The 131,060-nt window shown below is 45.9% G+C and overlaps 3 protein-coding genes across 9 annotated transcripts; all 3 read right to left on the bottom strand.

The window, feature by feature from the left end:
- Positions 1-32,377: 32,377 nt before the first annotated feature.
- On the bottom strand, positions 32,378-36,228 carry ITPRIPL2 (ITPRIP like 2). The gene has a single exon (XM_032836205.1). The coding sequence runs from the start codon at positions 35,282-35,284 to the stop codon at positions 33,686-33,688; it is 1,599 nt and encodes a 532-aa protein (XP_032692096.1). The 5' UTR covers positions 35,285-36,228; the 3' UTR covers positions 32,378-33,685.
- Positions 36,229-63,081: 26,853 nt separating this feature from the next.
- On the bottom strand, positions 63,082-72,219 carry COQ7 (coenzyme Q7, hydroxylase). Of its 3 annotated transcripts, none has more exons than XM_032836204.1 (6): positions 72,150-72,219; positions 66,656-66,837; positions 65,332-65,446; positions 64,444-64,583; positions 63,697-63,765; positions 63,082-63,276 (listed from the first exon to the last, which is right to left on the bottom strand). In XM_032836204.1, exons 1-6 carry the CDS (start codon positions 72,214-72,216, stop codon positions 63,199-63,201), a joined length of 651 nt encoding a protein of 216 aa, XP_032692095.1. In that variant the 5' UTR covers positions 72,217-72,219; the 3' UTR covers positions 63,082-63,198. The 3 variants fall into 3 exon arrangements, with proteins under 3 accessions (XP_032692095.1, XP_032692092.1, XP_032692093.1); XM_032836201.1 differs by lacking the exon at positions 72,150-72,219 and adding an exon at positions 71,849-71,960; XM_032836202.1 differs by lacking the exon at positions 72,150-72,219 and adding an exon at positions 71,820-71,861.
- A 6,210-nt stretch (positions 72,220-78,429) lies between these two features.
- On the bottom strand, positions 78,430-130,737 carry TMC7 (transmembrane channel like 7). Of its 5 annotated transcripts, XM_032836195.1 has the most exons (16): positions 130,635-130,737; positions 114,885-115,128; positions 113,637-113,785; positions 110,643-110,810; positions 108,336-108,418; positions 100,347-100,492; positions 98,462-98,609; positions 97,284-97,457; positions 95,062-95,219; positions 91,600-91,717; positions 91,165-91,262; positions 90,129-90,315; positions 87,173-87,303; positions 84,021-84,176; positions 79,645-79,723; positions 78,430-78,615 (listed from the first exon to the last, which is right to left on the bottom strand). In XM_032836195.1, the coding sequence occupies exons 1-16, from the start codon at positions 130,699-130,701 to the stop codon at positions 78,535-78,537; spliced, it is 2,187 nt and encodes a 728-aa protein (XP_032692086.1). In that variant the 5' UTR covers positions 130,702-130,737; the 3' UTR covers positions 78,430-78,534. The 5 variants fall into 5 exon arrangements, with proteins under 5 accessions (XP_032692086.1, XP_032692091.1, XP_032692088.1 ...); XM_032836197.1 differs by lacking the exon at positions 87,173-87,303 and having other exon boundaries at positions 78,432-78,615; XM_032836196.1 differs by lacking the exons at positions 78,430-78,615; positions 79,645-79,723 and adding an exon at positions 79,730-79,818.
- Between the last annotated feature and the right edge of the window lie 323 nt (positions 130,738-131,060).

Below are 131,060 nucleotides of genomic sequence, written 5' to 3'. Positions count from 1 at the left end.
CTCATTTTAACAGGCAGTGCTAGGCGCAGTGCAAGTGTTGACTAGCTACGTGTGGCTAGTGACAAACATATTGGATAGAGCAGCTCCATGCAGATCCCTACACATGCCCCTTCCAGATGTCACCCTTCCAGGATGACAGCAGGTGTAAGAAGCAGAAGGAGCAGGAAGAGCTGAGTCTCTGCCAACCCCACAACATACTAAGTCTTGACACAAGAACAATTTCACCCAGCATGCTGCCAGTTGTCAAGACATCTGCTCCTGCTGTCGTCCCCCAATACTTCTTCCCATTCTGCCTGATTCAGCTCAAATGACACCACCTCCATGAAGCCTTCTTTGAGTACCCATAGCACTAACTTCAGAATTCTAAAACAGCTCTTAATAGCCTATCCCAATGACTTCTACGGTTTGTTGAGCATTTACTCTGGGCTGAGTGCTTAAGCTGAATTGTACCATTTGATGCTGAGACACAACACCATAAGGTAGGAATGATTATCCTAACTGTACAGAAGAAAGAACAGAGGTTCAGAGAGGCAAAGAAGCTTCTCTATGCTCACCCAGCTAGTAAGTGAAGGAGCCAGGATTTAAACCGTGGGAGGTGAGGCTCTAGAGCCCATGTTTTCAATGCCTGGTCCCTTGCCCATTAAGATGCTGAAGCCACAGCAGAAGTGGCATCTGGAGCTTGTAAGAAACACAGATCTCAGCTTGTGTCCCAAAGCTGCTTAGAATCTGCACTTTAAGAAGCACTCGGGTGATCTGTGGGCATATTAAACTCTGACAGGCACTGGCCAATGCTAGCCGTATTTTAGTTGCTTGTTATGTGTCCGGTTCACCCCAAGACCACACACCCCTTAAGGGCGAGGACTGCACATTTTTACCTCTTTCCTGAGCGCCTGCTCTAGAAAGCTGCTGGAAACAGCTATTGAATCAAGTTCTTCTTAACCTACCTGTTGGAGTGTCCTTGTTTTTGTTTGTTTTTAATTTTTAAAAATTTGCTGTCCGTGTCTTCCACAACTGCCTATTCCGCTTTAGAAGTGCAAAGTTTGGCAACATCCTGGAGTTCCTGCAGCCCAAGATAAATGACCCTGGTTACAGAGCTAATTCCTGAAAGCTGCTGGAAGCCAGGCCAGGGCTCACTCTGGCACTCTAATATTTGCTTTTCAAGAAAGTATTCTCTCCAGACAGAAATCTTCCTGCTATCTTAGAAAGTATAAATCTTCAGGGGCTCCTCAGCAGAATAGCCCCAGAATTTTTATACAAGGAAGGGCTTGGGTCTCTGGAAGGAAGGAGGACTTGAGATGAAGATGTTTAATTACTACGTCAAATTAAGACAACGTCAGGGCGCCTGGTTGGCTCAGTCAATTAAGTGTCTAATTTCAGCTCAGGTCGTGATCTCAGGGTCCTGGCATCAAACCCCACATCACATCTTGGGTTCCCTGCTCGGTGGGGAGTCTGCTTGTCTCTCTCCATTACCCTGTGCCGCCTCCCGCCCCGCGATTCTCTCTCTCTCTTTTAAATAAATAAAATCTTTTTTTTTTTTTAAAGCCAATATCAGTTGCCCATATTAAGGAATGCACTGATGGAAACTGAGGGATAGGGAAGACTAAAACTTCCCAGTGCTGTCCCCTTGGAGCCACCACTGGTGTTCAGGTCTAAGGACAGGAAACCACAAGCCTTTGGGAGGATGAGAACTTGGGGTTCGGTGTCAGTCTCAACCACTATAGGAGAATTTCAGAACATCAGAGGTGGCTGTGACATGGCACAGAATGGGTATCTCAGAAATAGTTGTTAAAAGTTGAGCAGGAATTGGCTGGGTTGGGATTTTGCTCATCTTTTTGATGCACTGAGACCAGGGATCCGGGAATGCCTGAAACTCAATACTGTCAATCTCCTTATCCCCCCTCTCCTACTCCACCCAGCTCTCAAATTTCCTTAGGGAGCCATATATAAGGAACTGAGGCTAGACTGGAATCAAGACATTTCTTTAATAAGAGTTGAACTTGAGCCTATTAGTCACCAATGTAGAAGCCCCTTAAAAAGTTAGATCAGAGCCGGGACGCCTGGGTGGCTCAGTGGGTTAAAGCCTCTGCCTTCGGCTCAGGTCATGATCCCAGGGACTTGGGATCGAGCCCCGCATCGGGCTCTCTGCTCAGCAGGGAGCCTGCTTCCTCCTCTCTCTCTCTGCCTGCCTCTCTGCCTACTTGTGATCTGTCAAATAAATAAATAAAATCTAAAAAAAAAAAAAAAAGTTAGATCAGAGCACTGAGTTTCAAGCTGTACTAAAACAGGCTTCCTAACTCCCTACCTCCAATCCATGAATATAAATCTTGATGTCTTACCAAACTTAATACGGAGCGCAATAAAATGGCCACCAGTTTCCCAGTGGGAAAGCACAAGAGTTCAGGCAGGTACTAGATGGGAGCCCTGCGCAGCCTTGGGAAGTGGGAGAGGAGGCAGAGCAGAACCTCAGCTGTGGCGATGCAGTGACCCCTCCCACCAGTGAGGCATGACCCGAAGAATGTCCTGGACTCCGAAGGAGCCCGCTAGCACCTTCCCCTTGGACAGGAGCTGACAGGGTGATGGGCAGAGGATGCTTATGGAAGAGGTCTGAAGGGTCCTCTTTGCCTATGGAAATGAATGAATAAATAACCTCTTAGGCACCATCCGACCCCCTCCCCTAATTTAAATGAGAAAACTGAGATCCAAAAAGGGAAAGTGGCTAGCCCAGGGTCATACAGAGGGACCACTGACACCCCTGGAAGGAGAAAATGGGTCTGTGATTTCTAATTCAGAGCTTAGGCAGATCCTCTTCCCAGCTGGACGCCCACAGCCTTCAAGAACTCTGAACTCTGTGAAAGAATGGCCGGGACTCAAGCATAACCAGCTATCCTAGAAACGGAGGAAAAACACAGGCTAGAACATGATCACGTGGCTACGCCTTGGAGTAAAGGAGTCTGGGAAAGCAGGCAATGGGATTGCCCGATTGATTGGCTTAGTGACCAACCATGAGCCATAGTCAAAGTCCACTCCTACCTGGAACAAATTCATAGTATGTAAAGAAGTGGGGGGTGGGGCTTGAGCAAATTGTAAGTAACGCCATCCAACCCAGTGATAAAATTCCGTTCATATTACAAATGAAGAACCCACTACTAGAGAAGCAGAAACGATTTGCCTAAGGTCACAGCTAATTAATGAGCAAATCACATTTCTTCCTTGATTCCTGAGTCTGAACTCTTAGCTGCAGTGGAATACCGACTTCCAGAAAGAACACAAAAATATGAGATGCTTCAAAAAGATGAGGGTCATATTTGGCAAAGCTATGCTAATCTTCTTTAAATAATCTGTTGAAAAGTACTTGAAATTTATACACATTTTTTATTCAAAGCAACAAGAGATCATTTTTTTCTTCACAATAAAAGCTTAAAGGATGAGCCAACGGCACAACCCCAGTGGGCGCTAGTCACACGGAGCCTGCATTAACAGCATGCTCAAAGTTGTGCTGTGCACAGCCTGCCCAGCCACAGATACTAAACCGTGCTGAATTTAACCTGCATGGTCTCCAGTTTCCTCATTTGCAAATTGAGCTGGTGGTTCTGGAATGATTCTGAGGTCCCTTGTGAGAGCCTGTGATACTGTGACAAACCATGTGTATTCACACAGGAGAATGATAAATAGCCAAGAATGCAAAGATGTCTTTTGCCTTCCCAGGAAGCTCTGCTGTCGCTTCACCAGAGTGCAGAGCAGAGATAGCTCCGAAAGTTCCCATATTGCCCATAATATGGCCTTTTAGTATGTAGAACACGCTTGTCAACAATCCAGAACCCTCTCGAGCTTCAGTTGTCAGAAATAACATATGTACTTAGAATCACATGAAAGGATTCCTTCCTCCTCCTCAGACTAACAGAGAATAGGGCGCTGATCTTTGAAGGACACTATTTATGGGCATGATGCCCGCTGTGAATCGGCATGACCTTTCTTCCTCCTATCTGTTTAGTCTCCAGAGGGATAGGCCCTCTTATTACATTTTCCCAGCCTGGAGTTTAGCTCCGCAGGCAAACTCCTGTCATTTGTTTGTCTGATGGGTATTATTTCTTCCAAGAATCTAATTAGGATCTTTTAAAGGATTCAGCCTCAGAGTGCGGGAATTAAATATGACTCAGAGTGTGTGCTTCCCAAAGCCAGGAGAAAAGTGAGATGATCATTCATTTGATTTATTCATACATTATTCAGCCTATAAACCCTACAAGCCTAACGGTGCACCTTTTTTCTTTTCCTTTTCTTTTCTTTTCTTTTTTTTTTTTTTTTTGCTGGTGCCAACCTATGGTGGGAGTTAGGCAAGTGGATAGAAATGGATGCTCTCTCTCCACCTTGGGGTCTTACCTGGCACATAGTAATTGTTCAATAAATAATGCTACTATCATTTCAGCTCAGATGCAAAAAGACATGTATGCTTGCAACGTGCTCCTATCAGCAGGCCCAGATGGTAACAAATGCAAAACTTTTTCAGTAGTAATCAGTGCCTCAGAATTTGTTCTTCTTTTTTGCTGGGGGTCTCCCACAAACATTTTGCTAGCCTACAAACACTTAGTTGACTATTTGCAAAATCTCAGGAAATTGCCCTTTTATAAGCAAACGCAAATAGAAACACCCAGCCTCACCTCCCAACAGAGGAAATGTTAGAAGAAAATCAGAGATATTAAATGCAATGTGGTATGCTGGATTGGGTCCGAGAACAGAAATAGGACATCCATGGCAAACTTGGTAAAATCCAAATAAAATCTGGAATTTAGTGAATACTAGTGTACCCAGGTGAGTTTTTTAGTTCTGATGAAAGCACCATGATTCTGTTAAAGATTAACACCAGGGAACTAAGTGAAGGGTATACTAGAACTCTCTATACTATCTTTGCAACTTTTGTGTAAATATAAAATATTCCAAAATTAAAAAGATTTTTAAACTTTAGTGCTAATGTCTTCCAGGTAATATACAACAGGTGAGTATATGAGTAGGCTAGCCACATAAAATAGAAGAAGCCCCGTTAAATTTGAATTTCAGAGAAACAACTTTTTTTAGAGTAAATATGTCCCAAATATTGCATGAGATATATTTCCACTAAAAAAATTTATTTACCTGTTCATCTGAAATTCAGACTCAACCTGGGTGTTTTGCATTTTTATTTGCTAAATCTGGTAAGCTTCTCCAGATGTACTACTGATAAAGAAGCATGAATAAATCTTATTTTAGGAGTGCTTGGTTGGCTCAGTTGGTAGAGCACATAACTCTTGATCTTGAAATTGTGAGTATGGTCCCCATATTAGGTGTAGACATTACTTAAAATTTTTTTTTAAAAACCTTATTTTAGAATTTTAAAATGATATCACATAATGTAGATTTCAACACGTGATAATTAAAATGAAAAGCATCACTGCACATTTCACTTATTTGATATTCATTAATTATAATGGTGAGACATTCTATGTGAACGAGTGATTAAAGGAGTTCATGAAAAAAAACAGGAGGAAGAAAAGAAGGAAAGAATGAGTGTGTAAATAAATAAATGAGTGAGTGAGTGAACAAATGATTGGTATGTGTCCCCAAATTCCAAAAAAGAAAAAACTTTAAATATTAGAAATATGATAGGGCTAGCTAAAATACCTATAATCCAGGATGCCTGGGTGGCTCAGTCGGTTAAGCGTCTGACTTCTGGTTTCGGCTCCGGTCTTGATCTCAGGGTTGTGAGATTGAGCCCTGTTGGGCTCTGTGCTGGGCAGGGAGCCTGCTCGGGATTCTCTCCTATTGTCTCCCTCTGCCCCTCCCCCCTGCTTGCGCATGCTCTCTCTCAATCTCTCTCTCTCTCTTAAAAAATAAAGTACCTGCAGTCCACTTTATGGATTGAGACAGACTGGGGTAAACAGGGAACCACAGCTGTGTCTGTGTCTGTTAATGTGGCATCAAGGTTGCAACTCTTTAATCAAGAAGGAAATACGGGCTGCCCGGCTGGCTCGCTGGGTAGAACGTGTGACTCTGGATCTCGGGGTCATGAGTTCGAGCTTCATACGGGGCATAGAGATTACCAGAGATAATAAACAAATAAACTTAGAGAAGAAGAAGGGAAAGAATCCCAGGAGAACCAGGGAAACCATTCAAAACATGGTACCCCAGGCCCACTGCCTTGTTCAAGAAACCTATGTAACCCCCCTCCCCAAAAAGATAATCTGTGTTTCGCTCATGCTTTTTCTCTCCAAAATTTAATATAAAATTTTTCAAACGTATCACGAAGTCTAAGGAATTCTGCAGTGATCACATAGGCTCTACTGTTAATACTTTACCGCATTCACGGTATCGTGAATCCTTTTCCATCTGTTGGTCCATCTTGAGCTTTGATGCATTTCAAAGAAAGTTGCAGTTAGTAGTTCACGTCCTCCTAAATACTTCACCAAGATTCATTCCCTGGATTTCAATATTTGTTTATAGGTGAAAATACATACAGTAATTTGCACAGGTTTTAAGTAAACTGTTCAATGGGTTCTGACAAAGAAACCCAACTGTACAACCCAAGCCCTTCTCAGAGATACAGAACATCAGCAGCACCCCAGGAAATGCCTAAGTTCGTGCTTTGCTCGCCTCTCCTGGTCTACCTTAGTAAAAATACTCATAGGTAAAATTAAACATAAAAGCATGTAGTTCTAAAATAACAACTCAGGGGCACCTGGGTGGCTCAGTCTTTTAAGCGCCTGCCTTCAGCTCAGGTCATGATCTCAGGATCCTGGGATTCAGCCCTGTGTCAGGCTCCCTGCTCAGTGGGGGGTCTGCTTCTCCCTCTGCCTTTGCCCCTTCCCAGTTCATGTTCTCCCTCTCTCTCTCTCTCAAATAAATAATTAAAATATTTTTTTTAAAAGAATGAAATCTTACCTTTAAAATAATAATAATAATAGGGGTGCCTGGTGGCTCAGTTGCTTAAGCAGGTGCCTTTGGTCAGGTCATGCATGATTCCAGGGTCCTGGGATCAAACCCCACATCAGGCTCCATGCACAGTGGGAAGCCTGCTTCTCCCTCTCCCAATCCTGCTGCTTGTTTCTCTTGCTTTCTCTCTCTGTCAAATAATAAGTAAATAAATAATCTTTAAAATAAATAATAAAATAAAATAAAAGAACAACTCAAAGTCCCCCAAGCTGTGGATGGTAAGCTAGGAGGGTAGGGGTTGTGGATCACTGTGGGTCCCAGAAGTTCTAGGGGTTCTGGGCAAATCTCTGCTTTGAAAAGCATCCTGCCATCTGTCCTTTTTTCTCCTATTCAGGAGGATACAACTGAATCAAATGAAGGAGAGGGAGGTTACTTCCTCTATCCCTACCTTTTGCAGAATGCCCTACTTTGTTATAAATAAGTAATACACTACCAGCCACATCATGGCCCCACCGTGAGGCCATGCACCCTCCCATCCAGGGTGTTAAATATGTCAGGTCCTCTCTCCCGACACACAACAATTCAACAAGCATCAGTCCAGCTCTCACCTCCAGGCCGGGTGTGGGATGAGGGTGGAGGGGGCAGAAGGGACTCTGACATGATCCCTAGCTTCTAGTGTCTGTCAGTCCAGTATGGGGACAGACACTCGGGTCCCCTGGTATATCCCAGCTCCTGGCACGGTGCCTGGTGCTATCAGAGCTCAGATACTGCTGGGCAGTTGAGTGTATGCATGACCTCATTCATTCAAGACACACTTACCGAGCACCTACTGTGACCCAGGCACTGCAGATGAACCAGTGAACAAAATAGACGCCCCCCTTCCCCCCAAAAAAATCCCCGTCTGTGCATATCCCAGTGTGGGTGTGGGTGGCAACACACACATAAATCAGCAAATACCTGGATTTCCAGATAGTCATGGGTGCTATGGGCCATGAAGCAGAGGAGAGAACGAGGGGATCGGGCAAGAGGAAGTGGGGTTGCAATTTTAAAGAGAGTTATCAGGAAACTCTGCTCAGTGACAGCTGCCCACGGACCTACAGGAGGCCAGCTGGACAGGAAGAGTGTGAAGAAAGGAGTAAATGTGTCCTTCTGGAAGGGCTACCACAGCAAAATACCACAGACCGGGTGGCTTAACCAACAGAAATTTCTTTCTCAAAGTTCTAGAAGTCCAACATCGAGTGCCAGCAGCGTGGATTCCCTCCTCAGATACAGATGATCACGTTCTCTCTCTGTCCTCTGTCTGGGCCCTAACCTCTTAATGCTCAGTCACACAACCCATATGATTTCATTTTACCTTAATTATCTCTTTAAAAGCCCGATCTCTAAATACAGTCACATTCTGATACAGTGGGAGGTAGGACTTCAATGTATGAATCTGAAGGGGTGAACGCAATTCAGTCCATAACAGTGAGTGAAGGAATGAATGGATGAATGAACGAATGAATGAATGAATGAATGACGAATGAACTAGTCCTCTGCTTCTTTTATGGACAGGAGAGTGAGGGTGGTCAGTGAAACACAGAACCTGAAGGAACAGTGGACAAGGGGCAAGTAGGAGCCACATGAGGAGAAAAGCCAGGGATTTGATGTGTGTTGGTTTTTCAAATCCTTCTTGGCCAATGCAAAATGTGCTTTTGGGGGGGACATCTGGGTGGCTCAGTTGGTTAAGCATCTGCTTTCAGCTCAGGTCATGATCTCAGGGTCCTGGGATCGAGCCCCATGTTGGGCTTCCTGCTCAGCGGGGAGCCTGCTTCTCCTTCTGTCCTCTGCCTCCTCCCCACTGCTCCTATCCTGTCTTTCCCTCGCTCTCGAATAAATAATCTTTTTTCAAAAATGTGCTTTTTTCCTGGCTCTGACTCTTAACTATTTCCGGAGACGGTTTTATTGACTGCTGGCTTGCTGAAGCATGTGTTTGAGGAAAGCCCTCACCATAGACCAGGAAGGGCTGGGTTCTGAATCTTCTCTGCTGCGTGACCTTAAGGAAGTCACTTAACCTCTCTGACCCTTCTTTGCTTCATCTATAAAATGGAAATGAGAACCCTCCCCCTCACAGAACTGCCAGAGAAGTGAAGTGAGGCAGCTACCGAACACAAGAGGCTCATAGCAATAGGGCTTTCTAAACAGGAAATGTAATACAAATAAAAACAGAAGGTATTACTGTGAAGCTTGCAGTGGAAACCACTGCAGACAGCTCATAGCTGGGAACTTCCGGCCATTTCCAAGAGAGCTGATTTATTAAATTCCAGCCCCTGTCCTGGCTGTTTTCCCTCAACCCCCTGCCCCCCAGGGCAATCAGAGAGTGTGGGGCTGGAAACAGGGAAGCCTTGTAAAAAGCAGTTAGAGAGGCTGATCCCACCTGAGATGGAGAGCTGGCCATGCCTGCCTCATCAAGGATTCTTCATAACATAGATATATAGCTACACGTGTAGGTGTATATGAAAGCCGAAGATACTTAATGTATGCAACTTGATGTGTTTGGAGCTAAGTAAGTAAGTAAGCATCGTGAAACCGTCAACACCATAAATGCTATAAACTGACATGTTGCCTCCAAAAGCTTCCTCCCATCCCTTCTGTGCCTTCTCTTCTATGGTAAGAACATAGAACATAAGATCTACCTCCTAGCCTATCCTTAAGTATGTGCTACAATATTGCTTAGTATAGGCCCCATGCTGGACAGTAGCTCTCCAGGACTTATTTATTTTGCATAACTGAAACTCCTACCCTTTGACCAACATCTCCCCATTTCTCCTTCCCCCAGCCCCTGGCAACCACCGTTCTACTCTCTGTTTCTATGGCTTTGACTATGTCCGGTTCCCCATGAAATGGAGATCATGCAGTATTTGACTTTCTGTGTTTGGCTTATTTCAATTAGCATCACGCCCTCCAGGTCCATTCCCGTTGCTGCAAATGGCAAGATTTCATCCTTTTTTAAAGCTGAATAATATTCCATCATATCTAGATCTATATCTAGAGAACTCACACATGTATTCCACACATTTTCTTTATTGTCAAGGATTCCTGGCATAGAGAGCTGACTTTGATGGGTACCATCTTCGCCAGAGTCTATGCTAAACCCTCTCCAGACATCAATTTGCTAAGTCCTCACAGTACCCTCTGAGGTTGGGGACATTATCTACCCTTTTTTTTTTTTAAAGATTTTATTTATTTATTTGACAGAGAGAGAGATCACAAGCAGGCAGGGAGGCAGGCAGAGAGAGGAGGAAGCAGGCTCTCTGCAGAGCAGAGAGCCCAATGTGGGGCTCGATCCCAGGACGCTGGGATCCTGACCTGAGCCGAAGGCAGAGGCTTTAACCCACTGAGCCACCCAGGCGCCCCATTATCTACCCATTTTTCAGATGAAGAAACTGAGGCCCAAAGAATATAAATCGTCTAGAGTCATATGGCTCTTAGGAGGCCAAATCGAGCCTGCATCAGCTACTGCATTAACTTTAACCTACCCCCGCCCTCACAAGTACACCAAAGACCCTGAGGTGTACCTGGTATTTAAGTGTTAAAGATATTTAAGATGTCTAAATTCTCCTGTTTGAATCCCTGTTCTGGCATTTCCCAGCTGTGTGACCTTGGACAAGTTACTTTCCTTCTCAGAGGACCATCCTGACCACCGATCACCTCCATTGCTGCCCAAGTGGGTTCGGCCCCTTTCAGAACTTTGGAACAAGAAAATAATTACCTCAGCTAAAGATGGGCCATTTTCCTTTGATTAGAAAACAAAAAATTGTGTGAAGCATCCTGTTTCCCTTTTTGCTTTGCCCACCAGAAAGCTCAGAGCTAAATTTAATAATGAGTGAGAGTAACTGAAGGAATCTGGGCTGTCTTCCTTTATGTCATGGGCATTTTAAATTTTCTGTTCTATTGACTTCATTGTTCCTATAACATTTAGAGTTAATGTGAAAAAACTGTTAATGCAGCCACTTGAAAAACAGGACAGGTAGAAATGAGCAAGACATATTATGTAGTTATAGTTTAAAACAGTGCCTTTGAAATCAAAGCACTACCCGTGACTTGAATTTCAGACAAAGATAAAAGACACTGAGATACCGGAGATTAATTCAATAAAATTAGTTAATTTGATTAATTTCATAATTAATTAATTATAAAATTAATTAATTTTAATTAATAATTTAACTTTACCGGAGATTAATTAAATTTAAGATTAAATTTAAGATTAAATTAATTTTAATTTAATTTTAAGATTAATTTTAGGGGGGAAAATTTGTAAATCAGCCCAGAGCTGGTCAGTCCTGTTTGCAGGCAGAGAGGGGGTCAGCTCTAGCTCCCTGGGCTCCCCCAGGGCTGGCACTCAGCTATTTGAGTCCCATCTCGCAGAGCCCTGCCCTGTGTTCCCATGCCTTGAGGGACTTCCTGTTTATCTTCCCAGATCCAGTGTCCACTGGCACAAGATGTGAATCCACAGCAGAAACCCAGATGACAGGAGCTATTTCTGTACGTCAGTTCCTTGTTAAACATGCTGGGGGTGAAGGAAATTTACATTTAAATGAAACTTTGATCATTCCCATTGTCTGGAGTCTCCAGAAAGAGAATCCGTGGGTGAAAGAGAGAGTGTGTATGTGTATACATACAGATGCAGTATTCTGGGGCACCTGGGTGGCTCAGTCGTTAAGTGTCTGTCTTCGGCTCAAGTCATGATCCTAGGGTCCTGGTATCAAGCCCCGCATCAGGCTCCCTGCTCAGTGGGAAGCCTGCTTCTTCCTCTCCCACTCCCCCTGCTTATGTTTCCTCTCTCACTGTCCCTCTGTCAAATAAATAAATAAAATCTTTCTAAAAAATGCAGTATTCTATCTACATAGGCTTTGCAAGGGTTCTGATCCTGTGTTGGGGTGGTGGCCGAAAGACTGGAAACAATATCAAGTTAATCAATGGGAACTGGTAACACGATGTGCCCACGTGATGGGAGAAGATGCTGGCATCACTAAAGAAGAAAACACAACCACCTTGGAAAAGAGTTTGGCAGTATCTAGTTAACCTCAACATACACACAATCCGGGTTTCTCGTCCTCTCTCAGCATAAAAACCAAAGTCCTTAGCCTGTTCTACAACAGGCTTCCTTGACATGGGCACTGTTGACATTTGGGGCCGGATGGTCTCTATTGTGGGGGAAGGAGTGCTGTTTGGTGAGTTGCAGGGTGCATAGTGGCTGTGCCTGGACCCAACCCTCTAGATGCCAGCATGACCCACCTCTCCAAGTCGTGACAGCCACGTCTCCAGACATTGCTGAATGTGGTTACATGCAATAACGTGAATAAATCTCATAAATACAGGTGCCTGGGGGGCTCAGTTGTTAAGCGGTTGCCTTCAGCTCAGGTCACCATCCCAGGGTCCTGGGATCGAGCCCTGCATCAGGCTCCCTGCTTGCCAGGAGGCCTGCTTCTCCCTCTCCCACTCCCTCTGCCTCTGTTCCCTCTCTTACTGTCTCTCTCTGTGTCAAATAAATAAATAAAATCTTTTTTTAAAAAAAGCAAGGTGAAGACAGAGCATACCACGATTCTGCTTGTAAATGATATTACACAACACAGGGAAAGCACACATACTCCCAAGGGAGTGTAAATTGTGACTCATTGCAGAATCACTAGCCCTCACTAACGCTAGGGTTGCCCACACACTGTAACTCAGCACATCTGGACCTCAGGGATGTGTTAGAGAAACTCCTGCCCATTGCTCAGGGAGACACGGATAGGAATACTGGACTATCAGGGATAGTAGACTGAAGCTCCGAGATGTTAAGTAACTTGCTGAAGATCACACAGCTTGTGAATCTGATCCCAAGTGCCTGAGGGCTGCTTTGAGGGCTCTAACGGTCCAGAACTTTCCGCTGTCTTGCACAGGCGGTAGGTGGTAGAGTGTCCCACGACAGCTGGCTGAGAGCCCTCCGGTCTCAGCTGCAGGTGCTCACAGAAACAGCCTTCAGAGCGGGAGCGAGCACAGCACCACTACACATGCTGAGGGTGACCTCTGCAAGCATATCCCCCAGACCTCAGTAGGCACAATGTGTCTGTCTCCTCCCTAGTCTTGAGTTATGCCACAAAATTCCCTCTTTTATATTGCCTTTTTCTTAGGAGGTACCAGCCTTGGGAAAACGATGGGGCAAAGGAAAAAAAAAATCCACTCTTCCCTGTGCTATGGGCTAGCCCGGGGTTCCCCCTCCTCAGTGCATTGCCTACCCTGCCCTCGGCCCCAGACTGATGGAGGGGTGACAGCAGACAGCCTGGGCACGACAGGTCCCAAGGCCTTGTGGGGGGATGCCAAGGGTGGCTCTTGCCTTTGGGAAGGGAGAAGCTGTGAGCTCCCTGAAGAAGATCAAAGGCAGCCCCATCCTCTGGGAAAGCAATGAGCTGCTCATACTTTAATAAAAAACAGAAATGAAATCAACATGGCAATTGTCCCTGGACCGACAAGAAAAGTCACCCACAAGCATGATCACACCCAAGAAACTCTTGCTGGAGCCCAAACTGTGCCCTGCTTTCTCTCTTTTTGCTTTTGGATCACCCACTGAAAAAGTAAAATTCCTTCCCGTGTTGAAAATAATGGTAATTAGTTCCAATCATAACGGAGCTCTCACAGCTGAGACTGGTGGGTATCACTTTGGTAAGAGCTTTACATCTAGCGATGTCTCTAATCTTCCCACTTTCCAAAAAGCCTAAGAAAGAGGTTCTATTGTTAGCCCCATTTTGCTAAAGGGGAAACTGAGACTCAGAAACAGGTCAGGGGCCACAAACTCAAATGCCCACAGGAGCAGGCAGGCAATATAAATGGGGTTGTTGGAGGATATAAGATATCAGCTGTGATTAATGAGGACTGTGTGAAGTGGATACAGACGCTCATGCTGAGAATAAGGTGACAGCTCCTCCTCAGTCCCATCTCCAATGTTGCTAATTGAGAACGTGGGCCCAGTGTAGCCAGATCTTATTTTTTCAAGTGAAAATAGAAATCTGTATTCAAATGCGAGTATGACATCTTCCCATTTTTGTAAGCAGCTAAATCAGCTAGGATTAGGTTTTGCTGCTTACAACAAAACTTCAAAATAACAAGTCTAGGATGAAAGTTTATTTCTCTCACACATAAGAAAGTATCTGGGGAATCATCAGCTCGGGGCTGGAATGGAGTCTTTATGTTGTCAGCAGGGATCCAGACTCTATATTCCTGCCCAGCCATTCTCAGCTCATGACTTTCATCATCAAGGTCACCTCACAGACCAAAACAGCTGCTGGTGCTCCGGTCATCTCTCAAAAGTGGGAAAATGAGCAATAGCTGAGCAGATCACTTGATTTTTCCTCCCTATACTTGGTCCTCTTCATCTATATTGTCTATCATCCTCAGTGAGCATTTGAATCTGTAAGCCTTGGTCTAAATCTAGGGTGGGAAACATAGCCAAACTCCAACTGAGTCTCTCTTAATGGGGCTCTGTCTCACCCCAGATTGTTGACAGGGACTAATTTGATTATTACCCATGAACCTGGGATGAATGTCTCCTTAGCTGAAAGTCTGGGATTGAACTGAAGACCAACCTTTTTATCATGGATTGAAACACTTAACCACAGTATTTCGCAACATTTACAGTCAAGAGGTGGCGTCTATTTCTCCATCACCTGCCCCTGGGCTTGGTGCATATTTTCTTTGGCCAATAGAATGTGGCAAAGGTGGTGTATGCATTCTGGAGCCTAGGCCACAACAGGTTTTGCAGCTTCTACTTTTGCTCCCTTAGAACCCTGAGACTGCCATGCTGTGAAGAAACCTGAGATGGAAGACAACACGGAGAGAGGCGTGGCCATCTGGCTTTCCCAGACAAACCTAGCCTCCCTGGATCTGCTAACTGAAGTCAGCTGCCTGAGCAAAGCCCACATGAGGCCATCAGAAGAATTGCCTGGTCAATCCACAGGATTATGAGAAATAATAAATGATCCTTCTGTTAAGCCACTACATTTTGGGATGATTTGTTAGGCAGCCGTATCTAGCTGATACACTTTTCATTTCTGTCTACCCTCCTGTCCCACATCCTTGCAGGGGTCTATAAATTTGCCTACACCTCTGGGATAAGACGTTAAATCTTCCACTGTCCCTCCTGATACCAGTTTGGAGACTTGAACCCGGTTGCTCCCTCCTGCAGCCACTCCCAGCTCCGAGCTCCCACCATGGTTCTCTATTCTGATCATCTCCAGTCCTGTATGATTTGAGAACCTGTCTGTCATCATTTGCTAGGGCTGCCATAATAAAGTACCAGAGACTGAGGGGCTTAAACAGCAGGAATTTATCTTCTCATCATTCTGGAGGCTGGAAGTCCAAGATCAAGGTGCCAGCAAGGCTGGTTTCTCCTTGGCTTGCCAGTGGCCACCTTCTCATTGTGTCCTCGTGTGGCCTTTCTCTGTGTATGCACACTGCTGGTGTCTCTCTCTCTTCTTATAAGGACACCAGGCTTATTGGATTAGAGATCTACCCCAATAGTCTCATTTTAACATAATCACCTCTTCAAAGACCCCGCCAGTTACATTCAGTTGTAAAAGACTGTAAATACAGTTACTTTCTGAATACTGGGAGTTAGGGCTTCAACATATGAATTTTGTGGGGGACATAATTCAGTCCCTAATACTGTCCATCAGCCCCACTCACCTGCAAGCTCCTTAAGGAAGGTGGAATTCATGTCTGGTCAGAGAAACTCTCGTGCTTTTTATAAATGAGTACAGGTATAATGGGTGGAATCTGACATGCATGGTTTATTTTTTCAAGATTTTTTAAGATTGATTTATTTATTTGATTGATTGGAGAGAGAGAGCACAAGCAGAGGAAGAGCGAGAGACTATGAACGTGATACCTCAAAGGCTGGAGCTGAGGAAACCTGATTCTGAGAGCCAGCTCTGAAGGCAGGTGACCCTGACCTTCTTTCCTGGCACTCCTGCTCCTTAACTGTAGGACCCTGGGCAAGTCACCTGCCTCTCGGAGCCCCAATTTCCTCATTTATCTGATGAGGATTCTAAACAGACCTGCCCCATATGGCTCTTCTGAGCCCCACACCAACTTCTTGATATGAAGCAAGTGACTCTGGAAATAGAGCCATCCTGCCTCCACTGCTTACCAGCTGTGTGACCTTGGGCAAGTTATTTGCCTCTCTGAGCCTGCTTCCTGTTCTGTAAGAAGGGCATAATGGGGAGCACCTGGGTGGCTCAGGTCAGTCATGATCCAGAGGTCCTGGGATCAAGCCCTATGTTGGGCTCCCTGCTCAGTGGGGAGCCTGCTCCCTTCTCCCTCCTTCTCTGCCTCTCCCCCTACTTATGCACTCACACGCTCTGTCAAGTAAATGCACAAAATCCTAAAAAAAAAGAAAACATATGGTACCTAATTGCTAGAAGTTGTCACAAGGATTCGATGAGTTAGTTCACCGTCTTTGACTGATGTCTGGCACATTGTGAGGGTTCAATCAATATCATAATTATTAGTCGCTCTGGGGACAGCTCTGGATGCAAGTTGAAATGGTCCCTCACCGCCTGGGTGGCTCAGTCATTGGGTGTCTGCCTTCGGCTCAGGTCATGATCCCAGGTTCCTTCATTGGGCTCCCTGCTCAGCAGGAAGCCTGCTTCCCCCTTTCCCACTCCCCTTGCTGTGTTCCTGCTCTTATGTCTGTCAAGTAAATAAATAAAATCTTTAAAAAAAAAAAAAAAGAAAAGAAAAGAAAAGAAAAAGAAATGGTCCTTCACAGAGGCCTTGATCAGGGGAAAGTCCCGGCTCCAGGCCAAGCCCTTGCCAAAGAGGCTGATGTCAGAATTTGCTGGGACTCCCTATCCTGCCATTGTCCCCAACACCCCAGCTCCAAGGCAGGAGATGATATCATGGGAACTGATGATTCTTTCCTGAAGAGATGGAGAGGGGGTAGCAGGGGGTATGGGAGGAGGGACACTTGCTAGGGCAGCCCTTCTCTCCCACTCCTTCTCTGGGGGGGAAGCTTGGCCCTGAAGATCTCCACCTCTTTCTCGTAGGATTCTGCATTCTTTGAACTTTTTATTTTATTTATTTTTATTACATCTATGGCCACAAACAAGAAAGCTATTTTTATTTTGAAGAATGGATCCAAGGCCAGGGTCCACCCTTCTAGACAGATTCCCAGGGTCAGTTTCTGATTGATCTGGGTCACTCGCATCTGGGTCTGGTGCTCTGAGAAAATAATTTAACAGAACCAGGAAGACTTCTGTGGTTCCTTCAACTGAAGACCACTCTGAGTTTACAGTGGAAGTAGGAACACGAGCTACCTCCTAGGCCCAAATGAGTCATAGCCTGAAAAGTATTTAGCACACCATGGGCACCAGATAAATGGCAGCTTTATTATTTTTTACAAGTGTCCCTCATGTTCTGTGCCCAAACCATGCATGCTTTTTTTTTTTTTTAAGGTTTTATTTATTTATTTGTCAGAGAGACAGAAAGAGCACAAGGGGCGGGGGGCAGCAGGCAGAGCATTGAGAGAGGCAGGTTCCCCACTGAGCAGGGAGCCCTACATAGCATTCGATCCCAGGACTCTGGGATCATGACCCAAGCTGAAGGCAGACGCTCAACCGACTGAGTCACCGAGGCGTCCCTGCATGCTTTATTTTAGGGAAGGTTTCCATTTTATAGATAAGAAAAAAAGGGGAGGACCGAAAGGGATGTTCCCATTTGATAGATAAGGAAACTGAGGCTCAGAGAGAGAAAGGGACTTTACTCAAAGTTCTGAAGTCAAAGCACATTGTGTTTTCTGTGATGTCACTTCATTTGGCCACCTTGCTTCATTTGCCCCTACCCAGAGCAATACTCCTTGTAGCTCATTCTCTCTTACCTTGCTCAGAGCTCTGTGTCCCTACCTACACATAGGAATCACGGGGGGAGTTTTAAAAAATCCTCAGTTCCCCAGCTGCAGGCTGATCAATGACATCAGAGTCTCTGGGGTGGACCAGTCCGTTGGGAGCGGGATGGCGTGTTAATCCCGGGGTATTTGCGAATACTACCCACGTGATTCTTGTGTGCAGCTAACACTGAGAACAGGTGTTTTAGAGTGATTTGTGGGTTTGTCTTCATTTTCTTAAAAGAAGGGCCAAACTATAGAGACTTGGGTCTCTGTTGTAAAATTTTTTTTAAAAGGGTCAAAATAGGGGGTGACTAGCTGTCCAGTTTGCTCAGGGCTGAGGAAGACTCCTGAGACACGAGATTTTCAGCGCTGAACTTGGAAAACCCTGGACAAACCGAGACACGCTGGTCACCTTGGCCACAGCCAGGTCCTCCAGTCAGCAAGACCCGAATGACTCCAGGTGCCAGGCCGGGATCTAAATGTGTGAAGGAGCTAGTGGAAGGTGACAGAAGGTTGTGTTAGAGAGCAGACAGAAGAAGAGAGCATGTCCTGCCAGAGCCTTCACATTTCATTGAGATAGACATACGAAACAGTGCTGCATTGGCAAACCAGACCCACTTGGTTTAAACTTGCAACAGACAACCTTCAACTTCTACTCTAGAGCCACCAGAAGAATTTTCCACCTACAGTGGGATCTCAGTGGAGCAGTGGTTTTCAAGCCCACATGAGAGTCACCTGGGTTTCTTAAAAAAAAAATCGTGATGCTTGGGCTCTAGCCCAGACCAACTGAATCATCGTCTCTGGGGGTGGGACCCAGACAGCAATATTTTTTAAAAATCTTCCCATGTCACTGTAATGTCTGGCTAGGACTGAGGATGGCTGGGATAGACGGTGACCAAATGAAGGAGGAAAGATGGACATTTCTTCTCTACGTCTTTGATGTCTCTCTGGCATCCTTGGTGTCTGACTCATAAGGCTTGGGGAGCATTTCTGTTCTACCTGCTTTCTACAATGAATACTGAAGCCACCAAGATGTCCTTCAGTACGTGAACACATAAATGAGCCGTGGCATATCCAGATGACAGACTACTATCCAGCACTAAAAAGAAACGAACTCTCAAACCAAAAGACATGGAGGAATCTTAAATGTATATTACTAAGGGCAAGAAGCCAGTCTGAAAAAGGATCACGTACTACAGTGTGTACAGGGTTCCAACTATCTGACCTTCTGGAAAAGGCAAAACTATGGAGACATTAAAAAGATCATGGTCGGGGCTCTGGCTGGCCCAGTTAGAAGAGCATGAGACTTTTGAACTTGGGGTGGTAAGTTCGAGGCCCATGTTCAGTGTAGAGATTACTTTAAAAAAATAAAATCTTAAAAAAATAAATAAAAAGATCAGTGGTTGTTAGACGTCATGGGAAAAGGAAGGATGACTAGACCAGACACAGAGGGTGTTTAGGGCAGTGAAAATACTCGGAATGATACTATAATGGTGGATACAAGTCATTATACATCTGTCCAAACTCATAAAATGTTCCACCCAGGAATGAACCTTGAGGTAAAAACTATGAACTTTGGGTGACTGTAATGCATTAATGTAGGCTCATCACTTATAACAAAAATGTACCACTTCGGGGGGCTGGGGGCTGTGTGTACGGGGAAGGCCATGCTTGTGCGGAGGCAGAGGATAGATGGAAAATCTCTGTACCTTCCCACTAAGTTTGCTGTGAACCTAAAACTGCTCCTGAATGAACCAAGTGTCTTCCAGACAATCGTTACTGAACCAGTAATGAATTGGTTCTAACTCATCCATTTGTCCAGCAGCCCTGAGTCCCCTGCCAGCCCCGCTGAATGATGGGGAGTTAGCGCACAGTGCCAGCTCCGTGGCGTCTGTTGTGTGACCCTGGGCAACGAACTTGACTTCCCTCTTCCTTACATCACACATCAGCAAAGGTGTGTGGGTCTCATGCCCATGGCCATTCTGAGTGGGGCCAAGGACTCAGGGTCCCGGGCCTGTGGGCCTCTTTGTGTGCAGAGAGACTTTGCACAACAGAAGGAAGGTAGGAGGGCTTTCTGGCCTCAGGACACCTCATGCAAAAGCGAGAAGTCACTGGTACCAATTACTGTGGTCAGCGGAGAAGGATCAGGCTGTGCACATATGTGTCTTCATGCAAGCGCCTATGTGTGATTACATACGTGGGCGTGGAGGGTGTTTATGTCTGGAGTACCTGTGTGTGTGTGTGTGTGTGTGTATCTGTCTGTGCATATGTGCTAACATGCATGCACGTGTATGTGACCTTGCTTGAGGACTTGGTGTCTGTAGGAGGACGTACAGATGTGACAGTGTCACTGTATAAGGACGTGAACTGTGGATGTGGATGTGATGGATATGTGTGTAACGTATGATGGTGCATGCCTGGGTATATTTGTGTGATTGAGTGTGTACAACGTTGTGTGCGTCCCTAGCTGGGTGTTGCTGGGCAAGTTAATGAACCATTCTGTGCCTCCATCTCCCTATGTCCAAAATGAAAAGAAGTACTTACTCTGGTGGATCAAAGGCGGCTGCAAATACTTTACCAGCCCAGCCACAGATCGGTGGGGTCCATGTCACTTCCCCTTGAACTTGGTCTGGACTTGTGATCTGTTCTGACCAAAGGAATATGGGCCTTAGAAGATCTGCAGGGCCTCTACATTTGCAAAGGTGTAATGCTGCCTCTTGGAACCCCATGGCCGAGCTCTAAGATGCTAGAGGGAGAAAGTAAGGCCATGTGGAGGGAAACCAAGGCATGCCGTGGGTCGCCAGTGCCCACTGAGCTCACAGCCCACAGCAGCACCTGCTACCGGATATGGGAGCAAGCCCTCCTGGAAAGGCCTGTGGTTCTAGCTGACATTACAAGGAGCCGAACTGCAGTAGAGCTCAGTTAGCACACAAAATCATAACATATAATAATGGTGGTGGCTGTTTCTAAGCCATTAAGTTTTAGGGTGATTAGCTATGCGGCAGTCATACTTTGCAGTTTTGAAGCACTGAGAAGAGGAGTTGGCAAACTACCCACATGAAGGGCCAGGTAGTAAATATTTCAGATTTTGCTGGCCGTGTAGATGCTGTGGCAACTAGTCAACTCTGATGAGTAGTGTCAAAGCAGCCACGGATAATGCACTCATGAATTCGCATGGCTGTGTTCCAATAAAACTTTATTTACACGAAGAGATGGCAGGCTGGTTTGGGCCCGCCAGCAATCAGCAATCATTTGTCTATACCTAGAAGACTGCCTGGGATACAGTGAGTATTTCAAGTGTTAGCTACGAGTGTATGTGTTAGAGTTTGAGAGTGGGTATGTCTGCGCACGTGTATGTGTACACACACGTCTGCATGGAAAGCGTGTGTCAGAATGAGTGTAAATGTGTCTATACATAGAATCAGTTTAATCTTTCTGTAAGGCTCTAATCGGCTAACGTTTCAATGCAGCTCCCTCAGGCCTTCCTGCTTCTGTTCTGAGGAGAAAGGAAAGCATGGTACCAAGCCAAGAGGAGAAAGAGCTAGTATGTCCCTATCGTTTTCATCTGGGTTAAGTCTGGAAGGAAGCCATCATCTGTCAGTGGCTGGGCTACTGTAGGGCCAGCAACCCACGCCTTCCTGTCTGCTGAAAGGAGAAGTCAGTCCTCTGGGGAGAGGGGGAGGGGACGCTGTAAAAATGAAAAAGGAACACTGGAGCTTTTAAGGAGGGGCTTGGGAAGTGGGGAGAAAGCTATCCCCCCCTCCTATGGTGGGTGGCTTTTCCAGGCAACTTGTAAACATCTGCCTGGTGGTTTCATTTTGATCTCCCACTGTGGGCCTCATGAGGGGTGACTTCCTGCATGACTAACCTCCTTGGCTCTGGTTTGCAAGGGCCAGAAATGAGTGTGTGGTGTAGCCAAGCAGATGTGGATTCAAATCCCTGTTTGTACTTACTGTGTGGGGTAAGTGGCCTCATTTTGCTGAGCTTCAGTTTCCTCACCGGTAAAGTGGGATTGGATAGTAGTTGTACTACCTCCTAGGACTGGTGCAGTGGTCAAGTAGGAATGGCATGTGTCAAGTATTTGGCGCAGAGCTCTGCACTTAGTAAGTGCTCTGCAAGGTGGCTCCCGGAGACAGGCTATCACAGTTAGGGTGCCAGGCTTCAAAATTTTGGAGAAGCCTCTTCTAATTCCCTGGGCTGCCGTAAAGTCCCTTCTGATCTACAGAGTCATAGAAACCTCCTTCCCGCCAAGCATTCACCTCCAATAGTTACTCACCCCTAACTGGCATCCTTTTTGGTCCAACGTCTGTCTCATCCAGCAGACTGAAAGCTGCAGGCAAAAATAAGATGGAGGCTGTTTTGCTAACCACTCTGTCCCCAGGGCCAGCACCAGTCCTGGAACATAGCTGACACTCAGTGATTCTTTACTGAATGAGCCAATGGAGATGGAGCACTTCATAACTGGGGTCCTGGGAGAGGGCATCTTCTCCCCGTCTAGTACAAACACGGCATATGAGGGGCTCGCAATGGGATCTTCCCAAACAGGGTTACGATAGGAGCCCTCTTCCATGTCCTGTTGCATAAGTTCAGCGCAGCTTCTCTGCAGCCACAAAGAATCCCAACGTTTCAGTTCGAGAGGCTAACATCACAAAGGTTTATTTTTCCTTCATGCAAAGGCCAGCACGTGAGCCTCCCGAACTCTTCGTAGTGACTCAGTTCCATCTTGTGATGCCACCATGTTCATGTGTGACCTTTAGCGCCTCTGCAGGACCATGAGAAAGTCCCTTGTGCTCCCTGCCCGTTGCTGGGAACCGGTCAGCTGACCCTGCCTGACTGCAGCGGGGCGGGAAATACGGGGTTACTCATCGAGCAGGAGTGTCTCTGTCGCACCTGGGAAGGGCTCAGACTCCTCCGCTGGTCTCAAGGGTCTGTGTTTAATGAGAGGACAGCCACATGCATTTTGAATCCTTGGAAAATGAAGATCCTTACTAAATAGACTGCTTTTGGAAACTGGGTATTTATCAGAGGAAAAATAATCAATCATCACAAATCCTCTGCTTAAAACAGAGAGCAGCGTTTTCAGCCTGCAGTTTCTGGCCACGTAAGACTCCGAGGGCACCCCCACCTCCAAATGCCACCCCATTTTTCTCCAGGGTTGAAATATGTCTTAATGGTTTTATTTTGATAAGGATCGACAGTCACCCATCAGAGGCTTAGCTCCTAATTCGAGGAGACCAATGATTAAATAAACCATGAAGATAAAAATCTTTTGATAAGGTCATTATAAGCTTTTAGTTTGAGTCTGGCACGCAGTAGGACTCCTTATTTCCCCCACCTGCCCCCCTCCCCCAGCTTTATTGGAAGGTGCCTTGATGAACTTTAATTTTTCTTAAGTGCAAGCTCAAAATCACTGCATCAAAGGTGGTAGTGGGGGGAGGAGGGAGACTGAGACAAAGTGTGGGCAAAACCATTGAATATTCATGAAAAGAGCCAGCATTTTGTAAAGACAGGCTGTATATGACCTGTGTTCTCCCCAGGCTACAAGACAAAAAGAACAAGGGCAGTGTGCCTCTGAAGGGAGAAGCTTTTCTTTCCTTTTTTTTTTTTTCTTTTTCAGAGAAGTTTCAGGATGACTCTGATGCCTTTTATAAATTAATTTTTTTTTTTTTTTCTGTTTCCATCTCCTTGGGTTTGGAGAAAAGGGGAACTGCCAGGGGGATTAAATCCTATGCCTGTGTAGTGATATTTTGCCCTGTATCTCAACTGAAGAATTCCATCCCGGACTCCTATATTTTCACCTTCATCACCGCCCTTCAGCCGTCTGTCTCTGCCTCAGAGCATACCTCCCACATACCAGCTGGGGTTTCCAGGTTCTCTGACCTAAGGGCCATCTCACCAAAGGCCCCATGGTTCATGACCCTGGCTGCATTCTACAATCATCCAGGGAGCTGTGGAAAACACCCATACCTGGACTGCATTCCCTGAGTTTCTGACTTCACTGGGCCAGGGTGGAGTTCTAAGCAGGGACATTTTTTTTAGAGAGAGAGAAAATGAGAGAGAGAACACAAGGGGTGGGGGTGGGGCAACAGAGGGAGAGAGAGAATCGCAGTGCCTGACGTAGGCTCGATCTCACAACCCTGAGATCATAACCTGAGCTGAAATCAAGAGTCTGACACTTAATGGACTGAGCCACCCAGGCACCGCACTGAGTGTGGATAATTCTACAAAGCCCCTCATGGATTGTTATAGAGCCAGGATTGAGAACCACCAGCTTGAGCTTTCCACCTAGGACTCAAGCAATGAAAATGAAATTTCATTTGAGATATGACATAGAGGGATGCCTGGGTGGCTCAGTCGGTTAAGTCGCTGGCTTAGGCTCGGATCATGGTCCCGGGGTGCTGGAATCGAGTCCCGCATCAGGCTCCTTGCTCAGCGGGGAGCCTGCTTCTCTCTCCGCCTCTGCCTGCCACTCTGCCTGCTTGTGCGCTCGCTCTCTCGCTCTCTCTCCCTCTCTCTGATAAATAAATAAATAAATAAATAAAATCTTTTTTAAAAAGAGAGAGAGAAATGACGTAGAGAGAAAGCATATAAGAAAATGACATAATTCAGGGGTGCCTGGGTGGGTCAGTGGGTTAAGCCTCTGTCTTCGGCTCAGGTCATGATCCCAGGGTCCTGGGATCGAGCCCCACCTCGGGCTCTCTGATCAGCAGGGAGCCTGCCTCTCCCTCTCTGTCTGCCTGCCTCTCTGCCTACTTGTGATCTCTGTCAAATAAATAAAAAAAAAAAATCTTTAAGAAAATCACATAATTCAGAAGAAAGAGATATGGGGTTGGTGGATCCTTTCCCTGGATGTCCTCCCTCCTGGGAACAAATATTCAAAACTGCCGCTCCCTCACAGGCCTGAAGGAAAGGAAGCTTGGTGGTGGGGAGGTGCTGGGCAGAGTGCCTGAGGGTGACATTCCCCCCACTTAAGAAATGGATTCACCTTGGGGCACCTGGGTGGCTTAGTGGGTTGGGCATTTGACTCTTGATATCAGCTCGGGGAATGATCTCAAGGTCATGGGATTGAGCCCCACCTGGGGCTCCACTTGGAGTCTGCTTGTTCCTCTCCCTCCCCTATTGCCTCTCCTCCTCAAATAAATAAATAAATAAAATCTTTTTAAAAAAAAAAAAGGGAAAAAGAAACAGATTCACCTTCCTAGTGTTTCAAAGACACTGGAACACTACTTCAAGACCACAGCTAAAATTTGGATAGCATTTCTCCATTTCACATGCATTCTGTCTTGGATGTTCCAACAAACCTATAAAAGGTGGGATTATCCCTACCCCCTGCCATTTTGCAAATGAGGAAATAAAGGCCCAGATAGTTGAGTTAACCGACCTGCCCAAAAGATTACAGCCACTGAATGGGACTTCCGTTCTCATATTTATTGAGCATTTATTATATTCAAGGACTCAGACAATCATATTAGATTGTCTTAGACTTAATCAATCATATCAGTATGGAATGTCTTATGTCTTAGACTTAATAAATCATATTAGCATGGAATTATATATTCTCTACTTTAAGATTTTATGTGTTTGAGAGAGAGGGCAGGAGTGCGGAGAGGGGTAGAGGGGGAAGCAGGCTCCCCACTGAGCTGGGAGCGGGAGGTGGGGCTGATCCCAGGCCCCGACTCACAACCTGAGCAAAAGGCAGACGCTTCACCGACGCAGTCACCCAGGCGCACTTAATGACTTTTTCTTTGACACCCTCTTCTGCTATTTGTTGTTAGAATTTCTGTGGCAGAATCTTACTTACCCACCGACATCTACTCTTCTTCCTATTTCGCTCAGTGCCGCTCCAGGCCAGGCACCAGGCTTTGGTTCCCAGCATCCCTTACAGCCAGGAGTGGTCACGTGACACCATCCTGGCCAATGAGATGGGAGGAGAAATCAGCCCCGTTGCCTAATCCGTTGTCTCTTCTCCTGGCCAGACGCGAAGCCCACAACTGCAGTAGCAAGTGTGGGCTCTTGAGATGACAAGTAGGAATGGCGGAGCAGAAAGAGGCCTGAGTCCCTGATGCATCCCCGAGCTGCTGGCTGTCTACGTCCAGGCTCCCGCAGATGCAGAAAAATCAGCCGCTATTTGTTTAAGTCACTATAGGTTAGGTTTTTGCAAATTGTGGCCAAATTTTTTTTTTTTAAGATTCTATTTATTTATTTGGCAGACAGAGATCACAAGTAGGCAAAGAGGCAGGCAGAGAGAGACGGGGGGAAGCAGGCTCCCGGCTAAGCAGAGAGCCCGATGCGGTGCTCCATCCCAAGACCCTGAGATCATGACCTGAGTGGAAGGCAGGAGCTTAACCCACTGAGCCACCCAGGCACCCTGTAGCCAAATGTATTCTTAACGGATACAGTTTCCTACATGCCCTTCAATGCTGGTGTTCACTTTCTTTACACCGCCCGGCTGCTCAGAGGCCCAGGAGAGCATCCCACTGCCGCTGAAGCTTGGCCATTGTGGGCATGTGGAATCAGTGTCCCCATTGTATTACCTTGGAGACCTGGGGCGTGTTGTCACCTGAATCGGCACTTTTCTTTTCCCGGCCTCTGCTTGTTTTTAGAAGATAAGGGCAAGTGCAAGAACACGGTCAAACAACGGTGTACACACACGGCACAAAGATGGGGTCGTTTGCCCAATTCAGCACCCAAAGGAAGGCCAACACCCCGCTGTGGCTGCTTGTGAGGGAAATCTGGATTCCTGCGGGCAAGGTGGTTTGGGGCGTCAGTCAAGCACCCAGATTTAAGTCTGGCCGTTTCCAAAGTCAAATATCCCGAAGTCAAGGATAGCCTGTGTGTAACCCCGTGGCAGCCCATGGATGCCAGATTGGTCTTTTAAGCTTCCGAATCACTTAAGCTATCACTGAGCCACCAACTACCACTAACTCTGTGGCTTAAAACAATGTCTATCATGTCTCCGAGGCTATGGGCCTGCTAAGTGCTTCTGCTAATCTGGGCCAAGTGAGACTGGCCTTGGCCGAGCTCTCACAGGTGTTTCAGTCCATTTGTTGTCAGGTCGGTGTGGGATGGCTTCATTCCCGTGTCTCACAGGTGGCTGGCTATCCACTCTGGGGACAGGGTTGATGCAGCCATGTGGTCCCTCATCCTCCCCCAGGGTAGTTAGTCACATGGTGGCAGAAGGCTTATAAGAGGTCAGTCAGAGGCAGACAAGGCCTCTTGAGTCCCACGCCAGGAAATCACGAAACATCCCTTCTGCCACCTTCTACTGACTAAAGAAAGTCACAGAGTTATTTCCATATCTGGGGTAGGTGAGAAGCCTCCTCTTCCTGATGGGGGAGACCGCAGAGGCATCAGGGCAGGAAGAGGAGGACAGGGGCCATTTTTGTCATTAGTCCACCATCGTACCCAGAGTGAGAGAGAGCCTTTTCTTGAGCAGACTGCTGTGGACATCAAGGAAAGAGGTGAACAAAATTGGAGTAGCTAGAGAGATGGTTGTGCGGACAAAAGGGAAACCACCCTGTAGTGGAAACGGAATGAGCCACACAAGGAACAGAGGAAGAGGTTGGAGACGTGGACTAAATCAAACTTCCATTCCAATAATTACTTCTACACTGACGGCCAATTCTGGTGCTTGGAACATGGAACACAATCTCACTAAATCCTCGCTCACTCCTACGAGGGAGGTTCTACTATGAACCCCACCTTCTAGATGAGGGAATCAAGGTTGCGAGAGGATTAGGTAATTGGCAGAGAGACACGCGGATGAGAGACGTGGCACGCAAGACTAGAAGACACATCTCTTGGTGTCAAAGCATTGGCCCTAGCCAGGACTCTATTCTGTCTTTAGGGCAACTTGTTTCTCTGTCCCCAGCTTAGGCTCCCTGCCCAGGCGTGGACTGCTGCAGCATCTGAAGACTTCCCAGTCTGATTACTTCCAGCTGATTTTTTTTTCTATAAAGGGCTAGAAAGTAAATATTTGCAGGACTGTATTAGTTATTCAGCTCTGCCAGTGTGGGCTGACTTGAGCCAGGGATAGTACATAAATGCATGGGCATGGCTTTACAAATTTTATTTATAAAAATAAATACATTGCCAACCCTTGCTTAATCCATTCCCCTCCAGCTTGCAGCCAGAGTGAGCCAAACTCAAAGGCAACCCTGCTGCCATTTCTTGTCTAGAGTGGTTCACCAGTATTTCCGGGGACCATTCCAAACCTTTATCAGGGTGTCTAGCCCTGTGATCGAAGTGTGGCCCCCAGGGTCAGCAGCGTCACCATCACGTGGGAGCTTGGTAGGAAAGCAGAATCTCCAGTGGTTTGCATAGTCCAGTTGGAGAAGCTCTGGCTTCAAGACCCCTGTATCCGGACACCTTCCTCCCTCTTCCACCTCATTCTTTGCCGCTGGAGCCTCCTCCCTCCCACCCACCCCCACTTTCCAGCCAAACTGAAATGCTCCGTTCATTTCTGTCCTTGATACATTGCTCTCCTGCCCAGCTCCCTACACTTAGCGAACTCCTACCAGCCTCTAGATCTCAGCGTAAATGTCGCTTCTTCCAAGCAGCCCTCCCTGAAATTCCCAAACCCCGTGAGATGTCCCTCTTCTGTGACCCCGTCCGTCTGGGTCACTTCCGCATGTGTCCTCAACACCGGGGACAATACCCAGTCACCAACTACTTGTTGGAAACTGAGCAAAACACACCCACCACCTCTGCCCCATGAACTCCTGTTTCACCAGCCTGTGGCTGCAGGTTCTCTCAATTTCCACCCGGCTCCAAGACTTCGAGGAGTCCTACATCATCTCCAAGATTCCATCTTTCACTAAGCCCCGTGGTTTTTCACTATTAGCAAATGTTTACCATTTGGGGAGCGCCCGAGGGCCTGAGAGATTTCTGAGCAGAAGTCTTGAGCAATAAATGAGCCACAGGCCAAGACTTGAATTGTGTTACAGGGTGTGTGTGGGGGGGGAGCCAGGCAGAAGGTTCTAGGCAAGGAAAAAGACTTGAAGGCAGGACACTGGGCTGCAAACCTACAGAGCTGTGAACTAACATCCTTGCCTTTCTGCGTGCAGTGTCAACTGTATACAATTGTTCTAACATTGCTGAGTGAGAAAGACTCCCAGGCACCCAGATGCTGAAAGCGAGTGAGCCTGTGTAAGGAATCATAAGCCAGGGCTGTCCTTCAGAAAGAGGAGAGCCCTCCCCAAATCTGACATTCAGTCTAGAGTTTTCTACAAGTTACTTTATTAACAAAGCAAAGTATAAAAGAACAAGTTCCCCCCCTCAAAAAAAACCCCTCAAAAGATTAAAAGTGCAAATTTACTCCAACCTGAAACAGAAAACAAAAAGCTGGCCTCAACTGTTTGGGCCACAGAAGTGGGATGTGACCTAAAACTCCTTTTAATCACACAACTGTAGCAGCGGGATCATATTTGATTGATTAACCCTTTGGTCTCTGTTATTGGAACAAACCATATACTATGACTGCAGCCAACGACTACATCATAATACACAGTTGGGGTCAGAATACACATTTCAAATAACAATAAAATAAGAGGAATGTTTTAAAGTCAAGTCACTGAATCAAGGCACAATTTTTTTTTTTAAAGCAAAAGGTGCTAAAAATCTTCCTGAATATCTGATACTTCAAAAACCAGATTGTGTATAGTTTTTTAAGGCTATTCTCTCTATATAGATGACTGCATATTATCTTCACCCTCTCCCAATCTATACTTGCTAAATTCCCATCAAATCATGTGCTATGTAGGTATAAAAGAAAACAAACAGTAGTGTCTAAGTAACAGACGTGTGTTAAAAAAAAAAAATTAACAAACACCAAGATGATAACACTGAACTTTTTTCCCCTCTCAAGGATCACTGGAAATTAGTAAGGTTCATTTCCCTCATTACTGGGGAAGGAGGTAATAGCCTTCCTCCATGTGGGTAGGGATAAGTTAAATCTTCTTCGCCGAGTTCAAAGGCCACATTTTACAGAAAGAGTGACTTATTCCAGGAGGTTAAAAGAGATGCTCTGGAAGCATGCATGTTAGGTTCACCCCTTCCGAATGCCAGGATGTCAGTTTTGGTGGGAGCCAACAGTGTTCTTGGTGGTAGGAATGGTAACAAGCCTAAGAAGGTTGGCCTGAAGACCCAGCCCTGGTTTTCTGGGGTCCAAGACCATCTACCATCACTGCTAAGCCACAGACTGGCCTACTACTAAAATAAATGATTAATTTTAAAAGAACAACAAAATACAAATAAAAAAGAAACTAGTTATTCTGCAATCCTTCCTGATTACTCATCTGTGAACTCTGAGGCAGAGCAGAGGAGTTTAGCCTCCACTCACCAGGAAGGAAATGCCAAGAACTGACCCCCAATGGTTTGCTTGGAGGCTGTGTAGCTGGACAAGAACAGCTCCGGGATGAGCGTCCTTCTGGGAATTGTGAGTTAAGTGTTATCTGCGGCCTTGTTAATTTTTTTGTTTGTTTGTTTGTTTCTACAATAAAGCTTAGCTCTGAGAAAGAAGGACTTGGAATATCACACCCCCAACTATGTATAACAAAAACGTCTCCAGAACAATAAATATAACCTTATACATACTTGGAGGGTTCAGCAGGGGTCGCAAACTGGTGGCCCCAGGCTCAGGCAAATGTCCTGTTTGGCCCACGTGGCATTTGGGACAATTCAAAATGATTTTGTTTAAAATTGAGAAAGTCTCACTTAAAAAAAATTCCTGATTTCCAGCCCCTCCTTACCTTTTTCCCAGCACAGAGCCGACCAATGGCTGCCATGATTAAGAGGGGCACAGTCCCCACCATCCACCCACCTACCCCTCCCCATACTGATCTCCCTGCCTTGCTTCTGCAGGCTGCTGAGTTTGCGACCCCTGGTTTGAAATAGCACATACCTAAAAATGTGTTTCCTACCCAAACCTCTTACACCCTCATGTGATTTCCCCCTGGGGTTCCCCTTCTCCCCATCTCTTCCTTCAGTTCCCTCTTTAAGGCCTCCCTCTTGAATTCTTCAGATTTCTCTTGGTTCTCTTGCTTCCGGTCTTCCTTCTTATAGCTTCTTTCATTCCTCTTGCCAAAAAAAAAAAAAAAAAAAAAAAAAAATCTCCTTTTCTCAGCCCACAACCATGAGCCTCCCAGGATAGCTCCCAAGACAGGTCAGTGGGAGTAACTGAAGGGTATCTTTTGGAAAAATGGCTGAGTCGTCCTCCCCAAAACTTTTCTTCGGGCACTGGCTGGACAGTTAATCTTTTCTTCTTCTTCTTCTTCTTCTTTTTTTTTACCATGAGCAATATTGAGGCTTCTTGTGTAAGAATCTTTGCATACGTGAATCTCTAGTACCAAGTATACACCAAAAATGTGTACATTTCAGATCAAGGAGATGACGGAGCCCTGATAAAAGACAGAACTGAGCTTAATTTAAGTGCCTCGGGCAACCATCACACCTGGCTAAAATGTCATATTATTTCATTTGTACACAGTACATGTTTGGGATCACTAAATATTGATCAAAATTGATCGAAATCTCTAGGTTTTGATTGCCATGTACAGAGAACTATCGCTCAGCATGACACTTAAATAAAACATTAATATTTTAATAATTCACAAACACAATGCCCCATTAATTAAAAAATAATAATAAAATTTTAAAATCTTGAGGATGGATGAGGCTTTGGGTAATTAGCCTTAAAATAAAAATACCAATACACTACAAGAACAAAACGTTACCAGATTTAAACTTTAAAAGACTAGTTAAGATTAAAAAAAAAAAAAAAGGAACCTATCAACTCAACTAGAGATGTTTGGAAAGTTCCGCTTTTAAAGCTCTATCATCCCTCCAACAGCTTTGCTATTCCCCACTGCAGTAGACTTAATGACTACAGGGGGAATTGGAGCCGATATGGAGACAATATAAATATATATATATATATATATATATATATATATATAGACAGAGAGATCTACTTACTCTTTGCATCTGTTTTAAAAAGCAATTTTAAGAAACATTATGCGGTTTACATCTTTGCAGGAAGCTGGTAGACTGATCCCTTTGCTAAACTCAGTACCTTATGACCTAACACTGACCTTAAAAGCTGGGAATGACCTTTGCGATATCAAGAGGAATGTCCCCAGAACAACCTGAAAGAGAAGGCACGACATTTGCAACTGTTTCTCTTCCAGTCCAAGGTTGCAAAAGATCTCAGTCTCTGCAGCTCCCGCGAGGATTCCCTGCAAATCATTTATTCACAAGGATTTCCTGCCGTGGCCAAGTAGGTCCCCTAAAGAAAGTTTAAAGAATTCCCTCAAAATAACTCAGAAGTTAAACAATGGCCCTATTCAGGTGGCTATTTCTGTCTTCCAAGTTTTACCTTTAAGAGTCTAAGGAAATACATGTCTTTGTCAAAAATATTTCAAAGTCCCAAAGTCTAACACTGGGTGGGACTGGCTGCATTTTCTATTAGGCAAGCAGATGATGGACTATTCTGAACCTAAACTAAACCCAAAGTGAGTTGGGGATATTTATGTGCAAAGAAAAAAAAAAACAGACTGCTGGCAGGAGCCATGGCCCCCTCCCCTCCTCCTCCCTCGCTCTCTTCTGCTGACTGCTGGTAGGTGGTCAGGGAGCACAGAGCCCAAGATACTGAATTCTATAGGAAATGCTTTACAAGACCTGGGTCCAATCAACCGCTCCTCCAAGTTGGCCTTAGGACCACTTAAAGGCTGCCAGGGCGATGGGAGGGAAACGTGGTAACCACTAACCATAACTGAGCACTGACCGAGAGAGCTAACTACACGCAAGGCACTAAGACAAGCATTTGCGCATTATCTCGTGAAACTCAGAAACCCCCATGCAGAGGAGTTTGTTCAAAAGGCTTCAAACAACAACAAAATGTTTCTGTCTCCAGGAAGCAGCAAGCTCTGGTGAGTCACCTGGATAGGCAAAGACTGAAATGTATCTTTCTCAAAACCCCATGTGTTTTCCCTGCGCACCAGTGTGGTCCTAAACATGGATCTTTTGCTACTTTGCACCGTGCCTGGCTCACGGTGGGCTCTCCATGAGTGGGTGTGGACTGGTACATATTCCAGGGTGGGCCTGTAGGGATGTTAGGCAAGCCTGCTTTTTAAGACTGCACATTTCTTAATAATAAATGTAACTGGCCTCCCTTTCCGATGCAACACTTGGCAGTGGCAATTACCACAAAATGAAAGGACTGGATCAAAATAAAGTGCTATTTGCTCTGGAAGTTTCTCTAACCAACTCTTGACTGCCTCTCAACACATGTGACTTAATTCTTTGCAATCCTGTCAAACACCCCTGATGGTACCACTTAAAATAACACATTAGTATTAATTTGAATAGTGGAAACAGTGTTCCTCAGAACATAAGCCCCTAGAATAGAACTTCAATTCCAGTTGTAGATAAAGATTCACACTTTTTAAAAGACAATCAGGAACCCAGGACAGAGCAAGTAGTTACAGCAAAAAAACAAAAAACACATTAGCTTCTTTAAATTTGGGAGCGAGGGCAGTTTCTCTGCAGCTAGTTCTTGCTTCCTTCATGGGGCTTCCCTAAAAGCTGGATCCTTCTGCAGAATCATTCCACACAAACCAACATTTGAACCAACTCTTAGCTGCTGGTGCTGGAGGCCTTTCTGTAGCTTGCTCAGAATACACCGGTAGGTGTGAACAAGATGCCATAGCTATACTGGATTGTGGGGCCAGGGGGGACATATAAGCCACCAAATGTCACCCTCCCAATTTTCCAACACCTTTGGCACCTCATTTCCTTGCATGAAACTGGCTTCATTGCCATCCCCAACCCATGTGGTGGAAGAAGCTTTAGGAGCATTAGGCCAGGTGGGGGCACTATCAAGGTTTATGGTTGATCTTCAGGGAACCCCTGTGCCCGCTGACTCCGGGATGGGGGGCACCTGTCAAGGTAGCGAGGACCTCCGTAGACCCGGAGAAGCTGGGGCAGCCTTCGCCAGGTGGACAGCAACCTCGATGCGGCAAGTTCCCGGGCTTGCCTGTCAAATGCAGCCAGGAGGTCAACCGGGGCAGCCTCACGCAGTACCTTGGGCAGGGGGCCCACCTCAGCAGCTGCCCCACCAGGGCCCAGGACGCAGTGGAAGAGCGTCTGGCGTCGCAGCAGGCAATCCCTAAGGAACTGCACTAATTCTTCCAACCGATCGCACAGGTGTGCCTCGTCCCAGCCTTGAGCAGGAACCCCCTCATGCAGCAGCACCGCCAGCAGCGCTGTCTTGAGCACATATGAGGACAGGATGCGTCCCCACTGGGCTGTGGCCCCCGGGTCCAGCCCGCGGGCGCCCAGGTCTCGCAAAGCTTTAAGTAACTGTAGGCACTTGAGGTAGCAGGCACCTGGAGGGGCCCGTTCCTGCACCCAGCACAGCAGCTTCTGCTCCTGCCGAGCTGTGTTCACACCCCACAGTGCATCCGTGCGCAGGCCTCCCGGGAGCTCGGACAGGGGCCCGACGGGTGAGGGTGATGGTGGTGGTGCCACGAGGAAAACGCCATCACCCAGATGCACAGCGGGGATGAGACGCACTGCCATGGACAGGCGGCAGCAGCCATAGTCGGTGCGGCAGGGCAGGATGTGCAGGGTGGGAGGCTGTTCCAGGCCGCCCGGGGTTAGGCTGACCCGACAACGCCCCTCCAGACTGTAACGCACGGTGGCCAGGGAGCGCTGCAGGTGCCCCTGGAACCAGCGCAGCACCAGCGGGGCAGAAAGGTGACGCCGCCCAAACACGTCCACGCAGAAGCCGTCGGCGAAGGGTTTGCAGTCCCGGAGCCAGTGGCTCCCGGAGGCCCCCGGCGGAGCCTTGAGGGCGCACACGAAGCAGCCCTGGAAGGCTGGGGCCAGCGCGGGCTCAGTGCCCAGGCTCCTGGGCTCCAGCGCCACCAGCGGCGGGAGACGCAGCGGCACTAGCACGTCGAAGCCGTCGGGCCGCCGGATTTTATGCTGCTCGTAGGCGCTGCCCACCTGGATGAAGTCTCCACGGAAGGCCAAGGCCAGCGCCCCGCCGGGGATGGGGCCAGGGGACCCCCGAGCGCGGCCAGCCCGCACCAGCTCGCCCACGATTCGGCTCACGTGCGCCTTGCTGTGGCCCAGCACGTGCGGGGACAGGCGCAACTCGTGCTCGTAGTAACTCTCCAGCAAGATGCCAAGACTCGGCTCTGGGAAGTGTCCAGGAGAGAAGGTGGAGTGGCTCCCCAGGCGACGAGACCCTGGGAGGAAGCGCTGCCGAACTGCGTGGCGACAGCGCAGGAGGATGTAGCCGAGGAAGAGCAGGACGGCTACCTTGAGCAGCGGGAAGCCGCCGTCCGTACCGTCGGGGGGCTCGGCCCGGGCGCCCCCGCTTCCCCGGAGGACATGGTAGAGGCACACCAGGGCAGTGCAGAGGCCGGTCACCAGGGGCCAGAAGACGCGCAGATTGAGGGTGTAGTGCACCGACATACCGGGCGCCCGGGGCAGCGGCGGCCTTGCAGCCCAGGGCGCGAGCCCCGGCGGCGCCCCCGGCCCAGCATGCGGGCAGCGCCCGGGCAGCCCCGCGGTCCGAGTCTCCTTCGCCTCCGCCGCGGCTCCCCCCTCGCAGGGCGGGGGGAAGGCGCCCTCCAGCTCGCCCCCGTCTCCCAGCTCAAGTTTTCCTTCCAGCTGCGGCCCGCCCTGCACTCGCGGGCCCCGGGCCGCGCCCTGCGCCGGCTGCACGCCTGGTCCCGCCCGGCGGCTCTCCCCGCCCGGCGCCCCGGCTCGCTGCCGGCGGCCAGCTTCTGACCCGGCCGGGCTTGCCTCCTACCCTGGGCGGCACTCCCGGGCTGCCTCTCGGCGCTCGTTCTCGCTCTCCTCCGCGCTTGTTCCCGTTACTCGGCCCCAGGAGTTTCCTCTTGCGAGGGGAGAAGAGTCCGCGCCAGCTAGCGGGGAGGAAATGCCGAAGTCTGGAGCCGTGCGCGGAGCCGGCGGGTGGCGTGGCCCCCTCCCCGGCCTCCGCCTTAAAGCGACGCGGGGCGGCGGGAGGGACTTCAGGACGCGCCTGGAACTGGCTTCTCGCGGGCCACCGCCCCTCCCTTCTCCCCAAAGGCAGAACCGGGAAGGCCCAGATTCCGGGGCGGTGGCCTCGTCCTGGGAGCCTCTGGAGTGGTGCTCACATAAAGTTACACGGGGAAGTTGAAAAGCGGAGAAAAGGGCTCACACCCAGCGTGTCCCTCCCCGCCCCCCGCCAAGCAAGTCGTGGCGCTGGTGGCGTGGCAGGCTCTGGCACGGAAGTGGCCGCTGCCACTGGGCTGCCGTCCCTTATTCAAACCACTATTTACTGAGCACCTACTACGTGCCAGGCCATAGGCTAGGAGCTGGGGAAACAGCAGTGGGCAAGATGACCCGAGGTTTCTGTTCTTCGAAAAGCTTACAGCCTTTCTAAAAAACGAAACCAAAAGAGAAAGGATCCTGTAGCAGAAAAAGCCGTGAAAGAAAAAAAAAAATGCGTGAGGGAATGAGAAGGCGGGGGCTGCCCCATGGAAGCCCGAGGCTTACGTGGGCTGAACCAGGAGGAGCCAGCCTTGGGGATAACAATTTCAGCTTTTACAGAGGACTTACTGTGTGCCAGTACTGTGCTAATCACCTTACACATATCCACTCCTCTTGTCAATCCTCTGAAACGTACACTATTATTTTCCCCATTTTTCAGATGAGGAAATGGGCATAGCCAGGTTGGGAGACTTACCCAGGGTCACATAGCTTTAGCAGAGCTGTGCCTTGAATACAGACATCTAGATCCAGAGAAGCCAGGGGGCAGGACTCGGGGAGGGGTGCCAGAGAGTCCCCCACTCAGCTGCTGAGAATTTGTCTGTGTCCTTTGTCAGGACCTGCACTGTGACCTCAGTCCTTGGGAAGCTTTGGTTCATTTCATAACAAGGAGCACTGCCTGAAATAATCTGGATTTGTTTAGTGAAACTGGATTTATTGAAATAATTATCTTTACTTACTTATGCTCATTGCACCTTCCCACCCACGCCCGCCAAAAGAAAACATTTAAGGAGAGCAAAGGTGAATGCATTAAAAATGTCAGAACTCAGCTGACCTCTGGGACTCAGGATGCACAGGGTGGCTGCGGAGTTAAGCATTGGGATGACTCCCAGGAAATCCTGGGATGAGCCTCTTGGAGCTAAGGAGACCAGCTTTCAGCTACAGCTCATGGTCTACTAGTCCAGGTTCTTCTGATGCAAGTGACAGAAACACAGCTAAAAAAATAACTTACTGTGTCATATTATCTGAGACACTCAGGGAAGCCTGCTTTGGTACAGTTGGATACAGGTACTCTCCTTCCTCCTTCTTCTCCTTCTCCTTCTTCTTCTTCTTCTTCTTCTTCTTCTTTTTTTAAAGATTTTATTTATTTATTTGACAGACAGAGATCACAAGTAGGCAGAGAGGCAGGCAGAGAGAGAGGAGGAAGCAGGCTCCCCTTGGAGCAGAGAGCCCAATGCAGGGCTCGATCCCAGGACCCTGGGATCATGACCTGAACCAAAGGCAGAGGCTTTAACCCGCTGAGCCACCCAGGTGCCCCTCTCCTTCCTTCTTAACTCTGTTTTTTTCTAGGTTGGGGGCATCTCTGCCAGGCCTTCTCCATATGCCCCTGGCTGCTCTAGCCTTATCTCCTATTAACCTCTGCGCAGAGGAAAAGAGAACTGTGCTTGCCTGAAAATTGTAGCAAATGCCATTCCTAGAGAGAGTCTTGAGAAATAAGCTAAAAGTGACCAAGTTCAGGGTACCTACCTGGCTGACTCGGTTGGTAGAGCATGTGACTCTTGATCTTGGAATTCTGAGTTTGAGCCCCATATTGGGGATAGAATTTACTTTTTTAAAAACATTTTTTTTTTTAAGATTTTATTTATTTATTTGAAACAGAGAGAGAGAGATCACAAGTATGCAGAGAGGCAGGCATAGAGAAAGAGGAGAAAGCAGGCTCCCCGTTGAGCAGAGAGCCCGATGCGGGCCTCGATCCCAGGACCCTGAGATCATGACCTGAGCTGAAGGCAGAGGCTTAACCCACTGAGCCACCCAGGCGCCCTTAAAAACATTTTTTAAATAAATAAATGGGCTCCGTGCTCAGTGGGTAGTCTGCTTCTCCTTCTCTCTCTGCCCCTCCTCCTCCACTCCTGCTCTCTTTCTCTCAAATAAATAAATAAATAAAATCTTACCAAAAAATAAAATAGGAATGTCTTGGTGGCTAGGTCGTTTAAGCATCTTCTTTTGGCTCAGGTAGTGATCCCAGGGTCCTGGAATTGAGTCCCACATCTGGGCTCCTTTTTCAGTGGGGAGCCTGCTTGTGCTTGGGCTATCTCTCTCTCTCTGGCAAATAATTTTTTTTAATATAAACAAACAAACAGTGGCCAAGTTAGAGAATGCACTGATAAACCTGACCTGGACTGAGTTGTGTCCCCTCAAAATTCATATATTGAAACCCTAACCCCTAATGTGACTATCTGGAAACAGATTTTCCGTGGTCGTTAAGGATAAATTGTTATAAGGATGGGCCCTAACACAGCAGGACTGGTGTCATTATAAGAAGAGGAAGGGTCATATGGGTGACTCAGTGGATCGAGCCCTGACTCTTGGGTTTTCTCAGATCATGATCTCACAGATCCTGGGAAGGCACCCCAAGTGGGGCTCTGTGCTCAGTGGGGAGTCTGCTTACAGATTCTCTCCCTCTACCCCTCCCCCTGCATGTTCACTCTCTCTCTTTCTCTCTCTCAAATTAATCTTTCAAAAAAAAAAAAAAAAAGAAAGAAGAAGAAGAAAAGGAAAAGACAGAGAGGCCTCTCCCCATACATATAAACACACACCAAGGAAAGAACCTTGTGTTGGCCAGGGACAGACATCTGTTGGCCAGGGAGAGAGTTTGCACCAGAAACCAGACCCTCTGCACCTTCACCTTGGGCTCTCCAGCCTCCACAATTATGGGAAAATAATTTTCTGTTGCTTAAACCATTCAGTCTGTGGTACATGGAGCCCCAGCTGACTAATACAGTTGGAGGTTGGGGGAGCCCTGCCCAAACCAGGGGGACTATAGGAGGGGTATCCCTCCTAGAAAGTCACAGCGCTATGCTAGAAGAGGGGGGAATGTTTTGGCATGCAAAAACAACAGGTGGCCGCCATTTGGGGATAAATCTCTTAATCTCACTTTGCTTCAATCTCCCCTATAATCTCTGGAGGAGAGTGGGGAATTTAATAGAGTAACATGTTCTCCCTAGTGGAAATGGTGGCGTGCCGGCTTCAGCCATATAAAGAAGGGCAACTCTCGATCACAGGAGAGCAAACATTTTGTATAAAAGGCCAGAGAATAAATATTTCAGGCCCTACAGTCTTTGCTCTGACTACTTGGGTCTGCTATTATAAACCCAAAGCAACTGCATTCATTTCCTGGGGCTGCCATAACAAAGAACCACGGGGACAGGGCGGCGGCGGGGTGGGGGGGGGGTGTTGCTGTTTAAAACAACAGACATGTATTCCCTCACAGTTCTTGAAGGCAACAGGGCTGTGCTCCCTCAGAGGGCTTAAGGGGAGGATCCTTCCTTGCCTGGTCCAGTTTGTGGTGGCCCCAGGCCTTCTTTGGCTTGTGGCCAGATCACTCTGCTCTAATCCCTGCCTCTCTCTTGCCGTAGGCTTCTCCTCTGTGTCTGTACCCTTTTCTGTCTCTTGGAAGGACACTTGTCAGTGTATGCAATCCTGGTGATCTCATCTGGAGATCCTTAATTACATCTGCAAGGATTCCCTTCCCCAATAAGCTCACATTCATAGGTTCCAAGTATTAGGACAGGGACATATTTCTTTTGGGGAGGGGGCTTATTGGAAGAGCCTAAGTTTTCCTTCTTATGTGTCTCCTTTGCTACGCACACTTCAAACACCACTTCTGGCACATCTGGCCATCAAATGCAAGGAGGTTATCCCCCTACAACAAACAATTCTCTGTCATACCAGCTGGGTGTCCTACAATTTAACTTGATTGTAACACACTATCTCCCTGGAGATGGTATCAGATCTCACAGGTTAAGAGCTCAGTCCCACCAGACTGCCCCCCGCACCTCAGACACCAATCACAACTAGTAGGTCTCCCCAAATGACCCACTATTCTGTCCAACTTGGGTGCACATTGGAGGTTCCTATAACCCCCTCCTCAAGTTTGATTAGTTTGCTAAAATAGCTCACAGAACTCAGGGGGGCATGTCTCCCAGTTTATTAGAGGACACGATAAATGTACTTCCATCCCTAGGGAGTTGGGATGCCCCCTTTTTTTTACAGGGAGTCATGTCACCCTCCCAGTATGTGGATGTGTTCACCAGCTTGGAAGCTCCCCAAGCCTGGTACTATTGAGATTTTACGGAGGCTTTCTCATGTACGCATGATTAATTATTATTTTTAAGATTTTATTTATTTAACAGAGAGAGAGAGAGAGAGAGCGCACAAGCAGGGGAGTGACAGGCAGAGGGTGAAGAAGAAGCAGGTTCCCCACTGAGCAGGGACCTTGACATGGGCTCCATCCCAGGACCCGGAGATTATGACCTGAGATGAAGGCAGATGCTTAGCTGACAGAGCCACCTGGGGCACCCCAGGCATGATCAATTATTAACTCAATTTTAGCCCCTTTCCCCTCTCTGGAGAAGTGGTGGGGCTGCTGAAAACATGAAGCTTCTCAACATGGCTTGGTCTTCCTGGTGACCAGACCCCTCCTGGAGCCAACCAGGAGCGCCCCCAGAGTCACTGCATTAGAAGAAAAGATGCTCCTAGTGCTGTTATCACCTAGGAAATTACAAGGGTTTTAAGAGCTCTGTGCCAGCAATCATGCACAGAGACTAATATATATATTTTCTATTATCTCACAGTGGGCCACGATTCACCCCACTACACTGAGCAAATGATGTATCACTGGTACTGTTTTTCCTGCCTCTAATCGGTTTCCATAGCTCATTTCCTCCAAAGAGTTCAAGGAACAGGCCTCAGAACTTTGCCCTTGGAAAATCTCCTGTATGTGTCAGAACAAACACAAGATCGTTTATTATTAATTTATTACACGCCTCTGTGGGTTCTCACCTTGTACCAGGCAAAGAGGAATGCCAAGGAAAATAGTCAGGGTGCTCTTTGTACACAATATGGGTGGATTCAGAGAACTGCCACCCCTTCAGTGACTTTTTTAAAAAATATTTTATTTATTTGTTTGACAGAGATCAGAAGTAGGCAGAGAAGCAGGCCGAGAGAGAGAGGAAGAAGCAGGCTCCCTGCTGAGCAGAGAGCCCAATGTGGGGCTCGATCCCAGGACCCTAGGATCACGATCTGAGCTAAAGGCAGAGGCTTTAACCCACTGAGACACCCAGGCGCCCCCCTTCAGTGACTTTTGATAATTATTTCCTTTAAAATATCCTTTAATGTTTAATATTTGACAAGTGCCCCTCCTGCTTTTTTTTTTTTTTAATAGATCAGCAAATATATACACATGGTCCTTCTAGCATTTCTGATATGCCAGAGGTGTGTCTCTGCCCTCGGAGGAAGAATGACAACACTGATAGAGGAAGAGAGAAGGCTGAGGTGACTCATGTCTCACAGGAGGCTTGCGGAAGGTTCATGGCGACGGGGATGAGACGTAGGATCAGGCTTTGAAGGATGGGAAAGGACATTAGGTTTGATAATATCATGGGCCTCCTGGATGCAGCCTTTCCGGAAGCACCATCTCCTTGAATACTCAGGACAAGCCCAGTGAGGCAGTGTTGTTATCAATGCCCTTTTGCACATGGGAAAAGTAAGGCTAAGAGAGGGTGAATAACTTATCCCAAGTCACACAGCTGGCAAACCTGACCCCAGAGCTGAGCGCTTAAACCTGGCACCTCACTCCCTTTCGCACTGTAAAGGGTTTTATGGCACAGAAAGGGGGCATCCTGGGGAGGCAGGTTAATTTATGTGTCTCTGTCCCTGACCAGGTGATGAGGTTCTTGGAAGCAGGGACATTGCCAGATTCAGCTTGGTATCCCCAACCCCCAATGCCATGCTGGGCACTTCAGAGTTTCCTTGAATGAATGAATAAGATTTTGAGCCACAGAAATGCAGGGAGGCCATCTGGGGTGACGGCAACAGAATGTACCATGCATGGAGGTCCAGGAGCCACGTGACAGTCGTGGGGAGCGGGATGTGTGAGTTCTTCTGTTGTGGGAGTCTGGAGTTGGTGAACAGACACTGGCAGGATTCTCGCGCCGTCCTTTCCAGCCTTCTCCAGCAAGCCTTCTTCTGGATCTAGGGCTGGAAAGCTGAACACATTCTTGGATTCTCTCGCACAGGGACAGAAGCTGCCCAAGATGGCCATTTTGCTAGAATGGCTGGCGGCAAAGGTGGGTGGTTCTGACAACCATGGCTGGGTCTTGATTCCAGAGGCTGCTCTCTGGCAGGGTCAGAGGCAGCAGCTCCCGTGATGGCCAAGTTCTGCTGTGTGGCTTAGGAATCTTTTCTGGAATGTGGGCTCAGAGTCCTTTCGTGCAGCTTTCTCAGTGCCCTCAACTGTATATGATAAATGGTCTATTGCTGTTTCTTTAAAAGTTTCCCGTTGGTTCTGTGATGCTGTCGCACAGCTCATCTCACAGGCAACTCAGAACACCCACACTGGTCTATCCTCTATTCAGAGAGACATGCCCATCAGTCATTTTTACAGACGTTACAGCAATGTCAAATGGATGCGTATGTTTCTAAATATTTACTCTGAAGTGACTGCACCAGGATGGCCAGCAACAAAGGAGCCTGCCACACGGCTTTGCCAATAATGCCACCCAATACTAGATGGTGACTCACTGACTCAAACTCATCTTTTCCCTTGGGGATTCTGAATGGGACAGAGAACCTGAGAGGAAGCAGGATTCAGAATTAAGCAGAAGCCACAAAATACGCCAAGACCTCGGGGAAATGGACACCATGGCAGGTCAGGGGAGGGTAGGAACGAGCAGCTGATCCAAGAATGGTGAGTGTCCGAGTCAATGTTGGGGCACTAAAGCCACCATGTGCCTGAATGACATTCCAGACCTCATTCCTGTTTGAGTGAGCACTGTGGCCTCTTTGCCTCAGATCCTTATAATAATCCCCACTGGGGTATGAGGTCACGTGAGGATGCCTTTTCCTGGTAGCTATGATGCAGGGGTGGTGGTGGCCTGAGGTGGGAAGGCGTTTTAGCCCCATTTCCTAGAAAACAGAACCTAGTATGTCTTGCATCTGAATGTGTTACTGGGGATGCAGATCCCAAGGGAGGAAGGAAAAGGACAAAAGAAGGGCAGGACAGGAAATTGTCAACACTGCATTGGCCATAACTTGTTACCTGATAGGATGGTGTGATTTAGAATAAGATATATATATATGGTCAGGGTGCCTAGGTGGCTCAGCTGGTTAAGTGCCTTCGGCTCAGGTCATGATCCTGGGTTCCTGGGATGAAGCCCTCCACCGGCTGCCTGCTCAGCGGGGAGTCTGCTTCTCCCTCTCCCTCTGCCCTTCCCTCCACCCATGCTTGCTCCCTTGCTCTTAAATAAATAAATACATAAATAAAATCTTAAAAAGGAAAGAAAGGAAGAAAGGAAGAAAGGAAGAAAGGAAGAAAGAAAGAAAGAAAGAAAGAAAGAAAGAAAGAAAGAAAGAAAGAAAGAAAGATAGATATATACAGGCTTCATCCCCATTCCTGGCACAGAGCAACTGAAACCTTTGGAATAGTCTTAATGAGGAAAGCAATCAAGGTGTCTTTTGTTATGTTAATGAGGTGGCTTCCCAGCTCAAGAAGGAAAAAGACTGGTTGTCAGGAGAACCAACCAAGCCATTACTAGGTTGAAAACTTTCAGTCCTACCCCCGACCTCTAGGGATGTGGGAGGGGCTGGGGGTCGAATCAATCACCAATGGCCAATGAGTTATTCAATCACGCCTATGTCATGAAACCTCCATAAAAATCCAAAAGCTTGGGGTTTGGAGAGCTTCCAGTTGATGAACAAGTGCAGATAGGGGAAGAATGGTGCCTGGAGAGGATGTGGAACACAGCCCCCTCCACCACCACCCTTTCCCAATACCTTGCCTCATACCTTCCTTCCACCTCTGTCCTGTGAGCAACTCTAGCAAATTGATCAAACCCAAGGCCTGGTGGGGGTGGGGTTTTGGAACCTCTGACTATAGAACCTCCCATTGGTCAGAAGCACAGGTGACAACCTAGCCTTGTGAATGGCACCTAGAGTGAGGTGGTGAGGGGCCTTCTTGTGGGACTGAGCCCTTAACCTGTGGAGACTCTGTCTTCAGATACATAGTGTCAGATTTGACTGGAACTGCAGGACCCCCAGCTGGTGTTGGAGACCCCCTTCTACACACTGGAATTGGTTCCAGAATCCTATGTAGCCACATAGAACAACAAAGGAGGCTGGGAAATGTAGTCTTATCCTAGATAGCATGTATCCTACTGAAATAAGTGTTTTATGACCACGGAAAAGAAAGAAAGTAAATATCAGGGGACGATTATCAGCCTTTGCCATAGCAGGCAACCAACAGTACCTGCTCCAAGGGCTGCTGATGGACCAGTTCTGTCCTAACTGTGATTCATTATTTTTGTGACTACTAAATAAATGTTGTATTTCTAAGTATATTTTAAGAGTTTTTGCGAACACGGGCCATAACTGTCTCATACACACTCGATTGCTAGTTGTTGAATGGCTGCCTGAATGAAAGAAGGAATCTTATTTCAGAAGTCCAGCAAAGTATCCCTATATTGATAAAGAGTTTTGCACCGGAAAATGTCCCTCCCTGATTTCCATTTTCAAAGACGCTATTTATTTAAAAGGCCCAAATAATGAAACCAACATTAGTCAGAGGCAAGCTTCGGTCTATCGGAGATGAAGGGCCAAAAGAGAGCTAATGCGTCTGTAATGCAGTTCGGTGCCAATACAATGGCGCAATATTAAATTCAAGGCCACGAGATTTACACTAAAACCCAACACAATTAGAGGGTAAGAATCCCATCCCCCACCTGCTCCAGTTCTAGTTTGAGTCATTTTATGGACACAGACTTCCCACTGACACTGTCTGGTGATGTCATGGTGAGAATTTTGACAGTCATTAAATTTCTGGCCGGAGGGCCAATGCGGCCAGAGAGACTCAGCACCGAGAGGAACATAAAAATCACTGAGTTCAAACAGCCACTACCTACAAAGTTAATGAGTCAGATACGAAACATCCTCCTGTCTGTCTCCTGCTACCAATGCAGTGATAGGGGTCAGTGTGTCCTGAGTGTTTGCTACTTGGCGGGCAATGTTCTAATTAAGCTCTGTATGTAACTTAACTAATTCAGCCCTCGACACACAGAACCACCTTAGAGGCAGGTTCTATCTTTATTTTGTAGATGGGGAAATTGAGGCATACAAGCAGGGTACCTACTTTGCCCTAGTTCATAGAGTCAGAGGCTGGCAGAGCTGGGATTCAAACCTAGGCTTTGTATGCTGATAACTTAAACCACCCCCTAAACTGCTTTGAGTCACTTGTTTCCAAAAGGGCCTCTGATGATGTTTTTCAGGGTCTGGGGCAAAATAACAAAATAAGATATGTGTCGAGAATTTTTCATAAGGCTCAATTTACGGTGGAGTCTCTTCTTACAGGGTAGGGACATTTCAAAGTCAACACATAGCAAAAGAAAATTGTATTTCGCTCAAATTATCCTTGATAGATCAGCATAGGGATTTGGATTACACATTTGTCAAAACTCATTGAATAGTCCGTCTACTTCAGGCTTGTGCCTTTCACTGCATCTCAGTTTTACCTCAAAAAATCATAAAACTCAAATTGCATTCTAGTGAGTGATATGCTTGTTGAAGTGTTTCAGGTGATGTGTCCTGGCCTCAGCTGAAATGGATCAAAAAGTGAGCCAGAGGGGCGCCCGGGTGGCTCAGTGGGTTAAAGCCTCTGCCTTCAGCTCGGGTCATGATCCCAGGGTCCTGAGATCGAGCCCCGCATTGGGCTCTCTGCTCGGCGGGGAGCCTGCTTCCCCCTCTCTCTCTCTCTGCCTGCCTCTCTGCCTACTTCTGCCTACTTGTTATTTCCCTCTGTGTCAAATAAATAAATAATCTTTTTTTTTAAAAAGTGACCTAGAATGGTGGGTGAGACAGAGGTAGGTAAATGCGCAGACATGAGGAAGCAGGTCAAGTTAAACATTCACGGTAGACTCTCAATGGTGGGTAGATGGGCGTTCTCTGTACAATTTGTTCCATCTCTCTGTCTGCTTGAACATTTCTTTCAACATGATGCTGAAAGGAAAAAAATACATTTGGAAATCTATCTAGGACGTTGCTGTTTTGGAAACTGATACGCTGTCTCTCATTGACCATCACCGTCCGATTTTTCTCCAGCACTGACCATCCGTTGAGCGCCTGATAAAGGAGCTGGTTTGAGCTATGGGCCACGTTGTATGAATAATACATATCTTCAGGCATTCAGCCTGGCGGGGGAGAGGGAGCCGTTGTAAGGCATGCAAATGGGAGACAAGGGAGAAGCCAGCTCTTGAAGTAAAGGGGTGAGCGAAATTGCCTATACTCTTTAAAGGGTTCTTTGTTGGGGCGCCTGGGTGGCTCAGTGGGTTAAAGCCTCTGCCTTCGGCTCAGGTCATGATCCCAGGGTCCTGGGATCGAGCCCTGCTTTGGGCTCTCTGCTCGGCGGATAGCCTGCTTCCCTCTCTTTCTCTGCCTGCCTCTCTGCCTACTTGTGATCTCTGTCTGTCAAATAAATAAATAAAATCTTTAAAAAAAAAACAGTGTTCTCTGTCACACCCGAAGCAGTTTTGTTTATGTAGCTGAATCCCAACAACGGAAATTTGCACACGATAAGGTTCTAATATAATCATTGAGAAAAATCTTATCCTTTTAAGAGTACGCCCAGGGTGCCTGGCTGGCTCAGCCGGGGTAGCATGCATCTCAGGGGCTGTAAATTCAATCCCCATGTTGCATGTAGAGATTACTTAAAAAATAAAAGCCTTAAAAATATAATAAGCGGGGGCGCCTGGGTGGCTCGGTCAGATGAACATCCGACTCTTGATTTCAGCTCAGGTCATGGTCTTAGGGTGGTGAGATCGAGCCCCAAATTGGGCTCAGCCTAGAGTCTGCTTGTCTCTCTCCCACCCCCTCTGCTCCTCCTCCCACTTGCGCCCACGCACGCATGCTCTCTCTCTCTCTCTCTCAAATAAATAAAGAAAGAAAGAAAATCTTAAAAAAATAATAATAAGAGTTCCTTTCGCTCTGTTGGATATTAAAGCAATCATTTTCTTCTAAGGAGAAATTGATAACAATGATGATCATAGGGGTTTGTTTCCCTCCTTAAATCCTAACTTAACAAAATGACAAGAGGGCAATCCTAGGTCAGAGTCCCAACTCACCTTCCTCTGCCACTGGAATGTAGGCAGGGTTTTCATCAGCTTCGTACCCCCATTATCTCCTCGGTGCCTGGCACAAGAATCACGCAATAAATAAATATTTGCTGAATTTATTTTGCTGGCCCATGAAAACTGGGGAGAAGAGAAGCCTGCACCAAGATGGGAGAACATTCCTGAACCCACGAATGCTAGACAGATGTGCCTGTGCTATGGCAGAAAGATGGGGGAGGGGCACCTGGGTGGCTCAGTGGGTTAAATCTCTGCCTTCGGCTCAGGTCATGATCTCAGGGTCCTGGGATCGAGCCCCACATCGGGCTCTCTGCTCAGCGGGGAGCCTGCTTCCCCCCCCAACCCCGCCCCTCTCTGCCTGCCTCTCTGCCTGCTTGTGATCTCTGTCTGTCAAATAAATAAATAAAGTCTTAAAAAAAAAGAAAAGAAAGATGGGGGAGTGGGGAATGGGGAGAGAAAGAGAGAGTCGGGGTGGATATGAGAGTCACAATATAAACACTGATTCCAGGAAAACCACCCGTCTACTGCTGACTCTATCAACCACATGGCTCACGGTTAAGTGCGAAATGAATGCTGACGATCTGCTCGTCACCTCACTCGATCCAGTTCCCACCTGCCGGGTGCAACTAATATTCAAAGATTGTTATTTCCCTTCAATATGGTCCCATATTACTGAGCTCAACCAGAGAAACGCAGTGATCTGTTCTGGTCCTGAAAAAAAAAAAAAAAAAAAAAAAAAAAAACTAAATGTATAGGGATGGTACAGTGTTGTATATTCTAGGGATTTAAGAAATTATTTCAAGGGTATCTTTGATACTACGTGTTTTTTCACTGTCCCTGCTGACTCTGGAACCTCCCCATCCCATCCGTAGGCTGCAAGGGATGGGGAGACCCAACAGGCCACTCACGTTGTCTGGAACCTTGAGCAACGTCATCCTCTGGGATGTTGTACCCATCGAGTGCAGAGTCCTCTCACTGGAGGGTAGGACACCCTTCATCCTACTGGTCTGAGCCCATCACAAATGTAGATGTGATTTCTGAGCCTTTGAGAGTTAGCTTTGCCAGGGATCTCGGACTCCTGGCTCTGGAGCTCTCCGGCAGCTTCCTGAACGGCCCCCAGCCCCAGCCTGACGGTGCTGGAGGGCTGGAGGGCAAGGACGCCCCTCTCTGCTGGCAGACCCCCCCCATCCGGCTCTTGCCTGGCCACATCAGGCTGTCCCCGTCTAAGCAGCATCTTGCTTGCCGCTCTGTGCTCTGGCTATCAGCTTGACAAAATGCCAAGTTGCCTTTGTGTACCTTTCACTTGAACACGGAGATCCTTCACTTGTCTTCCTTTGTGGAAGGTGCATTGTGGGGAAGAAGGAGTGAATGTGGCTGTCTTTTTATAGCCCCTCTCCAAAGGTCAGGCTTTCTTCTTCAGCTGGAAGTGGCCCACGACATACTGTGTGAATAAAAGGGATGGATTATCAGCCCTGCCTTCATGTCAGGGCTGTGCTGAGCACATAATCTACCTTGCTTTTCTTTGGCAAAGCCACCCGGGGCTCAATTTCATGTGTTTAATTTCCGACCCCACATGAGGGGGCCCCTGTCCCCTGGGCCCCCGTTCTTTAGGCGGCCTTGAACAATACTCACCTCGTTCATCTGGGATGCCCAACCCGAACCGTATCCGGTATGAAGTGGGTGTTCAATTTGTGTCGCTAAAATCCCCCAACCCTGGGGTGCCTGGGTGGCTCGGTGGGTTAGGCCTCTGCCTTCAGCTCGGGTCGCCATCTCGGGTCCTAGGATCGAGCCCCTCATCGGGCTCTCCACTCGGCGGGGAGCCTGCTTCCCCCCATCTCTGTGCCTGCCTCTCTGCCTACTTGTGATCTCTCTCTCTCTGTGTCAAATAAATAAATAAAATCTTTTAAATAAATAAATAAATAAAATCCCCCAACCCCAAACGAGGCACAGTTTGCTGTAACCACACAGAAGAATCAAGAGCCAGGCATGCAGGCATGTTCAGAGTTATTTTAACAGAACAGTCCTCTCCCCATTGTGTGGCTCCTGCTCTACTGGCAGCTACCTGTGTGGGTTACCGATAATTCACTCAACGTTCCGCTGATTGAATACACACTTACTGACCACCTACTATGCGCCACTCTGTTGTAGGTGCTGAGAACCTGCAGTAGACAAAACAAAGATCTCAGCCCTCACTGAGCTGGTATTTGAAGGCTCGTCCTTTACAGTGGGGACCATACTGTCCAGACTCATGCTGGAGAGGGAAAAACGGCTACCTCAGATAAGTAAGCTGGACAAAAGGCGCTGACCAGGACGGTCATGGGCAAACCACAGGGGAGGTATGCAGTGGTCCTAGACATTGGCTTGAAGTGGACACAACTCAACAGTGAGGTGCTTCTCTCATGGAAAGAGTGTATGCTTTGGGGGGGGATCGGCATCGGATTTGAGTCCCAGCTCAGACTTACTAATGGGGTCACGGACTATGCATTCCTTCTTTCTGAGCCCCAAGCCTCCTTTCCTGGGTAATAAGACTTTAGGGAAGTAACACATGGAAAGCATCTATCCCACACCTGGCGCATAGTAGGGGCTTGTCAAATATTGGTTTCCTACCCTCAAGCTGGTGCCAACTCCCCCAACACACACACACACACACACACACACACACCCGCGTTTACTAGATTTGGAAACTATTCTTTAATATCTTAAGTAATTTACTTGGACCTGCAAAAAATTTACCCTTGTTAAATAGCTACAGGGAAGTTTCCATTGGAAGAAAAAAGAGTAAGATTCAGTGACAAAGTCATAATGATTACCCTTGTTCACGGAGGGGTTTACTATAAATGCTAAGTAGTTTTTAATGCTCTTGTGTTCCATGATCCTTACAATCTCCATGAACCAAGGCATGTTTCTGTGAACCCATTTTAGACCTAATGAGAGCAAGGCCTAGATCAGGAGTCACAAATGTTTTCTGTAAAGGGCCAGTAGGTAAATAATTTAGATTTGGTGGGTTGTAAGGATTCTGTTGCAGGTATTAAAGTGCGTTTTGTAGGGGGAAAGCAGCCAGAGATATGTAAATGAAGAACAGGGCTGTGTTTCAATAAACACTAATTCACAGTAACAGCTAGATTTAGCCTGCTAGCCCACCCCCTCATCGGGCTAGTGAAGTGGTTTGGCTGGGCTTTGAGCTATACTTACATACTCTGTCCTGCATCTTAGTTTACTCCCATTATAGTAAGTCTTGGAGAGGTCTCCATATTACAACAAATAGAGCCACCTCATTCTTCTTTTTTTTTTTTTTTAAAGATTTTATTTATTTGACAGACAGAGATCACAGGCAGAGAGGCAGGCAGAGAGAGAGGGGGAGGCAGGCAGAGAGAGAGGGGTAAGCAGGCTCCCTGCTGAGCAGAGAGCCTGATTCGGGGCTCGATCCCAGGACCCTGGGATCATGACCTGAGCCGAAGGTAGAGGCTTTAACCCACTGAGCCACCCAGGCGCCCCACCACCTCATTCTTCTTAATGACTGCAGGGTAATCCTTGATGTGGCTGAATCATAAGTTGTTTGCTGGTCCCCTCCCAGGAGATACTGAGATTGGTTACCTTTTTTTTTTTTTTTGCTATTTTGAATGATGCTGCAGCAAATATTCTTGTATACATGTGATTTTGTTCATGTGGAACTCTGTCTTCAGAATGGATGCTGGAGTTCCAGCCATCGTATCTACATCCCAGGTGGAAGCAAGATTTGGGGGAAGGCAAAAAAGGCCGGTTTTAGCTATCCGCCCCCATTTCTAAGAAGCTTTCCCTGAAGTCCCACCTAAGAACTTCTGCTTATATTTTACCAGCCCAAATGTAGTCACATCCCATGGCAGTGTAGAGGGAGACAATGCTGGCTGCATAGAGCCCAACTTGGAGACTGTGGCATCAGGTAAGAGAGGATGGTGGCCAGTACTCGTGAAGAGGTGATGGGAATGCGGGGAAGATGGTATGGGTTTGAATTTTCTTAAATATGATACAACTTCCAACTATTCTCCAGCTTTGCTCAAGCCTGCTTAGAAATCAATATCCAAAGCAGAGTCTCTTGTAAAGTGATTTATTCCCCCTTTTATGTCTGTTCATCTAGAACAAAAAGAAGGAAAGGGGGAGGGAGGGGAAGGCTTCATGTTGTTAGATTCACACCCTGGAGAATGGACAATCCTCCAAACCCCTCACCCAAGATGATTTAACAGTCTGAGCACCTCCCCTGGGCTCCCATGGAAATGGGCGGATAAATACAATGCCCTGTACAAGTCCAGGGAGGCAGGGGTTGTCCTTGCCATGTCTCTTAAAGTTCCCTTCCCTTAGAGGGGGATAAAGCATCAAGCATGAAGGGACTCTCAGGAGGCAGGACTCTCAGGTTCAGCTGTCCCCCAGGATGGGCGTCTTCTTCCTCTCTCTCTGGAGATGCCCTCTGACTCCCCACCCATCTTTCTTCTACTCTGGGGCCTGTTTCGACTAATGGCATTTTACAGAATCACTGCAGATCATTTTTCTTCAGACACCATCTCACCCCACAACAAACATTTAAGATTGTTAGCAACACCCTGCCTAGCACCTTTAGCCATATGGAATTGCAAAATATACTTTATGTCCATGTGCTTTGATCAATCCCAGTGACTTTCTCTTTTCTGATTCCACATACAAAAGCTCTTCGATGACCTCGCACTTGTCCATGGTCCTCCTAAGCCCTGAATAAAAAAAATGTTGTGGATCTAAAAGGATGGGGTGGGGGGATGGTGATCCCAATGGAAGCCCTTTCTACCTGCCAAAGAAATGGACTTGAAGGCAATTCAGGGAGGCAATTTTTTTTTTTTATTTAAAGATTTTATTTATTTGTCAGAGAGAGAGAGCGAGCACAGGCAGACAGAGTGGCAGGCAGAGGCAGAGGGAGAAGCAGGCTCCCTGCAGAGCAAGGAGCCCGATGCGGGACTCGATCCCAGGACGCTGGGATCATGACCTGAGCCGAAGGCAGCTGCTTAACCAACTGAGCCACCCAGGCGTCCCCAGGGAGGCAAATTTAATTCAATATTGAGAGTGAGGCTGAAGAGAGAATCAAGGTATAGTCAACTGGGTCGATTTTTAAATCCCCAGGGGCCGGCCCTCCATCTCTTACATGACAGATATTACATAAGTGTTTGTGAATGAAAAAAAAATTTCTTCTCCCCAAACCAACCACTTCCCTTGATTTGATTTCCTTATTTCTGTCCTATATTTTTGAGAATGTTCCTAGTCAACCAGCCTGAAACTCACCATTGACTCATCTTTCCTTTGGGTCCTGTATTAGTCAGGGTTCTCCAGAGAAACAGAACCAAGAAGATCGACATATATAGAAAAAGAGACTCACATGAGTATGGATACTGTTAAGTCCCCAGATCTAGTCAGCAAGCTGGAGACCCAGGAGAGTCGACGGTATAGCTCCAGTCTGCAAAAGACCAAAGAGCAGACGTTTCAGTTCAAGTCTTGAGTCGGGAAAAGACTAATGTCCCAGTCCAGCAGTCGGGCAGAAATCTTCTCCTACTTCCTGGAAAGTCAGATATTCTGTTCTAGCCAGGCCTTCAGCTGACTGGAACGAGGCCCACCCACATTTAGGAGGGCAACCTGCTCTACTCGGTCTACCCATTCAAATGTGAATCTCAACCAAAAACACCCTCATAGAGACACGCAGAATACTGAATGGCCAAATGTCTGGGCACTCTGTGGCCCAGTCCACTGAACACAGAAAATGGATCCTGCTTCTCGTCTGGAGAGGTGGTCTTGATATGGTCAGCCCAGGTGGTGTAGACCATCGTGCTCTGCTGCCTTTCATCATAGAGCCCTCACCCAGGTCCTCATCCACCCCCAAGGGGAACCCTATAGTAATGTCTTCCTCCCCTCCCCCATCAATCTTCCCTGCCACAGTCCATCCTAAACCCAATGCCCCATTTACAACCACTCAGGTTCTGTCAGCATCGTGACCTCCAGGCCTCAGGGAACATCTGGCCCTTGTTCTCTGCTCAACATCTGTTCTCCCTCCTCCCAGTGAGGGAACTCTGGCTTCCTGTGTGGGAACCACCCTCACCCCACTCATGGCCCATGTGGCTTGGGTGGAGCTGTCTCCACTCCACTTGGTTCAGGAGCAGCCATGTGACTAAGTCTGGTTAATGAGAGCTCCGCAATCCCCAGGGCCCAAAGTGATTGGCTGACGGTGAGGACTGCAACCTGATTGGAGAAAAATGAGTCTGGAGTGGGGGAGGGGTATGTGCTGTGGATTCTGGGAAATCAAAGCTTCCTCTCTTCTGCAGAAGCTAGAGGAAGAGATCCTCGCCTTTCTTGTGGATGGAAGAGTGTTAGCAGGTGATGTTGGAAGTGGTGCCCTGATTCTGCTGTCACACACAAGGAGAGCCACTGGGGGCTAAGGGTCATTGTGAGCCTAATATTGACACTGGTCAAAGCAGAGAGGAGAGAGAGAGAGAGAGAGAAGACAACATATTTGGTTTGAACTCCTGGATCAAACCCTACCTGAAGAAAACCTCTGGATTTTTCATTTAGCAGAATTAATACTCCCTATTACAGCAAATGTAGGATGTTTTTCGTGTCTTCTAAATGCTATAAAAAAGGACTATGAAATTCACATTCTAAATTTTTTCTATTCCACAGGACTTAGAATAATATGCTCCCTTAAAATCAAAAGATTTAGATAATTATTCTTTGCATAACCATGTATTTAGAATAATATGTTCCCTAAAAATCAAAAGATTGAGATAATTATTCTTTGCATAACCGTGTCGTATTTAAACATAAATACACAGAGCATCAGCAAGCAAGTGCAACAGGTGGCATATCAACACAATTTTTTTCATTGTTTCAATAAAGCCAGTTGGAAGCTAAGCATGGAAAATACCATACAAAGGCTGTTCTCGCTGTCACCCTCCTGCCCCCGGCACAACAGGGAGCCACTGCTCTTCACCATTGTTTCCAACCCAAGAAGACAACTTGGTCTGGAACATGTTTCCAGCTGTCATGGCACTGAATGGGCTGGAGAAAACTGGAACAAGTGACATCTTAACAGAAAATAATGCAGGAAGAGAGTGGGACAGAATGGAAGTCCGGAATCAGCCCAGAAAAATAAAATGTAAAGCAGGGGAAAAGCATCCATTTTCGGGGCAGATTTAAAATAAAGCCCTTGGGGAATAACCACTGATTCTTAGCCAGGCCTGCACATCAGAGCTCCACGTGACTTTTAAGATATATTCATCCCTTAGGCCAGCCACGGAGCTTCTGTTTCAGTAGGACTGGGTGGAGCAGGAGCAACCACAGATTTTTTTTTTTTTTTTTAAATCTCAAGAGTTGATTCTGGTATGCATGCCCAGTTACATATTTCAGGAATAAGAATTAGAAAATTCTGTATAACCCTAGAAATAGAACTGAGATTTTAAAAAAGGAAGAAAGTATCGCGAAGGGAAATCCTCAAAAAAAACAAAACAAAACAAAACACAGTAGCAATAAATAAAAGGCGTTTTGAGGAAAAAGAGTTGAAACAGGGTCGCAGGTTAAATGTCTGCCAGGCTCACACCGGGTCCAGGATGCAGATGGACTAGAGGACTGAAGGACACTCCAAAACTGACCCTCCTTCCCAACTTTGGACTTTCAACCGGAAGTTTCTGTAGAGGCTGCTTTTAGGCAACAGGCTTGAGCAATGGAAAACCGTGGAAGGTCCAAGTGTCCACAGTGATCACTATGCTGAAGGCAGACAGGGTCAGTAGGCGACCCATCTCCAGATATCCATAAGCCCCAGCTGACCAATGGACTCCTTATAACCAGGCACAGGTACCAAGAAAGGAGACTTCCATATGTCCCCAAACCTCGTCACTTCCCCCTTTAACTAGAGCCCCCCACCTCCTCCTTGCGGACAGCCTCTCCTCTGCGGTCCTGCCTGCGCCTTCCTTGTGGTGTAGCCATTAAACTTCTTCTAACTCCTTCGTTCTGCCTCCAGTGAATCCTTTCCCCTCCTGTGCTTCTGGCCTCCACCAGATCGGGTCCCTCTACAGCTTCTGGCTGTGTTTCATGTGGGGATCAGGAGGGTTGTCATGATTTGTGATGACTGTGTCAATTCATTTTGTTTCATTTTATGTGTTCACATGGGTGCTTTTTTTTTTTTTTTAAGCGAGATTTAGTTTATGTGACATTGGCTGAGGACCAGTGAAGGCTGGGAACAGCCCCCGCCTCTAACAGGGTCACACTATGTGGGGGAGATGGTAGGAAAGCACGTAACAGCGGGCCGAGGACAGAAGGCAGTACCAGGGCAGGAAGCTGAAGTATGGAGATAAGGGAGAGGGTGTGGGATGACGTCACTTACAAGATAAGTGAGTTAGAAGGGCAAACGGCTTTCCTCAGAAAAAAGGCCAATCCCGTGAATCAGAAGACGGTATGTGTGAGCAAGGTGTGTCCGGGAACGGCCGAACTAGAGAGTAAATAAACATTCAGTGCAGCCCCTTGGATACTGCGTCGTGCTTGAAGCTGGTGTTCTCCATGTGGTGCCCCTGGACAGAAACTAATCTTCCTCCCCTGTGTTTTCTTTTCTCCCTTTCTTAAAAAAGAAAATGCGCCCTCCCTGATAAGGACGCTCTCGAGTCTGGACCAGCGCAGACTGCGACAGCCAGCTAAGCCCTCGGCCTCCTGCAGTGTGCAAATGTAACAATCCATTCCCGTTCAGCAGCCATCAGGAGGTGGAATTATTAGGGTCCGATTATCACAACACGTTGTAGTGACCTCGCCTTGTTCACCAGGCGTTGTCCCTGTGACATTCTGGAGGTGACCAGCAGGGCAGGCTGCGGGGGCCCAGACTCGGAACCCAGGGCGAGGACGCCCTCTGGTGGCCGCAGGCGGGCGCCGTGAAGCTCAGGACCTTCCTTTGCCCTTGGCGCGCCCGGGAGCCCGTCTTCCTACATGATCCGGATCAAAGGACCGGTCCTGGTCCTGTTCTATCGCAGCCCTGCAGGGCTGCCATTTCGGGAGACAGGAGTGGGAGGAAGCCTGTCCCCGAAGGCAAGAGGAGGCTTTTAAACCTTTGAAAACATATTCAGCAGGAAAGTGCTTTGTGCTCTGTCAGAGCCAGGAAAGAGCAGTTTTGAGAAAAGGTTTCTTTTGTTCCCCGGGTTAGAGAAGGTCACGTTTTCTTCTCCTCGAATCACCAGATCAAGAAGTTTTAAAGAGGGCCTTAAAAGAAGGCCCTGGGGTGAGGATCCAGACTTCTTATCACGTTCTCAAAAGAGCACTGAATCCCCAAAAGGGCTAAGAACCCCAAAGAGACCTCTACTCCTGAAATTCCAGAGACTGTATTCAGTGTCCCCAAGTTTTTGTGTTATTAATAACCCAAATGCCCACCGGTAGAGGAAGAGGGGAAATTAGAGGCCAAGTGGCGTGGTGGTTAAGTTCAAGGCTCTCTGGCACCTGCGGCACCTGCAGACTGTTTCTGTAAAGGGGGATGGGAGAGCACGGGCTCCGAGGGGCTGTGGTGGGAACTGGATGGGGGGAGCAGTCGGGGCAGGGTGGGTGTGAGGCAGCGTCTGGGTGGGGCCAGTGGCTCAGGTGTGAAATGGAAGAGTGTTGTGCCAACCAGAGGAATGTGGTGAATCTGTAGGTATTGTCTTTCTGGAAAGATGGCCAATAGAGGTCACCAAAAGAAAAATGCAAATTGCAGATCAAAGATGCACGTCCCATGTGGGGAACGATCCGAATCCAGAGGTGTACATGTATGGATAAAAGATTTTTTTTAAGAGTCTGGAGAGGTAGGATGCCTGGGTGGCTCAGTGGGTTAAAGCCTCTGCCTTCAGCGCAGGTCGTGATCCCAGGGTCCTGGGATCAAGCCCTGCATCAGGCTCTCTGCTCAGCAGGGAGCCTGCTTCCTCCTCTCTCTCTGCCTGCCTCTCTGCCTACTTGTGATCTGTGTCTGTCAAATAAATAAATAAAATCTTAACAACAACAACAAAAAGAGTCTGGAGACTCTTTAAATAATTATTAATATTTTATTTATTATTTATTATTATTAATTATTATTATATTATAGATTACATATTATATTAAAATTATTTAAATAATCATTAATATTAATATTATTACTATTAATAAACACTCATTTAATAATGAATTATTAATAGTGGTTACTTCTAGGGATAGGTTTGGAAGCAGTGTTGTGTGTGTGTCTTTTAAACCTATATGGATTTTCTACTGTTTCATTTCGAGGCAACTGTGTCTTTGGGAAGGGAGGGTGGAAAAGAAAGAAAGCAATGCACTGTCTTATGTGACAGATTGCTAGTAGCTAATCACAAAGTAAGGCAGGTGGTCACAGTTTCCTGATGAGCAACAGCAGTCTACAGAGAGATTTTCTTGTCACTCTACCCTTTAGCACTGTTGGACTATTTCACCATGCGAATGTATGCATTATTTTTTACAAAAAAGTTTTCATTTCCTAAAAAACCAACAAAACAAAACAGGACAATTTAACCTTATATTTGGTCCAACAAAAATTTACTGAGTGTGAGGTGCTGTGCTAAGCTCAGAAGGTATGTAAATGACTAAAACGGCCTCTGATGTCCAGGAGTTCATGGTCTAGGTCAGCTTGTCGCACTGATGTGCTCCCAAATCACCTGGACGTGTTGTGTATTGGTTAATTATTACTGGATAGCAAATCACCCCAAAACTCAGCAGCTGAAAACAACAAGCATTTATTATCAAAAGTAGCTGCTGACAGTCAGGACAGAGTGGTTTACCTGGGTGATCCTGGCTCTGGGTCTCTCGTGAGGTTACCGACAGGATGTCACCGAGAGCTACATTATCTGAAGGCAGGACTGGGGCTAAAGGATTCTCTCCCAAGATGGTGCCCATAAATGGCTACTGGCAGACGGTCTCAGCTCTTCGCCATGTGACCCTCTCTACAGATTAACCACTGGAGTGTTCTTACCACATGGCAGTGGGCTTTCCCTAGACTGAGTGATCCCAGAGAGAGAGGTGAAAGCTGAAATAGTCTTTTATGAGCTGGCAGCCCTGGCAGTCACACTCCATCATTGCTACCACTGGTGAGAAACAAGTCACCAAGTACACAGCCCACACTCAAGGCACGGGGAATTGGGCTCCCCGAAAAGAGGAGTATCAAGGAATGTGGGGACAGAATCTAAAACAACCACATCTTGTTAAAATGCAGATTCTGATTAAGAAGGTCTGGGGAGTGGGACGCCTGGGTGGCTCAGTTGGTTAAGCAGCTGCCTTCGGCTCAGGTCATGATCCCAGAGTCCTGGGATCGAGTCCCACATCAGGCTCCTTGCTCATCAGGGAGCCTGCTTCTCCCTCTGCCTCTGCCTGCCATTCTGTCTGCCTGTGCTCTCTCTCTCTCTCTCTCTGGCAAATAAATAAATAAAATCTTAAAAAAAAAAAAAAATTTTAAAAGAAGGTCTGGGGAGGAGGTCCAAGTTTTGCATTTCTAACATGCTGCCAGGTTGGTCTGTGGACGAAATACATGCAAAGAACTGTACCTTGGGTTGCCTCTTTGGAACTACGCTGCTTGCAAAATAACATCCTTTGTCCTCCTGGCATCATCTTTGGATGGTGTCCAATTTTAAAATTACATTTTCCCTGAAAGGTCAGAGCCGTAAAGTAAGGGAAAGACAAGATTACCTTGTTAATACACGAGGACAAGCTGTAATGAAATTAAAAACAACCACAGGGGGATTCAGAAAATCTCTCTGGTCGTGTTCTGGAAGCTCTCGGAAGCATAAACCATCAGCCATCAATTCTGAAGGGGGTGCTAAACAAACAGCAAGAAATCTGGGCTTTTAATAAGTATTGTACAAAACGTCTTTATATGACTAATTCCTGGATGCACCACTTACAAAATTAGCTTTGATATCGGAGGGCAAGAAACAGAACCAGCATCTCAGAAGATCAAGGCTCTGACATGCTTTGCTGACTTGAAGGGTGACACGTTAAAGAAATCGTTTCCCCATTCAATAGATAGCATCAAAATTTGCTTTCCGATGCAGCATAAAACGATAAATCCTGTAATTTTTTTTTAAGATTTTATTTATTTATTTGTCAGAGAGAGAGAGAGAGAGCGCGCGCACAATCAGGCAGAGTGGCAGGTAGAGGCGGAGAGAGAAGCAGTCTCCCCTCCAAGCAAGAAGCTTGATGCAGGACTTGATCTCAGGACCCCAGATCACGACCTGAGCCGAAGGCAGTGGCCTAACCGACTAAGCCACCCAGGTGTCCCAATCCTGTATTTTTAATTGCTATGATTCACATGCCATAAAAATCGTCATTTTCAAGTGTATGATTCAGTGTTTTTTTTTTTCTAATGGTTGTGTAACCATCACCACCAGCTAATTCTAAAACATTCATCACCCCAAAAAGTAACTGCGTCCATTAGCAGTTACTCCCATTGCCCCCCATTCCTTACAGCCTTAGGGAACCACTAGTCTATTTCCTGTTTCTATGGATTCACCTCTTCTGGACATTTCATATACATGGACTCATACAATATGGGGCCTTTTTTGTCTGGCTTCCTTCACTTAGCTTTCTTTTAAAAAAGATTTTTTATTTATTTATTTGCCAGAGATCACAAGTAGGCAGAGAGGCCAGCAGAGACAGAGAGAGGGGGAAGCAGGCTCCCCGCCGAGCAGAGATGCGGGGCTCGATCCCAGGACCCTGAGATCGTGACTGGAGCCAAAGGCAAAGGATTTAACCCACTGAGCCACCCAGGTGCCCCAGCACTTTTTTTTTTTTTTAAACTATACATAACAATTCCCATTTAACCATTTTTTGTGTAGAGGTCAGTGGCATTAAGTACATTCACATCATTGGGCAAGGACCACCACCATCCATTTCCAGCATTTTCATCTTCGGTTTTGAAGCTTTGTGTCCAAATGTCACATTTTTAAGGTTTATCAATGCTGTAGCACTTATCAGTACTTCCTTTTTTTTTTTTTGACCAAATAATATCCCATGGTATAGATATGCTACATTTTGTTTATCTGCTAATCAGCTGATAAGACATTTGGATTGGTTCTACTTTATGGCTATTATAAATAATGTTGTTATGAACTTTCATATATCTGTAATTTGTTTGAACTCTTGTTTTCATTTCTTTGGGGTTTACAGGGGAGGAGTTACTGCATCATATGGTAACTGTATTTAACTGACTGAGGAACTGCCAGACTGTTTTCCAAATGGGCTGCACCATTTTATATTCCCACCAGCAGTGTATGAGGACCTAGTACCTCTACACCCTTGCCGACACATCATTTTCCGCTTTGAGTATAGCCATACGTGTGGGGAAAGTGTTACCTCATTGAGGTTTTCCCTAAAGACGAATGTTTCTGTGCATTCATTTCAAATGCTTATTGGCCATGGGTACATCTTCTTTGGAGACACGTCTATTCAAACCCTTTGCCTATTTTTAACTGGGCTATTTATCTTATTGTTGAGTTGTGAGAGTTCTTTATATACTCTCAGTACAAATCCCTTATCACATCGATGACATGCAAACATTCTCGCCCATTCTGTGGGTTGTCTTTCCCCTTCTTGAAAAGTACAGTAGTTTTTCTTCTGATTAAATCCAATCTGTGTTTTTCTCTTTTGTTGCCTGTACTTTTGGTGTCATATCTAGGAAACCGTTGTCTCATCCAAGGTCACCAAACTTACCCTTGCATCTTCTAAGAGTTTTAGGGTTTTAGCATCACCATTTATATTTTTAATCCATTTGAGTTAATTCTTGTAAAAGCTGTTAAGGGTCCAAATTCATTCTTTTGCATGTGGATGTCCAGCCTGGTTTTTGTTGTTGTTGTTCTTTTGTTTTCTTAAGTCATCAGCAAGAAGCACAGAGAATGGCTTTTCTTTGGTTTCTTGGTAGCATTTTCCCCCCTCCTGGGCAGGCTTTGAGTTTTATAGTAAAGCATACTCTATAGAAACCAGAACCAAGGGGCCCAGCCTGACTTGGTAGCATCTTTTCAATAAATCTCTACTGAATTTTGCAGAGAAGCACATGGAATAGTCTTGAATTACTAGTTATATGAAAATGACTGTGAACAAGGGAGAGCTATTTCTTCATTGAATCCCCTTGATGACTATGTGCCAGTGATTAAAACAAAGATTCCTGCCCTACAGAGTTTACAGTCTTGCAGGGAGAAACAGACAAAAACCAAGTAAGTACATTATATAAGATGCCAGAAGGTGGTTAAGTGTTATGGGGAAAGAAATGGAGGAGCTGAGCACGTGGCATGATGCATGCGGTGGGGTGGGGTTTGCAATTCTGAAAAAGGTGGTCAAGGTGGGCCTCCTTTAAGAGGTGACATTTGAAACTAAAGTTTGAGAATTGGTGAGGGATTTGGCCAGGTGGCTGTCTGGGAAGGAACACTGAGGGGAGAGAGAAAACAGCCATTGCAAAGGCCCTGAGACAAGAGAGTGCCGGTATTTTGAGAAACGGCAAGGAAGAAGGGGGAAGTGGTCAGAGGGCCAGATCACACAGGTTCTTAGAAACCCTTTTAGGGACTTTGATTTTGATGCTGAGGGAACTGGGAAAAGCCACTGAGGGGTTCTGAGCTGAGCAGGAACACGGCCTGGCTTACAGTTCAAAGGACCACTGTGGCTGCTGGGTTGAGAATAGATTGTGGGAGGACAGGGGAAGGCCAGAAGAATAGTAAAGAGGCTTCTAAAATAATCCAGGCTTTGGCAGAGCCTGTAGGATATCCCGGGTGACCAGATAGGGGAGAGATTTAGGTAGGTGTCAAAGGTGAGTCCAGAGATTTGGGCCTGAGGACCAGAAAGATGGAGCTGCTATTAACTATGATGAGGAAGGCTGGCCAGTAGGGCACTGGGATGGGGGAGGGGAGGAGGAGCTTGAGGTTCTCTCTGATGTCCAAGTGGAGGGGCCGGGTAGGCAGTAGGATATTGGAAAATGAGAAAGCTAGGCTGAAATAGGAATGTGGAGGAATGAGCCACAAGGCCGGATGGGATACCAAGAAAAAGATGAGCGACAGAACAGGGCCAAGAACCACACCCCAGCACCCTCTGGCATGTTGAAATCCAGAGGAGAGAAGGAACAGCTAAGGAGGCCACTGGAAACAATGACAGTCTTCCACTCAATTGAAGGATTTGACAGTCTGGCTTTGTCGATCTTCAACAACCTCATGGTTTTTGTTTTTTAAAGATTTTATTTATTTATTTGACAGACAGAGATCTACAAGTAGGCAGAGAGGCAGGGAGAGAGAGAGAGGAGGAAGCAGGCTCCCCGCTGAGCAGAGAGCCCGTCGCGGGCCTTGATCCCAGGACCCTGGGATCATGACCTAAGCCAAAGGCAGAGGCTTTAACCCATTGAGCCACCCAGGCGCCCCAACAACCTCGTGTTTTAAATTACCTTTGGTTATAAGTGAACTCAAAATTTTTATTCTTAAAGATTTCTGTTGGGGCACCTGGATGGTTCAGTGGGTTGAGGCCTCTGCCTTCGGCTCGGGTCATGTTCTCAGGGTCCTGGGATCGGGCCCCACGTTGGGCTCTCTGCTCTGCGGGAGGCCTGCTTCCTCCTCTCTCTCTGCCTGCTTGTGATCGCTGTGTCAAATAAAATTTAAAAAAAATAAAAATCTTAAAAAAAAAAAAAGATTTCTGTTATTTTCTTAACGATTCATTCTTGATGTTTTACAAAAAAATTAACCATGGACCAAACAAGGACCGGCTTCGTCTGTTGTAACTGGAACTTGGTGAACGATTGGCCTTCTGGCATAAGGCAGCACAGGAAAAAAAAAAAAAAAAATCAACACTAGAGAGTTTTATTAACGAAAAAACAAAAACCTCTTGAAGTTTATTAACAAAATTCATGTAACGATAATTGCACATTTCCTTTTCTGCCAACGCTACTCGTTTAGTCACTGTCATCTTTTATAAACAGGGGAAAGTGGACATACTTTAAAATCTTTCTGATAAATATATCGCCGCGCTGCATCCGGCCTGGATGAGGCTCTTCAAGACGGTGTATGCTGGAGCCTGTTAAAAATGACAATAAGCAAACAAAAGAAATATGTTCTATGTTCTCTTGTAGCAGTAAGACATGGCCTGGTATGGCCGGGCTGGAACGCTCTAGGTAAGACGTAAGGTCTAACAGACTCTTTTAATTCATAAGGTTGGGATGGTTCCATAACTGCCGGAACATCTGAATCACCTAGTTTCTCATCCGGAAGGGGGAAGAAGCTGCCAGGGGAGATGATGAGGGAGGAAGGAGGAAATAAGATTCCCAGCGGGGAGCATGGATTTGCTTGCCTTTCTGTCAAAGCAGTATATTGGTTTGCTTTCTTGGGTGGTTACTTTGAAATCTATTTCTCTGGAAACGAAAACCCTCCCGCCCCTTAATCTTCCTAATAAGGTATTCAAAGCACCACCAGCAAATAGTAAAGAGAGGTCCCCTACCAGTTGTGCATCATGTTCAAGGCCTATGTCATGGTGCTCTAGCTCTTCATCCCGAAATTTCCTTATCACCTGGTTAAATACAAAGAAATCAGAGCAAGTCAGCATCCAACTCTCCCACCTGTCTTCTTCTGGAGGCTAAAGCCTCATATTACCGCCTAAGACAGGGGTAGGCAAACTTTTCCTATAAAAGGTCAGAGAGTCAGTACTCCAAACTCCACAGGCTGTATGGTTCTCTTCACAACCACTCAACGCTGACAGTATATGCGGAACAGCAGCCACAGACATGTAAGCAGATGGGTACGGCGCTGTTCCAACAAAACAATTTAGAGAAACAGGTGGTCTGCTCCAGACCGGGGTTTACCAACCCCCAACTTAGACTTAAAAAATAATTAAAGTTCCCTTATCTGCTGTAGAAAATTGCCTGAAGATACCCATTAGTTCATTTATTTAATCTGAAGAGTCTGTGCTTGCATTTGCTCGGCAGCTATCGATGACCCAGAAGTGGAGAATAAAAGCGTGGGCTCAGGAGACACAGCTTCTGGTCCCAAGTGTGTTGGAGACAGAGTTGGGTCACAGCCGTGACCAGCGCCCATGGCTTCGGCTTTCTGTTCTTCCTGCCTTAAGAATGAGGCACTGTCCTAGGTTTCTATGGCCTGTCATTCCCTACCTTTCTATTTTTTTCCTTATCAAGTTGCATACCTACCCTTTCCTCCCTTATTGGCCTCTTTCCAGAGTATATTCAAATACCTGAAGAAGTTCTGTGTATTTTTCAGGCTCCTTCTCCATCAGCGTCCTGATCTGGTTGTTATAGTGATGTGCTATGGACTCTTCCACAGCCACAGTGCAAGCCATTGCTCCCTCCTTCCCAAGCAGGGCAGTTCCCGCACCTGGAATGGTCAAATCCAGAGCAGGAAATGATGGGCCTAATACCACACTGGGGAGGGAGATCATGTCAGGTCGGGGTTCATCAACCTCGACACTACGGGCTCTGGGGCTGGATAATTCCGTGGGAGCCGTCCTGCGCATCGTAGGCCACTTGGTAGCACCCCGGCCTCTACCCACTACGTGCCAGCAGAAGCCCTGGTCGTGACAACCAAAAATGTCTCCAGACACTGCCAAGTACCCTTAGGAGCAACCTACCTCAGTGAGAACCTGTGTGTTAGGCGGTACCAGGTCACATGGTGAAATCCTGAATCACAGAATAGGAATACTATTCTCTTTTCAGGGCTCTTCTGAACCTTCTGCTTATGGCAAGAAGAAAGTCTTCATTTGGGGAGAGTGTGTCTTTGATTCTCTTTTAACATTTACTCTTCTCTCTTTTTTAAGAGCGTTCTATCTCAGGTTGAGAACCTTTGTCAGGGATTATCACTTGGCTATACCTGAATTGCTCTACTTGTTTTCCTCCTCTGTTGTATTTATTTTTACTGTACCTTCTATTTATAAAAGTACTGAGTTAAATAAATAAATATTTAAATAAATTTAAGCAAAAAAAAAAAATCCATTTAGCTTTTAAAAAGACTAAGGAAATAAGAAAGTGGTAAGAGAACATGAAAAGAATTATGGAATCGGTACTTTAACAATTTAATTGGGCCAGACCCCCCAAGCTCACGTAAGCTCTTCTGGACAGACACATACCCAGTGCAAACCCCACCACGTTCCAAAAGGGCATCAGAATCGTCGGTCGCACCCTGAATGCAACCATCAACTCGTTGAACTTTTTCAAGTGATCCTTTTCTTGATCCCACATTTTCTGTAAAAAACATAACAATAAAGACATTTGAGCATCACACAGAGGCCACTTGCTGCATACCAAGCAAGCTACATGCCCTGTCCATGGGGGGAAAAGGAAGCAAAATGGAAATGGAACGAATAAATGAGGACTGCTCTTTCCCCCATTCCCCTTGAATCACTGGAGGAAAAAAAAAAAACATCAGACTAAAAAGCACTGCAGAAACAGAGTGCCAACAAACCAAGAGAAGAGCCTCTCTCTCAATTCCCATTAAGTGGGCCCAAACCTTGGTTCCAGCAGAAGTTCTCGGACCTGCACAGCCTATTAAGGGACAAGACCCACACTAATGAGAAATGAGATGTTCAGCCCACTCCGACATCAGGAGGGCAGCGTATCACCTATTGTGTCATTTCCTTCTCTACTGCTAGAAAGCAAGTATCATTTACATCAAAGGAAAAAGGGATAATGATAAAAGAGCTAACACAAGCACTCCTAAGTGCCAGGTGCCGTCAAACAGCTTTAAGAAGGCAACTCATTTAATCTGCACAAACTATTATTGTTATCATCCCCATTATACAGACAGAGGAAGTGAGGCCCAGAGAGGCTAAGTAACTTGTCCAAGAGCTCAGAGCAGGCAATTTGACTTGTGCTGAGTGTCTACTGCATGCCAGACATGGTATTAGCTGCTCTATGCCATTTCATTTCTTCCTCACCAAAACCCAATGAGGTAGATGTTATTAGCTCATTTTGTAGATATGGATATGGGAATGGAGACACAGAGAGGTCATGTAACTCCCCCAAGGTCAGTCACACAGGTAGGAGGTGGAAGAAAGCTGGAATATGAACCTGGGTCCTTGTGATTACAAAGTCCAGGCCCTTCCCTCTGCCTCTCAGTATAAGATATAAAATATCCCTGCTGGGAACAGGATCACACCCTCTCAGCAACAGATGCTCTCACCTAATGCAATGACTCTTAACCATTTTTTATCCCACAACACGATGAAATTTTAATACCTCATATATACCACATATCCGTTAATGTACTACATGTCTGTCCGTGCTTTATACATAAAAAGAATAATACACTTTTCACTCCCATGCTCCCACCCTAATAGCCAATTTTTGCTCTCCCTTGCAAATGCATGACGTAATGTGATTCATGACTCTACGGCCTTTGGATCCCCACGCTGCTCAGTAAGACCAGGCTGAGAGGGACAATGAAGTACCCACCTGAATGACTGGCCCAACACTGGTCCGGCCCAGGACAGCCATCTGTCCTGCATAGATTCGGTTTGCTCCGTATTCACCAGCGTGATCCACCCGGATTATTCGATCCACAGCTGCCCGACTGATACTGTCTAAGGTCATTCCTGAACTGGAAAACCTGACACTGATTCTTCTTCGTCCATAAGCTGCAATGCAAATGTTTATTCTTTATTACTCTTGGGTAAAAGAGATGTTTCCTTCTACAGGAAGAAGAAAGGGGCACCTCAGAACAAAGGTCACAGATGAGATACCATAAGTATGATATATGCCCATAAATGTATTCTGTTTAACCTGCAGTGGTTTTTTTGTTTGTTTTTGACAGACAGAGATCACAAGTAGGCAGAGAGGCAGGCAGAGAGAGGGGAGGCAGGCTCCCCGCCAAGCAGAGAGCCTGATGCAGGGCTTGATCCCAGAACTCTGGGATCATGACCTGAGCCAAAGGCAGAGGCTTTAACCCACTGAGCCACTCAGGCGCCCCCATTTTATTTTGTTTTTAAAGCAAGCTATATGCAGGGGACCTGGGTGGCTCAGTTGGTTGGGTGGCTGCCTTCAGCTCAGGTCGTGATCCCAGGGTCCTGGGATGGAGCCTCACATCAGGGTCCCTGCTCAGCTGGGAGCCTGTTTCTCCCTCACCCTCTGCCACTGCCTGCTGGTGCCCTCCTGTTCTCTCTCTCTCTGTGTCAAATAAATAAATAATCTTTTAAAGTAAAAAATAAAAATAAAAAAAATAAAGTAGGCTCTACGCCCAACATGGGGCTTGAACTCACGACCCTGAGATCAAGAAACATATGTTCTACTGTCTGAGCCGGCCAGGCATCCCCCACCTTTTTAAAAAAGTGAATTAGTTACCAACAATTAAAACATATATTTTACCTAAAGATCTTGATTTCTGGCTTCACATGAAGCATAAAAAGATCTGGAAATACTGAACCTGGCTTTTCAGCAGGCAGCTGACGTGGCAGTGAGACACATGGCCTCTAGAAGAGCATGGTTCTCCAGTTGACCTACCCTCCAAGCCTGCTTTGTTCCCACCCCTGGCTGCACCAAATCTCCTAGGGAGCTTTCAAAACCAGGATGCTCCTCCCTATTCAATCTTGGGGTGGACTTTTTTAAAAGCTTTGTGCACGAATCTTTTCTGCAGCCAAGGCTGAGAACCACAGATTTAAGTTCTCTCAAAAAGCCTGGAGCATGTGATTTGGTGAATAAGACTTACAGCTTAGGTTTGATATTGTTATGGTACATTATCAATTCAACTCAACTCTTCTCTTCGAAATGTAAATTCTTCAGGACGGATTAAATTTTGTCTTTTAAAAAATCTCCTAGTAGTAACACTTTGATTGTATTCTCTGAGGTTTGCATTAAGGCATCGCCAGAGTTTTTCCCCTAAGAGTTTTACAATGTGTTTAGGTGTATAAGGGGTTATCAGCTCATTAAGCAGATATGAAAACAGAGACCCAGCGAGGCCAGTCAGTTTGTAATGTGAATTGTGATGTGTATTGGTATCACCCTGAGATGTGTTTCAAGGCTCTTAAGCACGACTACCAGATCTTTTTTTTTTTTTTTAAGATTTTTTTTAAAGATTTTATTTATTTATTTGACAGAGAGAGATCACAAGTAGACAGAGAGGCAGGCAGAGAGAGAGAGAGGGAAGCAGGCCCCCTGCTGAGCAGAGAGCCCGATGCGGGACTCGATCCCAGGACCCTGAGATCATGACCTGAGCCGAAGGCAGCGGCTTAACCCACTGAGCCACCCAGGCGCCCCACGACTACCAGATCTTTAATACAGACTTCTTTTCATTTAACCTAACTTCTACACCCTGAAAATGTGTGGAAAACTTCACTTTGAGTACATCTGTAGGATTTTCATTAAAAGGCTTGAGTGCTTTGGACACAAGGTGATGGGACAGGCTGGATAAAATTTGGGGTGATTCTGCATTTGAACTTTTCGACCAGGTTCAACCAGGGTTTTAAATGCCTCACTAAACAAAGGAGCATGGACATGGGGGTCTGAAATACGGTGACCTAGCTTTGAGCCATTCCTCTGCATGACCTGCTACATCTCACTGAACATATCTGATTTAAGAAACTGACGGAGAGGGACCTGGATGGCTCAGTCGTTGAGTGTCTGCCTTCGACTCAGGTCCTGGAATCGAGCCCCGCATCTGGATCCTTGCTCAGCAGGCTCGCTTGGTGGGAAGCCTGCTTCTCCTTCTCCCACTCCCCTTGTTTCTGTTCCCTCTCTTACTGTCTCTCTCTCTCTCTTCTGTCAAATAAGTAAATACAATCTTTAAAAAAAAGAAAAGAAAAGAAACGGATGGAATCCAGGAAATGGACACCAACAACTGGATGGAGTCCAAGTTCTGCTAGGTATAATGTACCACTGAGATCTGTGCCATAACCCGGCAGGTCACTCTGGTCATGACCATGTTTTTATATGGAGAACAATTTGGCACATTTGACAAAGGCAAGGTAGCCTGTCCCAAGTTGTTGCCTCGGGTTAAAGCCTCTGCCTTCAGCTCGGGTCACGATCTCAGGGTCCTGGGATCAAGACCCGCATCAGGCTCTCTGCTCAGCACAGAGCCTGCTTCTCTTCCTCTGCCTCTCTGCCTACTTGTGATCTCTGTCTGTCAAATAAATATATAAAATCTTAAAAAAAAAAAAAAAAAGACCAAGTTGTTGCCTCCAACTCCAAGGATTTGTGCTCCCACTAACCTGGCCTCCTTGCAGAAAGAGGACTCCTATGAATTGAAATTGAAAATGACGAGCTGGCCCTATTTCTCAAGATAATCTTGTATGCTTCTTCTTTCATTTATTACTCCCATCTCAAAACATGCTAATGGGAAAGACAACCGGGTACTCATTAAAAAAAACAAAAAACACAACATTTAAGGGGAAATAGCAAGGGGCTGAGTACACAGGATGAGTTCAAATACACAGCTTCTAATGGGCAGGACTGTATTTCTATTAAAAACATACTACAGGGGCACCTGGGTGGCTCAGATGGTTAACCACCTGCCTTCAGCTTAGGTCATGATCTTTAGGTCCTGGGATCAAGCCCCACATTTGGCTCCCTGCTCAGCGGGGAGTCTGATTTTTCCTCTGGCTCTCTCACACTCATGCTCTCTCTCAAATGAATAAATAAAATCTGAAAAGGAAAATAAAATACTACACAGTTCCCTAGCACCGCCACTACTTTTCCAGATTCCGGCACCTAATAAATGATTTTTTTGTGGGGTGTGTGGAAGATTGGGTCTTGAAATGTATGCCATCTACCTCTGCATGATCTCTGCACGGTGTCTTTAAAAAGTATGGGATGGTTGGGGCATCTGGCTCACTCAGTCAGTAGGGCATGAGACTCTTGATCTTGGGGTTGTGTGTTTAAGCCCCACAGTGGAGGCAGAGATTACTGATTACTTAAAAAATATATAATAAAATCTTAAAAAGAAAGAAAATGTGTTTCTTGTCTCTAACAGTAACCCTGGACAAATCAGAATCACCATTACTTACAAATAAAATTGGCAATAATAATCAGGTTATTTCTTTTTTAAGGAAACATAATAGTAACACCTTTCTTAGTTATCATAAAGATAAAACGAGATACAGGAAGCAAAGTAACTTTATAAATGAAAAAGAATAATTCTTAATCTGCTATGCTCATTGGCTCAACAAAGGAACATTAAGTCACGTTTAACAATCCTCTGAGTTTTCACTGCACTGTCACACATTTTAAATTTGAGTAAAATAAAATTGAGGCCAGTGCTTGAAGCTCTCAAATACATCATTTTACGTTAGTGCTTTCCCAAACTGTGAAACACCTAACAATGATGATACCTAGGAGATTTTAAATGGTATATGGGAAGATCTTAAGTGGTTTATAAACATGCATTAAATACACCCATGTAGTTAGAGTTATTCTCTTTTAAATTTTTCTCAATTCCTCTAATATCACTAAAGAGAATGTCTCAGTTAATAAATACCTTCCTAATACTTGCTAATCTCCCTCTCCCCGCCCCCCCCCCTTTTTTAACCATAAAGACAGTTTGGGGTTCAGGCCTTGGTAGACAATCTAATACAATTTACTAATTTATTTTCAGCACTTTTTTTTAAATTACTCTATTAGGGGCAAGCAATACTGGTTTTCCGCTTTTACCATGAGGATTTAATTTCCCTGAAATTATTTAATTTAAAAATGGAACACGGCTGCAGAAGAAGCACATTTAGTAATTAAAAGCACAAGTGGTTATTTCTAAAAGGCAAAAATCTTTAGGAGGTTTACGAATGCTTTAACTTTTGGAGAAAACGACCTCACAACAATTTTCTGACGCAGCGGTGATGAAAAAAGGATAGAAGGACCGGGAATGGGAGAAGGACCCATCTCCCTATCCCAATTACTATGCTTCTATATGCTTCCACCACCCTAGTGCTTCTCAAACTTTATGCAAGTCATTCGAAGGTCTTGGTAAAATGCAAACAAAGCGACCGTGTAAGTCAGGGGTGGGACCTTTGAACCTGCACTTTTTTTTTCTCTGTTAATTATTTGTTAATTATATAATAATATGCAGCTTCAAAAGCTCAAAATCTATTTCGTGATTACTTTAGGCTTGGAGGATTGGGTAGTTTTTACTTAGCAGTTTTTTTTTTTAAATTTTTATTTGTTTATTTCACAAACAGATCACAAGTAAGACAGAGAGGCAGGCAGAGAGAGAGCCAGAGGAGGAGGCAGGCTCCCTGCTGAGCAGAGAGCCCGATGCAGGACTCGATCCCAGGACCCTGGGACCATGACCTGAGCCGAAGGCAGAGGCTTTAACCACTGAGCCACCCAGGCGCCCCTTAGCAGTTTTTTAAAAAAATAAGTCATGTGCTTCCAGAATTTTCTATAATGATATATATATGTAAAATTTTTATAAATATATATATATAAAGTGAATTTTTTTTTAAATTTCTTTTCAGCGTAACAGTATTCATTGTTTTTTGCACCACACCCAGTGCTCCATGCAATACGTGTCCTCCCTAATACCTGCACTTCTAACAAGCGCACGCCGCTGGTCGCACGATCACTCTGTGCCTACGGAGGCCCTGAGCGAGGGCTTGAATAACACCCGCAGGGCACGAACGTTCAAGGTCGCCACCTGTACTCAGCCTGGAATGCCGACCACACCTGCAGAGACCGCCCGGTACAGGTGTGCCATTACTTCATTCCACAACACGCGGATCCTGAGAGGACACTTCAGAGCGTCCCCGCTGAACACCACGTCCCTCCCGCCCCGCATTCTCCCCACGCACTACGGTTCCCGCCCCGCCTATCAGCGCCCCGAGGTTCACGCCTCGAAGTCGCTCCCCGTCGCAGCCTTATGACGTCTACGAACGTCTGCCCCCGTGACCTCTCCGGTGCAGGCCACCTGCTAAAATTCCCTGGCCCACCGGTTCAGCGCGCGGCCGCGGCCGTTCTCCTACTTTACCTGAGTAAGGCCGCAGGGCGCCCGTGCGCAGCTGCCACAGGGAGCGACCCGCCGCGGCGTAGCCCATTGCTGCAACAAGGTACCCGCTCCACTGCGCGAGGCGCGCTAAACGGGCGTTCAGCGCAGACTGATGACGCAGAGCAGACGTAGGACAGACACTGCGTGCCCTCCCATCGGTGGACCCGCCCCTAGGCCCCTGCTTCCATTCGATTGGCTGGAAAGGGCAAGTGGAAGATGATATTGGACATGATCACTATCAATCACTCAGGTGACCAACGGTTGTGAAAGAGGCTTGGGTTGCTAGAGAGATGAGGATGCTGAATTGCTCTTCCCAAGATCCTGCCAGGGTAAATTCCTGGGAAAAAGGATCGTGAAGGGATTCTTTACTGGCACAGCCATTGTATTTTTTGGTTTACCAACAGGAAGGAGAGCTTTCTCTGTGTGTATCCTACATTGGCTTTAAAACAGTAGAAATTGCAAGTTGAAATTAAACTCACCACATGGTTAATAGTGTCTCTAGGTGGTGAGACTAACATCCGAGGGCTACTAGCATTTATTTCGGTTTTAAGTTTTGTCTGCAGAATGTGGTTTTAGGCTTTTTTTGTTTCCACATTTTTCTTGGTGTTCATTTTAGTGCAAATTATTTTGGGTATGGTATGGGTTAGGAAGACATCTTTCCACTTCTGACAAATGTACTGCTCTGGGGGGTGGGGATACTAAGAATGAGGGTGACTAGCATGTGGGGGGCAAAGGGTATAGGGGATATCTCTACCTTTTTAATTTTTCTGCAATTCCGAAACTGATAAAAGTTTTCTTGTGTATTTTTAAAATAATGCGTATCTACTAATACGGCAAATCTACTTCAAGGGATCTGTCCAACACAAGTAATTTTTCAGGGGCTCCTGGGTGGCTCAGTCGTTAAGTGTCTGCCTTGGCTTGGGTTGTGTGGTCCTAGGGTCCTGGTATGGAGCCCCATGTTGGGCTCCCTGCTCCCTCTCCCCCTGCTTGTGTCTTCTCTCTAGCTGTCTGTCTCTCTTTTAAATAAATAGAATCTTAAAAAGAGAGAGAGAGATTGATTGAGAGAGAGAGAAAGGGAAAGAACGTGTTCCTGGGTGGCTCAGTCGGTTAGGTGGCTGCGTTTGGCGTTTGGCTCAGGTCATGATCCTGGGGTCCAGTGATCCAGTCCTGTATCGTGCTCCCTGCTCATCGGAGAGCCTGCTTCTCCTTCTCCCTCTGCCTGCCGCTTTGCCTACTTGTGCTATCTCTCGGTCAGACGGGTGAATAAATTCTTTAAAAAAAAAGAAAAAAAGAATTTTTCAAATGTGTAGGGTATATATATGAAAGGAAAAAGTCAAAGATGCATATCTGGAAGGATATAGAACAAAACATTTAATATTGGTAACTTTAGAGGGTTGGGATTGTGAGAAGGGGCCTTTCACTTTCTACTTCACACCCTTGATCTTTTTTCCAAATTACTATAAAATATTTAATATACTATAAAATAATTGAAGGTTCTAGTTATTTTCAAACTACTCTAACAAACTACAAATAACAAACTATGGAATAGTTTATAAAATCCAAATACTTAGTAAAAGCAAGGATGATGTAACATTCTCATGTAAAGCTACTGAGAGTATAAACCTCTCAAAGGCCCAGAGTGTTCTTTTTTTTTTAATTATTTATTTATTTGACAGAGAGAGAGAGAGAGAGAGAGAGAGATCACAAGTAGGCAGAGAGGCAGGCAGAGGTGGGGGGGGGAAGCAGGCTCCCTGCTGAGCAGAGAGCCCGATGCGGGGCTCGATCCCAGAACCCTAGGATCATGACCTGAGCTGAAGGCAGAGGCTTTAACCCACTGAGCCACCCAGGCGCCCCAGAGTGTTCTTTCTAAACCTTCATCGTAATTCCACTTCTAGGTCTCTGTCCCTAAAAAGAAAATATGTTAACAAAAATTTATAGGTGTCCCAGTTATTGTCAGGAAAATTTGAAAACAAAATGTTAAGCAGCAGAGGAATGTTAAAAATTAAGACCCATCTGTATGATGTTATATTATGTAGCCCACTGAAATGTTTTAAAGAACTTTTGAAGAAACATAGTAAGTGAAAAAGAAATGAGAATACCGGGGCGCCTGGGTGGCTCAGTGGGTTAAGCCTCTGCCTTCGGCTCAGGTCATGATCCCGGGGTCCTGGGGTCGAGCCCCGCATCGGGCTCTCTGCTCAGCGGGGAGCCTGCTTCCCCCTCTCTCTCTGCCTGCCTCTCTGCCTGCTTGTGATCTCTCTCTGTCAAATAAATAAATAAAATCTTAAAAAAAAAAAAAAAGAAATGAGAATACCAACATTTTTTCTTTCTTTTCATCCCATCCTTCCTCCCTCTGTGCTCTTTTTTTTTTAAATATTTTATTTATTTATTTGACAGACAGAACACAAGTAGACAGAGAGGCAGGCAGAGAGAGAGAGAGAGGGAAACAGGCTCCCAAGCGAGCAGAGAGCCCGATGAGGGGCCCGATCCCAGGACCCTGGGATCATGACCCAAGCCGAAGGCAGAGGCTTTAACCCACTGAGCCACCCAGGAACCCCTCCTCTGTGCTCTTTATCTGAAAAGGAATTTGGCTCAAAGATTAACAATGACTGTTCATAAATGGTGCTTATATGTGAATTTTTACTTTTCTTCTCTGTAGCTTTCAGTGTCCCCTGTATTTTCTATAATAAAGTATTTTTAAAATGAGAAAACAAAATTTCAAAAAGAAAACACCTATTAGGGGTGCCTGGGTGGCTCAGTTGGTTAAGCGACTGCCTTCAGCTCAGGTCGTGATCCTGGAGTCCTGGGATCGAGTTCCGCATCGGGCTCCCAGCTTCGCAGGGAGTCTGTTTCTCCCTCTGACCTTCTACCCTCTCATGCTCTCTCTTACTCGTTCCCTCTCTCTCAAATAAATAAATAAAATCTTAAAAAAGAAAAAAGAACTGGGCACCTGGGTGGCTCAGTGGGTTAAATAAAGCCTCTGCCCTGGTCATGATCCCAGGGTCCTGGGATTGAGCCCTGCATCAGGCTCTCTGCTCAGCAGGGAGCCTGCTTCCTCTCTCTCTGCCAGCCTCTCTGCCTACTTGTGATCTCTGTCTGTCAAATAAATAAATAAATCTTAAAAAAAAAAAAAAGAAAGAAAGAAAAGAAAGGAAAACACATTAGTCCCAAATTCCATTCTCAAGCATAAAAGTAAATATATGTATTATTTTCCATTTAAAGATAAGGGAATTTCATCTGGGTGAAGACACCTGTACAAAATAATACAATTAAGCAAGTAGCAAACCCATCCCAGGTCCCATGCACCCCATGCATTAGAGAGAAAATATACTAGATGGAATTTACTAATAAAGTCATACTCTATACAAATAAGATACATTCAGAAGTCCTATCTTCCTAGGGATCAGACCTTGCAGCTCCACTCTGGCAAAATTAATTCCTTTCTTCATCATTATTTACACGTGACTAGCTGCAATCAGATACCGCCAGATAAAAACTTGCCTAACTGGATTCTGCTCTTTGCTGGGATGAGAATATTTTGTGATTTCAAGAATATGGAAGCCTGCCTTGATAAAGAACAAGAACCTGTTCTTTAGGAGAATGGGGCAGAACAGAGAAAGAGTCAGGCTTGGCACTGACTTCTAAAATTCCAGCTCCCCCTGTTTGTAACAGGATGGGGGATGGGAAGCAGCTTTAGTGAGTTGCAAACAAAAGTATCTAGCAAGGAGTTAACCCTTGCACACTTATACAATGGAATCCTGTGTATTAAAAAGAATGACATGGCTACTTATATGGAAAGATCTTCAAGATGTTATTAAAGGGAAAAAAGGGAGAAGCTCAGAAATACGTATTTCATATATTCACACACATAAATATCTATCTGAACATGTACCATGATTTTCTGGGAGAATAAAATAAACATCATTAGCAGTGGTTCCCTCTGGAGGTTGTGGGTGGGAAGGGGAGTGCTTGAAATAGTTTTATGTCTTTTCAGTTTAAAATATACACATATAGGGGTGCCTGGGTGGCTCAGTGGGTTGAGGCCTCTGCCTTCGGCTCAGGTCGTGATCTCAGGGTCCTGGGATCGAGCCCCGCATCGGGCTCTCTGCTCAGCGGGGAGCCTGCCTCCCCCCACTCTCTGCCTGCCTCTCTGCCTACTTGTGATCTCTGTCAAATAAATAAATGAAAATTTAAAAAATAATAATAAAAAAAATAAAATATACACAATATACCTCTCCTTGGATTCAGCAAAGCCAAGGAGTCTTAAAATCACTCATCTGATGGATTGCATTAAACACTTGCATGATTCTAGGAAAAGGCAAAGAGCGACTTTACCAAGTTCCATGATCACTTGATTGCTGACAAGAAACCTCCATAAATTCCAATATGCACAAACACATTTTAAAACTTTCAAGATACTGTTTAATCAGTAGTTATAAGGCACATTTGTTAGACCTGCGCTTCAACAATTACACAGACATCACTTAAAGTTCTTAGTTGTCAAAATATATAAAATCATTCAAGTAAGAGGTATGCAAACCAGCAGCATTTAACCAAAACAAAGATATTAGCATAAATCAGGATCAATTTTATAACAGGGAAAGAACGGAGCTTCCATCTCACATTTAGACACACACACACACACACACACACACACATCTTGACTGTCCTCAGAAGCATGGTGAAGGCAAAAACATCTCTATAAGTGTGCTTGGCAAAAATGCCAACAATTAGATTTTTTTCAAGCGAAGACAGAGTGAACTTTTGGTTACTCAAAATTCCATGATACTCGGATATTAGCTTGAAAAGCTCATCGGTCTCACGGGTACATAAATATCCAGTGTTAATGCTAACTTTGGGGAAAAGCCAGAAAATGATCAGGCAAATGGGCAAATACACAGAAATGTGTATGCCACGGTAAGCTCGCTTTGCTTCTCGGAGCAAGGAATCAATCATTTTTGAGTAACGGAGGGTAGGGGTGATGGTGGGAAATACTGTTAGCAGCAGCTTTCTAAAACATGTGCCAGCTTTAAACTCCAGGCTACTCCCTAGGAAAAGCTTTTGAGCCAGTGAAGGGAAGGAAAACAACAGAAGAAAGGCTCTCATAGTCTGTTACAAAACTAAGTACTTTGGAAAAGATCCTGAAGACGTTCAGACGAGAACTGATTATGTGAAACAATAACTTAGGCTTATATTAAAAGGTTCAGAGCTATCAATTTTGGGTAAGCTTATGATGAGGTATTTACTGCACCTTTTTTTTCCCCCTGTAATGGAAACCCTGAAGCAATACTCTGCATATTTTGTAAAATATAAAAGAGCCCTTAAAATATGGATATGTGCCTTGAAGATGCCAGCATTCAGTGTACTCCGGGTCACTGGCACAGGCTGGTCTGAGGCTGCAACCCACAGCCCTCCAGCGCTCCTGCACATAAACCCTGTGCTCCGTGCACGTCCCCACCCACCCTTTTCAGCCTGGCTCTGAAGCGTGTAGTGTCCTTCAGAGATGGGGACCTCAGTGCAGCGAGGGAAATGGCATTTTGGAAGACTTGAAAGACAAACTTTGCCTCTTAGTTTTGATGACCCAGGGCCCTCTGCTAAGTCTCAGAACTCAGGACCAGGACGGGCCCAGCACCGTAGAAGCAGCTTCCCCCTGAGTACGAAAGCTGTAGCAAAATGCCCTGGGAGCTAAGACTTCAAGGTCCTCGACCCACAGCCATTCCTCTCCTCCTAAAGCTTCATCCAGGCTCTTCAGACACTGTTTACTGACACAGCAGGATGGCTTTTCTCTCTCATATTACTACCAGGTAGCTGGGATCGCATACCCATCCTCTCCATGTTTCCACCCTCTGTTCCAAACATCCCACAATTCGAGGATTTCTCTTTATGGGAAAAAAAAAAAATCGGGTCTCATTTTAAGTCTAAAGGGTTACTACTTCTGAAGGAACGCTTCTCAGCCTAAACCCCCAGAACCTGGTTGCAAAGGAACTAGCCCAGCTTCATGACTGGGTGACCGCCACAGTGAACCATAAAAGACCACACAAATGAGCTTTTTGAAAAATATAAAAGGGCTCTCCTCCTCAGTTTTTGTCCTGACAGCTTAAACGGCTTAATAAGTCAGTTTTGGGGGAGAGTCACTAAGCCGTTGGTCTACAGGCAAACACTTGGGTTCAAACCAGGCTGCTTTTTCTAAGTCACGAGAGCCTTCCACAGGGGCCGGTCACCAAAAACAATACCACGGCACCCGCATGAAGGGAGCTGCCTTCAGGAAAGACCTGAACTCCAGAAAAATATATTTTACAAGTTCTGCTCCAAAACCAGGTGGACTGTGTAGGCTCAGCTGGTCACAAGGTCAGCTTAATGAGCAGGATCCTCATTGCCCATCCAGTCGGTTCTTCATATCCTTCTGGGCTTCTGTTAGTTTCTGGATCAGGTAACGTTTGTCACGACTTTCCTAAAGGTAGAAATCAGCGCAAGAACACATTCAATATATTTGGAAACAAATGTCTTCATTTCAACCTAATCAATTACCCGTCAGACTCGGGGTTAAGGATCCCAACCCCTGGACGGTGGTAACAGCCTCCAGACTGGTCAGCCTCTTGCCCTCTCGCCCCTCCACAACCTCTTGTCCACAGAGGAGCCAATAGTCTTTAAAAAAATAGACGTCAGACGGATGGGGCGCCTGGATGGCACAGTCGGTTGAGCGTCCGACTCCCGGTTTCCACTCGGGTTGTGATCTCAGGGTCGTGAGACTGAGCCCCAAGTCGGGATCCACACTCACTGTGGTGTCTGCTTGATATTCTCTCTCAAAATCTCCCCCGCACTGGCTCACGCACACGGTCTCTAAATAGTAAATAATCTTAAAAAGAAACGTACATCAGACTGCTACTGTGATTGGTTTCCCATCACACTCAGAATTAAACCCAAACTTGTCACCAGAGCCCTCACACTGTGCCGTGACCCCAGCAGACAATCCAGCATCATCTTGACTCTCCGGTCATGCCACCTGTTCCCGGGAGTGGCCTCGCTGTCCCCTCTGCCTGTTACTCTCATCCCCGAGGCCTCCCACAATGGGCTCCTCATCCTTCAAGTCTCAGCTCCAATGTCACCTCCTCCAAGAGGCCCTCCATGACCACCATCTACAGCCGCAGAGGGCCATTCCTCACCTAACTCTCCCGTCCGTGTTATCTTCACAGAGGCTCCCGCTACTGGAATTCATGGTTTCTCTGTAACTATTCAGTAGTCTCGTCTCCCTCTGTTACTACTGTATCCCAGCACAGTATGAGGGGCAGTGATCACTGTACACACTGAAGGCATGGACAAACCCATGACAGTGTGAAGATGGAGAAGGCCTGGCCCCAGCGCAGTTCTGGGAAGCAGTGGTGAGCCGCGCCATGGCATTCCATCCCCTCTGTGGGGAAAGTGCCACTCTCTTCTGGGTAGATGTCCCCAGCCATGACCCTCTGGACCTGCTCTTCCTTACCAGGGACAGCTGCTCTCGGAGCTGGACCACCACCCGCTTGTGCGCTCCGGCCAGGGCGATGAAGTAAAACATGATGAGGCTGTAACACAAGGAAGCGGTCACTAGGGAGTCTGTGCCAGCTGAAGGGCTGCTGGATAAACAACCCGGTCCATTTTGCCCAGAACAGGTTCACTTCTGTTAGGAAAAGAAAGAAAGAAGAGAGGGAGGGAGGGAGGGAAGGAGGGATGGACAGACAGGTGGAGGGGAAGGAAGGAAGGAAGGAAAAGAGGGAGGGAGGGAGGAAGGAAAAATCTGGAGTGTGACGTTCTGGGTTCAAGCCCTGCACTGGGTGTAGAGATTACTTAAAAAAAAAAAAAAAAAAAAAAAAAAGGACTCCTGGGTGGCTCAGTTGGTTAAGCCGCTGCCTTCGGCTCAGGTCATGATCCCAGCGTCCTGGGATCGGAGTCCCACATCGGGCTCCTTGCTCAGCGGGAGCCTGTTTCTCCGTCTGCTTCTGCCTGCCACTCTGCCTGCCTGTGCTCACTCTGACAAATAAATAAATAAAATCTTAAAAAAAAAAAAAGGACAGGGTGGGGGGGAGGGAGGAAGAAAGGAAGGGATCTCTCCTAAGCAGAGGACATAAGAAACAGCCCCAGAGGGGTATTTAGTTAGCAGTGGTAGTAGAGACTGATTCATGCCTTGCTTTTTAAGTCAATATTAAAAGTTGTTGTTGTTCCCCTGGCACACACGGTATGACAGGGAAAGAGAAGGAGATGGTCCAGACAGCTCAGTATGGAAGGAACTGGCTGTGAATGATCACTTCCCTGGCCCCCGCTTCCTCATCTACAATGAGGATAATACAGTAAAACCCGGGGACAACAAGCCTAGGATAATAGATCTTTGAATAAAAGCAACTGGCTGTTGGCTCCTGTCTTCTGTGTGGCCCCAGATCTCAGAATGGGGGTGGCTGAAGTTATTATCTTTGGGGACAGGGGCATGTGGAGTGGACAGCGAGCCGCCAGGAAAACAGAAGGCAACCTCATTCCATTCCTTGAAGGGGAGGTGGTTTCCTGTCTAATCTCCCCAGATAGGGCTGAGGAAGTAATGGAATCGCTCATATCAATGATACTCTTCTGGAACACACTGTGGCCATAAGCCAAGAATGGCCAGATCAGGCAACTGCCACCAGATGGTGCCAGCCAAGCCATAGCTTGGAGTCAAACCCCCTAGGACAGAGTAGCTGGATCCTGAGGTACTCAGAATCCCAGGCTGACTGTCTGCATAGCTTCCCTAAGCCATTTTATTAATCTCTATCAAAGGTATCCTACCTTTAACAAATAAATTTTTCGGGTTCTCTTCTTGCATGGTGGTGGGGTTTTACTGTCAGACTATCTATATCAAGAGATAATTGCAGTGATTTCATTACAGTTAATTCATGCCAGCTACAATCAATTCTAGTTATCTGTAGTAGTTACATTCTATAAAGCCTCCAGGAACACTGACTTAGTGACTTCTGAACCAGTGCCCCTAGGGGACAAACTGGGGCAGGTTCCTTGAGTCACCGGTCACAACATTTTTGTCAACTGATCAATACCCTCTTTTATGTTTCTTATTTATTGAGAAAGAAAGTTATCAAAATATAACGTTGTTTCTGTTTAAAGACATCTTATTTAAATATTATTGTTGATTCATTAACATTGAACCTGGCATCACCAGCACTATAATGCATGCCCGAATGAAGCTTATCTAACTTACATATTTTCTTCGTAGGGCACATCACAAGCCCTCTTGCACCTAGGAATGACCAGAAGCCCTTCAGTATGCTTGGGGCCAATTTAAACAGTGAAATGACCCACCAAAAGCACAAAATGCAAGAAACCTGGCCCCACAGAGATCACAAAAGGACACTTACTCTTAGTATGAGAGCTGAAACAAGAAGAGAGACTACTAAGCATTGTTTGACTCTAGCCGGTAACATGTGTGCTATGGTGTGAATGTTTGTGTGCCCCCCAGATTCATATTTGAAATCCTAATCCCAAGGGGGTGGTATTAGGAAGTGGGGCCTTTGGGAGGTGCTAAGGTCATGAGGATGGTGCCCTCATGAACGGGATTAGTGCCCTGATTAAAGGGACCCCAAAGAAGTAGCTCATCCCATCTGCTATGTGAGGATATGAGAAGTCTGCAAGCCAGAAGACGGCTCTCACCTAACCACGCAGACGGACACCTTGACCTTGGACTAGCAGCCTCCAGAGCTATAAGAAATAATTGGTTATAAGCCACCTAGTCTATGGTATTTTCTGTAAGCAGCAGCCCAAACAGACTAAGATAGTGATTTTTGGGTGACTCCAATTTTTTGCCACTCTGTGCAAGTCCACAAATGACCATGAACTTGCCTCAAGCACTGATTTTGGGGTTACGAAATATTTTAGCAAGTAGGCATATTCACAACACAGAAACAAAAAATGGAATCCATTAATAATCAGGATAGACTATAATTAGAACAACACCCAGCACATAGTAAGACATCAATGTACATTTGTGATTAGAATTATTTTATTATTTTTTATTTAATGTAGGCTCCACACCCAGGATGAAGCCCAATGTGGGGTTTGAACCCCTGACCCTGAGATTGAGACCTGAACTGAGATCAAGAGTTAGACACTTAGGGGCACCTGGGTGGCTCAGTCAGTTAAGCATCTGCCTTTGGCTCAGGTCGTGATCCCAGGGTCCTGGGATCGAGCCCTGAGTCGGGTTCCCCGTTGAGCAAGGAGCCTGCTTCTCTCTCTCCCTCTGCCTACTGCTCCCCCTACTTGGGTTCTTTATCTCTGTCAAATAAACGAATTTTTTAAATCTTAAAAAAAAAAAAAAAAGAGTCAGACACCAAATGAGCTACCCAGATGGCCCTAGAATTACTTTAACACTCAAAATGAATCACTATGCAGAAAAGATTCTTGTCACCTTGATATAGAACACCTGTCATTTACTGTGCTTTTACTAAGGGCCAGGTCCTCTGCTACCCATTTCACTATGTTAACTGTATTGCCTTCTTCTCACAACCCTATGAGGTATGTGCCATCCTTACCTCATTTTCCAGGTGAGGAAACTGAGGCATAGGGGGGACACATTCTATGTACAAGTAGTGGAGACAGGGTTCAAGTGCATGCTTCTAATTCAGTGCTCTTCTCTCTCCCCAGTAATCACTTTCTTTATCAAAGTGCAAGTGATTTTGTAAATAATAATATTAATCAGCAATGGTTATTGGGTTTTTATGGCAGGCATTGGGCTAAGTGCTTTAGCTGCAGGATCATTTTTTTTTTAAGATTTTATTTATTTCTTTGACAGGGAGTGAGAGAAGGAACACAAGCTGAGGGAGTGGGAAAGGGAGAAGCAGGCTTCCCGCAGAGCACGGAACCCGATGTGGGGCTTGATCCCAGGACCCTGAGATCATAACCTGAGCCAAAGGCAGATGCTTAATCTTACTAGACCTGCTCAATGACCCTCTTAAAGAATCACTATTTTGGAGCCTCCAGGTGGCTTCCAACTCTTGATTTTAGCTCAGGTCATGATCTCAAGGTCATGAGATCAAGCCCTGTGGCAGTCTCCTGCTCACCACAGAGCCTGTTTGGGATTCTCGTCCTCTCCCTTTGCCTTTGCCCCTCCCCTGTTCACATGTGCATGCTTTCTCTCTCTCTCTCTCTCCCTAAATAAATAAATACATAAAATCTTAAAAAAAAAATCACTATTATGATGCCCATTCTAAAAATGGGAAAGGGGGGGCGCCTGCGTGGCTCGGTGGGTTAAGCCTCTGCCTTCGGCTCTGGTCATCCTGGGATCGAGCCCCGAATCGGGCTCTCTGCTCAGCAGTGAGCCTACTTCCTCCACTCTCTGCCTGCTTCTCTGCCTACTTGTGATCTCTCTCTCTTTCTGTCAAATAAATAAATAAAATCTTAAATAAATAAATAAATAAATAAAACGGGAAAGGAAGGCTCACAAAGGTTCAGAAACTTTTTAAAGATTTTATTTATTTAAGAGAGAGAGAGAGAGAGAAAGACAGAGAGCACACAAGCAGGGGGAGCAGCGGAGGGAGAGGAAGAAGCAGACTCCCCGCTAAGCAGGGAGCCCAACTTGGGGCTGGATCGCAGGACCTTGGGTCATGACCTGAGTCAAAGGCAGACACTTAAATGACTGAGCCACCCTGGCGTCCCCTACCTTCTTATTAAAATATTTGATTTGAGAGAGAGAGGAGAGAGAGCACTCAAGCAGGGAGGGGGCAGAGGGAGAGGGGAGGTTCTGTAACTTATCAAGTATATAGCAGGCAAGCTCGCATTTCCCAGCGGAGAAGGCTCCATGGGCCTGCACGGAGAATACTTGCAGGGGTCCGGGCGGTTCTTACTCACCAGATGATCATGAAGAAAGGCACTGCGAAGGCTTCCGATGTGACGCCATAGACCAGGGACTGCAGAGAGCTGGGAAAGGTGCTCACTGTCTTGGGGACCACCTCCCACGTGGTGTTGAAGTTGGTGAACGGCCCACAGGCTTTCGAGGAAGGGATGCTACCAAGAAATAGACCCAGGGGCTCAGGGTGAGGCACGGAGCACAGGCTGAGCGTCCGTCCTCTCACACCCACAGGCTCATTACCAGTGACCCGAGAGGAACTGCCTGGTCTTATGGGCCGAATGGAATGTTCTGGTCAAAAACGCTGACCCTGAAACTTCATCTAGTCTCTAGACTGACTTTTAGGTCACAGGAAATTTAGCACAGAAGAGCAAGTTAAATGGCACTGTGAGGTAACAATCAAACAGACCCAGAATGTGGTGGTGATTTTATTCACCGATCTCTTAATTTGGAGGTGAGGTAACTATTGTGGACTCTGCAAAGAATCAAAATTCTGTTAAATGAATTAAGTTTTTAAAAATATGCTCCACACCCAACATGGGGCTAGAACTCACGACCCTGAGATTAAGAGTCATATGCTCCACCAACTGAGCCAGCCAGGCGCCCTTCAAGAATCCACGATTAAAAGAGAGTAAAGAGGAGCACTTGGCTGGCTTGGTCAGATGAGAATACAACCCATGATTTCAGGGTCAGGAGTCCAAGCCCCACATTGGGTATAGAGATTACTTAAAATAAAATTAAAGGAGAGTAAGGAGACATAGAAGTTAAAAGCAATGGGTAAAACATGAAAGATCCTCATTTTAAAAACAAGGCCATAAAAGACTATCTGGGGACAAATGGAGAAATTTGAAAACGGCAGAAATATTAGTATTAATTACATACAATAATGTTATTGCAGATGCGTGGGAAGGAGGATGCTCTTATTTTTAGAAGCTTCACGCTCAAGTATTTAGCTCCAATTCTCCATGCACCCACAGATCTCAAAATGGGGGTGGCTGAGGTTATTATTGAGGTATGCTGTGGTGTCCATAACAATCTCAAACGGGTCATGACAGCCATAAAAAATGTAGGCGCAGAGAGAGAGAGAAAACAAATGCAGCGAAATCAAAATATTAACAACTGGGACATCTAGTTGAAGGGTATAGGAGTCTTCACTGTTGCTATTTTTTCAAATTTTTCAAAATAAAAAGTAAGGAAAAATCAAAATTACAATGGAAAAAATTTGTTATTAAGACCTACAAAGAAAAAAAAAAAGACCTACAAAAAACTCCCTATATTCATATCACAAAGATCTGTGTGTATGATTTTCCATTGCAGCTCAACTTTATGGGTTAAAAAACACTCTGGGAAGCAACCTAACTATTCCTTAAGGAAATGGATGAACAATTTATGATCTATTCATAAAACAGAATGCTAAAAAAAACCACTGAAAGAGACACAGAAATCTGAAAAGACTGGTTCCCAGGCAGAAACTAAGTAGTTAGGAAATAGGACTCGAAAATGAATTGCCATCATATACTCTTATACTTTTTGAATTTTGTGTCATGTGAATGTATGTATTATATAAAAAAAGTCAAAGCTAAAAAACATTTAAAACAATGAGAGTTCTATATATGTTGGTATGGAAAAGGGCACAATATAAAATTAATTGGAAAAAAAAAGCAATCAGAGTTACAGCATTATTCCATATGTCTCTTTTAAAAATAAATACATTGTTAAAAAAAATAATAAAAAAAAAGGGGGGGCGCGTGGGTGGCTCAGTGGTTAAAGCCTCTGCCTTCGGCTCAGGTCATGGTCTCAGGGTCCTGGGATCAAGTCCCGCATCAGGCTCTCTGCTCAGCAGGGAGCCTGCCTCCTCCTCCTCTCTCTCTCTGCCTGCCTCTCTGCCTACTTGTGGTCTGTCAAAAAAAAAAAAAAAAACTTTAAAAATAAATACATTGTTCATATGAATTTCTGGAGGTATTCATAAAATATTAATAGTGGTTACCTTGGCAGAATGGGACCAAGAAGGGAGGATGAGTGGCACTTTTTTTCTCTTTAATTTATATCCTTTTGTACTGTTTGACTTTTTATATAACATCTATTATTATAACAAGAAACAATAAAAATATATATACTCAAACTGATTAAAAAACAAAATCTGAGAGACAGATTCAAAGTTTAAGAATTTTTTTTTAAAGATTTTATTTATTTATTTGACAGACAGAGATCACAAGTAGGCAGAGAGGCAGGCAGAGAAAGAGGAGGAAGCAGGCTCCCTGCTGATCAGAGAGCCCGATATGGGGCTCGATCCCAGGGCCCCAAGATCATGAACTGAGCCGAAGGCAGAGGCTTCAACCCACTGAGCCACCCAGGTGCCCCAAAGTTTAAGAATTTTAATTTAAAGATGAAGAAATGAAATTGCATGAGAATAAATCAGAGAGATTGGTAAACAATAACCCATGGGCCAAATCTGAACCATCATCTGTTTTTTTATAAATAAAGTTTTATTGGAACACAGTCATGCCCATTAGTTTGTATATTGTCTGTGGCTGCTTTCATAATGACACAAGAGAGTTAAACAGTTGCTACTGACACTATATGGCCCACAAAGCCTAAATATTTAGGCTTGCCCTTTACAGAAAATGTTTACTGGCCTTTGATATAAATGGCTATACACCTAGGAAGTAGGGTCACTGGAGCTTGAACCCCCAATTTTTGATCCTTAGTCTTAAGCATTTCTACTCTTACCGAATTCCACACTACACTCCATATTCCTTGTGGCATGTCTGAATCATCTCTATACTCCTAGCACCTAGCACAGTGCTTGTCACACTGAAGACACTCCCAAGTCTTCTTATTTTTGTAACCAGAAACAAATGAGATTAGAAGAGAGGTCCCAGGCAAAGGGAGTAGGGCAGGACAGACCTGCTGGCACTCTCTAGAACAAGGGCAACAGTGTAAGCCCAGCTTCTGGAAGTGGACCAGGACATTCCAGCATTCAGAGAGAGATTCCAAAACAAAGGTGGGCCTGGCCAAACCAGGAGTGACTTACCGACTTTTGTAGATGTAACCTCATGAGGAAAGCCAGTAAAGAATTCAAGGGACCCTTGAACAGAAAAGAGGGATGTGCCAAGAAGCAAACAAATGTTCTAGAAAACAGAGTCATATTTACCGTGCCATGCTGATTGTCAGAGGTATTATGGCCAAACACAACCCAATCAACAACACCAACAGGAAGAAGAAATTAGAATTGGAGGCTCTGAACTGCCTGGGGGAGGGTCGGCAGGTATAAAGAAGACTCATCTAAAGGGAGAGAAGGAAAGAGAAAAAAAAGTAAGAGTCTAGCTTCCTTGAAGATCAACGAGCCCATTCATGCATTCCAGTGGGAATGTAAACTGGTAGGACTTTTCCAGAGGGTAGTCAGCAATCTAGATCAAAATGAAACCTGATTCATCCAGGCCTCAACCCTGGGGAAATTCATCCCAATGGAAAAATAGAATAAAGGGGCCAAAATACATGGATATGGATGTTTACTGCTGCAGGTGCTAATGTGTGGGGATAACTGGAAGCAACCAAAATAGCGATCAACAGGGAGTGCTTGAAAGTTCAAGGGCATCTGCACAGTGAGATACTGGGGAACCCTTCGAGAGGGTGAGAGAGCTCCATGTCCCTGATGGCACTGTGAAATGAGCCCTATGATCTCATTTACGTTTTTGGGGTTTTTTTTGTTTTGTTTTGTTTTTTTAAATTTGACAGAGAGAGGGATCACAGGTAGACAGAGAGGCAGGCGGGGGCGGGACCGGGGGGAAGCAGGCTCTGTGCTGAGCAGGGAGCCCGTTGCGGAGCTCCATCCCAGGACTCTGGGATCATGACCTGAGCTGAAGGCAGAGGCTTTAACCCACTGAACCACCCAGGCACCCCCTCATTTACGTTTTTTAAAAAGTATTCTTCATAGGAGTTTAAATATGCATTAAATGGATCTACGCTAACAAGGAACAAGAGAGATTTTGTTTGAATTTTTTATAAGCATATTTATTTTTCCTCTGTATTAAAAACAAATATTTCCAGGGCGCTTGGGTGACTTAGTCGGTGAAGCATCTGTCTTTGGTTCAGGTCATGATCTTGGGGTCCTGGGATCCAGCCCCATGTTGGGCTCCCTGCTCAGCAGGGAGTCTGCTTCTTCCTCTGCCCCTCCTCCTGCTCTGTCAGTAGCTCTCTCTCTCACGCTCTTTCTCTCTCTCAAATAAATAAATAACATCTTTTTAAAAAATAAAAATAAAAAAAAAAAGCAAATTTTCTACCAAGGTGAAAAAGACTTGTGGAAACATCAAGCGGAAAGGAGTGAAGGGTACATTTATAGGCATAAAATTTCTCCTTAATATTTTTAGAGACTACATTACTGGGAGGGGGCCTTAAGCTGCTCTTACCTCAGCAGTAGTCAGAAAATCTTGTGAGTTGGACGGCAATGAGCGCCAGGGACCCCTGGTGTCCTGTTCCGGGATTGCTCGGTGGTCAGGCCTGTGGTGTCAGAATTCAGCCCAGTGCCCATGACCTACTCTGTTACCCCCACATGTCTTTACTAAGCCACACTCCAGGAAAGCACTGGGTGACCAATATTTTTGGGGAAAGGAGAAAGTTCTAAGTTTTCTCACATCCATCTCTCCTTTGGTGCTTTCGACCAACTCAAGTTTCCACATGAAAGCACCAGAACAGGGGCACCTGGGTGGCTCAGTGGTTAAAGCCTCTGCCTTCGGCTCAGGTCAGGATCTCAGGGTCCTGGGATCGAGTCCCTCATCGGGCTCTCTGCTCAGCAGGGAGCCTGCCTCCTCCTCCTGTCTCTCTCTGCCTGCCTCTGCCTACTTGTGATCTGTCAAATAAATTAAAAAAAAAAAATCTTAAAAAAAAAAAAAGAAAGCACCAGAACATTCTTCAAAGGCCAAAACATCTGGGTTGGAAGTACAGCCCAATTCAAGGTGCTGCTTACCTAAGGATTAAAGAGCTTAGGCCCTCGAATAAAGTAAATCTGGAGTCACTTGTAAGCTGTGTGACCTGGGGCTACTTACTTAACCTCTCTGAACTTCAGCTTTCTGATTTGTAAAATATGGGTAACATCAGTACCTACTTCAAAAGATGAGTGTAAGCATTCCATGATGACCCGCGTACAGGGTTCAGCAGAGTGGGGGCACATGGTATTCTTACAACCGTTATTACTGTCATTATTATTAATGCTATTATTATTACCTCCATTTCTGAATCCTTAGGGCTTGGCATAATAGGTAATAAGTAAGCGTGGGGCCTGTTAACAGAGGGCAACTCCAGAAGAAGGGTTGGAAGTTACTGTATACGTATCTGTATATAGTTTATAAAGGGTTTTTTTTTTTTTTTAAGATTTATTTGTTTGTTTTGAGAGAGAGCGCCTGGGGTATGTGGGCAGGGGCAGAGGGAGAGACAGAGAGAATCTTAAGTAGACTATACTGAGTCTGGAGCCCAATGCAGGGCTCGATCTCATGACCCTGAGATTAGGACCTGAGCCAAAACCAAGAGTTAGATGCTCAATTGACTGTCCCACCCAGGCACCCCTGTCTATAGTTTAATAGTGAGCATATATTGCCTCAATAATAATAATAACAACAGCTCAGTTAATAAGCCCAGATCAATTAGTCATTCACAGAGCACTCTACCCAATAAGCACTTAGTTCAGCCACAATGCTCGGGGACTGTGAGCCATTTGAGGAGCGACACAAATACTTGAGACCTGAAAATAAATACATCGACTCCAACATCCAAATGGAAAATTATAAAACTTAAATTAATAGATGTTTTGTGAAACATCACCAAAATATGCCACTGCCCACTGATGGCTCAATTGTGGTTCCCCTCTTAAGTTACTTACAAAAACAACATTAAAATCACAGGAGCAAAAAAAGTATTAACAAAACTCTCAAAATTATAAAGATGTGGAAATCCATCCCAAGTCTTTTTTCCAGAATAAAAATACACACCAAATAAGGGATGTAATTTTGATAAGTCAGATGTGTGTGTGGGCTGTAGACACACAACCTGCTGAATGTCTTGGGAGGTCAAGAATAGTCCAGAATATAAGCTCTCCCCACCCCCACTCTCCTTACCTCTTTCACATAAAAGATGATAATGAACTTCAAGGTTGCAATGGCAGGGAGAAGAGGTGAGAAAAAGGCTCCAATCCAGCAAATGGTTTGCCCATAGACGATCCCCAGGACGTTATCAGGAATGGCAAATTCCTGTTGTCCCCAGCACTGAATCAGCTTCCAAGAAGAACAGTAGGTCACCAGGAGCCTGGACACGAATGGGACAATTTGTCACCTGGACTGCCAGTGCCTGCCCCGACCACAGAACCACATCTACCCCATCAAGGCTGTTTCTACACACATTTCTCTATAATTTGTCATTGTAGCCCCTACTGATGGGCATTTAGGTTGTCTCCAGTGTTTTTGCTGATATGTGGCACTCTACAGTGAGCAACTGTGTGTGTGTTAATCTAGGGCCCCTGGTCCTAGGGGGCCAAATGAGTTAGACAAGGTTCGTTTTCCTCATTGGGAATGTGGGGGATTTTAACCCAACCTACTTCACCAGGTTGTGGTGACAATGGATGACACAGGCAGTCGTTGAGTTTGCCACTCAGCCCAAAAAGTAACGTGCATTCACACAGAAAATGGCTTATGAGAACCCTATCACCTAGCTTGCCACTTCTTGGAATCCTACATTCTCTCCCTCTGCCCCTCCTCTCACCACCCCCCAACTCTCTCTCTCTCTAAAAAAATAAAAAATAAAGAAAAATAGAGTTGCCTGGGTGGCGCAGTCAGCACAAAGCTTAAATAGCTTGCCCAAGGTCACATGACCAGCAAGTGGCAGTGCTGGGGCATGAACCTGGAGGGTCTCCCCTGACAGTAGCTGTGCTGATGGCCAGAAGCCATCTCCATGGAAACCGCCATTTTGGTTCCTGCTGCCTTTCAAGGGGCACCTAATGCACTATGGGGTCAATGGCCTAGAGGCAACTCTAAGTCTTTGGATGGTTGTCAGTGATTTCTGTGAGCTGAAGAGCAGCTGTGATGGGAGCCTCCACTGGGGATATGGAAGGGACTGGGAGGGGTAGGCGGAAATCAGAGGGGTACCCCTCACACTTACTTTCTGGGAAAATCCACAAAAAGCGTCACAGCCAAGATGATGATGAGGTCAAAGATCATCAGCTTGTACATTTCCTGCCCAACCTGGGTCTCCCAGCACTGAAACCAAAGAGATCAAGAGAAAATGAGGCCCAACGTGGGGCAGAGAAAGCCAGGTTCTCACACTCCTTCCAATACCCTGTCCACCCTCAGATTCTGCTGCCTCTGGAGGCCATCCACTGACGCTCCTTGGAGATCCAGCACACACTCTGATGTTCAAGCTATAGAAGGGCCTGCTGTGTGAGACTCGGCTACACAGCAGGAAAGCAGATCAGCTGGGATTCAAACCCATAGCTTTGAGGGCTGTTCTCTTGACTTTGGGCCTATCGCACACCTCCCCACCGCCCCCCGGTCAATTACCGCCCCCTGCAGGACGCCCGCATCCCTGCAGGCTCACCGGGTAGAGTTTCTGGTTGTAGCCACACAGCTCACAGGAGTAGTTATCACAGGATGTAATCTTGGAGCCCAGGGTGAACACCAGCACACAGATGGTAGCCAACCGCATAAAGACACACCTGCGGGGAAAAGAGGGAGGGGAGGAGATGGGAAGAGGCCTCAGGGCAGGCTGGCTACCTGGAACTAAGGCTAGAGAGCAGAAAACCTTCAAACCAAACCCACAAATAATCAGAGTTTTTGTTTGGGATTCTAATGGATAGCTGCGCTGGTGGCACAGCATGGGGAATGTACTTAATGTCACAGGAGTGTACACGTAAAATGTCTGGGGGCACCTGGGTGGTTTAGTCGGTTAAGTGTCTGACTGTTGATTTTGTCTCAGGCCATGATCTCAGGGTCCTGGGATCAAGTCCCATATCACGATCCGTGCTCAGCTTAGAGTCTGCTTGAGATTCTCTCTCCTTCTCCCTCTGCCCCTCCCCCTGCTTGTGCATGCTCTATAAATAAATAAATAAATTTAAATTTTATTATTATTTTTTAAAAATTTGAGAGAGAGAAGGAGAGAGGGGAGCAACAGACCACAAGCAGGGGGAGCAGCAGGCTGAGGGAGAGGGAGAAGCAGGCTCCCCGTTGAGCAAGAAGCCCGACGCAGGGCTGGATCCCAGGACTGGGATCATGAGCTCAGTGGAAGGCAGACACTCAGGCACCCTAAATATTTTTTTTTAATGCCTACAATGGGGGCACCTGGGTGGCACATTCAGGGGAGCATGTGGTCTCAAGGTTGTGAGTTCTAGTCGCACACTGGGTGGTGAGGAGATTACATAAAAACAAAATCTTTTGTCAAATAAAAAAATTTAAAAAAAAAAACTAAAAAAAAAATCTTTTCTAAAAATGTCTAAAATCGGGGCGCCTGGGTGGCTCAGTGGGTTAAGGCCTCTGCCTTCGGCTCAGGTCATGATCCCAGGGTCCTGGGATCGAGCCCCGCATTGGACTCTCTGCTCAGTGGGGAGCCTGCTTCCTCCTCTCTCTCTCTGCCTGCCTCTCTGCCAACTTGTGCTCTCTCTCTCTGTCAAATGAATGGATAAAATCTTAAAAAAAAAAAAAAGAAGTCTAAAATGAAGGGGCACCTGGTAGCTCAGTGGTTTAGGCCTCTGCCTTTGGCTCAGGTTGTGGTCTTGGGGTCCTGGGGTAGAGCCCCACATCGGGCTCTCTGCGGGAGCCAGTTCTCTCAACAGGGAGCCAGCTTCCCCCTGCCCCACCAACGCCTGCCTCTCTGCCTACTTGTGATCTCTGTCAAATAAATAAACAAGGGGCGCCTGGGTGGCTCAGTGGGTAAAGCCTCTGCCCTTGGCTCAGGTCATAATCCCAGGGTCCTGGGATTGAGCCCCGAATCGGGCTCTCTGCTCAGTGCAGAGACTGCTTCCTCCTCTCTCTCTGCCTGCTTCTCTGCCTACTTGTGATCTCTGTCTGTCAAATAAATAAACAAAATCTAAAAAGTAAAAAAATAATAAAAAGATGAAAAATAAAAAATGTCTAAAATGGTAAATTTTATGTTATGTATATACTTTGCGACTATTTTTTTTAAACAGCAAGGGAAAAAAGGATGAGAAAGCTGGGAATTCCTAAACCCATGATGTTACAGCCACACTACAGAACATGATGCATTGCTGAAGGGAACTAATGGAATCTTTTAAGTATGAGCTTTGAGTTACGTCTGATATACTGAGAAGGGGAAAAAGCATGTTACGGAGTGTCACTTATATATGATCTTGTTTCTAAAAGAACACAAAATGTGCGAGTAAACACCAGGAACCCCACAGATGAGGACTCCCTTGGGAAGCAGGATTCGAGACAGGAGGGCAGAGTGGGCTAACTCTTTTGAAAGATGCTTTTCTATTGTTTGGCTATAAAAAAAAATGAAATATGAAAAAGTGGGGGGAAAAGCAAAGCCACACATCTGCTCACTCTTCTCATTACGTAGCATGCCACCTGACAGCCTATCCCTCCTGCTGGAATTCAAGCACCCAGCACCACTCAGGAGGGGCCCATACCTAAAGATGGAATCAAATAAAAAGTCAGAATCGAAGGGGTAGGGGTTCTTAAAAGAGTAAAGGGGGCTTAAGAGACATAACAACCAAACTTAGCATGTGGCCTTTGTCTGGATCCTGCTTTGAACCAACTAATCCTGGAAAGTCATTTGCAACTTCATTGGGAACTGACTTAATTTTATGAGGTGTGATGATGGTCTGTTAAGGGGGGGAAAAAAGGTGAAAAAAGATTTGCTTAAAATAATCCAGCTAAAGTTGGGGGCGGGGACAGATGGAACAAGATCAGCAAATGGTTGGTAATGATCAAAACTAAGTGATGGGCATATGGAGGCTTATTATACCTTCCGTTTGTTTGAAATTTTCCAAAATAAAATTTTTTAAAAAATACAAATGCCATCTGAGGCACGAAACGCTCTATTTCACACAGTCCCCAGCTGGTCCTCTAAACTTACTTGTGTTAACTCCCTAGACCTTGCTTTACAGCTGTCCTTTCTTTCTTTTTTTTTTTTTTTTTGGAAAGATTTTATTTATTTATTTATGTGACACAGAGAGAGAGAGAGAGAGAGAGACAGCGAGAGAAGGAACACAAGCAGGGGGAATGGGAGAGGGAAAAGCAGACTTCCTGCTGAGCAGGGAGCCCAACACGGGGCTCGATCCCAGGACACGGGGATCATGACCTGAGCTGAAGGCAGACACTTAACAACTGAGCCACCCAGGTGCCCCTCTTTTTTTCTCTTTAAGAAACTGAGTGTTTATTTAGAATGAGAAGAGACAGTACAACAAATTATAAGCAGTCAGCTACAGCACACCCAGTCAGTGACCTGGCAACACTTTCTCGGCCCTTACTAAGCCAGCAGATGCCCCAGGTTCCTGGTGTAAGCACTTGTAAGTCTCCCCTCTCCTCCCAAGGCCCATGCATGGGGCCTAGCGAGGTGGGAGCATGGGGAGTTGATGCCTCCAGGAGCCGGCCACCCTTATGAAGTACAGGACAGAAACCTTGGTGGGTAGGAACCCACTAATCTATATCCCACCCAAACACCCAGTTTCCTAGTAGGGCCGAGCCCTGGCTGCCAACAGCCCCAATAAGATACGCTTTATCAGCTGCCTTCCCTTTGCTGTCTCATTTCCTCATTTCCCTGCTGGTATACTGTCATTCCTAACATCTTCTGAGCAATCCCAGGGCCCCACCTTATGCCCTCAGCTGTCAATGTGCTAATACGTGAACCAAAAATATAATACCGCTGAGTACATGCTTAAGTCAAAGAGATTTCACTGCATGGGCAAACTCTGATTCATTCATGCAGGCTGTCTGAAGGTTGTCGAGGGTTCTTGGGTCAGAAGAAAAGGGGCCACAAGTGATTAATTAACAAGGTCTGCCATGGGCAAGTGGTGACCTGCTTGGCATGTCTAGGCATTACCTAAGGATTGTCAGCCGGATCTCAAAGCCTGGAGAATAATCCTCATAGTGGATGATCTTGGCAAAGATCATTGGGGTGATAAAATTGGCCAGCGTGATCACAATAGAAGGCAGATACAATATCAAAAGGTTCTCTCCAAAAACCATCTTGTCAATTTCCTATGAAGATAACAAAGGGAAGTTGCATCACATATGAAATGACCTTGAAAGAACTAACTACACGGACAAGTCATTATGCTATACATCTTATGTTATATGTCAACTATGTCAATAGAACCGGAAGAGAAAAAAAGAACTCCGCTATATATATTTAAATAACAAACGAAACATATATGTCATTCAGCATGGCCCCTAAACATAAGCCATTTTCTGGGGTCCTTGGGCCACTCAGTGGCTTAAGTGTCTGACTCTTGATTTTGGCTTAAGGCATGATCTCAAGGTCGTGAGATCAAGCCCCATGTCTGGCTATGCACTGAGCATGGAGCCTGCTTGGGAGTCTCTCTCTCCTTCTTCCTTTGTCACTCACTCTCTCTCTGTTAAAAAAAAAAGGGGGGGGGGCGCCTGAGTGGCTCAGGTTGAGCCTCTGCCTTCAGCTCAGGTCATGATCTCAGGGTCCTGGGATCAAGGCCCGCATTGGGCTCTCTGCTCAGTGGGGAGCCAGCTTCCCCCCTTCTCTCTGCCTACTTGTGATCTCTCTCTCTCTGTCAAATAAATAAATAAAATCTTTAAAAAAAAATAAAAATTAAATAAAAATAAGTCATTTCCCTTTTTGGATGTTCGAATAGAGGAATCATGCTCTAGTATCAGAGAAAGAAAAATTAGCTCTATTGGATGAATTAAAGTCAAGTATTAAAGAAAATTCATAGTCTATATTAATGGGTAATTTAAAGTATTTTCAAGGCCATAGTAGTTATTGATTTGGACTAGCCATTCTCTCCTTTCAGAGTACTAGACTATTTGGCCACATACACAACTATCTGGGGGAAAAACTATTATTTCTTGGCCTCTCTTAGAGTGAGTTACAGCTATCTGACTAAATTCTGGCCAAAGGGATGTTAGTAGACATTTTGAGTGCAAGCACTTAAAAGGTCTTGCCCTTGAAGAAAAGGGTATACCTTCCCATCCTTCCTGTTGGCTAGAATGTGGACATGCTGAACTATCTCGTACCACACAGAAGAGGGCATACCCTAAGGATGGCAGAGCCACAAGAAGGAAGGAACCTGGGCCCCCTCCTCCAATGACTGACTGAATCAAAACCACCAGACCAACGTGGATTTTTTTTTTTTTTAAGATTTTATTTATTTGACAGACAGAGATCACAAGTAGGCAGAGAGGCAGGCAGAGAAGGGGGGAGAAGCAGGCTCACCGCTGAGCAGAGAGCCCGATGCGGTGCTCGATCCCAGGACCCTGGGATCACAACCTGAGCCGAAGGCAGAGGCTTTAACCCACTGAGCCACCCAGGTGCCCCCCAACGTGGATTTTTAAAACCACTGCTATTTTAGGTAAACTGGGGCCGCAGCTAATCAGCTAATCAGTAGTGGAGTTGAGGAGTAAATGTAGGAAGGCAAACCTGAATTTGAATATTGTGGATTCTAGGAGGAATTCCAAACACTCTTGTTGTATGGTCTTATATTTTTATTAAAAGTAGAAATTGGGAGGGGCACCTGGGTGGCTCAGTGGGTTAAGCCTCTGCCTTCGGCTCAGGTCATGATCTCAGGGTCCTGGGATTGAGCCTCGAATTGTGCTCTCTGCTCAGCAGGGAGCCTGCTTCCCCCCCTCTCTCTGCCTGCCTCTCTGCCTACTTGTGGTCTTTCTCTCTGTCAAATAAATACATAAAATCTTAAAAAAAAAAAAAAAAGAAATTGGGGGCTACTGGATGGCTCAGTGGGTTAAAGGGTGTGCCTTCGGCTCAGGTTGTGATCCTAGGGTGTGGAATCAAGCCCCTCCTTGGGCGCCCTGTTCAGCGGGGAGCCTGCTTCTCCCTCTCTCCCCTGCTTATGCTCTCTCTCTCTCGCTCTCTCTCTCAAATAAATAAATAAAATCTTCAAAAAAAAAAGTAGAAATTGGTTACCTCTGATTTTCAATTCTCTGAACAGTCGAACTTAGATCCTTATGTATAAAACAGAAATGATGATGGTCTCTACGTCAGAGACTGGTAATGCACTTGGCACACCTAATGTCCAACCAGGGTAACAGTTAAACTGACTTTCACAGAGTACTCACTTTTTTCATGTGCTCTTGTGAGAATATTGTCGCTCTATAGATTGCATAAAAGCATGCGGCTAAAACGGCTAGAACAATACAGTTCAAAAACAGTCTCAGAGAGTAAATCCGTATGGTCTCTTCTGATGTCCTTTCTGCTATCTTCTGCCGAATTCTTTCTTCCTCGAGATCTGCCTGAGGGCCAAAGAAAACTCATCTGTGAGCACGAGGTGAAGGGATATTCAGGGGTAGAACCTGGAATTCATCATCATGGTCCATCCATCCGCCTTTAAGGCCTTCTTTAAATGTTCACGTCTGCCCAGATATCTTCCCAGACCAAGCCCAACCAGCTTTCATGTTTATTAAGGCCTAAGTCAAGGTAGAACCTCCTATCTATGACTTGCAGTTAGAGGCACCTGGGTGGCTCAGTCGGTTGAGCATCTACCTTCGACTCAGGTCAGGATCCCAGGGTCCTGAGATCTAGCCTCATGTAGGGCTTCTTGCTCAGCAGGGAGTCTGCTTCTCCCTCTCCCTCTGCCCCTGCCCCCACTCATGCTCTCTCTCTTTCCAATAAATAAAATATTTGAAAAAAAAAAAAAAAGATTGCACTTAGACTTCACAGTAACTGTGAACACATAAGCAAAACCTATTCCTGGAACTACTTAACTGTGTAGTATGTGTCATTCCTTTAAACAAATCACACATTTGATTTGATCCCTTCCATCTCACTTTATTATGCGTTTGTTATGATCATCCCCTCCTCCTATTTTTTGGTGGGTTTGTTCAAGATATTGTTTGCTCCTCTTTCTCCCCTTAAGAATCTGGAAATTCTCTTGTATTTTTCGTATTCTCCCCACTCCACCTTGTCTAGTTCTGTTTCTCCTGGTGTAAGTGATGCATGACAGGTTCTCATCAGGTGGAAAAATAACACTGGAAGGCGGTGGGGAAGGAGGGCAGACACCATCCCCTCCCACCCACCCGCATGTGCTCGGCTCCCCTCCCGTCCCCAGTCCACCAGCTCCATGCTTCAGTGAAAGTGATCAAACCCAGGAGGTGGTTCTCCATGGAAAGTTCTGGAAGATGACACAAGGGCAACTTGCTAAGCACTAAAGAGAGCTTGGCCAGGTGCAACCCCCACAGCTTTCCCAGGCATGACTTCACTGGCAAGGAACCAACTGAGAAAACCCAGCAGCACTCACTCGGAGCTCATACCGCAGGCTACTGTGCTTCAGGTCCGCCATGCTGCGGTTGGTGATGCAGAAGTCCCAGCCGGCAAAGATCTTGTTGCAGTAACTCTGGAAGTGCTCCTCACTCCGGATCAGGTTGATTTTGAATCCTTCCACCGACCTGACCCCAAAACACAGACACTTCTTAGAAGAACAACAGTGAAACACGGACCTGTGGATTGGTTTTGCTGACAACATAAAAAGGTTACGCATGGCTGTGTTTTCCACTCATTTTCATGGGGACAAGTTTTGGACCATGCCACATATATGGGGCAGCTAACCAGGTAGCTCATTGTGAAAAAGAATCTCCTTTCATCTATCCAAGGGCTTCTCTCAGAGTTGGAATAAAATCCAAACTCCTGACCACATCCTAGAGATCCTGCACTATGCCATCCTTCCTCCCATACGGCCATGCTGCTGTGACTACCATGGCTTTTTTTCCTTTCTATAAACTCACCAACTTCTCTGGCCACAGGGCCTTTGTACTTACACGACCCCTCTAAGAATTCCTCAGACAGTTCTTCCCCTGCCTCTTCCCATGACTGCTTCTTCCTCATCATTCAGGTTTAAGCTCAAACATCCCTTCCAAAGATTCCTTATCGTGCCCTCTAAAGTTCTGACCCCACTTCAGCTTAGTCTACTTAGTCTACTTTCTTCATGGCAAGGACCCTAATCGGCAATTATTATGGGTTTACTGCTTGTAGCCCCTTAACCGGACTACATTTTAAACTCCTTGAGGGCAGGTACATGGGTGGTCTTGCCACATTTATATCTGGAATGCCTGGACTGTAATACGACCACTGTGAATGAATGAATCAATGACTTAAATCGTAAAATAACCAAATATTTAGAGAGCAAGCACCTGTTCAGATCAGATGCCACACTGTTGCACACTTTGTAATTTTAATTCATTTAACTAAAATTTAAATTAAAATTTAAAATTTTTAATTAATATTCTTTGCTATTCATTTCTTGGGAACTGGCATCTCCCACTGAAGTACCTGTCTATCGTGGAAAATGTGAGGTTCTCATACCATCTGGGCCCACTGCCTTTAGTTGAAGGGTCAGAGTTGGGTATCTGAGTGAAGAGCCAAAAAGCCTCTTAAAAAGGATTTCTGAACCTGTGACCTTGGGAGTCCACATAAGAAAGCCACCACCAGGGGTGCCTGGGTGGCTCAGTGGGTTAAGCCTCTGCCTTCAGCTCTGGTCATGGTCTCATGGTCTCAGGGTCCTGGGATACAGCCCCTAGTTGGGCTCTCTGCTCAGCGGGGAGCCTGCTTCCCCCACCCCAACCCCCCGCCTCTGCCTGCCTCTCTGTCTACTTGTGATCTCTCTCTTTCAAATAAATAAATAAAATCTTTAAAAAAAAAAAAAAGAAAGAAAGAAAGAAAGAAAGCCACCACCAGGAGAATCACCAGAGATGAGGCAACCCTTGCTTTTGGTTGTTTGGAAGACATAACCATACCCTTATCCTGCCTGTAATTTGGAGTTTCCTCCCTTCCTTGGTTCTCTCAGTTCCCTTTTACCCAGTTTGTCAGAGTTGGATTTCTGCCACTCACAACCCAAAAGAGACCTGATTAGCAACCATACTAGATCAGAGATAAGGTTACGTTATAGTGCTGGCAAACGTGCGCAATGATGATTTGACCGCTGTTCCAGCTACCAAATCTTGCCTCTGTTACCTCTAGGTCTCCTCGGCCTACCACATACTCACAAACTTTTTTTTTCCCATATCCCTGGAATGGGAATCTGGACTCTGCTCATCCCTTGGGCAATGGCTCCCAGGGTCCACAGACCACAAATAAACTCAACCATTAATGGTAATTCCAAAAGAACACAATGGCCTGATAAATTTTACCTTTTCACTATCCAAAGAAGGCTCAGGGCCAGGTAGGCAATTGTGCTTAATAAATAAGCCAGGGGCAGATCATAAGTGAAGTTGTGAAATTTCACTCCATCAATGGTGTAATGTCCGTAAAAGAGGCAGGTCTCCTCCAAGAAACCCTGAAACAAAGCCAAAGGCATGAGGTCACACTGGTTATGCTCACTGCAGGGAACCGGGAGACCAGTCTCTGCCTCAAGAAACCCACGTTTTAGTGTCATAGTTCATCCCTGAATTCCCAGACACTGAAACAATCCTACAGTCATAAGGACTGCTCAGCTAGTGTCTGGGGAACAAATCATGGATAAAACCCCAAGCATTAAAAATACAGAGGTGGGGTGCCTGGGTGGCTCAGTGGGTTAAGCCTCTGCCTTCAGCTCAAGTCATGATCTCGGAGTCCTGGGATAGAGCCCCACATCGGACTCTCTGCTCAGCGGGGAGCCTGCTTCTCCCTTTCTCTCTGCCTGCCTCTCTGTCTACTTGTGATATCTCTGCCAAATAAAAAAATGAAGACTTTAAAAAAAAAAAATACAGGGGCGCCTGGGTGGCTCAGTGGGTTGAGGCCTCTGCCTTCAGCTCGGGTCATGGTCCCAGGGTCCTGGGATCGAGCCCCGCACTGGGCTCTCTGCTCAGCAGGAGGCCTGCTTCCTCCTCTCTCTCTGCCTGCCTCTCTGCCTACTTGTGATCTCTGTCTGTCAAATAAATAAATAAAATCTTTAAAAAATAAATAAATAAATAAATAAATAAATAAATAAATAAAAATAAAAAAATAAAAAAAATACAGAGGTGTATGATCCAAAAATGAAATTAAGAAAATAATTCCATGTGCAACAACAGCAGAAAGGGTAACATACTTAGGAATAGATTTAACAAATGAAGTGTAAATTTTACATGCTTAAGACTAGAAAACATTGTATAAAATATTAAAAATCTAGGGGCTCCTGGGTGGCTCAGTCGTTAAGCATCTGCCTTCAGCTCAGGTCGTGGTTCCAGAGTCCTGGGATGAAGCCCTGTGTTGGGCTCCCTGCTCAGCTGAAAGCCTGCTTCTCCCTCTCCCACTCCCCTTGCTTGTGTTCCCTTTCTTGCTGTCCCTCTGTCAAATAAATATATAAAATCTTTTTTAAAAAATTAAAGATCTTAAAATTAAAGGGGCACCTGGATGGCTTAGTCAGTTAAGCATTAGACTCTTTTTTTTTTTTTTTAAAGATTTTATTTATTGATTTGACAGAGAGAGATCACAAGTAGACAGAGAGGCAGGCAGAGAGATAGAGAGAGAGAGAGGGAAGCAGGCTCCCTGCTGAGCAGAGAGCCCGATGCGGGACTCGATCCCAGGACCCTGAGATCATGACCTGAGCCGAAGGCAGCGGCTTAACCCACTGAGCCACCCAGGCGCCCAAGCATTAGACTCTTAATTTCAGCTCAGGTCATGATCTCAGGGTCATAAGATTGAGCCCTGCATGTGGCTCTGTGTTCAGCATGGAGTCTGCTTGTCCTTCTCCTCCTGCTCCTCTCCCTGTCTCTCCCTCTCTCTCAAAGAAATAAAATCTTTTAAAAAATGAAGATCTAAGTAAATGGAAAACATACCATGTTCATGGACCAGGAAATTCACAGCAATCTCCAAACTGATCTATAGATTCAACACAAACCTATCAGAATCCCTGGTGTCTTCTTTGTAGAAATTTACTAGCTAATCCTAAAATGAACGTGAAACTGCAAGGGACCTAGAATAGCCAAAACAATCTTGAAAAAAGGGGCACCTGGGTGGTTCAGTGGTTTAAAGCCTCTGCCTTTGGCTCATGTCATGATCCCAGGGTCCTGGGATTGAGCCCTGCCTTGGGCTCTCTGCTCAGCAGGGAGCCTACTAACCCTCTCTCTCTCTCTGCCTGCCTCTCTGCCTACTTGTGATCTTTGTCTGTCAAATAAATAAATAAAATCTAAAGAAAAAAAATAGGTTAAACAATCTTGAAAAAGAAAAATTTGGGAGACTTGCACAACCCAATTTCAAAATTACTATAAAACAACAGTAATCAGGACACTGTGGTACTAATTGAAGAACAGATGAGAATCAATTGAATAGAACCAAGACAAAAAAAAGAACCCATATGTCTATGGTCAACTGATGTTTGATAAAGGGAAAGAACTTTTTTTTTCAAGAAATGGTGCTGCTGGGTGTTGTACATAAACCATGAATCTTGGAACACCACATCAAAAACTAATGAGGTAGGGACGCCTGGGTGGCTCAGTTGGTTAGGCAGCTGCCTTCGGCTCGGGTCATGATCCCAGGGACCTGGGATCGAGTCCCATATCGGGCTCCTTGCTCGGCGGGGAGCCTGCTTCTCCCTCTGCCTCTGCCTGCCTCTCTGCCTACTTGTGATCTCTGTGGAGTAAATAAATAAAATCTAAAATAAAAAAAAAAAAACAACTAATGAGGTATTTTATGGTGACTAACATAACACAATTTAAAGAAAAAAGAAATGGTGCTGAGATAGCTGGTTAGCACATGAGAAAGAAAGAAGGAAGGAAGGAAAGAAAGAAAGATCGATCGATCGATCCTGGAGTCCCGGGATCGAGTACCGCATCAGGCTTCCTGCTTGGCAGTGAGTCTGCTTCTCCCTCTGACCCCCCTTCTTCTCATGCTCTTTCTCTTTCTCAAATAAATAAATTTTAAAAAAGAAAGAAAGAAAAGTTGAACCCCTACTTTATCCCATATATGAAAATTAACTTATGGATCAAAGACTAGAAAACTCTTAGAAGAAAAATAGAGGACTAAAGTCTTCACGATTTTAAATTTGCTTATGAATTCTTAGATAATGCACTGAAAGCCCAAGCAATGAGAGGAAAAATAAAAAGGACTTCATCAAAATTACAAATTTGGGGGTGCCTGTGTGGGTCAGTCATTTGACCATCTGCCTTTGGCTCAGGTCATGATCCCAGGGTCCTGGGATCGAGCCCCGCATCAGGCTCCCTGCTCAGCGGGAGACCTGCTTCTCCCCCTCCCTCTGCCTGCTGCTCTGCCTACTTGTGCTCTCTCTCTATCTCCCTGTCAAATAAATAAATAAAATCTTTTTAAAAAATTACAAATTTTATGGGGTGCATGTGTGGCTCGGTCATCAAACGTGTACCTTCTGCTCAGGCCATGACCCCAGGGTCCCAGGATGGAGCCCCACATCGGGCTTCTGCTCAGCGGGAAGCCTGCTTCTCCTTCTCCCACTCCCCCTGCTTGTGCTCCCTCTCTTGCTGTGTCTATCTCTGTCAAATAAATAAATAAATTAAATAAATAAATAAATAAATAAAAACGTTTGGGCTTCCAAGGACACAATCAAAAATGTGTAAAGACAATCCAGAGAATAGAAGAAAATACTTGTAAATCATGTATCTGATAAGGCATTTGTATCTAGAATATATAAAGAACCCTTGGGGTCCCTGGCTTGCTCAGTTGGTAGAACATGTAACTCTCGATCTTGTGGTTTTAAGTTTGAGCCCACCGGGATGTAGAGATTACTTAAAAATAGAATCTTAAAAAAAAAAAAATTCTTATAACTCAACAATAAAAAGACATAATCCAATTTAAAAATGGGAAGAGGGGGCGCCTGGATGGCTCAGTCGTTAAGCGTCTGCCTTCAGCTCAGGTCATGATTCCAGGGTTCTGGGATCGAGCCCCACATCGGGCTCCCTGCTCAGCAGGAAGCCTGCTTCTCCCTCTCCCACTCCCCCTGCTTGTGTTCCTGCTCTCTCTGTGTCTCTGTCAAATAAATAAATAAAATCTTTTAAAAAAAAATGGAAAGAGGATCCAAACAGACATTTATTCAAAGAAGATATACCATGGGGTTGCCTGGGTGGCTCAGTTGCTTAAGTGTCTGACTCTTGATTCCCGCTCAGATTGCGATCTCAAGGTGGTGAGATTTGACCCCTACGTTGGGCTCCATGCTTAGCACAGAATCTGCTTGAGACTCTCTCTCTCCCTGTCCCTAGGCCCCTCCCCTGCTTACGTGAGGGCTCTTTCTCTCAATAAAAAAATAAATAAAATCTTTAAAAGAAGGTACATAGGGGCGCCTGGGTGGCTCAGTGGGTTAAAGCCTCTGCCTTCGGCTCAGGTCATGATCTCAGGGTCCTGGGATCAAGCCCTGCATCGGGCTCTCTGCTCGGCAGGGAGTCTGCTTCCCTCTCTCTCTGCCTGCCTCTCTGCCTACTTGTGATCTGTGTCAAATAAATAAAATCTTTAAAAAAAAAAAAGGTACATAGGGGTACCTGGGTGGCTCAGTGGTTTGGAGCCTCTGCCTTCGGCTCAGGTCATGATCCCATCATACTGGGATTGACCCCACATTGGGCTCCCTGCTCAGCAGGGAGCCTGCTTCCTCGTCTCTCTCTCTTTCTCTGCCTGCCTCTCTTCTACTTGTGATCTCGGTCTGTCAAATAAATAAAAATATCTTTAAAAAAAAAAAAGAAGAAGGTACATAATGGTCAATAAGCTCATGAAAAGATAGATGCTCAACCCCATTACTCATTAGGGAAATGCAAATCAAAATCACAAAGACACTCCACTTCACACAAACTATACCGGCTATAATCAATAAGTCAAGTAAATACCAAATATGGACAAGAATGTTGGGGACATCAGAACCCTCACACACTACAGGTGAGAATGTAAAATGGTGCCTCTACTTGGGAGAAGTTGGGCAAATCCTCAGAAAGTTATACAACGGGTCACCATCTGACCTAGGATGCCACTCCTAGGTATATACCCTGAGGAATTAAAAAGATCTGTCCCCAACAAAAACCTCACCCATGAACGTCCATAAGCAGCATTATTCCTAATAGCCAAAAAGGTGTAAACCACCCAAATGTCCACCATGAATGGACGAACAAAATGCAGTATAGCTGCACAACGGAGTCTTTTTGGACCAGAGCAAGCAATGAAAGACTGGTAAGATGCCATACATGGATGAACCTTAAAAACATGCTTAAAAACAAAGCAGCCCAAGACAAAAGACCATGTATTATAGGATTCAGTGTTGATGAAATGTCTGGAACAAGTATTTCGTAGACAGAAAGTAGATTCATGGTTGCTTAGGGCCAGTTAGAAGGATTGGTAGGGGATATGGAAAAGGTATAGCATTTCTTTTTAAGGCAATGGAATTATTCTAAGATGGACAGGTGATGACAGCACCTACCTGTGAATAACTAAAAAAACATTGAACTGTACACTTTAAATGGGAGAATTGTATGCTAGGTGAATTATTATCTCAATAAAGCTGTTACCAAAACCAAACCAAACAAAAAAAACCAAAGTTGCCCTATGTGAAAGTATAGCACAGAAAAGTTCCTGACTCCTTAGGGTGGAAATAACTGAACACACCACACGTCTCCTTTGACAGTGGGAAAATTCGAGGGCAGTGGGAAGACAGTATATTGAGAAAGTAGAAATAGTATGTATGTAGTACACAGCTGTTCAGTATAGTGTTGTTTATAAAGGGGTAACATGAAAGCAACAGGGAACTTGCAAGACCATGTAAAAGCCATATTATAAAATATGAAGCAACACCATAAGAAGTTAAGTACACAAGAAAGGTCGAGAAGGCTATGAGCCATTGTGGCCTCCGGGGAGAGGTATTTTTACCTTTCACTCAATAAATTCTTAAATTCATAAATATATTTTTTAACAATTTTATTTATTTTATTTGTAGACAGAGATCATAAGTAGGCAGAGAGGCAGGAGGCGGGGGGGATGGGTGGGGGAAGAAGCAGGCTTCCTGCTGAGCAGAGAGCCCAATGCGGGGCTCTATCCCAGAACCCTGAGATCATGACCCGAGCCGAAGGCAGAGGCTTAACCCACTGAGCCACCCAGGTGCCCCCCTTTTTTTTTTTTAAAGATCTTATTTATTTGACAGAAAATACTTGATTACTCAATATAAGACTATATGGTTATCATAAAAAAATATTTTTATGATAACCATATATTCTCATATACATATATATGTATATATACGTATATATACACACACACACACACATATATATATATATATATATAAACACAAGCCAGTGTTTAATCTCTCTGACCAACTCTCCTTTCATCACATACAGTCTATGGAACATTTATTAAGTGCATCTATCAAGTGTCCTACAATTTTTCCCGTTAAGGAAGGAGGTTATACTGTGTGGAGATCCACAAAGAGAAACTTCTCTTGTGGAACGTCATCTACACAAATACGGCCAACAGTAGTTCTGGGAATCCGATCCCACTTTGCTTTCACTAGTGACCTTGGGTTAGTCCCTGAATTTCTTTCTTCCTTACATGTTTTATACAGCTGATTCCGTATCATCTTTTGCATGGTGGACATTTTAATAATCACCTAACAGTCCCTTCTCATTACTCCGAGGAAAATATGAGCTCAGAGATGTAAAAACCACTTTTTCAAAATCAAATGCAGTGGACAAACTCAAAGCTTTTTACGTTTCGAAAAGTGGACGCTCAGTGACATGGCATTTTAAGACCAGTAACTTTCAGAAAGATTTATTTTATATATTTGTATTTTTTTTAAACATCTAAAGGAGTGGTTCTTCTTCCTCTTCTTCTTCTTCTTTTTTTTTTTTTTTTTTAAGTAGGCTCCATTCCTCCCAAATTCCTTGCCCTGGGATCAAGAGTCACATGCTCTCCCCACCAAGCCAGCTAGGTGCCCCTCCAAAGGAGTGGTGTTTTTTGTTTTTTTTTTTAAAGACTTTATTTATTTATTTGACAGACAGAGAGCACAAGTAAGCAGAGCAGCAGGCAGAGAGAGAGATGGGGAGGCAGGCTCCCTGGCAAGCAGAGAGCCCAATGCGGGGCTCGATTCCAGGACCCTCGGATCATGACCTGATCCGAAGGCAGCCGCTTAACCCACTGAGCCACCCAGGCACCCCTAGAGACATTTTTGATTTGTCACAACTGTGGCTGCTACCAACATCTAGTGGGCAGAGGTCAGGGACTCTGAACTTCCTATTGTGTAAAGGAAAGGCCCCCACAATAAAGTAGTGTTGGTTCCCAAACATCAGCAGTGCTGAGGTTGAGGGAAAACCGGTCTAGAAGGCAGACACGGCCACTTTTCATAGCTACAACCTTATTTCCTGAAAAAAAGAGGGATATACAAATGGATGCACACACAAAAAATCAATTTTTAGAAGAAGATAAAAAAAACAAGAACAAAAACTCTTGGAACTACGATAGGAAGGATGAACTTAGTTCCACTTCAGAGCAAGGCTTTAACCTGGGGTTACTTTGGATTTCAGGGAATGTATATGGATGTGTACGCATGTGGTGCGCACACACACACGAGCACATATATGTCTGATGCATCTCTCTGTGTGTGACTACCAGGAGGAAGAACTGTGGCTTTCAGCGGGGTGGTCTGGAACCCTACCATGTAAGGTTTTACAGTATCTGAGAAATTAAATAAATTCTATCTGGGGTGATTTTCACTGACACTTCTGTCTTTGGGGAAGACTCAGTATTTTGTTACAAGTCAATCCAGAGGGGGCTGGGACTAAGGAATGGCCAGTGGCTGAAAAGTGACAAAGCCTGTTTTCTCTATGTTCTAGCCGCGGGTGGGTGAACATTATCCTTGCTGATGAAGTCCCTGCAAATCCTGTTTCTTTTACTCATATTTGTGTCAAACCCTGTGCCTGGCTCTCACTGCAGACAATCAGGAATCTGATCTTTAAAATAACCTACTTTCAGGGCACCTGGGTGGCTCAGTGGATTAAGCCTCTGCCTTCGGCTCAGGTCATGATCTCAGGGTCCTGGGATTGAGCCCCACGTTGGGCTTGGTGGGGAGCCTGCTTCCTCCTCTTTCTCTCTGCCTGCCTCTCTGCCTACTTGTGATCTCTCTGTCAAATAAATAAATAAAATCTTTTTTAAAAAATTAAAAAAAAAATAACCTATGTTCAGTCTATTGAGGGTCCAAATACAGAACTATGTTAAATACTTACCGTGCCGGAGAGCAAGTCTATGACATAACTATAAAAGTATATCAGTCCAGAGCTACTTATTGGATATATGGTGCACTGAACATCTGTGAAAAACAAAAACAAGATCAGTGGAAAAGAGGTTTACAGTCTCCACAACGGGTCTATCATAAGTTGTATATATAGGCCTGCACATGTATGTTCCTTTAGAGAGGTCACATATAATCACGTATGGATGTTTGTGAATGTGTGGTTTTCTATTTGCAGTGCAAACCCCAATATACCAAGTATAGCACCATTTTCTCCTCTCCCTACACACCTATTGATATATGTTTTTTCCTATATACTTTTTTCTATATACTTTTCTTCTATATACTTTGTATATAGTATTTGTACATATTTTTTTCTATGTACTTTGTACATGGATCCACTTACATACAGTGCATATTACATACAGTGGAATCATTATGATTCCACTATAAGGACAACCAATTTTTTTTTAATTAACAATTTTTTTTTAAAGATTTTATTTATTTATTTGACAAAGATCACAAGTAGGCAAAGAGGCAGGCAGAGAGAGAGGGGAGGAAGCAGGCTCCCCGCAGGGCAAAGAGCCCAATGCGGGGCCCGATCCCAGGACCCTGGGATCATGACCTGAGCCGAAGGCAGAGGCGCCCCAACAATTTTTTTAATTAAAGAAAAAGTAGCATGGAAACAATCCAGGTGAAGGAAAACCAATTTTAAAAAGATCTCGGGGCACTTGGGTGGCTCAGTGGGTTAACCCTCTGCCTTCGGCTCAGGTCATGATCTCAGGGTCCTGAGATGGAGCCCTGCTTCGGACTTTCTGTTCAGCAAGCAGCCTGCTTCCCCCTCTCTCTCTGCCTGCCTCTCTGTCTACCTGTGATCTCTCTCACTGTCAAATAAACAAATAAAATCTTAAAAAAAAAAAAAAGATCTGTACATGTGTGGAAATAAACACATAGCTTCATTAAAACAACCTATGCATTTACATATGCACAAATAACCAAGAAATTATTTGAATGTCAATTTTAATGACATTACCTTATCCTTGAACAGCTCATTCATTTTCCCTGTATCAGTGAGCTATTGCTTCGTAACAAAGAACCACCAAGTCTCAGTGACTGAACATACCAAACATTTATTTTCTCAGTCATGGAGCTGTAGTTTGAGTTCATTGAGTTGATGCAGGCTGAGCTAGGATGGAACCCAAGCTTCCACATGGGCTCAGGTCTGCACCATATGACTTCATTCTGGGGCCCAGGCTGAGGCAATGGTTATCTGGGCAATGCTCTTCTCATAGGCAAGCCAAACACACAAGCCACTTCAAGCAAATACTCCACTGGACAAAATCAGCCACATGGCCAAGTGCAATACCAATGGGACAGAAACTATTCTCTGCCCACAGTGGCCAGAGAATCACAATCACAATTACAGAGGAGTGAAAAATTGAGGAAAATAACCCAATCTACCACCCCTTCTCTGGGCTTTAGTTTCCCCTTTGTTAAAGAAGGGAGTAGAACCAGTTCCTCCAAGGCCAATTCCAGTTCTGCCGTTTTATAATTCTCACTGAAGTCAGGCTCTGACTCAGCTGGCCTACTTCTGACCCCCAGCACAGAGCTTCATACCTAGAGGGAAATCAATAATGTCTGTAGAATGACAGAGACTCTCCGTGTTTTTGTTTGAAAACACAGAATGCCCCAAAGATGGGACCTATGTCGATTATTCAATAAGAAAACACAGGTCCAGCACTTGGTGTAATGTCTGGCACATGACTGGTGGAGGCCTGAGTGTCCGCATTACCAGAGATAAAAGTCTCAACGTAAAGTTACAGGAGTAGGTTATATCATGTTTGCTAAATTTTCCTCTTTCTTAGCTTGCAGTGCTTCTCCCAAATGCCTTGCTGAAATCAGGACTGGCCAAGTGACTTGCTTTGGGTAATGAGATGCAGCAGAAATGAAAGGTGTCATTTCCAGGTAGTAGTTTAGGAGATGGGATGTTTGCCATTGGCTCTTTTTCCTTTGGACACAGTGACCATCAGTGGTCCAGAGAGAGGCCATTCCATCAGCTTGGGCTCCAGAGTGAAGATAATACAGAACAAAGCCACCACCCAACAGTACTGGGGCGAGAAAGAACCTTTTGTGGTTATTAGGTGCTGAGAGTTACGGGGTCACTTGTTTCTGCAGCATACCCAAGCCCATCCTAACATAGGCACCAACAACTTAGAATACGAAGATTCCCAGAGAAGGAAGCCCTGTGGACAGGTACACAGTGACAAGAACATTCTCACAGCAAACCAGGGCTTAGACTCACCCGTGTCTTTGGATGGAATGAGCACGAAGGTGCTGTTGGTGATGTTGTATTTGGTGAGCAAGACTGGGAGCAAAACCAGCATAAAGATGATCAGAAATATCACCAAATTCAGCAACACCAGAAACCGCAAGAAGGAGAAATAGGACTGAATCCCAGTGCCAAATTTCCCTGGAAAAAAGAAATCCAGACATCACTGACCAGGACTACTGACCCACATGTATTACCCACAGTAGAACCAATTAGCCGAAAAGCTAAATTTCGAGTAATATTGATGGGGGAGTGAAGAAGTATTTTGGTTTTCTACTGTTGGTTTTAAGGTTCTCCTTCTTTCTAAATCTACCCTTGACCTTGAATTAACTACTTGACAATGGTGTGAGGCAGGATTCAATATCTATCTTTTCTTATATGAATATCTAATTGACTCAATGCCATTTTACTGAAAAGGCTACACTTTCCCCAGTGGATTGAGGGAGTGTTTTTGCAACGGACCATAAATGTATGAATCCAAATAAAATAAAATAAAATAAATGTATGAATCCATTCCTGAATTCTGACCAGCCATGTGCTAAACAAAAACCTCCAGAAAGGCCACCACTAAACAAGAAAGGAAACTGGGGATAGCGGCTGAACCCCTGGGCTTGGAAGCTTGGATCGGCCTGGATCAAATCCTTCAAATCCTGGGTCTGCCTCATCCTAGCTGAGTGAACTTGGATAAGTATTTTAACCTCCCTGAGCCATGCAAATGATGCCTACAGGGAATGCTCTTATGAGGATTAACTAAGCCCATCCAACCCACTCACAGAAAAAGGTCAGTCAGGGTTAGCTTTTATTTGGCTCCAACTGTGATGCTGAGCTTAGATCTCGGAAAAAGTACAACCAGACGGTTACATTTTAAGCGAGCCCACGAAGCCCCTGGTGATAGAGTTTACATTCCCCCAAGAAAACAACAATTTAAAAAGGTACTTCATTGAATAAGTTACCAAGAGTATTTTATAGGTCTTAAAATAGTAATATATTGACGTCCATTCATCCTGCCACATTCCCTACAAACTTGACAAAATTCCTACATTAGCAGATTTGAGGAGTTGTTTGTAAATCGTTTTTGCTTAATGGTAGAAACTATGTCATCCTAAGAGGTATTTTCACCCTGGCTCTGCTATGTCACCCAAATGTTTCAATGTTTTCTCCTAATTTTATATTTTGGCACAACTTCCAGTTTTTGTTTTTTGTTTTTTTTAACTTCCAGTTTTTGTATACTTGCTATGGACTGAATTTTATCTCACCGCCCCGCAACCCCCACCCCTTCACCCTATGGTGAAGCCCTAACCCCTAATGTGATGATATTTCAAGGTGGGGCCTTTGGGAGGTGATCAGCTTTAGATGAGGTTGTAAGAGTGGGTCTCTAAGATGGGATTTAGTGGCCTTACAAGAGGCATCAGAACTTTCTCATTCTTTCTCCAGGAGCACACAAAGATGAAGTCATGTAACGGTCATGTAAAGACACGGAGAGAAGGCAGCCTGGTCTTGAACTTCCAGTCTCCAGACTGTAAGAAAATACATTTTGGGGCACCTGGGTGGCTCGGTCAGTTAACTGTCTGCCTTCAGCTCAGGTCATGATCCCAAGCTCTGCATGGGGTGAGGGGCAATCAGCAGGGAGTTTGCTTCTTCCTTTCCCTCTCGTCCTCGCCTTCTGCCACTCATGTTAAAATCTTAAAAAAAAAAAAAAAAAGAAATTTCTGTTGTTGAGGTCACCCTGTCTATGGTATTTTGTTACAGCAGCCAGAGCTGACTGACCATACTGCAACCCAATCCTTACCCATGTGGAAAAGTAGGGATCTTCAATATTTTTAGGGCCATGGGCACTTTCAGCAGTCTGGCAAAGCCTAACGAACCTCATCTCAGAATAACATTTTAAATGCACCAAATATTATATGTTAACAAACTAGAATTTAAATTTAAAATTGGGAAAAAAAAATTGGAGTGTCTGGGTGGCTCAGTGGGTTAAAGCCTCTGCCTTTGGCTCAGGTCATGATCCCAGGGTCCTGGGATTGAGCCTAGCTTCATCGGCTCTCTGCTCAGCGGGGACTCTGCTTCCTCCTCTTTCTCTGTCTGCCTCTCTGCCTACTTGTGATTTCTGTCTGTCAAATAAATAAAAAATCTTTTTAAAAAATTGGAAAAAATAAATGGAATCGTATATTTTGCAAATATATGGACAAATAAAATAAATATAACAAATAAAATATAAAATAAAATGAAATGAAATAATAAATGCACCAGGGGGTGCCTGGGTGGCTCAGTCGTTAGGCATCTGCCTTCAGCTCAGGTCATGATCCCAGGACCCTGGGATCAAACCTCGCATTGGGCTCCCTGCTCTGTGGTGGGCCTGCTTCTCCCCCCTCCCACTCCTCGTGCTTATGTTCCCTCTCTTCCTGTCTCTCTCTCTCTCTCTGTCAAATAAATAAATAAAATCTTTAAAAAATAAAATAAAATAGTAAATGCACCAAATATAGGGGCACCTGGCTGGCTCAGTCAGTAGAACATGGGACTCTTGATCTCAGGGTTGTAAGATTGAACCCCATGTTGGGTGTAGAGATTACTTAAAAAAAAATAAAATCTTAAAAATAAATACAAATGGGCATACAGTTATAATACTAAAAACCAAACTTGTGCTAGAATAATACATGAGCATCTTCATTAGCACATTAAATAATTAGACCTAGTGGCTGATCTTGCAGATTCACTGCTGCAATTCCAAAGTAGTGATGAGCAGGAGTGATATTCTAAGATAATACAACCAGAAGGGAAAGGAAAATATCTGATTTTCCTGGGGATGAAAACACAGGTTCTGCTAATCCTGACAGGTGCCATTGCTCCCATTCATTGTGGAAGGAAGTGCCAAATTTCATCTAGAGGTTAGAGAAAATGTAGTTGTACTTTCCCCCCAGGCACAGAGGCCTCCTGCAGAGGAGCACGTGCAGAGAGGGGGTTTGGTACCTTCTATGCTGCGAATGTCCTCCCGCCACAGCTCCAGGTGGGTGGTCATCTCACGAGCCTTCCCTATGAACCTCTTCCAAGACTTGCTGCTGTACCGTTTCCACTGGTCCCACTCAGATAAATACTTCATTTGGGTCTCCTGAATGTTCCTGCATTAAAAAACAATATGACAGGGGCGCCTGGGTTGGCTCAGTGGGTGAAAGCCTCTGCCTTCAGCTCAGGTCATGATCCCAGGGTCCTGGGATCGAGCCCTGCGTCCGGCTCTCTGCTCGGCAGGGAGCCTGCTTCCCTTCCTCTCTCTCTGCCTGCTTCTCTGCCTACTTGTGATCTCTGTCTGTCAAATAAATAAATAAAATCTTTAAAAAAATTTTAGGAAAAAAAAAAAAACCAACACGACAATGATCGGTAAAGCGTCCTTAAGCCTTGGCATCAAATAAAACCTCAGCCGAGAGGATGCGGAAAACCTAGAGCCTTCCTACACTGCTGGTGGAAATGTATAATGGTGAGCCCCTAGGGAAAAGAGCCTGGATATTCCTCAACACGTTAAACACAGAATTACTACTATGACCCAACGATTCCACTCCTAAGCAGATACCCCCAAAGAACTGAAAACAAGGGGATCCCAAACAAAAACTTGCACATTGCAGCACTATTCACAATAGCCAAAAGGTGGAAACAACCCAAATGCCCACCAACAGATGAATGGACAAAAAAAACGAGGCATATCCATCCATACCATGAAGTGCCGTTCAACGGTAAAAAGGAATGACATACGGATACATGCCATAGCTTGGCTGAGTCTTGAAAACATTATGCTAAGTGAAAGAAGCCAGGTAAAAAAGGTCATATATTGTATGATTCCATTTACCTGAAATGTCCAGAATGGCAAACCTACAGACAAAGAGTAGATCAGGGGTTAGGGGGGGTGAGGGGAGGGGAAACAGGGAGGGATTACAGATAACAACGAGGCTCTACAGAGCTGCAGAGCCACAAGCTGGAAAGAGCCTGGGTCCCTGAATGACTACAAAGTGCCCCCTTGATCTGAAGCCAGGATTGATGTGAACAAGAAACAAACTTCTAATATGTTGAGCTACTACATGTTTGGGTAACTTTGTCGCTGCAGCTTGGCTGACCCTGAGTCATACATTTCTAATTACGTGAACTCTTCAGGAAATGTATTCCATGCATAAAGCACACCTCTGCCCAAAAACATACATCAGATGGCTTCTAGATGGCCACCGAACAAACCTTAGCCTCCGCTTCTCAGAGATGTTCAGTGCATACTTCCGAATCGACTGGCTATTGAGGTTTTCAGTGATTCCTCCCTCCAGCTGAGAGCTGTAAGAGTCTGTTGGCTTCAGCAAAGTGCCACTTTGCTTGTCTCGGGAAAGAATGGTTGTCCTCCTGCGTGCAATGGACCGATAGCTTGGCAATTCTTGAAGGAAATTAACAGGTGGAGAAGAAAAGCCACTGGAGTCCACAGAGAGGTTCTCTGGGCAAGAAGAAAAAGAGAACCATCATTGACCACAGTGAGCTTGGGAGCCAACTAAAAAAAGAAAACTTTGCATACCTAAATCATGCAGATGGTCACCTTGCACCACTGACAAAAGCATTTGTACCTTCATTATTCTATTTACCAGGATGGTGATCAGGACAATACCATCGTCTGCAAACAGTTCACTTTCAGCAGCTGCGTATGCAAATATGCTTTAGGTGACATAATATCTGAGTTCTAGTGTTTGGATGCAGTCCCTAGCTAGATGTGTGACCTTGGGCAGTTATCTGAACTTATCTACATTTGTCAGATGGGACCAGTCCTATTTGCCCCAACTATCTTTCCAAAGTATAGGCTATAATGATTTGTAGAACTCTGAAATAAAGCATTACGCAAATGCATAGTGATACCATAAACAGCAACAATAATAATAGTATTGACAGAGCACTTCCTGGGCACCAGGCACTGTGTTAGGAGCTTCACATGCACTCATGGATCTGGGCTGGCTGTGGGATCTGCTCAGACCAACAGAATGCAGCAGAAGTGATGCTGGCCAGTTCTAAGCCTTGCCAGCTTCTCTGCTCTCTGGATCCCAGCTGCTGCCATGTGAACAAGCCCAAGCTGACCTGCTAAAGGTTAAAACCACTGGAGCAGGGACGATCACCCCAGCTGAGACCATCCCAGGCCGGCCTGCAGCCAGCTGTCACTCAGCTGACCACAGAGGCTCACACATACTGAGGTAGGTACAATTATCAATCCCATTTTACAGATGAGAAAGTTGATGGGTTGCCCAACCCCATGCCCAGGTCCTCAAAGCTCTGCATGTTCAGACACTTGTCTGTGTCTAGAGGGCTCTCTGCTCCCCAACTACATATTTTTTAAGATCTTTCAGATACTAAGATGGTTTCCTCCTCCCATTTCCTCTTCCTCAGAGCTTTTGCATATGCTGTTCCCACTGTCTGCAATGAACTTACCACACCTATTTATCCTATTAACTCCGACTCACATGTCACTTCCTCAGGGAAACCGCCCCTGCCCTACTGCACTATTACAGGTGCCTTGTTACACATCCCCCCCCCCACACACACACTAAGTCCTTTATAGCATATAACAATTTGTAAATAAATATATAATATTTGCAAATAAATTTGTGACTGTGTGAGTACATCTGTCTCCTCCAGGAGACTGGAAGGAAGTTCTCAGATGGCAGGAACTAGGATGATGTCTTCACCACTGCACCCCAGGACCTAGCATCATCCTTGACTCAGATAGTAATTTAATAAATGCTCATTAGATGGATGGATGGATGGATGGATGGTTGGTTGGATGGATGGTTGGATGGGAAGATGGATGGATGGATGAATGGATGGGTGGGAAGATGGACTGAAGGATGGATGGATGTATGGATGGATGGATGGATGGATGGATGGAAAGTTGGATAGATGAATGGATGGATGGTTTGATGGATGGTTGGATGGATGGGAAGATGGATGGATGAACGGATGGATTGCTAATTTGCTCATACTTAATCTGTGAGTAGGGGCACTGAAAACAAACCAGGTCTGCCTGACTCAGAAATCTGTATTTGTTCTACTACATCAGGCTACTGTTGGAGGCCAAGTTTTGCTGTGGCTTATGCTGTGGTCTAAGAAGGGAGGGCCTTCCACTGAAGCTGAGGGACACCACCTTCAAGATGGGTTTTATGCCTGATCCAATTTTAGTTGTGGAAAGATTACCTTTAATGGAGAAAGGACACAGGGAGCGGAAGTAGGAAACAGCCATAATTACCTAAGCAATTACCTCTATAGGCAGCAAAACTTCTAAGGCTTAATATTAGATGCTAAATTGCTTGGGTTTGAATCCTAGCTCGTTGATCATTAGTGTGTGTGTCTTTGGGAAAGTTACTTAACCTTTGAACTTCAGTTTCCTCATCTCAAATATTCATTCAACAAATGTATCTACCATGTGTCCTATCTGGAGCTAGAGATACTGCTGTGAACAAAGGAAATGCCCTATTCACATGGCACTTACATACTGAGGTGGGGGCTGGGGAAGATTAGACAGTAAAGAGGTGATGAATATTATGTCAGGAGGTGATAAGTGCAAAAACAAAAACAGAGTGGGGTAAGGAGACACGTGATAGTCGGAATGCACCAGTTCTGAGAAGGTGGATCAGGTATGGTCTCTGTACTAAAGTAGCACTTAAGCTGAGGCTGAACAGAGGGCATAAGCTCTGTGGATATTTGGGGAAAGGCATCCCAGGAGAGGGAAACAGCAAGTGCAAAGGCCCTGAGACAGGGTGTGTAAGGTGGGCTTGAGGAAGAGCATGGAGGCCTATGTGGCTGGAGAAGAGTGAATGAACAGGAACTTCATAGGCTCTGTTGTTGTTGACCTCTGATGAGCCACGCCAGCCCCTCCACAGTCCCCTCCCCTTGAATCTGTGTTGGATCTATGACTTGCTTTAGCCAGAGGTCGCAATAGAAATGTTGCTCTGCCAATTCTAGCCTCAAGCCTTAAAAGGGCCTGGAAGTTCCCACTTCTGTGCAGTCGGGACCCCAAAGTGGCCATGTAAGAAGTCTGGCAATGCTGCTGGGACCATCATGTGGAGAGGAAGAGGCCCCAAGTGTCCGAAGAAGAGACCCAAGGAAACAGCGAGAACCATAGTCTCTGGCTCTGACCTCAGTGAGCTGTTGCAGCCTGCCCCCAGCCCTTGGGCCGTCCTCATGGAGCACCACCATGGGCATGAAGAGGCCTTCTGGAAGCTCCAGACCCAACAGACATGACATACAGCAGAGCAAACCATCTCTTCCATGCCCTGCTGATTTCCCAGAGCACAGAATGAGCAGAAAACAATAAAACAGCATAAGCCATCACGTTTGAAGTAGTGTGTTAACAACAACAGGTAGATGGGACAGGGAGCATGGAAAAGCAGAGGTTAGAGAGGTGCCTGGGGCCAGACTGAGTCGGACTCTGTGGGCTGGCTGTGACGCTTGAATGTGGGGGACGGAGGGCTTGGAGCCAAAGCCTGCTGAGAGCTGACCACATTTTCAAGGATCACCCTGGAGGCCGCCGGGCCAAGCACGGGACCCATGGGGTGGGGGTGGGTGGGGGGAGCAGCTTCTGAGCATTAAAGGCAACCACATGGGGAGAAACACTCAGCATAGCCGCGGGCACACAGTGGGCTCCATCAATGTACTTACAGCTAATAGGACGAAGGAGCCCTGGGGAAAGGGAAACCAGCCAAGGCCTCGCTCTCTGAGCAGGAGTCTGACGGTGCAGATTTGTAACGTTGGCCTCTCTGATGAGCATGTTCAGACACAACGGGACAGCTGTCCCACTGCAGATGACACACAGACACGCGCCTGGAGCCCTGCCAGCTGCTGGGTACAAGCGGGTGAGTCTCACTCAACCTCCCACTTCCCTGCTCCCGCGCGCCCAGAGGATGTGATCCACTTCCATTAGTAACAGTGGGCAAACGCAGGGGTGTGGGGAGCACAGGGGCCTGGAGGCTAAAGAGTCCAGGCCCTGGCTAGAGGCCACTCCTTCTGGAGAGCAACAAAGAGCTCTTATTAACGCCAAACAAAGGTCTTTGAATACAGAGCACCACCCAGCAACTGAATATTCAGCAACTGTAGGGTCAGGAACCGAGGGCAGGAGCTGGAGCCTGGGTTGGCTTGTCACCCACTAGCCAGGCCACCCCAGGCGAGACAATGACTTGCCTCAGTCACATGTTTTTTTTCCTCAGGAATGGGGCATATGATATCACAGACCTCATCAGCGTGATCATGACAGTGGCACTGCAAACCACACGAATAATATTAGCTAGGATTTACTAAGCCTGTACCTTGTGCTAGGCTATGGGAGGTACTCAGTATGCTTCAATAGAATCATCCCATTTTGTGGATGAAGAAACTGAGGTTTGGAGAGGTGAAGGGCCTTGCCCACGCACCCAGCTAGGAAGTGTTGGAATGAGCAACCTGTCACAGGTCTGCCAAATGCCAAAGCTGTAGTCCTTAGTGTGACATGATTCAGTGGGCCACAGATTTGAGAGTGCCCTGTGAACATTAAAGATAGAAATTATTTCATGGCTCCTCTCTATACTCCTATTCATATTCCATAACAACAGTCCCTGGTGGAAAACTGTAGTTTCAAAATGGCGGTCATCGAAGGGGAATGACTTATCCTCTTTAGACATTCTTGGGAAGTGCTTCATCTTCAAACAGAGAAAAAAAATCACAAGCCTACCTTTGAACACAGGTGTCACTCTTTCTGTCACGAAGATCCACCTTCCCTCATTTTCACACAGGACCACACATCTGTCAAAGCATGACATCACCTGATTTCCCACGCCCACCTGCAGCGGTAGCCGAGAAGGCTTCACTGGCCCGGCTTTTCAACAGGGAAATTGGGGCCCAGAGAAATGGCGGCTTGCCCAAGGCTTTGCTATCATGACAGACTCCAGTTCTACCTTCTTAGAAAGACAGGCTGCATCATCTCTCAGAGCCCTGCTTTTTTCTCATCCTTCGAGAATAAGAATGTCTCCTTATAGCTACTGTCAGATATTCTCCTGAGTTGGTCCAGCTGAGAGTGTCGTCGGCACAGCCAACGAGGTCCTGTGCTCAGTGTGTGGCAGCCTGTTGGCCATATATATGGGAGGCAGGAGCGTTTTTGAAACATTGGGGGGCCTCCATCTAGGAATGTCTAGAATCTGTTGGCCATTGGAACCGGATTTCAGCAACTAGGAGATTATTATTTAGGTGGGAGGATGACTGGGTAATTGCAGGAGATGTGGGGTCAGGGTGGGCATTAAGTACGTCTTCGGATATCTGGCATCCTTCCAGGGTAAGGAAAAAGTCAGCCTCTCAGACTTAGAGCAGTGTCTTGCTCATGGAGAGCCCTCCATCTGAAGGATGAATGAGTGAATGGGCAGAGGAATGGGCACCTGGAGGGCCTCCTTCAGTCCCAACTTTCTTGGTAGCTCTTTCCATAGGCCGTGAGATCCTACCCATCGGCACGGACACTCCCAGGATGTGGGCACAGGCCAACTGTGACCTAAATGGGACTAAAACCACCACCAGCCTCCCTTGAGTGTCTGCCAAGAACCTAGCCCAACCGTATTTGGTGCTGGGTTCACATCAGGGTTTTTCTTTCCCCTTGCAGAATCACGGAAACTCCCAGCACTAAGGGACCTTCTGGGTCATCTGGTTCAGGCCTCTCGCCAGCTGCTGGGGGGAATGAGTTCTATTGGACAAACTACATGGAGCCCCTCTCTGCAGGAGGCTCTAGAGAGGAGGGTTTTGCAGACTTGCTGCCTGCCTCAGTGAGCTTTCACTTGCTCCTTCTGCCCTATCTCCCGAGTGCCCATCCCACTGCAATCATCCCTAGTCCTTTCCTCCTGCCTGTTTACTTGCACCTTGTCTCTGACCTTCTCCCTCCCCATGCTTAGGACTAGCAACCTTCAGGGGCAGGAAGCCCATCTCTGTCCCGCACTGCTGAGTCCCCAGGGTCTAGCACAGAACCCAACACACAGTGGACGCTCGATAAATACCTGCTGAATGAATGAATGAATGAATGAATCTAGTCCATGGGATACAGGCAATGTTGGCTCACCTATGAGGCAGACCAAAGCATGTGCTTAGCACACCAGCAAAGCAGGGGTACCAGAAAGTGAGAAAAACATTAAGGAATTTAATGTTTTTAATTAAACATTAATTAATGTTAATGTTTAAATAACATTGACATTAATGTTAATTAATGTTAATTAATTAACATTAATTCTTTTCTATATGGATATCATTCTTTTCTATATGGATGATATATATTCTTCTTTTCTATATCATTCTTTTCTATATGGATGATATATATTCTTTTTTCACAATTAAAAAAAAATTTAGAGGAGGAAAAATAAGCTGGCAAAAAATAATGATTGGGATGTTGATGGTATGTTATATCCTTCTATTTAAGGTACTTCACACAAACGAGCCCTACTAGAAGCAAGCTTTGCTGTTATCAAGAAATGATCAAATGGCTTGGGTACATCCATTGTGAGGTTACCAATAAGGCAATGTAGACATTGATTTCAAAACTTTTTGGACTCTTTTCCACTCAGATTCTTTGACATTGTTATTTTGGATGCTAACTGGAGGTAGAGGACCTCAAGTAATTTGTGCTCACAGCTCACCCTAACCCTAAACCAAGGGGTCACAGCTGAAGAGATCTAGTTGAAGCCGCTAGGACATCTCCACCAAGTCGTCCAAGGCCAGAGTTTTATTACTGTCCTCCTCATGGAAAGGCCACACGCCTGCCCATCCATCCATCCATCCATCTATCCACTCGCTCACTCCAAAACATTTACTAGGCAACTGCTAGGTGCCAGCCAAGCATTGTTCTAAGACTGGGACATAGCCTTGAATACATCCCACAAATTCCCTTGCCTTTATGGGACTTACATTCTAGCCAGAGGAGACCAACAGCAATCAAGTTAAGAACAATGTATTTCAGATGCTGAGTGCATGGAGAAAAATAAAGCAGGGATGGGTTTAAGCAAAGCCTACAGGAAGGGAGGGAAAGGGCCACATAGCTATCCAAGGGAAAGAGAAGAGCAAGGGCAAAGGCCCTGAGGCAGGACTGTGCCCGGTCAATTCAAGGAACAAGAGGAAGGCCAGTGTGGCTGAAAGAGAGTCAGCAGAGAGGAGAGTGATGGGGTAAGAGTTGTGGGAAGAAAGAGGCCAGACCACACAGGGTCTGTGGGCCATGGTGAGGAGTCTGGCTTTTAGTCCAGTAAGGTGGGAGCCATGCGGGGTTTTGAGCAGTGGCAGGACATTATCTTACTCAGTTTTAACAAGATCTCTCTGGCTGCCCCCGTGGCTATTTCTGTCATTGAGCTGCACAGCTTGGCATGGCTATATCCCATACCAGGGCATCATATGTCAGGCTGCACTGTCCTTTTGCAATGATGGACATGTTCTGTATCTGCACTGTCCAGTATGCTGACCACCAGCCACACGTGACTACTGAGCAATTGAAATGTGGCTGGTAAGACCAAGGAATTTTTAATTTTATCAGACGTCGTTAAATTTATATTGCATAGCCCCATGTGGCCAGTAGCTACTGGATTGGACAATGTAGAGAGGCCTCGTTCTTTACAGTCCAAAACCTGGTCCTAGAGGGGAGGAGCCAGGGGCCTTGGGAGCCTCCTCCATCTGCCAGACTTCAGAACTAACTGCCAGGCTGGGAGGACCTGTATGAGTCACGCTACCTGGCCCCTAGGTGGGGCCAAGGCTTTATGACCAGATGAGCAAACAGTCTTTATGAGGAGTGACTAACTGGGTAATCAGAGTGACGCTGGGCCCTGGACCCGAATCTCCTGGCTTTCAGGTAGGTGGGGCATCCGGTGGACTATCTGGAGAGCAATCACTGTGATTCTGTCTATCTGGAGAGGAGACAGACAGGACAGAGTTCCTCCAAAGCCTACAACCTGGATTCAAATCTCAGGCCTACTTGTTACCTTATTGACCATTCCATGCCTCAGTTTCCCCACCTATAAAATGGTGATAGGAGTTCCCATCTGAACAGGACCACCCTGAGGATTAGGCGGCTACTATACACTTAGAAAAAGGTCAGCAAACCTTACAATTTCCTTACTATCATCACCCAGGTCTTGCCACAACTACTCATCTCTGCCATTGTTGCAGGAAAGCAGCCATAATCCACAAATGAATGGGAATGATTGTGTTCTAATAAAACTTTATTTATTAAAAATAGGTGGCAGGCTGGATTTGGCCCGTGGGCTGTAGTATGCAGACCCCTGGCTTAGGAGCAGTGCCTGGCATACTGTGCTATATGTCTGGTTATTTACTGAAGAACTCAATGTACAGAACGGTTTCATGTTTGCTATGAGGGATTCTTGCTACAGACCATGCTACTCCTTATGTGGAATGTTTCTCTTCCTGACCAAGACTTTTCCAAAAAAGATTTCCAACGTTCCTGGAAGCAACAACAAAAACAACTAGACTTCACTGAGCATTTACCAGGCACCATGATTATGCCAAACCCTTTATATACTCAGCTTCCATGATCCTCCCATCATGCATGGGTCCTTCTTTTTTTTTTTTTAAGGATTTTATTTATTTATTTGATTGACACAGATCACAAGTAGGCAGAGAGGCAGGCAGAGAGAGAGGAAGGGAAAAGCAGGCTCCCCACTGAGCAGAGAGCCCCAAGTGGGGCTCGATTCCAGGACCCTGGCATCATGACCTGAGCCAAAGGCAGAGGCTTTAACCCACTGAGCCACCCAGGCACCCCTGCATGGGTCCTTCTTGAGTGTGACCTTCATCTTGCAATAAAGAAGTTCAGAGAACTTTGCCCAAGGCCAAGCCAAAGTCTGACACCCCCGGCAATTAGCATGGTACCCAGCACATCGTAAATCAAATAAATATCTCTCAAATGAACACACGGACACATTGGCTCCAGAGTCACAACAGTAATGTCCTTCTATTCCAGCAGCTCATCAGTAACTTCTCAGAGCCTCAGTTTCCAGGGGTGTAAAATGGGCAAATCACACTTGGTGAGTTGCCGTGAATAATTTAAGAAATCTACGTGAGTCCAAAGTCAAAATGCTGACCGGGCCGAATGGATCCTCAGGAACCGGCTCCTGCCTGCTTGACTTCGTCCCCTCTTCTCCTCCTCTAGGCTCCAGGCTGAGCCCTCCTCAAATACACCAAGGTCATGCCCACCTCCACCTACCTCGGCGAGACTTCTCTGATCACCTCAGCTAAGCAGGGCCTCCCCCCCTCTCTAGCTCATCACCCCTTTACTTCCTTCTCAGCAGTTACGGTTAGCTGTTAACTACCCCATTCTCCTCTTTACCTGTTCAGCGAGCGTCTCCCCTGCTTGGCCAGACACTTCCGGAAAGCATGTCTCTGGCCTGTCTCTCTCACTCCTTGGTTCCTCGCCTGGTACTGGGTCAGTCCCCTTCCTCCTCCTCCTCCTCCTCCTGCTGCTGGTGGCGGGGTGGGTGGGTGGGGGGAGCCCCACCAAAGGTCTGGGTGGTCCCACACCCAAACAAAGCTCCTTTAAAAAGCAACCAGACGCAACAAAGCTTACAACACTGAAAAGTCATTTCCCCCTTTTATCCCTGTAAATTCTTCACTTCCTGAAAAACAAAAAAAAAACCAAGCCAAAGAGGGCCTTTGGGCCTAATCTGGCCTGAGTTGCTGGGCAGAGCTCAATCAGCTTCTTCAGACAGAGGGGGAAAAAACAACTCAAGTCAGATGGCTGGCTGGCTTACCAGAGAACCATTGTGGCCTTTCATGCCCTTTCATGGCCTTCCGTGGCCTGTGCAGTCTCTGGCTGTGTCCAGACCTGCAGAAGATCCCTCTCTCCTGGAGCACCTTTAAGGGTGACAAGTAATGTCACCTGACACATGGGCTTAGCAGATAAGGGGAACAAAATAAATACTGCGGGATTAATGGTTAGTGTCTTCCAGTTTAAGACAATGTGTCAGACTAAAACAACCCAAATATATAACTAACAGCGCAACCCCGAAAATATAGGTATACGGCACCTGAAATCATCAAGTTTTACAGTATTAAGGCTAGAGAAGGTCCAAGCAATAATAATATAATAATAACAGCAATAGGACCATTTGAGTGTTCAGCATCTCCCAGGTGTGGTACTCACTCTTCAACGTGCCTATCTCAGTAAATCCTCTCAGGAACCAGGGCGCCTGGGTGGCTCAGTTGCTCAGTGTCTGACTCTAGATTTTGGCTCAGGTCATGATCTCAGGGTCGTGCTATTGGACCTGGGTGTTGGGCTCCATGCTCAGTGGGGAGTCTGTTTGGATCCTCTCCCTCTGCCCCTCCCCCCAGCACTCTCACTAAAATCAATCAATCAATCAATCTTTTAAAAAAATCCTCTCAGGGAGCCTGGGTTAAGCATCTACCTTCAGCTCTGGTCATGATCCCAGGGTCCTGGGATCGAGCCCCACGTAGGGCTGCCTGCTCAGCGGGGAGCCTGCTTCTCCCTCTCCCACTGCCTCTGCTTGTGCTCCTCTCTCACTGTCTCACTCTCTCTGTCAAATAAATAAATAAAATCTTAAAAAAAAAATCCTCTCAGTGACTTCTAGCTGATAGGAATAATCTATTCTCATTTTACAGAGAAGAAAACTGAAGGTCAGAGAGGTAACAGGACTTGCTCAAGGTCACACACCAGATAATCACCCACACTGAGATTTATACCTGGACTGGGCAGATTTCATAAAAATTACTGCCAGATGTCTTCTTTACTTACCTTAACACAAAACAAAAACAAAAAAAAAAACAAACCAGGTCCCAGCCCTCACTCACAGAAGGAGTATAAAGAGGTAGCTTACTTTTATTCCTTTACCTTTCCAAGTGTTCCTGCTCCAAAGGCCCAGACCGAGTCCCACCCTGTGGAAAATAGGGTCAATCCAAACACAGTCACCCTTCCCCAAGTGCTGCCCATGGACAAGGAGAGAGGAGAGGCAAGCAGCTCTGAAGCCTTCACAGAAGTTGCAATCCTGACCGGCCGCCATATGATGACAATCAGCCCATCTTGGTTGAGTCTGTTGGGTTCCCCTAATGAACTATGGGGTAATGGTCACAGCAAACCCCCATATAAGGGTTAAGAGTCCCTGAGTTTAGGGGATCCTGGGTGGCTCAGTGGGTTAAGTCTCTGCCTTCAGCTCAGGTCATGATCTCAGGGTCCTGGGATCGAGTCCCACATCGGGCTCCCTGCTCAGCAGGGAGCCTGCGTCCCCCTCTCTCACTCTGCCTGCCTCTCTGCCTACTTGCGATCTGTCTGTCAGATAAATAAATCTTTAAAAAAAAAAAAGAGTCCCCGAGTTTGGCCAACCCTCAGAAAGTTAAGCACAGAATGACCATAGGATCCAGTGACTCCACTCCTAAGTATATACCCAAGAGAGCTGAAAACAGATGTTCATCAAACACTTGTACATAAGTGCTCACAGCAGCCTTTTTCCTAGTAGTCCGAAGATGGAAATAATCCAAATGTCCATCAACGGATGAACAGACATACAAACAGCGGGATAACCACACAAGGGAATATCATTCAGCCATAAAAACAAATGAAGGACTGCCACATGCTACCACACGGAGGAGCCTCAAAAACTTTCGTTCTGCTAAGTGAAGAAGCCAGTCACAAAAGGTCGCAGTATTGTATGAGCCCATTTATAGGCGATGTCCAGAATGGGGCCATCCATAGAGACAGAATGCAGATTGCTGGTAGCCAGGGGCTGGGTGGAGGGGAAATCTAGGAGTGATCGCTTAATGGGCACAGGGCTCCCTTTGGGGCTGAGGAAAATGTCTAGGAACTGGACAGAGGCAGTGGTTGCACAACACTAATGTACTAAATGTACTAAATGCCACTGAATTGTATACTTTCAAGTGGTTGATTCCGTTACATGAATCATACCTCAGTTTAAAAGTCATTGCGTGCCAGTTGAAGATCATCTAGGATGAAGTATTTACCGAATGGAATATGATAAACATTTGGTAAACGGGAAAAGCCACCAGGAGTCATTACATGCAGTAAACATAGAACATGCCAGGAACCAGGGGGCTCAGGGACCTGGGGGTGGGCAAATGTCTCCTGGGGGGTACCTTAGGTAGGGCGGGGTCTTTGCCTCTCCGAGGAGGAGACATTCAAACTGAGATCAAGCAGAGGAATAGTGACTACAAGACCTGAGGAGGAGAACACTGGAAGGGACCAGTAGCCTGGGGTGAAGGCAAAGCAGCAGGGGTTGGGGAGTGATAGCCAGGGGCCGGCTCAAGAGGCAATCCTCTCTAGAGGCCCTGGGAGAAGGTGGTCTTCCAACTTTTACTCCTGTCAGAACCTTCATTGATAGTGGTGGAAACTGAGGCAAATCACTGTCTGAACTTGGGTCTGCTCCATTCTGAAATCCCTGCTGTTAAAAATGATATAACTCGGGGCACCTGGGTGACTCAGTGGGTTAAAGCCTCTGCCTTTGGCTCAGGTCATGATCCTAGGGTCATAGGATTGAGCCCCTCATTGGGCTCTCTGCTTGTTGGGGAGCCTGCTTCCCCCCCTCTCTGCTTGCCTCTCAGCCTACTTGTGATCTCTGTCTATCAAATAAATAAATAAAATATTTTTTAAAAATGATATAACTCAAGAGAAGCGAGAATACAGCTCAACGGATGCTTGGGCAGGGTGAGCCCTGTGGACCAGGTGGACACAGATCAGGGACACAGAGTCCAGCCTGCGAGAGGGGAGGCAGTCAGGGAAGGCTTCCGGGAGGAAGTGGCACCGGACTGAAAGAGGAGTATGCCTTATAATGGAACAAGGTGATGAATGGCACCCATGGCAGAGGGAACAGGAGGGGCTTTATAGGCTCTAGAAGCATTATTGGATGAAATCATGAAAGGCATCCCACTCAACTAATATTCCCTGAAGGCCTACTATGCACCAAGCACGGTACTAAGCATGGGACATGATGGTAAGACAAACAGGCCCAGCCCTTGTCTTCCTGGGACTCATGATCTAGTGGGGAACAGAGATGTTATCAACAATAGTTAACACTTATATGGTGCTGTGGCAGCCAGTCTCCAGGGTGGCTGCCAGTGATCCTCTCCCCGCAAATACCCTGACATTCACACCTTTCCATGGGTCCTTTCTACACTGAACAGGGCTGATCCATGTGACCAATAAGATGCTGCAGAAATTAAAAAAAAAAAAAACTGCAGAAATAACAGGGTGTGAGGGGCACCTGGGTGGCTCAGTGGTTAAGCATCTGCCTTCAGCTCAGGTCATGATCTTAGCGTCCTGGGATCGAGCCCCACATTGGGCTCCCTGCTTAGCGGGAAGCCTGCTTTCCATCTCCTAGTCCCCCTGCTTATGTTCCCTCTCTCGCTGTGTCTGTCAAATAAATAAATTCTTAAAAAAAAAAAAAAAAGAAAGAAAGAAAGAAAAGAAATAACAGGGTGTGATCTCCAAGCTCTCCAGATGATAAAAGGCATTAGGCTTCTTCCATGCTCTCTCCTGGATCATATGCTCCAGGAAAAGCCATGTCCACAGGGCACTCAAGCAGCCTCTGGGAGGTCGGTACGGAGAGGCTTCCTGCCAACACCCAGTGTCCATTTGCCATTCCTATGAGCAAGTCATCTTTGGAAGGGATCTGTCGGCCCCCGCCAAGCTTTCAGAGGATGGCATCCCGGGCCCTCACCATGAATCCGGCCTCGTAAGAGACCCTGAGCCAGAACCAGATAGGTCATCCCCAAATTCCTGGCTTGGAGAAACTGTGAGCTATCACTATTTTAAGCTTAGAGAAGTTGGGGGATAATTTGTTACACAGTATAGATAATATAAGTACTTACCAAGTTTTTTATGTTAATTAACTCTAATCCTTATACTGACCTCCTGAAGTAGATACCATCATGACTTCCATTTAATACATAAGGAAGGGGTGCCTGGGTGGCTCAGTTGGTTAAGCATCTGCCTTCAGCTTGGGTCATGTTCCCAGGGTCCTGGGATGGAGCCCCGCATCGGGCTCCCCATTTGGCAGGAAGCCTGCTTCTCCCTCCCCCACTCCCCCTGCTTGTGTTCCCTCTCTTGCTGTGTCTCTCTGTGTCAAGTAAAAATCTTTAACACACACACACACACACACACACGGAAAACTGACGCACGAAGCACTTAAGTTCTTTGCAGAAAGGCAAGACGAGGACATGGAAAATGAGGATTTGCATCTGGGAGTCCGGAGTCCAGATTCTCAACCTCTACACCACGGATGCCAATGTGGCTTTGGCTATACTTCATTCATCCACTCATTCATTCAACACATGTCCATCATCTACTATATACCAGACATTGTTCTATATCCTAGGAGAAGAAAACAAAGCCCCTACTTCTCATGGGACCTACATTTGAGAAGGAAAGACAGCTAAGAGACAAGACAAACCAGATGACTTCAGATGGTGGTAAGTGCTTTGAAGACATAAGCAAGGAAACCAGTCAGGGGAAGAGAGATGAGGGCTGAGCACAATGGGAAACCACTGGAAAGTTTTCACTTAAGAAGGGGAACGATATGATCTGTTTCATCATTTAGAAGGATGCATATTTCCCGATCCGTAAACCAGAACCCCTTTGTCTCCTGCCCGGCTCCAACTGTCCTCCCGTGATGCCCATACAGCAGGCCACCATTTACAAAGTACAACAAAGTTACAAACACGGTCCTTTCTGAGCCTCCCAGCCATGCTGGTGGATACAAGGTCATAAAGCATCATTTGTCGGAGGGACAGGAAGACCTTTTAGTCAGAGGGGCCAGTTATGACTCTTCTAAAAAAGATGTCTAGAGAGTCTCCTTTAACACCCAGCAAAGATCCATGATAGATGAATCTCATCGTGTCCCCTGTAGGGAAACCAGGGTCAGCATCTTAAAGGTGATGGATTGTGCTAAAATAAGAGGAAGACAAATGGAAACCAACTAGGAAAATACTTGAATGGCTGCCATTAAAAGGCTGAAGTTGGGCTGATGTCAGCACTATTAACAAGCTAGCAAATAATTAGCATCAAATGGAATTTGACTTCTGTCTTTTGATTCCTGAGCAAGTTCCCAGGGTTTGGATCTCTCTAAGATGTCTTTCTTCTTTTTCTTTTCCTAGATGTGAAGAACAATCCAATCATAAGGGCCCCATGTCCAAATCCACACCCATGGTTTACTGTAAATGCTTGTAACAAAATTTCTATTCTCAAATTGAAATAGAGGAAACGCTGCTTATAAAACTCACAGCAGGGTCTTGTGTTTTGTTAAGGACAAAGGTAAGATGGGAATGCTCTAAGAAGCCTGCCTAGGTGCTGGCAACTTTTCTATTTCAACCGGGTGGCAGTTGTACATGTTTATGTAAAAATCCACAGACTTTAGACGTCACTGTAAGTTTTACTCAGTAAAAAAAGGACAAAGATGATAACACTTGGCTGTCTACCGTTTTTTTGGTGCCTTTCTATGTACTAGGCACTTCACATATTTTTCTCTCAATTGATTCTACTAACATCATGGTCCTATTTTACTGCTGAAGAATCCGAGGCTCAGAGAAGGCAAGCCATTTACCAAAGATACACAGCAATACACAGCCAAGGCGGAATTCGTTTCCAAGTGTGTCTAATGGTAAAGTCTGAAATGTCTGGGAGGCAGTCACCTCGTGCCAAGAATGGTAGGGCTGGCGGGGCTCTCATACTCTTTTCAGTTACCACATAAGAGATCTCTAAAGCAGTAACGGGAAGGCACCACACGGTCAGGACTCCCATTCTGACGCTTCTTTTGGGAAAGGGCACGCGCCCTCGGAATTGGGCGACGACGGGTTGCAGAAGGGAGACCAGGAGGAAGAGAAATGCGCTTTCCCCCAAAGCCAGGAGCGCCCGGCGCCGGCAGGTGGCGAGGGGCTGGGCCCGCGCCAAACTCGCGGCAGCTTGCCCGCCGGCCGCCGGGAGCGCGGTCCCCGCCGTCCTACCTGGGTGGATGAAGTTCTGCCTGCTGCGCCTGCCTGGCGGGAGCGCACTGGCACTGGACTCACTCATGGCTGCGCCCCGCGCCCGGGACAGCCGCCGCAGACCCGCTCCGGCCGCTACCACCTCCGCCGCCGCCAGCTCCCGGAGCCGAATTCCAGGTTCCGGCGCGGACGTCACAGAGGCCGGGGCGGGGCGCGGCGCCGAGACGGCCCTTTTCCCCGCGCGCCGCCGCCGCGGGACCACCAGGAGCCCAGAGTGGGGGTGGAAGTGCCGGCGGCGGGCGGTGGGAGCAGGGATCCGACACGCGGCTGCGGAGCCCCAGGCCCGGGAAGGCTCCGCCCAGCGGCCGAGATAAGGGGCGACCTCCCGATGTCTTACTAAATTTAAAGAGTTATTCATAAAAATTAATGAAAACCGAGACTCTGAAC

Source organism: Lontra canadensis, unplaced genomic scaffold (assembly GCF_010015895.1).
Source record: "Lontra canadensis isolate GAN:19392208 unplaced genomic scaffold, GSC_riverotter_1.0 scaffold91, whole genome shotgun sequence".
In the NCBI taxonomy this organism is placed as follows: Eukaryota; Metazoa; Chordata; class Mammalia; order Carnivora; family Mustelidae; genus Lontra; species Lontra canadensis.
Note: the sequence above shows the minus strand (reverse complement) of the source record. Positions and strands in the feature narration are given on the sequence as shown.

Excerpts from the sequence above, each read along its gene's own strand:
- ITPRIPL2 (XM_032836205.1), bottom strand. The coding sequence starts at position 35,284 with ATGTCGGTGCACTACACCCTCAATCTGCGCGTCTTCTGGCCCCTGGTG.
- COQ7 (XM_032836201.1), bottom strand. The coding sequence starts at position 71,960 with ATGCGGGGCGGGAGGGACGTGGTGTTCAGCGGGGACGCTCTGAAGTGT. Across the intron at positions 65,447-66,655 it reads GTGTTGGGCCAGTCATTCAG|AAAATGTGGGATCAAGAAAA; the intron begins GTGGGTACTTCA and ends TGTTTTTTACAG. Across the intron at positions 64,584-65,331 it reads CGTGGTGGGGTTTGCACTGG|GTGCGGGAACTGCCCTGCTT; the intron begins GTATGTGTCTGT and ends TGACCATTCCAG.
- TMC7 (XM_032836195.1), bottom strand. The coding sequence starts at position 130,701 with ATGAGTGAGTCCAGTGCCAGTGCGCTCCCGCCAGGCAGGCGCAGCAGG. Across the intron at positions 110,811-113,636 it reads GGACATTCGCAGCATAGAAG|GGAAATTTGGCACTGGGATT; the intron begins GTACCAAACCCC and ends TCTTTTTTCCAG. Across the intron at positions 95,220-97,283 it reads CACAAGAGCACATGAAAAAA|GAAATTGACAAGATGGTTTT; the intron begins GTGAGTACTCTG and ends TTATCTTCATAG.